The 115,729-nt window shown below is 54.4% G+C and overlaps 2 protein-coding genes, 2 non-coding genes and 1 pseudogene across 4 annotated transcripts; all 5 read left to right on the top strand.

Moving 5' to 3' along the window:
- Positions 1-29,842: 29,842 nt before the first annotated feature.
- On the top strand, positions 29,843-79,565 carry LOC140898101 (C-type lectin domain family 2 member D-like). The gene is made up of 6 exons (XM_073311554.1): positions 29,843-29,860; positions 34,119-34,230; positions 42,832-42,930; positions 46,999-47,186; positions 47,939-48,042; positions 79,415-79,565. Exons 1-6 carry the CDS (start codon positions 29,843-29,845, stop codon positions 79,563-79,565), a joined length of 672 nt encoding a protein of 223 aa, XP_073167655.1.
- On the top strand, positions 50,491-50,564 carry TRNAN-GUU (transfer RNA asparagine (anticodon GUU)). Its single transcript has one exon. It is a non-coding gene; the product is annotated as a tRNA-Asn (tRNA).
- On the top strand, positions 56,898-63,487 carry LOC140897980 (maestro heat-like repeat-containing protein family member 7). The gene is made up of 10 exons (XM_073311340.1): positions 56,898-56,946; positions 57,372-57,469; positions 57,830-57,952; positions 58,298-58,363; positions 59,445-59,540; positions 60,297-60,401; positions 60,792-60,927; positions 61,154-61,248; positions 62,698-62,850; positions 63,392-63,487. Exons 2-10 carry the CDS (start codon positions 57,410-57,412, stop codon positions 63,485-63,487), a joined length of 930 nt encoding a protein of 309 aa, XP_073167441.1. The 5' UTR covers positions 56,898-56,946; positions 57,372-57,409.
- Positions 79,566-82,953: 3,388 nt separating the features above from the next.
- On the top strand, positions 82,954-109,715 carry LOC140898100 (C-type lectin domain family 2 member E-like; annotated as a pseudogene).
- Positions 109,716-114,694: 4,979 nt separating this feature from the next.
- Positions 114,695-114,768, top strand: TRNAN-GUU (transfer RNA asparagine (anticodon GUU)). Its single transcript has one exon. It is a non-coding gene; the product is annotated as a tRNA-Asn (tRNA).
- The last annotated feature ends 961 nt before the right edge of the window (positions 114,769-115,729 follow it).

Genomic DNA, 115,729 nt, shown 5'->3' with positions numbered 1-115,729 from the left:
CGGACATGTCCGGGAAAATCCGGACGCATGGTAACCCGACCACAGGGACTCCAGGATCTGCAGCTGCTGCCACCTCTATGGTGAATCCTCCGACTCATCACCAACCAGCTCTTCCCCATTCTGCCACCCGGCCCCACGGTCTGACCGTGCAGGAGAACAGAAACCCTTTGGGACAGCAGGAGAGTCTCCTCAATGCTGCACTCTTTGCATGGCTTCCCACGGTCACCGGGAAACACGACTACCCTGCCCCAGGAGTCTCTCAAGGAGCTGCCGGCGCAGTCACTGGGCACCCACTCGTAATGGTCTCGGGCAGTGGCATTGCAGAGGGAGCTGAGCAGACCGTCCCTTCTGTGACTTTCTGAATTGCTGCCAGGACTGATTCTCCTCTGCGCTAGGGAGAGTCCCCGAGGAAAAGCAGCTGTGGTAGGGGAGGGGGCAAGAAAAGCACTCCCCCTGAGCCCTTGAATAGCAGGCAAGCAGGACTCTGGGAGCCAAGGGATCGGTGTGTGTTGCTGGGAGAGCAGAGCTGGAGAGCAGAAAAGGGCACTGGAGGAATTGTAGAAAAGTCAGTGTCATGGCCGGGTCATGGGCAGCCAGACCTAGTGGTCAGAGGCAGAGTCCACACTCACGAGACAGGAGTCGAGAGTCAGCTGGGTCAGGACACGGGAAGAGCAGAAGCAAAAGACCGAATTGTGTTCAGCACCTCAAGTCAGATGAGTCACCCCGAGTCCGGATGCCAGGAAATCAAGCCTGGAGAGTGGGAGCAGGAACAGCCAACACACGGTCCAGAGGGGGCGGGGAGGAGCTCGGGTGTTCAGACAGCTTCTTGTTCCTGCTGCTGGTTTAAGGAGGTCCTGGGGGCCAATTAGCTGCTCTGGGACTCTGCCAATAGGAGCCTCAAACTGGGTCTGGACTTCGTCAGTCCTAGGTAAGCAGTTTTTCGTAGGCTTCCAGGTGGCGTGCTGGAGGGTGGCTGCTCCCAGGAACCCTGCACACCCGGGTTAATGAGCCATGGGTCATGACAGTGAGTGATCTCTCCCCGCTCAAATCTCCTGCACGAAACAGTCTCCAGGGTCCCGGACGCATCCTCTGAGAATAAAAAACATAGTCATGAGGACAAATAGGCTATGGAACAGGAGCCCCCTCTTTGTTGCAACAGCCCCAAGTGCCCAGAAGAGTGGACGGTTCTTATCTCCAGGAGATGCCTGGGATCTTCCATCTAAGCCTCACTTGGACCCCTGTTTCTTGGTCTGACAGGATGAGATCATCTGTCCCCACTGCTCCCTGCGCTGGGCTGGCTGCAGCACACATCTGTGTGTAAGCAATGTCAGGATGAGCTCCACCCTGACATCTGGTGGTGAGGTGTGGCAAGTTGTGGAAAAGAACTTCAGGGGCCGATCTCATTTGCATAGGCACACCCACCACGCCTAGAATGAGACCATAGCTGCCCAAATGGTCACTTTGGCTGCTGTGGGATCCCCAGTGTCTCTGTTATTGGGGCAGGAAGAATAAATTGTTATTACCCTGATTATGGGAACTGTGCTTGGAACTGTACGTGGCCTTTTGTTACGATGGAGGGATTCACCATCATCTAAGTAGCACTCGCTAGGCAAGGGTCATGGGTTCCAAAACTGTGTGAATGGAGAGAGGCTGGGGACAAGTATTAATACTTGGTGGCATGGGCTCCTTGGTGAGGGCCTTACATGCTAATTGCACTTTCTCCTCTCTCCACTGTGGAATATCAGAGCTAATTTTGATTTCATTAGAAGTCTAGTTATAGGCTGCTGAGCTCACTTTGGGCTGACAGTGCACCAGCACTGGGGCTCCCCTATTATAAGCTGAATTCACCTAAGCGCTGAAATCACTGAGTGTTGTGTTAAGTAGTGGGGGAGCCTGAAGATATATTGTGGAGCAGTTTGCGGGACGGCTGGCGAAGCAGTTCGACACGGAGCAGTGTGTGGATGGCAGGAGTTGCTGGTGGGCCGTGGAGCTGAGCGAAGGAGTTCGTGGGGCGGCTGGCGGAGCGGAGCGCAGCTGAGCGAAGGAGTTCGTGGGGCGGCTGGCGGAGCGCAGCTGCGCGAAGGAGTTTTGTGGGGCGGCTGGCGGAGCGGAGCGGAGCGCCGCTATGGAGCTATGGGGCGGTCAGCTTCAGATCACGTAAGGTGCCTCTTACCCCCGTCCCATTTCCACCCAGGTTGGGAGGTAAAGCTCCGCCGATAAACTTTCGAACTCTGGGGCTGCCCTGACCAGGGACAGAGACTTTTGGGGCATTGGACTTTTGGGGTTGCTGGACTCAAGAACCAAAGGGAAAAGGGCATGCCCCAATTTGCCTGGGGTGGGGTTGTTTTTGCTCATGGGTTGTGTTATGAATCCGGTTGGTGGGGTTTCCCCAACGTAATGCCACATTGTTTCTCTCTCTTATTAAAAGACTTTTGCTACACTCAGACTATGTGCTTGCGAGAGGGGAAGTATTGCCTCTTGGAGGCGCCCAGCGGGGGTGGTATATATTTGTCCCAGGTCACTGGGTGGGGGCTCGAGCCGGTTTGCATTGTGTTATTGGAATGGAACCCCTAGATATTGAACCCGGCCCTTGTTGCTGCCAACTCTGACGGGCAGAAGGGTTACATGTGTAAGAGGCTGGGCCAGAGAGATGTTACAGTCAGGGTCCAGGCAGCCCGGAAGGAGAACAGAGAGTCTGAAACCAGAAGACGAAGCAATCAAATCAGTGGATTCGACAGAGAGGTTTTGTACCCTACTGGGACATCAAAGAAGGTCTGTTAGGAAAGCTGAGATGTTAGTCTGGAAACTGCTAAGGCAAAGATTGTGACTTGTTAAGGTTCAGTTTAAGTCACTACAAAGTACATTTTGTTTTCTTTGTCTGTTTGAAATTTGTCTCTTTCTCTTGCTTAGTTTCACTTAAATCTCTTCTTTGTGACTGTGCTTCCCAAAGCACCTCAGCGTTGGGTGTTTGAGTGAAGTGTGAGTCTCCAGCCTACCCAACAGGCTGAGCTGTGCCCTGTCTCTCTGAAGGTAGCGAAAAATTTCTGAGCGGTGCTGGGCCCAGAGTCCAAGGGCAGTTCACCAGACATCTCCTGTGAAGCCCAAAGAGACCAAAGGAGCAGGAGAGATTCAGGCCCCACGGATCCATGGGAACTTCCCACAGAAGAGGCTACACAGGACTCCAGACACAGCCAGCAGGATCCCTCCCACAAGCTGGGCCATGTCCTTCCCCTGCCAGCCCCACAGCTTCCTCCCCACCCCAGCCTCAGGAACCCCTCCCACCCCCCTGCTCTCCCCACCCATTCTCCAATACCAGGCTGTTTCCACAATGGAAGCAGGTGCGTACCAGAGTTCACTCACCGCTAGATGCTGGCCAGGCCTCGTGTCACGGCTTTCTAGCTGGGCTAGCAACCCCGCTGATACTCACTCTTGCAGTTTGTTGGCAGAGAACTCAGCCCTCCAACCAGATGACTGGCCTTTACTCCACTCCTTCCTGGGTTGTGCTCCTTCCAAACAAAGTCCAAAAATGTCTTGAACACAAACAAGGCCTTCCATCCTCGTGGGGAGTTCTGCCTCGGCCTGATTTCGGCTCGGCCTGCCCTTCTTGGGTTTCCATGATCTTCTGTGTCCCCTTCCTTAGGGACGGTGAGAGAACCCAGTCCTACCCTGGACTCCAAATCCGGTCCAGCCCGGCTGACAGGTTTGCTGAGGGGATGGTGAAACCCCATTGCTGATCAGAAGGAGGTCAGAGTCTGTTCTCTAGGAGCTGAAGGTCCGTTTGTCCTGCTGAGGGAAGTGGAGCTGGAGAGCGGAGATGTTAGGTGAAAGAGACTGCATGATTGAGTTGGAGACTGAAGGATGGGAGCCTCCTCCCAGAAACGCTTACAGAGAACAGGTTTGAGGAGTTCTCTGGGGAGCCTCCTGCTAGGAAAAAAACAAGGGTGGCACATTGATGGAGATGTCTCTGTCCCAGGGATGGGGGAAGCTCCCAGCCAGGCTATGCAGCAGGGATCCCATTTCTCCCCCAAGAAACCCAGATGCCCAAAGAAGTCAATGGCTCTTACCTCCATGAGGGAACGGGGTCTTCCCTCTCAGCTTCTTTGAGAACTACCACTGCTTGGTTTCCTCGGACAAGGGACCTGCCCCCACTGCTCCCTGAGGTGGTTCAGCTTCTGACTGCACCCATCTAGGAGGCTGTCACACACCCCAGGGCCTAGAAGACACGGGGGGAGGAGGCTCCTCTTCATGTCAGACTCTGAGAGCCCAAAGAAGAATAAAGGGCAGGAGATGAAGTTAGCCCTGAGCCTCTGTCCCATCCTCACCTCCGCAAATGTGGAGCTTCCTGAGCTTCAGTTGGGCAGACAGTCTGTAGTCCTGACCCAAAGGTCCTTCTGTGCCATATGGGGCAGGAAGATCTCTGCCTGGGAGCACGGGGAATGTGATGGGGGTGAGATCAAGGAAAGAGGGGAGGGGTATGGGTGGGAGGGAAAGAGCTCCTGCCCCAGATGAAGGAATTTGGGGGGCCGAGGGAAGGACCAGCTCCACAGAGAGGGGAGAGAATTTCTGTGAGTGCCAGGGGCCTCCATATCTGCTTCCACTAGCCCCGCATTTACAGTGAGACAGAGCAGTACCTGCAGCAGGGAGCGGGACTTGCTGAACAGGGAGGGGAGCCTTTAAGAGCATCAGACGAGCCACAGCCCCTGCAGCGCCTCGGGCATCTGGTGCAAGTGCCTGATGATGTGAAGCTGGCCCATGACCTTGGCTGTGACATCCTCGTGCTGCAGGGGAACGAGAACATGTCAGAGACAGAGACACTTCCCAGGAATCAGGGAGGATTAAGGGCACCTGGAACCAGCACCATCATTTCCACCCAGCAACTGCTCATGTCTGAGTGGTGGATTCACCCTCCTGACGCCCAGGATGAAGGCTTGCTGTCCTCTCTAGTGACCTCCAGTGCCAACCCCCCTCCTTGTCGGGTGAGCTCCTGCCACCTCCCCATCCGTGCCCCTGACAGCTGTTCCACCTCCAACCCACCTGAGGACACCGCTCAAGTTCGTAGAACCCTCTCCTCCACCCCTACTTCCATCCCCACCCAGGTAGGGCAGGGAGGGGGCTCTAGCAGGGTGGCGGGGGGCAGGAGGGATTCTGGCAGAAGTGAAGTGGAATGGGGAGAGGTTGAGACCTTTCCCCAAGTCACCCCAGTGACAAAAGCTAAAGCCACAGGATGGCAGCCCTGGTGAACGGGGCAGGTCAGCAGCCCCTGCTGACTGAATGCTCCTAATCTCTCTAGAGCGGGACCAGCCCGACCAGCAGCAAGACCAGCTTCCCATGCCCATGTGCCTCAGCCTTTCCTGCTCAGTCGCCAGCACCAGTCAGTCCTTGGCCTCCCAGACTGCCGGGGAAGGGAACAACTCTCGATGGTGGCTCAGGTGACATAGACACTAGGCTATGGGGAAATGGGTGCAGTTCTGTGGGGCAGGAAAGGTTCCCAGAGGGCTCTTAGGGTACTCTCCTGTCCTTTCCAGGAGTGATAGCAGAGCACCACATCCTAAGAAGAGAAGTCCAGAAGTCCCCACTAGGCTCCTTGCCACCAGGCCAGCAAAAAGCAATAGGATGGGAATGAGGCCCTGGCCCCCACCCCAAGCTCCTGAGTCGATTGCAGCTGCTTACCGTGACCCCCATCAGTTGCTGGGCTTCCCCCAGGAGGGAGTAGACGAGCACCAGCCCAGCCTGGCTGACACGCAGCACGGGGTCGTGGATAGCCAGCACTGCTGTCTGAAGGAAGGATCTTTTCTGACCGATGGAGAAGAATTTTCCAAAGACCTAAAACCAAGAGGACACGGGACTCGAGCAGATTGGCCAGAGCCAGCCTCCAAGTCCTGGCGGTACAATGGCGTCTAGTGCCCCAAAGGGCGGGGAAGAGAGCTGCTGTGGCCAAGGCAGTTCATTCCCTAGGAGGCTTTCAGGGTCCCAGGGCTCAGGGAAGCCCCTTTATTAAAAGGTCACAGATGCTGAGGGACCAAAGCCTCCAGTGGCTCTTCCGGGAGGGCAATTTCTGGCAGGGGCCAGGATGGGCTGGAAATGGATCTCTAATGTGTGTGAGCAGGCCCACTCTGCTGTGCAGGGCACAGAGATGACAGGGGACCCTATGTTACTTCCAGCAGAGAGATCTCCTGCACCTCAGCGGCTAGAGGAGTGTGTGTGTGTTGTGGGGGGCGAGGGGGTTGGAGCTGACAGACCAAAGGTCTCTTCACCCCAGCTTAGTGATTTGTCTCGTTGCTGGGAATGGCCTCTGCATCTCCTTGGTTTCTTCACAGGGAATCCAACCTGCAGCCTGACAAGGACAAGGAGACCCATGGCCCAGTCCCAATCCCAGACGCTCCTCGGAGACTTTTCTTCCGCGACAGCAATTCAGCTTGTGTGAGGCGGGACAAGCTCACACAGTCTCTCTCACGGGGCGTCTGTGAAGCAGCGTTCTGTCGATGCCCTTGTCGATCCAGGAGCCACTCCAAGGCCTCCTCTGTGATGTTGTGGCAATCACCCATTTCACCTTTGACTCCAGGCTGGGGGCACTGTGTTACGGTGTGTTCGAAGGTTTGGATATTCTCACCACAGTTGTGAGACGGGGCGGGGGGGTGTCTTTGATTTTCTACTTGTGCAGCAAGTAGCCGCAACTTGGGTCAGTCACAATGTGCTTCTTTGGAACAGTGGCTGAGGTCCAGATACTCTGCCATTCCCTGGCCAGGGCTGGAGACGTGAGGGGGGTGCATGTGGTCCTTATTGGCTCTGGAGCTCACTATGTCCCCTACCCCGTTCCCAGGTTGTGGCATTCTGCTTCCTGACCGGCAATGGAATTGGGCAAAGCCCACCTCCTTTCTCTGCTTCTACAGGGTGCAGGGAATTAAACAAGGGTCTGATCAAGCAATCGTGACTGACTGACTCAGGGCTCTCCTCTCAGACACTTGGGGATCAGCCAGGGGGACAAGGAGCAGAGAGACACCCAGAGCCATAATCCTATATTAACTCACCCACCCGGGGATCTTCCTTATGCCACAGAGCAATGCAGCCATGTAAGACACTCAAATCACGGCAACTAGCGAGGTTCCAATGTGGGACCTTTAGCACCAGCCTGTCCCACTGGTTGCTGGATGAGGAACTCTGAGCTGGAAATAAGGAGTGGGCTCTTTTCCTGTCTCCAGGAGGCATCCACTGCAGGGAACCCAGCCAGCCACACCCCCTGAGCTATGTCATGCCCTGGCACAGTGCCCTTACCTCCCCCACTCTGGCTGTATTCTTGTAGCCTAAGAGCCTTCTGTCCTGGTGCCAGTCATAGCACCAGAGATCTTCTGCGTCATGTATGGTCAGGCCTGGAAGAGAGAGAGAGAGAGAGACTTTTCTCCTCATTCTGGTTGCAGTTTCTGTGTCCTTCCAATCCCATTGGTGGCTCCACAGTGGAGTGGAGAAGAACAGAGGCAGAGAGAGACTTGTCCTCCAGCTGGGGTCAGTCTGAGAGAAATGGTCTGGGGTCCCATTATCCACCTGTGGTCACTCTCAGTCCCCTATTGGGTTCTGTGTCCCAGCTGGGTTCCTTACCCCTCTGTGGGAGCAGCAGCTGGTAGAGCCGGTAAGTCCCCTCCCTGGCCTGCCGGCTGATGTCCTTGTCTGGATCGCTGACAAATAGAGCCAGCTGGGCCACATGGTGACCCATCCTGGGGAACTCGGCTGAGATCTGATGGAAGGGAGAGGAGAGGGGACTCCATCAGCATTTTCCTGTCAGCTCCCCTGGGCCAGAGGGCTCCTTCCCCTTGGCTCCTCTGCAGGAGATGCTGGGGGAGAGGAGCTTGAGATCGACCCTTCATTTGCTCTGCTGCCAAGGGAGCCCGGAGCTGCTTTGGGATGCCAAGCAGGGGTGGAGCATGGGCTCCTTAAAGGCCCAGGGACAACACTGAATCAGGACAAGAAGAACTTGACTCAAGCCTAGCTCAGTCCCTGTTCTGACTCTGCCTCCCCATGAAGAACCCTCCTAAGCCACAGCCCCGGCAGCAGCAGATCCTGCAGCTTGCTGGAGCCAGCCCGCCTCCAGCTGGAGCCAGCAAGCTGGGGTCGGAGGTCACTTACGTCAAACTCAGGGAGGGAGACTGTGTATCTCAGCAGGGCTGTGCTGCTCCTGATGGCCCTGGCTCGCTCTTGCGACACCCTGGACACGACCCACAAGTTGATATCCTGTGGGGAAAGGAGGCAGGTCAGACTCAGTGGCCAGGTGCACCTGCTTTGCAAATGAGCCCCCCACGCTCCCAGCCCCAGGGGCCTGAGCCATTCTGCACAGGGGGGAATATCTGAGGCCTTGATGGCAGAGCTTTAGAAGGGGATTCTTTCCTCCAGGACGCAGCTTGTACCCTGTAGGTCACAACTTGTCAGCGTCTCTCTCGATTGGGACAATGTTCGGGGTCAGGGCTGGTCCCATCCTCCCAGAACTCCTGATTCCTGAACAGTTCACCAGAAAGGAGACTGAACCCTCGGCCCTTCCCTGCTACGAAAATCCTTGGGGGGATGTAGGGAGTGACTGAGAACAAAATCCCCCCAGAAATTTCAGAGCAGATCAGAGGGAAGGGCTGATTCCCTGGGATCCTCCTGTTTCTCTAGGAAGGAGCATGTGCCTCTTCTCTGAGAACCATCTCCCAAATCTCACGGAGTGTGTGTGTTGGAGGGGTGGGGGAAGGGTGGGTTTTCAGACTCTCACTCCCCAAGACAGCCAGGAGCCCTGTGCTTAGTGCTCAGCAGAACCAGGCAGAGCTCTGGCTTGAAATCCCAGCTCTTTCCTCTGTCTCTCAAGAAGGAAGGACCTGACACTGCATTGCACTGACCTCCCCAACCAAGGACGGCCCACTGGGGACCCAGCTAGGAGGACACAGTAGAAAATGGATCTTCCAGTCTCTCCTTACCAGTCCTCCAAAGAGTTCAGGTGAAATGGGGCTCACCTCCAAGATGAAGTGGAGCCTGTCTGTGTTTGGGGACTCTGCCAGCAGGTTCCCCAGCATGGCATCCAGGACCTCTGGGATGACTTTGTGCAGAGTCTGCAAAGCATGGGTCAGAGTTAGGGAACCTGGGCCTACACCTGCCACAGGATGGGAAGAGGGGTCTCTGGGAAGCACTGGGGAGACTCCAAACACATCTCCTGGCCTCTCTCCTTCACATCCCATGGCAGGCAATTCGCAAGAATTGATGACCCCTGGACCTTTGATCCATGAGCTTAGCAGGTCTCTGCAGAGGGCCTTGTAGGCAGAAGAGTATGAAACAGCCAAGTTGCTATGGATGGAAGCTGGGCTTCTGGATAAAACATGGCTTATGAAAGAAAGAAAGAAAGAAAGAAATCCCCCAGGGAGGGGCAATCTCTTCCCTGCTGGAGGGAAGAATCCAACCCTACAGCTTGTTCCAAGTCTGTTACCCCACCCCTAAATCTGGAGCTCCAGTGAATGAAGGGAGCAGGGCCAAGGACCACTCTGGAAAAGTAAGAGGATGGAGGAGGAGGAGGTACCTGGATGTCGGTGGTGTCCTTCTCCGTGCCCAGGGTGAAGACGGAGTGAAGGGCAGCTCGCAAGAGGTGGGTCTCTAGGGCTGGCTCCAGGGCAGGTTTCATGGTGCTGGCAAGAGAGAGGAGCTGGTATTAGACTGTGCAGTACGGGGGTGGGACTGTCGCCAACACGGACACCAACCCACAGGGATAGAGGCACAGGCTGGTGAGAATGGAAACTGAGGCACTTAGCTAGGGAATGACAAGGCCAAGGCGTCCCAGACAGACAGTGGCAGGACAGGAGTAGCTCCTGTTCCCTGGAGCCTGCTGCCCCTCCTGTATCTGAGCCCGGGAGTGAGCCCCTCCTCAAGGCCCCTGTCATTTTATGGAAGTGAAAAGAAGAGCCCCGCCAGGAGGGAGTGACCCTTCCCACCCCACCATCTCTGCCAGAGGCGCCACTCTTGGGAGGTGACCTGGGAGGGACAGTGACGGTGACTCCCAGCCTTTGGCCTGAGCAGCACTGGGGTAAGGGGAGCCAGCGGGGTGTGGGGGTGGGGCTGTCTCGGTACCAGAGGTTGCCCACTGCAGCCAGGGAGTGGGCGAGGATGGCGCTGGGTGACGAGTCATCGGGAAGCTCCTCAATGAGCTCCTGTGAGACGCGAAGGAGACAAAGGAGCGTGTAAGATTCAGGCCCGACTGACATCTTCCAGTGAGGAGATGACACAGCCAGTGCCCCACATGGCCAGCAGGATCCCCCACCACCTCCCGCTCCCCCGATTCCTTCCTGTCCATCCGACTTGTCCCCCTTCCTGGATTCCTGCCCAGCTCACTCCCAATCCCCTTCTCTCCTCCTCCCTGTCAAAACTTCCCCCATTTAGCCCCATCCCGATGACCGAGCTGGGACCATGTGATTCCTTGTCCCCCACTCTCAGCTGCCCTCCAGCCCCACAATCCCCCCCTGCCCACTACCCTCCAATCTCAGAATTTCTCCCTTCTCTTCTCCCAAGTCTTCAGCGACAGCAATCCCTGCCCTCTGCTGCCCCCTCCAACAGTACCCAGCTCCCACCCATTAGCCTGGCCATACCCTTGCCAATCCCATGTCTCTCTCCTCTCGCCAGCTGCCGTATGGCGTGTCTCACTCACCACGATCCTCTTCACCACAGCCGCCTTGCAGCAGCGTGGCTCCAGCGTGTCCTCCCCTCTCTCCCGTGCAGCCAGACATGCGGGGTAGATGGCCTGAAGGAACAGGAGCTGCTGCCCCTCGTCCTGGACCCACCAGAAGTGGGGTATAGCGAGAGAGAACCTGTTAGCGAGGGACCTTCCTGCCCCACCCAAACCAGCTCCAGGGCTCAGGCCTCAATGGGAGATTGTGGGGACCTGCCTATTGTCCAAATCCCCCACCACTCCTATGCAAGCAGGATCAGGAACTGGGACAGTGCCTGTGGGGGGAGACAACCTCGGCTGTTGTGGGACAAAGACCCCCATCTGAGGGTCCCACATCATGGATGTAAAAGGGCCCCATTAGGGGTGGTGGATCAGGAGGGACAAGACCCTCGGCAGGGGGTGGGGATGCTGGGAAGGGACAGGGCAATCTTGGTTCCAGCCCAGGTGGGGAACATTTGTACCTTATCTCTGCACTGGAGCTGCTCTCGGATGAGCTTGAGAGCAGCTTCATCTTTGGCCATGTCCACCCCTTCCTCCTGCTCCGAATCCAGGGGGGTCCCTGCACCAGGGAGGGAAGGACAGGGGCGTGGTGGGCAGAGCAGGATTCAAGACCCCCCTTCCCACCTCAGGCCCCCAGGGCAGATGGGGCCCCAAACCTCCCTCTCAGGGATGCCTTCAGCCCCCAACAGCTGCCGAAGCCCAGAGCAGAGCCCCCCTCCCCTGCCCAGGACTCCAGGGGAGGTGCCTGTTCCCCCCGCCCGGAGCAGCAAGGACCAACTGGCAGCAGCTCTTCACGCCCCCACCCCCTGGTCCCCGTGCGGAAGGGGCAGCTGTGTGACGGCTGCTGCTCTCAGTGGGGTTCGCGCAGCTCAGGCCAGACACCTGGGCTGGGGACCCCCCCCCCCCCCCGTATCCCTGGGAGAGCGTCTGGGCCCAGGGTGTTCACATCCCATCCTCAGCCCCCCCGGAGCCCAGCCTGGATCCTCACCTGGAACAAAGCAGTGGCGCCCGTCGGCCTGGCTGCTGCCAGAGGCCCAGGTGCTGCCGCTGTCCCAGGCTGAGCTGCCGGTGCTGGGACAGGGACCTTCCCCCTCCTGGCCGGCGGGGGCTGGAAGGGCCTCAGAGACCGGGCAGGGCGAGGCCTCCTGATGGGAAGGAGGGCTGGGCTCCTGGGGCCGCTGCTGCCCACACAACAAGCCCCAGAGCCACCCTGCCCGGCGCCCCTCCTGGGCTGGGTCCTGTCTGCCAAACCGCAGCCTGGGCCAGCTCCACTGGGGCCTGGTCGGGGCTGCTCCCAGCTCGGCGCCTGCGCCGGGAGCCGGGGTCCTTTTCCAGAAGGCCGGGCACTTCCGCCGTCTGGCCTGGACGGGAGCTGCTTCCCCGCCAGCGGGGATGCAGGGGTTGCTCTGCCCCTTGGGAAGACGGCAGCTGCTTCCCTCAGGCTCTGGGGCCACCTGCAGAGCCTTCCTCCGCAACATCCGCAGGAGCCTGGCCATCCTGGAACCGGGCGGGGAGCAGGGGTGAGTCTGGGCTCAAGGCAGCCTTTCACTCCTGGGCCTTTTCCGTCCCTCCTCCTCCCTGCTCCAACCACAGCTGCCCCCTCTGTCCCGACAGGAGTGCAGGGAGTGCCATCTACACACACGGGCAGGAGTTCATTGCATGATCTGCTCCCAACGTTCCCCCTCGTAATCCCTGCTGCTGCAATAGCCAGGAAGTCTCATCCTTTTCCAGCAATGGGGTCAGTCCCAAAGACCATCGGTTACTCTGGACAAGCAGCCCCCTCCTGTCGTCCCAGGGCACTCTCCCGCCCAGGCTAGAGAAGGAACAGAAGCCAGGAGTCCGGACTTCTCCTGGGAAACCATTCCCCATGTCAAAGTCACAAAAACCCTAGGCACAGGAAGACCAGGGCCCTCCTCGTTCCCCATTGATTTCCAGGCTCAGCAGCTCACAGGGTCTGGCCCAGCTCAGAGGCTCCCAGCCCTTCCCTTGTGGGACACTGGTCCCCAGGCTGAGAGTCTTAGGAAGCCTCTGCCTGGCCTAAGAGTGAGGGGCTCTTGGGGGTTGTTTGCAAATGAAATCCCCCTTTGGAGATAGTCTCTCCCCCTGTTTCTGCCTCTCCCCACACACAGGGGAAGCCACCGAGGAACCCGAATGCCATTCACTTGCTCTCAGTGATGGGATGATGGATGGCGGATGTTCAGGGTCAGCAGACGTCCCTCGCCCTCCTCCTCACTCTCCAAGCCCAAGGCAGGCTGGAGAGGGTTGTGACCTCAGGAGTTACCCTGCCCAGCCAGCAGGCAGGGTGATGACACGAGGGCGGTCGACTGGCTGTGAAAACAAGAGTCTGTCTGATTGCCAAGGGACGGAGAAACTCAGCCAGCAGCAGGAGGGTGCAGAGCACTGCCCTCGTGCTGAGATGACAGCGCCTCCAGGATCCTGACATCCCAGCACTTTACACACCTTCCTGGAGTGTCCCAACCCCGCTGGGCTGTCGTGATGGGACCCCAACCCTACTCTAGGCAAACGGGCCTCAGCTACTGGCTCAAGGTCACACCGAGTGTCAGAGCCATGGATGGACCCCTTCGCTAACCACTGCCGCACACTCCCTCTCACAGCTGGCAATTGCAACCAGGCCCTAATGTCTGGTCCCCCTGCCTTTGAGAGGGAGGGTCACTCCTGCTTCCATTGCTGCCTCTTGATCTGTGGGACTTTGGGCAAGTTGCTCCCCCTCTCTATGGCTCTCTGGGACTCACATCCCTGAATGGGCTTTAAAAAAGACAATGGTTAAAATTTGGCCCCAACTAGTTCTTGTTTCTCGAGACGAGCCATTTTAGCAAAGTTTAGAGTTCTTGACATTCAACACCTGGAAACATCCCTTTCTCCTTCGCAGATGGCCTTAACATCTCTTATCTCACCCAGGCTCCCTGCTGCTTGGAGTTAGAGAATTGACCCTGTTCCTATTGGACCTTGTCAAGGTTCCTCCCTCACTCTGAACTCTAGGGTACAGATGTGGGGACCTGCATGAAAAACCTCCGAAGCTTATCTTTACCAGCTTAGGTCAAAACTTCCCCAAGGTACAAAATATTCCACCCGTTGTCCTTGGACTGGCCGCTACCACCACCAAACTAATACTGGTTACTGGGGAAGAGCTGTTTGGACGCGTCCTTCCCCCCAAAATACTTCCCAAAACCTTGCACCCCATTTCCTGGACAAGGTTTGGTAAAAAGCCTCACCAATTTGCCTAGGTGACTACAGACCCAGACCCTTGGATCTTAAGAACAATGAACAATCCTCCCAACACTTGCACGCCCCCCTTTCCTGGGAAATGTTGGATAAAAAGCCTCACCAATTTGCATTGGTGTCCACAGACCCAAACCCTTGGATCTGAGAACAATGAAAAAGCATTCAGTTTTTTACAAGAAGACTTTTAATAAAAAATAGAAGTAAATAGAAATAAAGAAATCCCCCCTGTAAAATCAGGCTGGTAGATATCTTACAGGGTAATTAGATTAAAAAACATAGAGAACCCCTCTAGGCAAAACCTTAAGTTACAAAAAAGATACACAGACAGAAATAGTTATTCTATTCAGCACAATTCTTTTCTCAGCCATTTAAAGAAATCATAATCTAACACATACCTAGCTAGATTACTTACTAAAAGTTCTAAGACTCCATTCCTGGTCTATCCCCGGTAAAGACCAGCATACAGACAGACACAGACCCTTTGTTTCTCTCCCTCCTCTCAGCTTTTGAAAGTATCTTGTCTCCTCATTGGTCATTTTGGTCAGGTGCCAGCGAGGTTACCTTTAGCTTCTTAACCCTTTACAGGTGAGAGGAGCTTTCCCCTGGCCAGGAGGCATTTCAAAGGGGTTTACCCTTCCCTTTATATTTATGACAGACCTACCCAAGGTGTCACACAGCAAAGCAGTTGACGGAGCCAGAAAGAGAAGACAACAGTCCTGACTCCTGTTCTAACTAACAGACAACAACCCCCGGAGGCAGGGATAAAGCCCAGGAAATAAGGTGTGAACATTTTCATGGAAACCGTTTTCTGTCAGAAAATCCATTCAGACGAAACCACTTTGTTTCTTGAAATCGTAACAAGTAGGATGAAAATTCTTTGCAAAAATATTTGTTTGCAAAAAAAGAGCATCTCCTCTCCGTCACAGTGCATTAAACTGTCTCGTTGTACACAAAGGGAAGACACTGTGCTCTAGAAAATTAGATGAGATGCTTCAGTCTGAGCTAAGTAGTTGCTGTTCTTCACAATTTCAAAACAATAAAATACAAATAAAATAAAATATTAGGTCATAATCTGCTATGGCTCAGTGTGATCGGACACCCCCTAGTCTGCACTGCTCCGAGTGATACTCTTCAGTGGATCCCCAGCATCCACCCATGGTGAGGTAGGTGGGAGAAGATTGTTATTCGTTCTTGACAGAAGGAGAAAAGAAGGCTGAGAAAGGAGCAGTGACTTGTCTTAGCTGATGCAGCCAGTCAGTAGCAGAGTTGCTCTCAAATGAGCTACAGACCAACAATTGTTCCTAGTAATTATTCAGCAATTATTTCAGAAGAATTGGAATGTTCGAGAGGATCATGAACTGCTCTGAGACAATGAATGGAGAGCAGCGTCCACATTGGTCAAACATCTAACTGGTTGTGACTTATTTGCTTCGTCATAAAAGAGAACAACAAAGACCAGAGTTTCCTCCCTGTCAATAGCCCCCTCCTCAGCCAATCAAGGTTGAGACTTTGAGGAGTGGGAGGCTAAGGTCTCTCATCAAATAGCCCAAAGAATGGCCCTGGTCACCACCGAGGGGATCACTCTCGGAGCACTAGTTCAGTCTCACCTCTCTGTGAGGGCCTCCCACAACCCCCCTGGCCCCCGCTCCACCCACAGAGCTCCTGGTGGTGGGAGGAGAGCAGGGGAATAGGACAAAGGAAGCAAGAAGAGAAAGGTAGGAGGGACAGAGGAAAAGGGAAAACAAAAAGGAGAAACCCCAATGTCCCCAGTAATTCTAAGGGACAAAGTCCTAGGTCGGAAATAAAATGCTGCCCCCACAATCTAATGTTTTCTTTTCCTAAAAATCAGCTGGCACCTGATGGATCAGATTGAGCAGGTTCCAAACTTCTCCGAGGCTCTTACCTTCTATACAGGGAGGTCTGTTTTCGAGCAAAACCACTAAAAGAATAAGAGAAAACTCCGAAGAGGGTCCTCCTTGCGCTCACGTACGTGCAAGTGAATGCTCTCTCAGTCCTCCAGGAGAGACCTCGAGAAGGAGACGTGCTGAAGCAAAGCCACAGGGATCTCTGAGGTTGACCCTGTCCTGCACCCCTGTCCTGCCTGGCTGATGTCAAGATCTCTCTGTGAGGTCATCACCTCCCCTTTGTCCAATAGGCTGAGGTCCTGCCAAAGGCCCTTGTGATGTCACTGCCACACCCACCCCTCCCCTGCAGTGCTGATGTCCTGCCCCTGTCCAACTACATTGGATGTTTGACCTGCTTCCCCGGATCACTCCTCTCAATGAGCATTCATTGTGGGCTCAAGCCGAACACAGTAAAACATCAGAGGCTTCTCCCAATGCTATGCTCAGTTTTTCATAAATTAGCAGACTTTATGGACAGAAGAGACAATTAGAGCATGTCATCTGACCCCCTGCACATCACATGCTTTCTGTAGAGCATAGGAGCTAGTTTTTGACTACACACGTTCCAGAAAAGCATCTAGTCTTCATTAGAAGACATCAAGAGGTGTGGAATTCCCACCACTTCCCTTTCTAGTTTGTTCCTTTGGTGATTCATCCTCACGGTTGAATATGTGTGCCCTCTTTCGAATACGAATTGGTCTCTTTTGAGTTTCCAGCCACTGGGTCTTGTTATGCTTTTCTCTGCTAGATTAATGAGCCCTTTAATACCCGATATTTTCTCTCCATGAAGTCACTTCAGCACTTCAATGACGTCACCTCCCGATCTTTTTTATCATCTAAACAGGCTGAGCTCTTTCAATAGCTCATTCGCAGGCATTTTTCTCCAGCCCTCAAAATGTTTCATTGCTTTTTGCTGCCCCATCTCCAATATTTCAAAATCTTTTTTCAAAGGTGGAAGCCAAAACTGGATGCAGGATTCCATGATCAGTCTTCCTCATGATGTGTCACCTCCCTCTGCGCCTCACTGCTCTTTTCATACATCTAATGATAGCTTTAGCCCCCTTCACCACAGCATCACCCTGGGTGCTCATGTTGAATGGCTTGCCCAGCATGGCCCCGAAATCCTCTTCACAGTCAGTGCTTTCCTGGATACACTTCCCCACTCTGTAGGTGTGGCCTGCATGCTTTGTCGCTAGCTATAGGACCCTTCCTTTGGTTATTTTCAAACTTGTTTTCTTTGAATGGGTCCAGCTTCTCAAGGGATCCGATTGCTCTGTGTCACTGCCCTGTCCTCATCATTAATTACCACTCTACTACTATTTTATCACCACCAATGTTAACAGCAGTGATTTATTATTTGGGTTGCAGTTAATTGATATTTATTTTCAAGAATTAGTCCTTGAGAGCCTCTTCATATCCCTCGTGCCCAGAACCTGCTCCACACAGCACAGCGAGAAAAGGCCGCCCAGCCCAGCTGTGCCATAGGGGCTAAGCACAGAACAACCTTAGGAACTTGTGTCATCCATAGCTTCTGAACAACATGTGGGGGTCATCAGCTTACAAATACACTCTAGACTGGTAGCGTAGACAGGCCCCAAATGTATCTAAGTGTCCTGCCTTGAGAAACAGGAGAGAAAAAAACAGAACCTTGATTAGCTTTATTTTATAGTTATGGAAACTGAGGCACAGAGAAGCAAAGAGATTCGCTCATGGTCAAAAAGCCAGGTATAGAAAATTTCCATCCCACCATCAACCTCAGCCTGGACCAGTCCACACAAGAGATCCACTTCCTGGACACTACGTTGCTAATTAGCGATGGTCACTTAAACACTTAAACACCAAATTTGTTCGTCTCTAAGGTGCCACAAGCCCTCCTTTTCTTTTTGCAGATACAGACTAACGCGGCTTCTACTCTGAAACCTGTCATTAATTTCATTTAGTGACCCTTAGTTCTTGTGTTATGAGATGGAATAAATAACACTTCCTTATTTACTTTCTCCGCCCGTGTCATGATTTTATACACCTCTATCTTATCCCCCATTAGTTGTCTCTTTTCCAAGCTGAAAAGTCCCAGTCTTATTAATCTCTCCTCACAAGGAAGCTGTTCCAGACCCCTAATAATTTTTGTTGCCCTTTTCTGAACCTTTTCCAATTCCAATATCTCTTTTTTGAGTTGGAGCACGCAGTATTCAAGATGTGGGCGTACCATGGATTTCTATAGAGGCTGTGGTCTCAACACCCCAGTAACCTAACCAGTGTCAAGTTGATTTCAGATTTCCCGACACAGGAGAGGTTTTGAGGGGTGATTTGAAAGAGGGCAATGCGAAGGCTTTGCAAATGTTGATGAGGAGCTCCTCCTAGGTGTGATAGCGAATGAGAGAGGCCAAGTAGGGTGTGGATTGTGAAGACAAGGCTATACATCGATCTATGGCACTTATGTCCCCCGCACCCCATCACTATAGTACAGGAGCATCTCACAGTCTTTGGATGGATTTATCTTCCCAACGTCCCTGTGTATCTAACCTGAATTCTCCCCTTAGGAAAAACTCCACCTGATCCGGCTGGAGAACAGCCAGATGTTCTGCCTCCAAACTGCACCAGAGAACATCTGTACCCTCTCATGTTCATCCCACCCATGTCCTCGCCCTCACGTCCAGCTTCAACAGCGGGTGGCAGGACCTGCTGCCCCCTGAGCGCGTGAGGAACCCTAGGGGGCCAGTACCGCTGTCCAGCTGCACGGCCAGCCGAGGATACTAGTTGGTGGCTCCTCCCTGGAGCCAAAGCAGGGGTGTGTACCTGGCACAGCTCCCCAGCTCCCCCGGTGCCTCTCCCTTTTGTGGAGACAGAGACCCAGGCACACGGCATTTTTGTTGCAGCCCCTCTTCCGGCTCCTCCAGAACCTCTCTGCATTTCTCCCTGCACCTCCTGAGCTGCACACATGCCCCGGCCGCCCCACAAAGCCATAAGATCCCCTCCTCAACCACCTCCTGGCGCTGGCCCGACAGCCATCTGTCACTCCAGGAGCAGAAAACTGGATGGGGTTTGCCCTGCGACTGTGGGGCCTATTTCCGGTCCCTTGTCCGCTCCTGTCTCCGGGCAGAGTTCCTCTGGGCAGTGCCCACTGACTCCTGGACGCCTTGGAGGAGCGGTGGGGGCTGTTGGGGGTTCTCTGCTCAGCGTCCCCCTCCGGATCCCTGATTTTCCACCTGAGACCAGGCTCCCATTCCTGTTTTCTCCTTTGTTGTCCCCCACCATCAACTGGAGCCTGGACTTAGTGGTTCCTCCCCCTTTGTCAAGGGACAGGGCCTTTAGTTTTGGGCAGGCCCAGCCCGGCCTGTCCTAATACTTCCCATAGCACAAGAACCCACAGGGAGTGACTCACCCTGGCATCGGCTCCCTTTACCCTGCTCAGGAGAGCAAGGGGCAGCTCTTCTGTGCTGCCTTTTCTCGGCCCCCCTAAAAGGGGACGGACCCCATAGGGAAGGAGTTGAATTCCCCAGAGGTTTCATACTTTGATTCCCCCGGGGTGGCCATAGTTTTGTACCACCAGGCAGAAGCAAACTCCCCCGCATCATTTGCTCCTCTCCCCCCTCCCTCATGGACTTGGAGTTGCCCCCTCCCCAAAATCTGAAATGGTGCCCCTGGATCCTCCCCACCACACCGAGCCTCTCCCTCACGGCCTTGAACATGCCCCTCCCCATTAGCCTCTCCCTCCTCCCCCCTCCATTCGGCCTTTCTGTTCATCATGCAGACCACCAGTTTCCCACCTTTTCAGGCTGGCGATCCCCCCTGCACAATAAAAAATGCCCCAACGCCCTGAGGTTTCCTGTCCAAGTCAGAGTAAACCTTGTGTCAGTGCTACCGACGCCAGGAGCCTGCAACCCGGCTACAGCGACGACATCGGATCTCGCCAACGCCCCAGGGTTTGGCCACCCGTTTCACCCTGGAAGTTGTCTTTTCTTTGCCGAAGATTGTAATAAAATTTGCAACACCTCACGCCCACACCCCCTCCCTCCCCTCTAGACTCCACCCATGGCGGGGGGGTGGGGGTGTCAGGTGTCCTGTCAAAAAACTGCTCCCTGACAGAATTTGCTGCTTAGATTGTCCTGAGCATGCTCGGTAACATCTGCTGAAGCCGCAGTCCTCAGCCTGCCCTTACTTGGAATCAGATTCTGCTGCCTGCTCTTTACAAGGGCTACAAGGGGGCAAAGGGCAGCGGGGCTCGATCCGGTTTTATAGTGGGGGGTGCTGAAAGCCAGCTCATGCAACTGTGTGTTCAAAAGCAACGTGGAAAGGTGCAATTCCTGTTCCCACCGCATGGGTGAGCACAGCTCCGGGATTTGAAATCATGCCAGCTTCCTTCTCACAGCCCGAGCAAACTTTTCACAGAGAAAGCTGGGGGCAGGGATTTCCCTACACCCCCACCCCCGAATTTTCCCAACACCCACCCCCCACACACACACAGTTTTGTGAACTAGTTACCTGCAGCATTGCCGCTTTCGTGATTGTTTGGAAATTTGAATTGAAATTGAAACATTAATACCCACTTTAAAAGCATATAGAGTGTATGATAAAATATGTGTATCTGAAAAAAATACAATAGATTTGAAAAGTATGAACATGACTAGCTTCCTTATACAGCTGTTGTTTTTGGTGGCGATGTCAGCGCATTCATTTCAGTGAGGTCGGCCAACCTAGTAATTTCAAATGATGATTTGTAAGCAAAGTCTAAATGAGCTCTCCCTGAGAGCTAGTGATGAGCTGGAGACTGGGGGGAAAGGCTTCAGGACCAGACTGTATTTACATTCAAACCTAATCTACCTCGGTATCCAGCAAACAGAGCTCTGTTGCCCAAGTGATAGATTTTGGCTGGGGCTGGGTTACAAATCCCTTGAATGGGGGGGGGGGGCGGGCGGGGGGGGGGGGGGGGATGAAAGGTTATTGTTCTTATTGCATGAGTAAAGGGCAGCAGAACTGTACTTAGCCTGCGCTGATTGAGGGCATCAAGAGAGAGGGTGGGGACCTGTCCCTCTCCACTGTTTAAAGACAGAGCTGATTAGGCTCCATAGAGAGTCTTTTGTTCTGTTCAGTGACCACTGCAGCTGAAATCTCTGATAATCCGGTCTAAGTGCTCAGACCTGCTGTGGGACAGTGTTTCTGTGGAAGACACGGCCCAGCCTGCACTAGCAGGGAGGTTCCCCCACTGAGAGCTGGGTGGAACCGCGAGAGACCAACTCACAGAGGTCACAGTGGCAGGTGGCAGCAGACGGTGACAGCGCAGGGCCGTTGGGGCAGAGCAATAGGGTGAACGGTGGCCTGACAAACAACAGCAGCCAGAGCACTGGGCTATGTTTTAGTGACCTTTCTCCAGAAGCTAGATTTGTGACTGGGAAACTTACATCAATATATCTTCCCTAGTAGGCCAAAATTTTTAAAATGCGTTATTTGCCAACGTCATTATCTCACATCATCGCTATCTCAAGAGGTCATTATCTTGGGGAGTTTCTGTACTAAACTTTTTTTTTATTATAATTATTTTTTATGTAAGAATGGTGATATTGGGTCAGATCAATGGTCCATCTATCCCAGTGTCCTGCCTTCCGACAATGACTATTCCAGGTGCTTCAGAGGGAATTAACAGAGTAGGGAATCTTTGATTGATCCGTCCCCCTCTCGTCCACTCCCAGCTTCTGGCGCACAAAGGCTAGAGACACTCAGATCATGATGTTGCATCCCTGCCCATCCTGGCTAATAGCCATTGATGGACCTAGCCTCCATGAACTGATCGAATTCTTTTTTGAACCCTGTTATAATTTTGGCCTTCACAAGATCCCTGGCAAAAAAGTGACTGTGCGTTCTGTGATGAAATACTTCCTTTTGTTTGTTTTAAACGTACTGCCCATTCATGTCATTGGGTGACCCCTGGGTCTTGCATTAAATGAAGGGGTAATAACACTTCTTTATTCATTTTCTCCACATCAATCAAGATTTTATAAGACTCTATCCTATCCACGCTTTTCCAAGCTGAAAAGGCCCAGTCTTCTCTCCTCATATGGAATCTGTTCCATATCCCTAATCATTTTTGTTCCCCTTCTCTGTACCTTCTCCAATTCCAATATATCTCTTTTTAGATGGGGTGACCAGAACTACATGCAGTATTTAAGATGTGGGCATGTCATGGATTTATATAGTAGAAGTGGAGGACCTTGGTTTGCCAGACTGATCAGCTAAGCCAATGCTGACAACCGAAATGAAAAGGCTGCCTCTGGACTGCGTTGACATGCAGAAAGCCTTCTAAGCCAGTCCCTGTCAAAGCCAATTTTAGAAGAACTTAAGGAGGCTGTTAAGAATGCTGGAGACACAACGCAGTTTATGTGAACCAACATGGCTGTGGCATCATACTTTCTATTTAAGCACGAGATACCACACATTGCAAACTAGAGGCCTATGTGAAGCGCACTGTCACTTGTTAATCCTGAAGTTGGACACTGGTTCTGAACAAGACTGGCAAATGCTCACTATCTTTCTGCAAGAAGCTCAGCTGACTCTCTAGAAGCATGCGGTGCAACAGGGAAAGACTCAGGAGCTGAAAAAATGAAGAACTCTCTCACTATATTCAAAATATGTGCATACATGGCTGGCGAATGCACCAATGCAAATAGGCATCAATTATTAAGTCATTGCATATGTTATCTTGATGTCTCTGGTAGGCCAGTAGGTGCATTCTAGATGTTCAGGTTATAGGAGACACATCAGCTGCATCTGTGACATTTTAGAAGAGTTAAATGCTTGTCAATTGAACTCCAAAGAGATGGCTGCTTGTGCATTTGATGGAGCTACAAACTTCTCTGGAAGACTTAGTGGAGTACAAGCTTTGCTCAGAGAAAAGTAAAGGAGTACTTGTGGCACCTTAGAGACTAACCAATTTATTTGAGCATGAGCTTTCAGCTCACGAAAGCTCATGCTCAAATAAATTGGTTAGTCTCTAAGGTGCCACAAGTACTCCTTTTCTTTTTGCGAATACAGACTAACACGGCTGTTCCTCTGAAACCTGTCAGAGAAAAGTGTCACCCTAATCTCTCCTACACACACTGTAGAGGCCATCTACGCCAACTAGCGCTAGTGCAAGCTGCAGAATCTCCAAGACATTAAAAAGCCACAAATTTCACGGCTTTTTTATGACTCTTTTTTCAGCAAGAGTCCAAAAGGATTGAACATTTTGGAAACAAATAGAAGATACACTGGGACTGAAGTTCAAATGAGTCCAACCTGGGAAAACCTGCTGGCTTTCTTATGAGTGATTCTTGGCAGTTGTCTTAAAATTACTGCAACCGTTATGACTGGCTTTGGAAAGTATCCACCAAGAGAGGACAGATCTAAGTAGTGAGGCTGGGGGACTACTTTTGTTACTGAGGATATGCCTACACTACGAAATTAGGTCGCTTTTATAGAAGTCGATTTTTCAGAACCAACTTTATTTCGTCGATTGTGTCCCCCCCAACTAAGCGCATTACATCGGGGAGTGCGTCCACAGTACAGTGGGGAGCATCAATTCTTGGAGCGGTGCACTGTGGGTAGCTATCCCACAGTCCCCGGAGTCTCCATTGTCCACTGGAATTCTGGGTTAAGCTCCCAATGCCTGATGGGACCAAACATTGTTGCGGGTGGTTTTGGGTACATGTCGTCAGTGTCCCCTCCCTTCCTCCCTGCCTCCGTGAAAGCAACGGCAGACAGTCGTTTCGTGCCTTTTTTCTGGGATTACCCGTGCAGACGCCACAGTACTGCAAGCGTGGAGCCCGTTCAGCTTACCGCTGCAATTGTGAGCATTGTAAACACCTCACGCATTATCCTGCAGTACGTGCAGAACCTGCAAAAGCAGGCGAGGAGGCGACGGCAGCGCGGTGACGAGAGTGATGAGGACATGGACACGCACTTCTCTCAAAGCACGGACCCTGGCAATTTGGACATCATGGTGGCAATGGGGCAGGTTCATGCCGTGGAACGCCGATTCTGGGCCTGGGAAACAAGCACAGACTGGTGGGACCGCATAGTGTTGCAGGTGTGGGATGATTCCCAGTGGCTGCAAAACTTTCTCATGCGTAAGGGCACTTTCATGGAACTTTGTGACTTGCTTTCCCCTGCTCTGAAGCACAAGAATACCAAGATGGGAGGAGCCCTCACAGTTGAGAAACGAGAGGCGATAGCCCTCTGGAAGCTTGCAATGCCTGACTGCTACCAGTCAGTTGGGAATTAATTTGGAGTGGGCAAATCAACTTTGGGGGCTGCTGGATCCAAGTAGCCAACGCAATCACTGAGCTGCTGCTATCAAGGGTAGTGACTCTGGGAAATGTGCAGGTCATAGTGGATGGCTTTGCTGCAATGGGGTTCCCCAACTGTGGTGGGGCGGGAGGACTGCATGAGCTCGGAAAACATGTCATCACGAGTGCGGATTTTTTGCCTTCTAATCCGGGATAGCCTCTGGGATGGAGATGATAGGGGGAGCGTAGAAACATTTGCACCTGTGGGAGGAAAAAAAGGGAGAGCAGAATTAAAAAAGATACATTTTAGAGAACAAAGGGGAGACTCTTTCAGAGTGAATCAAGCGATTCAAACCACACAGCACATGTTCTTTCGATACAAGGTCACGTTTTGCCTGTTATATTGAGTGCCTGCTGGTTCGGTGTGAGACATCACAAGTGGCTGGGCACCAGAATTTGGCTTGCAGGTAGCCCTAGTAATCCCAAGGGGCCCGCGGAGTTTGGCTTCTTCCGCCTTCATAACATGTGGGAATGCTTTCGAACTGCGGTGCCCTCCTTTCCCATACCAAGCAATGCCTGGTGGGTTGGCCATTTAAAAGGAGAGGCTGTAGTTTTCAGGTGGATGTGCAACACAACACACACCCCCTCAACCCAATTCTCTGGGATGATCGCTTCACCCCTCGCCCGACCGCGTGGCTATCATCAGCCACACCCAAACAGCTCAGCAAGAACGGGCACCTCTGAATGTCCCCTTGAACAAATTCCCCTATTTCAACCAGGTGACCCTGAATGATATCGCTCTCCTGAGGCTAACACAGAGAGATAAATGACAAATGTTGCTTGAATGCGCCCAAAACCCAGGAGCATTCGCTGCCATGCTCTGTGCTGCAGTGATTCCAGACGACTTGCTACTGGCTTGGTGGGGTAAAGTGTCCTACCATGGAGGACGGAATAAGGCTGCCCCACCCAGAAACCTTCTGCAAAGGCTTTCAGAGTAGCTCCAGCAGAGCTTCACTGAGATGTCCCTGGAGGATTCCCGCTCCGTCCCCAGACACATGAACAGACTTTTCCAGTAGCTGTACTGGCCGCGAATGCATCCCAAGTCTTCAGGGCAAATGAATCACTAAACACACTTGCTTTTAAACCCTAATTGTATTTACAAAGGTTCGCTCACCAGAAGTGCCTTCTCTGGCTTCATGGGTCAGGAGCCCGCCTTGGGAGGTTGTGGAGGGTGTTGGTAGGGCCAGGAATCCCCACGTCTGAATCTCCTCCTCCTTCTGTCCCCGCATCTCCTCCACCTCCTTCTCCTCCTCCTCCTCCCCTCCCCCCATCTCCTCCACCTCCTTCACGTCGCTGCTGTCAGGGTCCTCCTGGAGCTGGGGCTTCGCTGGGGCACTGGCCCCATGACCGGCTGCTGCCCCACATTGACCCCCAGCAGCACCTCCCCTTAACACCGCAGCAGGTGCAATCCAAAGGCAGAGCACGGCCAGGGGAGAAGGCAGAGCGCACAGAGACTTGTGCTGCTCGCACGGGCAGGAGCAGGGAGGCGAAAACCTCCCCCCAGTGACACTGGGCCTGGCTCTGCTGCCATGAGGAAGCCCCGCGGGCTGCGTTGCCTGGGCAGGGGGAGAAGCCGATAGCTCCATCTGCCGCCGGAGTGCCAAAGCAGCCCGAGCATAGACCAACAGAACCCGGCTCGCATAGGATCGGGGCCCTCGAAGCGGGCTAAAAGCGAGTCCCGCAAGAAGTCCGGCGTCAGCTGAAGCCCGCTGGGCTGCTCGCACAGCTGGCTCTGTCGGGTCAACGATCCCAGGGCGATCGGCAGGGTCCGTAACGTCGCCTCCAGCTCCCTAGGAGCCGCTCCCAGGATCAAATCAGCCCCACTCGCTAAGAGCAATTTAAAATCAGCTTTTCCATTAATACTTCAGTCTCTTTCTAGGGGAAAGTGTGCACTCCCTGGCTGACAGAACCATTCAAACATCCTCATGTCCTACTAAAGCATTTACAACAAGCTGGGCCCGGCTCCCTAGCAGCGCCGAGCACCGCCCGCAGTCGCGGCCCTAGCCTCGTGGGCCGCTCCACCACTGTGACGACGGGCTCAGTGCCAGCCTGGCCGCGGCCCCTTCTGCTAGGGAGGGACTAACTCCACCAGGAGCCAGGCCAGGCTAGAAGGTGAATGATGCCAGGCAGCTCTGCATCCCTGGGGGAGCGACAGGGTCCCATAATATCAGTAGAGGTCAGGAGCCCAAATACCTTGTTGATCTGGGCCTGGGAGAGAGGAGACCAGGAGGAGCCTAGAGAGTGGAGTGTGTGAGGCTGATGAGAGATGGGACAGGTGTGACACTTGTACCGGGACCCGGAGCTCAAAACATCTGTAACTGGGGTGGAATGGAAGGGGTGGGGTTCCAGCAAACATGATGTACCCCAGATTTCTATAGACAGGCATGTAGAGTGCATGTGTGTCAGCAGAAGGCAAGGACGTGGGAGGGATAGGTCAGTGGTTTGAGCATTGGCCTGCTAAACCCAGAGTTGTGAGTTCAATCCTTGAGGGGGCCATTTATAGATCTGGGGCAAAAATTGGGGATTGGTCCTTCTTTGAGCAGGGGGTTGGACTAGATGAGGTCCCTTCCAACCTTGATATTCTACGTGACCTGATTTCATATTCTTGCAACTGCATCCATGTTTTCTTTAACTGTGGCCTCATAGCAGGTAGGAATTTCCTCCCTCCTGGGAGCAAGTGTAAGTTGGATCTTGCTGGGTAAAGCCAGTTTTTGGCCCCACCCTCCCACACTCCTGCTGCCTAAAGAGAGAACCAGTCTTGCTGCTCCCAGAGCATGAACAAATTCTGAAAAGTCCTCCCAAGGCAAGTTCCTTCCTGACCCTTGTTAGGTTGGATCGTGCCCTGAAGCATGAGGGTTTATAGCCCTTCCCAATTTTTTTAGTGATTACAAAACAACCTTTAGTATCTAACTCTGGATACTCACCTCATCCAAATAAAATTATTCTGGGAATCTTGCCAAGTTCTTGGCCTCAACAACATCCTGGGGCAATGAGTTCCGCAGGCTAATTATGCATTATGTAGCAGAGCATTTCCTTTTATAGCATCATCTGCTTTTCATCTAATCCTTTATTCTACACTGATTTTTAAAACCCTGATCCATGGTTTGTTCCTTTCCTGCACAGCTGTGTTCATGGCACACGCTTATGGACCCAGCTACCTTCCTCCTCCAGTCTCACCCACCTCAAAGGGAATGATTCCTACCATCAATCCCGCATGGGGCTAACAGTGCCACTCTCGCACAAGGGGCAGGGACTGGCTTTGTGTTCTGGGTTTGTACAGCACCTAGCACAACCCTGGTCCATGCATGGGGCTCCTAAGAGCTGAAGTAATACAAAATCATCATCATAATAAATAGGGGGGCAGAAAAGTCTGATCAGATTCTCTCCTAAGCAGCTGGGAAATATCAGGCTTATTAATGTGCTAAAGAGACTGTGATGGCTTCATTAAACAAATTTAAAAAAAAAACTTTCAGAATGAACCTGTGGGTATTCAAAGGGAGGTGAATGGCTTGGAAAAGTGCTGTGATTTTCACTCAGTGGCAGGCAGTGGGCATGTGGGGCGGTGCCAGAAGAACTGCATGCCCCAGACTGTTAGACACTAACTCCAGACACTGCTAGAACGTGATTCACTGTTTATTTAAAGGGGGGGGGGGGGCTTGTTTCTCGGGGGAGGAGACGGGTTAAACAAGAGAGAGACTCAAAATCAGTGTGTGAGATTTAACCCTTTCCGGGCCTTGAAGGAGACGCAGTTGGGTCACTTATAAATGACTGTGAGTGTTATGGCAGCACCTAGTGCTCAGCTCTTGAGGTCGGGGCTGCCTTGTACTGAGCGCTGCCCAGAGACACAGTGAGAGACAGTCCCATCCCCCGCTCGAGATCAGGGGCCCCTTATGCCAGGCTGGGGAGCGGGTCCCCTTGTCTCCAAACCCCTCTGCAAATGAATTGGCAGCGTGTGGAGCTGATTGATCCTCTTTGTTTCTTTTAGAGTAGCAGCCCTGTTAGTCTGTATTCGCAAAAAGAAAAGGAGGACTTGTGGCACCTTAGAGACTAACACATTTATTTGAGCATAAGCTTTCGTGAGCTACACTCCGATGAAGTGAGCTGCAGCTCACAAAAGCTTATGCTCAAATAAATTGGTTAGTCTCTAAGGTGCCACAAGTCCTCCTGTTTTTTTGTTTGTTTCTTGTTTCAATTCAGTTCCTCCTGTGGGCGGGGGAGGGAAATGGACAATTCATGAAGTGGAGTCAGACTGATCTTTGAAAACAGTGTGAGAAAACTCAAACCCTGTAACCGCCATTTCTGGGTGGGATCTGGGGTCCCTCCCAGCTCAGGGCCAGGGGGCACAGGAGGAGGAGGAGGAGGGGAGGGTGGCGTGGCGTTGATAGCCATGTAAACAGAGTATTAGGGAAGGTTTCTGGCTGTAACAACTGTAGCACAAAATGTCCACTGGAAACCAAAGGACAGCGCATTGCTTACCACAGAGAGCAGGGTTCCCCTTGAAAGCCTCCTATCCCTACACCCAGAGAATGGGCTGCATGCAGAGCAGACTCAAGAAAGGGTTTGGGGAGAACACTGGGGCGGGGGGGGGGGGAGGAGAGAGATTGAAATTGAGGTGAGGAAAGGAAGGAGGGAGGATTGAGAAAAGGGGGAACAGGAGAAACACAGGAAGGGGACGGAGGAGAGAAAGAACTGGGGTAGAAGCAGGAACTGGAGAAGGAAAGAGAGAGAAGAGAGGAGGGAGAAGAAGAAAAACCGAAAGAATCAGGGAGGGAAGGTGGGAGCAGCCCCCAGCGACTGCGATAAAGAAACCCCAGAGCTGGGAATGAACTCCGCAGTCACGGGCCCTGGAATCAATGTGGACCTCTGAGAGGTGAAACACTGATGGGGGGCTGGAGGGTCAGATTGCACCCTTCAGCCTAGCCCCCCTCCATGCACCATGTAACCTAAACCAGTGCCCCACATCTGCCTGGAATCAGGGCCTCAGCCTGCAAGCCCCAGCAGCCTCTCTCGCTCCCCCATTCCCCGCACACTGCCCCCTAGGTCAAGTGGCTGCAACGCGGCTGTAAGCCCATCCTGGGTCTTTGTCCCAGCCCTGCAGCCAGCCAGCCATGGGCCCTGCATAATCCAGCAGGTTTTGGTCATTGCCTGACTGCTGTGTATGATCTGCATGCTCTGGTCCTCTTTGGCTTCTGGCAACCAGCAAGCAAGAAGTGGCCATGAGCCAGGAGGCTGCTATCATGGCTCTAAATCACGTGCTTGACCCCCTGGGTCCTTTACTGCCGTGGCAGGTTGTTAGACACTGCAATGGCCCATGCTGTCTGTTCCCTGCTGCACACGTCGGAGGGGTAAACTAAAGAGCTCGGTCCCCTTTAAGGGATTTGGTGCGCTTTGTGCTAATCTGATCAGTGTCATTACAAATGCCCCGCCACGACGGTAAAGTTTCATTCATTTCAACAGAGGATGTAGTTACGGCTCTTGGTGCCTTGTCCAATCCAGGATCAGTATGCTAATATAGTATATGGCCACGCCCCTGTGTATATTGCAGTCCCCTTGCGGCTGGCTTTTTTTGCGGGTTTTTCCTTGCACTAGCAATGGGGGAAGACATGATGTGTGTGAAGAGGGGAGTTCGGGCTCCCCCCTCTGCTAATGCACAGAGAGGGGGACATGGAGCAGGGACCTGACCTGCAAGGAGTGCTGCAGCCATGGAGTCCCTGCACGAGGTAAGCTGTGATCTTCCTACGTAGCAGTGGCTTGTGAAACTGACTCCCAACCCCCTGCTCTGCAAAGGGGGACACGGGCTTGGGTGGAGATCAGAGGTTCTTTGGGAGACCCTGATATTGCAACAGCCCTATTGTTGTTTTTACAGCCCCCAAAGGTGGGCTAAAGGGCCTCCCAGGACACATGAATGATGTACTATTATTTGCAGATTTAATAATTTTATTAAGATGATGTTGAAGTAAAAAGAAAACGGTACAGAGTTTAAGCATAGAAATTTCTGGTTATCAGGGAATAAGGTACAGATTATCAAGGGGTGCGAAATTCGGTTTAGGAACAGTTGGCGTAAGGAATACATAATCTGCAATGTCCCCGATTGGGGGTAAAAGCTTAACGGGTCAAAGTACAGACATTGAGATATGGGGGTATATTATTCATATAATGGCTATGTTCAGGTGTGGAGTATAATGAGCGGATACGATGATGAGGATGGATTTACCCTCATTTGGTGGGATTTAATGTTCAGTGATTTATGGTCCCCAGCAGAACAGAGTCCCATTGTGCTCGGTGTTGTATCTGTATGTAGTAAGAGACTGTCTCTGCCCTGAAGAGCTGTGCTAGGTGCTGTAGAGACACTTAGTTAGAACTGCACGGTCTCTACCCTGAAGCTGGTATGATCCAGTTTCACATGTGTCACCAGGAAAGGGATGAACAAAATACCTGAAAGGAGGATAGGTGTGTTACTGCCTCAGTTTCCATAGATACAGGTTTTTTAGGTCTACTTCTTGAGTCCTCAGCTTGCCTAATCCCTATGGTATATCACAGCCCCAGTGCATGAAATGCAGCCACCTCTGGGTTGGGGCAGCTGGCAATAGCCATGCAGCAACGTTGCCCAGGGATTGCTTGCCAAGTACTGAAATATAACTGCCTCTGGGGTTGGGTGCAGCAGCTGGTTGACAGCCATATAGTAACAATGCGCAGCGATCGCTCGTCCAGTGCTGAAATGCAGCCATCTCTGGGGTGGGACTCATCAAATGTTTAAATGTATATCAACGTTTTTGCAAACATTTTTAGTTGCATTTTTTCACTTAGAACAAACTCAGGTTTTGGGTTAAACGGGGTGGAGGCAAGGAAGAGAGTATGTAGTGAACAAAAGATTGATTTTAAAAGTGTCAGAACAATATTGTGAAACCAGGAAATTCCTATAGTCTTGACAATCTTTCACGAAAAACCCTTGCATTCCAACAATAGTCCCTTTTCTACAGACAATCCTTCCTTTGGAAAAGATTTCCAACCGTGTCTAGAAATCGCTCCCAGGTCAGTGTCTCTCTGAGTGTGGGGTGCACTCATTTGCCCTCCCCTTCCCCTGGGGATGTGTATGAAGCACTCGTTAGGGGGGTACAGAAGACGTATAAATAAAGAGGATTAGGTCTTTAGGAATACACATGTGGAGGGTGTGGGGGGACAGAGATATGACTGATTGTATTGTCCTGAAGCAGTGCACAGCTTCCAAAGATTTGGTGAATGCTTCTCTGGGGGAAGCAGTGAAACTGACGACACTGCAGAGTGCGGTCAGTTGCACAAGGATAAAATGGAGAAATGTTGTGTGTGTTTAACCTCTTTCAATCAGTGGGCTCTTAAAGGTTACAAATAATGTCTAGCTCAACCAGAAGTTAGGGGCTTGAGGTCGGAGTCTCCCAGGCATTGTCGTCACTCTAAAAGTGTGTTTACACGGAGATAGCTAACTTGATGTACAATCCTAGTGGAGACAAGGCACCGGTGGCTTTAACCTCTGTGTCACTTGTCCAGGTAAATTCCAGGCTGAGCGTATAGCATTCCTGGACTAGCTACATCAAGGGAAAAGACACCTCTCCCTCACCTCTACTAGTAGTTTACATCGAGTTCGCCAGCTGAGTGTAAACACATACTTTTTGAGCTGGGAGGTTGATTTTTTTTTTTTGTTTTGCTGCTTTTTGGTGGTGGTGGTGCGGGGGGGAGGGCACTGAAGCCATAATAGTGACATTCTCTAGCCTGTGTTATTTGTATTACTGTAGCACATAGGAGCCCCAGTCATGGATCAGGACCCGATTGTGCTAGGTGCTGTACAAAATAGTACAAAAGACAGTCCCTGCCCCAAAGAGTTGACAATCTAAGGATAAGACAAGAGACAGATGGAGACAGACAGACAGACAGGGGAGTGGAAGGAAATAATGAGACTGTATTGGTTGGTATGATAGGCAGTGGTCTCAGCACCCCAGGAGACAGGCTGTTGAATTTTTGGTAGACCTCAGGGCAAAGAAGAGCATTGATTTGGGAATTGGAGATGGATAATGAGGTAGGTTTGCAAATGTTTAAGGGGCTCTCCTCCCGAGCATGAAGGGCATGTGGCAGAAAGCACGAATGGGGTTGTCTGAAAATTTAACAAGTGGGTGTTGCTGGCAGCATGGACCGATTGGAGGTGGGAGTCAACACCTTGGTAGAGTGAACGAGAGATGTCAGGCTGGGAGAGGACAGTACGTGAAGGGCCTTGAAAGCGAAGACAAGCAGCTTCTGTTTGATGCAATAGAGAAGGGGGAGCCAGTGGAGGGATGCAAAGAGGGGTGACATGGTGAAAGCAATGGACTAGGAGAATGATCTTTGCAGCTTGCAGCAATATTCTGAATGGATCTGAGCTGGGCAAGAGGGAGAAGAGAAGCATGTGGCGGTAACTGAGATGTGATGTGATCAGAGCCTCGATGGGAATTTTAGCTGTGAGGATGGAGAGGAAAGGCTGTATCTTAGAGATGTTATGCAGGAAAACTCCACAAGACTTAAGCACAGCCCTGGATGTGAGGACCTAGAGCAGAGGTGGGCAAAGAACGGCCCGTGGGCCACATCCAGCCTGCGGATCTGTCCTGCCTGGCCCCTGAGCTCCCGGCAGGGGAGGCTAGCCCTCGGTCCCTCCCCTGCTGTCCCCCCGCCCCTGCAGCCTCACCTCACTGCGCCGCCAGCACTCTGGCCCGCTGCTGCTACCGGGCGGTGGGGCTGCGAGCTCCTGCTGCTCTGAGCAGCGTGGTAAGGGAGTGGGGGGGTTGGATAAGGGGCAGTCAGGGGACAGGGGGCAGTTGGATGGGGTGGAGTTTCGGAGTGGGCGGTCAGGGGATGGGGAACGGGGGGTTGGATAGGTGTGGGATTCCCGGGGGGGGCTGTCAGGGAGCAGGGGTGTGGAGAGGGGTCGGGGCACTCAGGGGACAGGGGTTGGTTAGGGGTTGGGGTCCCAGAGGGGGCGGTTAGGGATGGGGGTCAGTCAGGGGGTGGGAAGTGGGAGGGGGCGGATAGGGGGTGGGGGCCAGGCTACTTGGGGAGTCACAGCCTTCCCTACCCAGCCCCCCATGCCATTTTGCAACCCCGATGTGGCCCTTGGACCAAAAAGTTTGCCCACCCCTGACCTAGAGAGAGGTGTGAATGGAAGATGACAGGCTATGGGCCTGAGTGACAGGCAGGATGCTGGCGTTGTCCACAGCAATGGAGAAAGGAGGCAAGAGAGAGGGCTTGGACAGGAGGGGAGAGATAGAGAGCTCTGCTTTAGCCATGTTGGGCTTGAGCTGACAGCTAGGTAGGCACAAGGAGATGTCCCAGAGACAGGCTGAGGTGTTCATTTGGCCAGCAGGAGATGGGGCTGGTGCAGAGAGGCAAATGAGTGAGTTGTCAGCATCCAGAGGGGAGTTGAATTTGTGTTTACAGAGGAGACAACCCAGAGAGGAGGGGCAGAGGGAGAAGAGAACAGAAGAGGGAGGCTGGCCATAAACCATGTCACATTTACTGGTGGTTTTTTTTTTTCAAGACCTTCCCCCTCCTTGTAACACATTGTTACACCGAAACAAACCATTAAGGACCCTCCCCACCCCATGTGTTTATATACTATTTGGTCAGCCCCAGGGGACCAAGGACAGAGCCTGTGGAAGGGCCCCGGAGAGCTGGAAGGAGGGGGAAGCAGCGATCAGAGGGGTCGGGGGAGCAGGGGAGGGCAGAGGGAGGACAAGGTTTCAGGAGGAGGGCAGGCAGGGTGGGCAGGCCAGGGAGGGCGAGGACTGAGCCCCGATCAGAGCTTTGCCTGGGGCCCGGCGGGACGCTGCTCGGGCACCAGGCCAGCCCGGGAGAGAGGGGGAAGGTTTGTCGGGAGCGGAGTGGCCGGGAGTCCAGTGGTTAAATGGAGACGGGGCTGAGGGCGGGGATCGGCCGCTGTTGCGGTGACACCCGGGCACGGACGTTTCCGCTGTTCAGACCCACGTGGGAACGAAGCTGGCGCGGGGGTCACAGGGAAGCCGGTCGCTCTTCGGCCGCTCTGTGGCTGTGAACTCACCCGGCGCGATCCGGCTGCGAGCCCGCCTGGCTGGTGGGACCTCAGCTCCTTCCCCCGGCTGCGGCGCCGGGTGCTGTTCCCGTGGGTGAGATGCTCTGGGTCCCAGGGGTCCCTGCCCCGGCCGCGGGTGGGTGGGTGCTGCTGGCTGCTCGGCGGTGGCTCGCTCTCTGCGTGGTGGGATTTGCGGGCTGGTTCCAGCCACAGCCAGGCTGGGGCGAGGGGGGACCGCGGGCCCGAATGCGGGGGGGAAGTGGGGGGGCCTCGGGTGGGAGCCCGGAGGGGGAGGGGCTGGGGACAGAATGGACAGGGGGAGGGCTCAGGACCGGAGGGCTGGGGCTTGGGGCTGGGGCCCGAATTCGGGGCGGGGCTCGGGCGGGGGGGAGGGCAGCGCGGTGGCGGGGCCCGGTTTGTGGCCGAAGGGTGGGGATTCTGGGCAAAAGGGGGGTGATTCGGGGGGCGGGCCCCGGGCCGAAGGGTGCGGGGGGGAGGTTCACATGTGTCACCAGTCAAGGGATGAACAAAATACCTGAAAGGAGGATAGGTGCCTCAGTTTCCATAGATACAGTTTTGGAGGTGGGAGTCAACACCTTGGGACGGTGAATGAGAGATGTCCGGTTGGGAGAGGACAGTACGGGAAGGGCCTTGAAAGCAAAGACAAGCAGTTTGTGTCGGATGCAATAGAGAAGGGGGAGCCGGGTTAAATGGAGGCGGGACTGAGGGCGGGGACTGGCCCTTGTTGTGATGAAACTTGGGAACCGAAGTCTCAGCTGTTCTCTTAGGTCGGCTCTGATTGGCTGCAAACTTAGCGGGTAACGGGGTCGAGCCTGGCTGGTGGGACCTCAGCTCCTTCCTCCTGCTTCGGCGCTGGGCGCTCTTCCCGCGGAGTGAGACGCTCCCGGTCCCCGGGCCGGTGGGTGCTGCTGGCTGCTCGGCGGTGGCTTGCTCGCTGCGCGGCGGGGTTTGCGGGCTGGTTCCAGCCACAGTCGGGCTGGGGCGAGGGGGGACTGCGGGCCCGAATGGGGAGGGGGCGGGCCGGGGACCCGGAGGGGGAAGGGCTGGGGACCGAATGGGGAGAGGCCAGAGGTCCAGAGGGGGAAGGGACCGAATGGGGAGGGCTCAGGGCCAGAGCCTGAATGGGGAGCGGGGCTCAGGGCTGGGGACCGGAGGGGGAGGGGCCGGGGACTGGAGGGGGAGGGGCTGGGGCCCGAATGGGTGGCAGGGCTCGGGCTCGGGGCTGGGGACCGCATGGGGGGCGGGGCTCCGAATGGGGGCCGAGCTCGGGCGGGGGCTGGGGACCAAATCGAGACGGGGCTCCGAATGGGGGGCGGGGCTCGGGTGGTGCCTGGGGACCGCATGGGGAGGGCAGCGCGGCGGCTGGTCCTTGGCCGAAGGGTGCGGATTCTGTGCCAAAGGGGGGCGATTTGGGGGGCGGGCCCCGGGCCGAAGGGCAGGGGGGGTCAGGAGAGCCCCCCCCGGAAGGGAAAGGAGGGGCTGGGCAGAGGAGCGCAGGACACTGGTTCAAGTCCCGCCCTTCAAGGAGGGGGCTGGGCCAGGGACAGGGCTGTTTCGAGCCCCAGCCCCTCCCCTTCTGATATCCGACTCACACTTACTTCCAGGAGGATTGTGTGTGTGAGGAGGGTCTTCTCCCCCACCCCCCAGCTGGGTGCCTGTCACGGGTGGGAGGGGCCCGTAGGACATCAGGTCTCTGAGGCCCTGGGGGGCGGAGGGGCCGATGGGAGTGAAGGGGTTTTAATCATCATGGCACCGCCTCTGGCAGGGGGTTGGGCTGCTGGGCAGGGAACGAGAAACCACAAATCGCCTCCCCCACCCCTGACCTGTCCTGCTTGGTCCGTCTCGGTTTCAGATCGGCTGGAGAGCCTAGAGCAGGGACAGGGAGCCAGGGCCAGGACCTGTGCCTCGGCTTTGCTGCTGCCAAATCGGACTCACTCAGACCGAGCGGAGCCGACCCCAGCCCAGCGCCTGCTGCAGCGTCTGTGGCCAGAGTGTCGCTGAGAGAGACGATGGGGCCAGCAGCTGCGGCTGCTGAGAGCGAAGAGCCGCTGTAGGAGTTGTGTGTTAATGGCAATGGACACTGGGAGACTGGAGAGAACCCAGGTAATGGGGCATCTCTGCCTGGGGGCAGGCTGGAGAGAGACACTGAGACTGCCCGGGGTGCTGGAAGGGGGCATGGCCCTCCCACTTTTTGTCACTGGCCCTGCCCCTCCCCCTTCTCTTCCCCCTGAGGTCCCCCCCTGTGACGATGTGACTCAGCAGGGAGGGGGGAGTGTTGACCTGGGAATGTGCCCTGGGGATGGGAGACCTGAGAACCTGTCACCTGAGCCAGGAGGGGGAGGGGGAGGTGACACCTCTGCCCAGGAATGTGAACAGGGGCTGCAGCAGGGAACCTGCTGGGTGAGTTTAGTTTCAGTTTGGGGCTGGGGAGAGGAACACAGGGAACCCCAGGGCTGGGGTCTAAGCTCCCTGCTCCCCCAGAAGGACGTGATTGAGGGGTCCTGGTTGTACCCACAAGCTCTGTTTTTGGACTGTGTTCCTGTTGTCCAATAAACCTTCTGTTTTACTGGCTGGCTGAGAGTCTCAGTGGATCCCAGGAAGAGGGGTGCAGGGCCTGGACTCCCCCACACTCCGTGACAACTGGTGGCAGCGGTGGGATCTACTGCACCCCGTGAACGGCGCTTCCTGCAGTAAGTGACTGGGGAGCAGTAAAACGAAGGGGAATTGACGGGGACCAGGCGTGCTGAAGATTCAGAGAGAGACGGTTTCGGGGGGCAGTTAACCCCTGGGAATGTGTGACCAGAGAGAAAGACTTTTGCAGTAACAGGGTCCCCCGGGGGATTGCAGCGAGCGGTCCCAGGGGCGGAGGAATCTGCAGCTCGACCCTGGCAAAGAGGTGGTGACCTCGAGAAGGACTGGCACACGAGGGGCTTTTCCTGGAAACCGTGGGAAGCTGCCCGGCCTGCGAGGGGCCAGCAGGGATGTACGCTAAACGCCTGAAGAGCGACCTGGTGGAGCTGTGCAGGCAGAGGGGGCTGCGCATCGGGAGGTCCACCAAGGAACAGCTGATTGCCCAGCTGGAGGAGAGGGATCGCTTGGATGACCCGATCCCTGTCCCTGAGGGAAGCCGCCCGGCAGACGCAGCGTGGGCCCTGGGGCCTGACCGGGCTGGGAGGGGTCAGACTGCTGCTGAGGACATCCCGAGACCCTTCCTACCTATGTCCGGGGGAGGGGTTGGGGGAAGCCCGGCGAATACCGAGGGCACCCTGACCCCGGCACCCAGCAGGGGATCCTCCCGGCGGAGCTCCCCATCCCTGGAGCGGAGGCGGCTGGAATGGGAGAGGGAGATGAAAATGAGGGAGCTGGAGGATCATGAAAAACAACGTCAACATGAGCAGGAGGAGAAGGAGAAACAACGTCAACATGAGCGTCAGGAGAAGGAGAGGGAGCGTCAGGAGAAGGAGAAACAAAGACAGCATGAACTGGAGCTGGCCAGGCTGAGGAGCAGTGGGGCCCCGGCTGTGGCTGCGGTGAGTGCGGGGGGACCCAAGACTGCAAGGAACTTTGATAAGTGCTTCCTGGCCCAGCGGAAGGAGGGGGAGGACATAGATAGCTTCCTGACGGCCTTTGAGAATGCCTGTGAGCTGCACAGGGTTGACCCTGCAGACAGGCTCCAGTTTCTCACCCCCTTACTGGACCCCAAAGCCGTGGAGGTGTACAGCCGAATGACAGGGGCGGAGGCAGGGGACTATGAACTGTTCAAGCAGGCCCTGCTCCGTGAGTTTGGGCTGACCCCCGAGATGTACCGGAGAAGGTTCCGGAGTCAGCGTAAAACGCCTGAGGTCACCTACCTACAACTGGCCAACTGGATGCAGGGGTATGCCCGCAAGTGGACAGCTGGGGCCCGAGCTAAAGAGGACCTGCTGGACCTAATCGTACTGGAGCAACTGTATGAACAGTGCCCGTCCGACCTGAGGCTGTGGCTGGTGGACAAAAAGCTCGAGAACCCCCAGCACGCAGGGCAGCTGGCCGACGAGTTTGTGAACAGTCGGTCAGGGGGTAGCCGGGAGGAGTCCCAAAAGAACAGGCCCCCCCCGATGCAGAGAGAGAGTCACCACGGGACCTCCCAGCGGGGAAATAGGGAGAACCCCCTCCCACGGGGAACGCCTGGCGTCGGGCCCCTCCGACCCGCTCGAGGGGACCAACGTGACCTGAGCTGCTATCACTGTGGCCAGAGAGGCCACGTACGGTCCCAGTGCCCCGGGCTCAGGGACAAACTGAGCAGACCCAACCTACCCAGGGTTAACTGGGTAGGGACCCAGCTGGACGAGGGGCAGACGACCCAGGAAAGGGGGCCTACCAGTTTACCACCTGCCCCGGAGGGAAGAGTACCCCAGGCCAGCTCCACCAGAGGGCTGGAGGCTCTGGACTCAGGGTGCTCAGTTTACAGGGTGGGCGCGGGGCTGTCCCTCCGGAGAGAGTGCCTTGTTCCCCTGGAGGTGGATGGGAGGAAGGTCAATGGATACTGGGATACGGGCGCGGAGGTGACGCTGGCCCGGCCCGAGGTGGTGGCCCCAGATCGGGTGGTGCCCAACACCTATCTGACCCTGACAGGGGTGGGCGGGACCCCATTTAAGGTGCCCGTGGCAAGGGTACACCTGAAATGGGGGGCCAAGGAGGGCCCCAAGGATGTGGGGGTACACCACCATTTGCCCACTGAAGTTTTGATGGGGGGAGACCTAGAGGACTGGCCAAGCAAGCCCCAGGCCGCCCTGGTTGTGACGCGTAGCCAGAGCCGGCGAGGGGCACTGCGCCCTGACCTCGGGGAGGGTATCACACCGGAGGCGCAGGACCCTACCCTGGTGGGGAGGGAGGGCCGAGGGGCACGGCTCAGAGAGGCGGAGGCCTCGGACCTGGCCAGCGAGAGGGAACCGGGCCCCATCCCTTCCCCAGCCGCTGAGTTCCAGGCCGAGTTGAGGAAAGATCCCTCCTTGCGGAAGCTCAGGGACCTGGCCGACCTCAGTGTGGTACGGACCATGAGGAGAGGCTGCCAGGAGAGGTTCCTGTGGGAGAAGGGGTTCCTGTACCGAGAATGGGCTCCCACAAGGGAAGTAGAGTCCTGTGGGATCAGGAGGCAGCTGGTGGTCCCCCAGAAGTATCGCCGCAGGCTCCTGTACCTGGCCCATGACATCCCCCTCGCAGGGCACCAGGGAATCCGGCGCACCCGGCAGAGGTTGCTACAGAACTTTTACTGGCCCGGGGTCTTTACCACGGTCCGGCAGTATTGCCGATCCTGTGACCCTTGTCAGAGGGTGGGGAAGGCCCGGGACAAGGGGAAAGCGGCTTTGAGACCTTTGCCCATCATAGAGGAGCCTTTCCAGAAGGTGGCCATGGACATCGTGGGGCCTCTCAGCAAGACGACCCGGTCGGGGAAGAAATACATTCTGGTGGTGGTAGATTTTGCCACCCGCTACCCCGAGGCAGTGCCCTTAGCTTCCATTGAAGCAGACACCGTGGCCGATGCGCTCCTGACCATTTTCAGCCGAGTGGGGTTCCCCAAGGAAGTCTTGACAGACCAAGGCTCCAACTTCATGTCGGCCCTGCTCCGGTGCTTGTGGGAGAAATGTGGGGTCCGGCACGACTGGGCCTCAGCTTATCACCCCCAGTCCAATGGGCTGGTGGAGAGGTTTAACGGGACGCTAAAGATGATGCTGAAAACCTTTATGAACCAGCACCCACAGGATTGGGACAAGTACTTACCTCACCTGCTGTTCGCATACAGGGAGGTGCCCCAGGAGTCTACCGGATTTTCGCCTTTCGAACTGTTATATGGCAGGAGGGTGAGGGGCCCCCTGGACCTGATGAGAGACGAGTGGGAGGGGAAGGCCACTCCCGATGGAGAGACAGTGGTGGAGTATGTCCTGATCTTCCGAGAGAGACTGGCTGAACTCATGGGCCTGGCCAGGGAGAATCTAGCCAGAGCCCAGAGGAAGCAGAAGGTCTGGTATGACCGCACGGCACGGGCCCGTGCCTACGCCACCGGGGATCAGGTGATGGTTCTCATCCCAGTGAGAAAGAACAAACTACAGGCCGCCTGGGAGGGCCCTTTCAAGGTCGTCAAGCAGCTCAATGAGGTAAACTATGTGGTGGAGCTGTCAAACCGGGCGCACCACCGCCGGGTGTACCATGTGAATATGATGAAGCCATATTATGCCAGGGGGAATGTGGTGTTGGCCGTGTGTGGACAGTGGGAAAAGCAGGGAGATGACCCTTTAGTAGATCTATTTCCTGGGACCAGAGCTGGTTTCCCCCTGGAAACAATTCCCCTCTCGGATCAGCTAACCCCTGCCCAGCAAGCTGAGGTCAGGGAGGTGCTGCATCCGTACCGACAGCTGTTTTCCAACCAGCCTGGACGCACTAATCTGACTGTCCACCGGGTGCAGACAGGGTCGCACCCGCCGATAAGATGCTCCCCCTTCCGAGTCACAGGGAAAACTGCTCAGGACCTGGAAAGAGAGGTCCGGGACATGCTGGCTTTGGGGGTGATCCAGCCATCTGCCAGCCCTTGGGCCTCGCCGGTGGTGCTGGTCCCCAAAAAGGACGGGTCGGTCCGGTTCTGTGTGGACTATCGGAAGCTCAATGCCATCACTGTATCTGATGCCTACCCCATGCCCAGGCCGGACGAGCTCCTAGACAAGCTGGGAGGAGCTCGGTACCTTACCACCATGGACCTTACAAAGGGCTACTGGCAAGTGCCGCTGGATGCAGATGCCCGACTGAAATCGGCCTTTATCACCCCTCTGGGGCTCTATGAGTTCCTGACCCTGCCTTTCGGCCTCAAGGGAGCACCGGCCACCTTCCAGCGCCTGGTGGACCAGCTCCTGAGGGGGATGGAGAGTTTTGCCGTGGCGTATATTGATGACATCTGTGTCTTTAGCCAGACCTGGGAGGACCACGTGTCCCAGGTTAGACAAGTGCTGGACCGACTCCAGGGGGCTGGGCTGACTGTAAAAGCGGAGAAGTGCAAGGTGGGGATGGCGGAAGTATCTTACCTGGGCCATCGGGTGGGGAGCGGCCGCCTAAAGCCGGAACCAGCCAAGGTGGAGGTGATCAGAGACTGGCCCGCTCCCCACACCAAAAAGCAGGTCCAAGCCTTTATTGGGATGGCAGGATACTACCGAAGATTTGTGCCCCACTTTAGCGCCATCGCCACCCCCATCACGGAGCTATGCAAGAAGGGGAAGCCAGACAAGGTGGTCTGGACCGAGCAGTGCCAGGTGGCTTTCCGGGCGCTGAAGAAGGCTCTGGTCAGTGGCCCAGTTCTGGCAAACCCAGACTTTGACAAGCCCTTTGTGGTGTTCACCGACGCCTCAGACACGGGACTGGGGGCGGTGTTAATGCAGGAGGATGAAAAGGGGGAGAGACACCCCATCGTGTACCTGAGCAAGAAGTTGCTACCCCGGGAGCAACACTACGCGGCCATCGAGAAGGAGTGCCTGGCCATGGTGTGGGCCCTCAAGAAACTAGAACCCTATCTCTTCGGGCGGCACTTCACCGTCTACACCGACCACTCTCCCCTGACCTGGCTGCACCAGATGAAAGGAGCCAACGCCAAACTCCTGAGATGGAGCCTGCTCCTGCAGGATTACGACATGGACGTGGTCCACGTGAAGGGAAGTGCCAACCTGATAGAGGATGCGCTGTCCCGGAGAGGGGGCCCCGAACTTCCCCAGGTCACTGGTCAGCGTGACCCCGCTCAGTTCAGTCTCAAAGGGGGGAGAGATGTGACGATGTGACTCAGCAGGGAGGGGGGAGTGTTGACCTGGGAATGTGCCCTGGGGATGGGAGACCTGAGAACCTGTCACCTGAGCCAGGAGGGGGAGGGGGAGGTGACACCTCTGCCCAGGAATGTGAACAGGGGCTGCAGCAGGGAACCTGCTGGGTGAGTTTAGTTTCAGTTTGGGGCTGGGGAGAGGAACACAGGGAACCCCAGGGCTGGGGTCTAAGCTCCCTGCTCCCCCAGAAGGACGTGATTGAGGGGTCCTGGTTGTACCCACAAGCTCTGTTTTTGGACTGTGTTCCTGTTGTCCAATAAACCTTCTGTTTTACTGGCTGGCTGAGAGTCTCAGTGGATGCCAGGAAGAGGGGTGCAGGGCCTGGACTCCCCCACACTCCGTGACACCCCCACCCCACCTCTGGCTGGCAGCTGGAGTCCAGGCAGTTGCAGGGAGCCGTGGATGACCCTCCACTTGCCTGGGGTGGGGGGCTGAGAGCAGCCCCTGGTCCATATCCCTCCCCCAGTCTCCCTGCCCAGAGCAGGTGGAGGGTCTGTAGTTCCCCACAGCTGCGGCTCTTATCATGGCCCGGCTGCTGCTCTGAGGCCCTGCTACCAGCCAGAGCCGGATCTTGGTAACAGCCCCAGGGCAGCTCTGGGGAGCCATGGACCCTCCGTCTGCCATTGGGGGTGGGGTGGGGTCTGCCTGACCCTCCGGGCTCCTCTCCCAGAGCGTCTGAGGGAAGGAGCAATCGACAGAACGGTGCATGTTCCAGGGCAGCTCCAGCCCCGGTGCTGTCAGTGAGACGTGTCCTCCCAGCCCTGCCTGACGGGTCTTTCTGTTTCAGACCCTCCTTGTAACTGCCAGAAAAGTCCAACCTGTGGAGTTGTGGTTGCACTGATAGTTGTATCGTCTGCTTTGATCGCTGCCATCATTGCTCTGGCAGGTGAGTTCCCGGCTTCCGCCCCGCTCCCTTCCCCTCCATCTACGATCTCCGTGCATCCCATTCCCCCTGACCTACCACGCTCGATCTCTCCTCCCGGCCTGTCTGGCTTCTGCCCCTGGGACAGAGGATTCCTGGGGGATGTTCCTCCATGACCCTCCTCCTGCTCCCTCCCAGACCCCTGCACCTGGGCACTCTCTGTGTCGGGACGATCTGACTGATATTAGCCCCCCCAGCCCATCTCTGAGCACTTTGGGTCCAAGTCACCTTTGCCACACGCCGTGAAGCAGTCCCTGACCAGGGTGTCCAGTGGGACAGGGTGCAGTGCAATGCTGAGCCCTTTGCCTTCCCTGCTGAAGGAATTGGCGGCTGTGATTGCAGAGCCATTGGCCAGTATCTTTGAAAACTCGTGGCGAACAGGGGAAGTCCCGGATGACTGGAAAAAGGCTAATGTAGTGCCAATCTTTAAAAAGGGGAAGAAGGAGGATCCTGGGAACTACAGGCCAGTCAGCCTCACTTCAGTCCCTGGAAAAATCATGGAGCAGGTCCTCAAAGAATCAATCCTGAAGCACTTGCATGAGAGGAAAGTGATCAGGAACAGCCAGCATGGATTCACCAAGGGAAGGTCATGCCTGACTAATCTAATCGCCTTTTATGATGAGATTACTGGTTCTGTGGATGAAGGGAAAGCAGTGGATGTATTGTTTCTTGACTTTAGCAAAGCTTTTGACACGGTCTCCCACAGTATTCTTGTCAGCAAGTTAAGGAAGTATGGGCTGGATGAATGCACTACAAGGTGGGTAGAAAGCTGGCTAGATTGTCGGGCTCAACGGGTAGTGATCAATGGCTCCATATCTAGTTGGCAGCCGGTGTCAAGTGGAGTACCCCAAGGGTCGGTCCTGGGGCCAGTTTTGTTCAATATCTTCATAAATGATCTGGAGGATGGTGTGGATTGCACTCTCAGCAAATTTGCGGATGCTACTAAACTGGGAGGAGTGGTAGATACGCTGGAGGGGAGGGATAGGATACAGAAGGACCTAGACAAATTGGAGGATTGGGCCAAAAGAAATCTGATGAGGTTCAATAAGGATAAGTGCAGGGTGCTGCACTTAGGACGGAAGAACCCAATGCACAGCTACAGACTAGGGACCGAATGGCTAGGCAGCAGTTCTGCGGAAAAGGACCTAGGGGTGACAGTGGACGAGAAGCTGGATATGAGTCAGCAGTGTGCCCTTGTTGCCAAGAAGGCCAATGGCATTTTGGGATGTATAAGTAGGGGCATAGGGAGCAGATCGAGGGACGTGATCATTCCCCTCTATTCGACATTGGTGAGGCCTCATCTGGAGTACTGTGTCCAGTTTTGGGCCCCACACTACAAGAAGGATGTGGATAAATTGGAGAGAGTCCAGCGAAGGGCCACAAAAATGATTAGGGGACTGGAACACATGAGTTATGAGGAGAGGCTGAGGGAGCTGGGATTGTTTAGCCTGCAGAAGAGAGGAATGAGGGGGGATTTGATAGCTGCTTTCAACTACCTGAAAGGGGGTTCCAAAGAGGATGGCTCTAGACTGTTCTCAATGGTAGCAGATGACAGAACGAGGAGTAATGGTCTCAAGTTGCAGTGGGGGAGGTTTAGATTGGATATTAGGAAAAACTTTTTCACTAAGAGGGTGGTGAAACACTGGAATGCGTTATCTAGGGAGGTGGTAGAATCTCCTTCCTTAGAGGTTTTTAAGGTCAGGCTTGACAAAGCCCTGGCTGGGATGATTTAACTGGGAATTGGTCCTGCTTCGAGCAGAGGGTTGGACTAGATGACCTTCTGGGGTCCCTTCCAACCCTGATATTCTATGATTCTATGATTCTATGTTGCTCTGAGGTTACCAGCCTGGCCTTCCTGGATCTTCAGGTCACGCCTGTGGCCGGGCGGCAGGTGCTGCCCTGTTATTGAAATGAGCCGGAGAACTCAGTCTAGACCCCTCCACCAGCGCAGTGTGGAAACCCCCAATCGCTGAGCGTGGCCATGAAGGCTCCCGTAGTACCATTCACACCCCCGGGCTGCCCAGACAGCGTGTGCTCGTGCAGAGGGCTTCTGTTTGCCGTGAACATGAACCCTGCTGTATCCCCCCGTCGTCTGAGGCAGGGGGTGTTGGAGACTGTCGGGGGTGGGATTTCTCTATTGCCCTGGGATCTGATCCCTGGGCCCCAGGAGGGTTTAGCAGCTGGCAGAGGGGATTTAATCCAGGTCTGTCTGCATTAGTAATCCTCTGTGCCGATGTCATGACATCCGTGCAGTTGAATTGGGGCAAACCGCTAAAGGAGACGCACCGCACTGGTGCACAAAGCAGCTTGCCTGTGTGCAGTTCGCTGCAGGAAGTTACCAGAGCGAGCCGCACTGCTCCAGCGCATCTCCAGGAGGTGTTTGCCCTGATGTCACTGCGTCACTGTGATTATACCGGTGCAGCTTGTTTGGATACAGATGGGCCCTGAATCCCAGCTCCCTGCTGTAATGGCAGGCTGTTGCAATGGGCAGCATTGGCTCTCACTGTGTAAGGTGGGAATCTGTGAGCTTAGGGTTGGTTACACACCTGCAGGTGCAGGGAGCTCTGCAGAACATGTGGCATCTGACCTGGAGATGGATGGTGGAGACAGCCTGTGCCATCAACTGTTAGTCACTGACTTCTCTGCTGAGTTCAGTAGGGGAGGGGTGTGGGCTACCGTGCACTGGACAGTTAAATCTACAGGGTCAGACATGCCTTGTGCGTGAGGTGAACACATGCTCGTTTTCTGATCACCGCTGCCACGTTTCCTAACTCTTCCCGACTCAGAGTGTCTGTTCCACGCTGAGCGCCAACCACATGGGAAGGCTTGAAAACCAGCTACCGAGTTACTGTGGTGCAAACAAAAGTGATGTGCTCAAAAATGTCTGGAGGGGTTTGAGTCCGACTCCTCTCAACTAGACAGGCCTTTCAAATCCTCTTTGGTGTCACTTATGGGTGACCCCCCTGCTGCTCTTTCATGGCTCTGAAAGGGTTACACTGCTCTGAGGGCTTCCAGAAAGTGCCTTTCTTGCTGCTGTGTTTGGGGAAAGAAAAGTCTGCAGGTAGGAGGTGAATAAAGTTCCATCATTCCTGGCCCACAGTGCAACAGGTCACTTCCCGTGGCTGTGGTTTCTGGCACCCCCTTGTGGCTTTCATGTCCCTGAGTGAAAGTTCCCACGTTCTTCTCAGTTGTTCACCTGCTGTTTGTTGCGAGGTTGAACGTCCAGCTGTTGATCTTGTGCCTGTGGTGAAATGCTCTGAGCTGTGTCAGTCCCTCCCAGGCTGGGAGTGTCCCTGGAATCCTTCTTGCCAGGCAAATTTATTGTGACAAACACCTCTGTCCCCCTGTGTCTGATTGCCCTGGACCAGCCCCAGCTGGGGATCCCAGTAGGCTTGGCAAGCCGGTCAATTGACTGCCTGTTTGGCCGCAATCAAATGCTCCAGCGAGAGCCCTGGGGGTAGGAGTAAGCCTGCCTTTCGGATTGCGCCTTGGAGCCTCACTGGTGTTTTTCAGAACTTGGTTTCAGTGTTTTGCCTTTTTTTTTTCTGAGTTAAAATAACTCAATGAAGTACAGGAGTACTTGTGGCACCTTAGAGACTAACCAATTTATTTGAGCATGAGCGTTCGTGAGCTACAGCTCACTTCATTGGATGCATACCATGGAATATGCATCCAATGAAGTGAGCTGTAGCTCACGAAAGCTCATGCTCAAATAAATTGGTTAGTCTCTAAGGTGCCACAAGTCCTCCTTTTCTCCTTGTGAATACAGACTAACACGGCTGTTACTCTGAAACCTGTCAGTGAAGTACATTTTTTAAAAAAAATTAGGTAGATCCGTATCTATCTAAAGCTAAACCTACTGGAGAGAATGACGTCTTGCTCTTTTTAGTTACGGTTCTGATAAATTTAGTATTTTAAAATATCTGACCACTATCTGACACATTTGACTGGTCAATTGACCAATTTTTGTACCAGTCAAATGCCCAATTCTAGGTGCAACTCTTACCCTCCGTGTGACTGTCTCATTCTCAGTGCTGGCATCTAAGCTTTCATCAGCTGATCTGTGCCCCCCTGCTGGACCCTCGTGCCCAGACAGCTGGGTCGGATACCGAGGGAAACGCTACTATTTCTCCGAGAGGGAAGGGAGCTGGACCGACAGCCAGAGCCGCTGCTCTGCACCGGGTGCCTCCCTGGCTGGGATCGACAGTGAGCAGGAAATGGTGAGAGACTCTCGAATTGCCAGACACTGGCCTTGGCTCAGCGGCGGCTGCTGCAGTAGGACCTGGTCTCTGCCCCGTGGGGTGAGCAGCAGCTCTGAGCCCTCCCGTGCTGGGAGGCCGGAGTGAATGAACTTCCAGGATCTGAATCCCAGCCCTGGCTGGGCCCAGGGCCCTACTGTCAGTGTGTGATCACAGGGATTGCCCATTCTCCGCTCCCCCCTCCCCAAATAGGGAGACAGCTTCTGCCTAGGGCAGGGCTGGCTCAAGCATCTGCTGGCCTGCTGGCTGCTGGAGTGGGACCGAGAACCCAGCCAGTGCTCCTGTTGTGGGGATGGGAAAGGAGCAGCCAGCTGAGGAGGCGGGGGAGGAGGGGATCCTCTCACATTGACCCCTCCCACTTCAGCTTGACTCGCTCCCTCCTCCTGCCTTGTTGTGGTGAGCGGTGGCTGATCTGTGAGAAGAGACGTCTCTGCAGAGAGTTCAGACCCAGCAACTGCCCCCAGCCCAGGGGGACTTGGGGTGTGGGTGATTGGGAGCACTGGGGCGGGGCTGCTGTGTGCAGTGGGAGGGTTAAGACTGCCCGGGTGGTCTTGTGCTTTGCAAGAGGGAGGGGAAAATCCCCCCCCCCCGAAAATAAACTGAGCGCCCTTCAATATGCGACTGGGATTCTCTGCAGCACAGAGCCCTGGAGGGGCGGTGGGGGGAGCACGGGAGCTGGGGCTGATACCTGCTGTCCCTCGGCTTTCTTTAAGGCATTCCTGCTGCACCATAAGGGTGTCTATGACCACTGGATCGGCCTCCGGAGGGAGCAGGGTCAGCCCTGGACATGGGCCAACGGCACCAAATTCAGGGACCTGTGAGTCTCTCTCGCCCCTCTGGACTAATTCCCTGGGCTTGGGGGTTCTGGTGTCTGAGCGGTTTGAGCTCAGGTCGATCCACCATTCAGTGCTAGTGAAACCACCAGACACGGCCCTGGTCCGTTCGCGTCCTGCGTGTATCGGAGACCGATGGGAGCCGGCGTGTCCCTGAACTCTCGGCTCCTCCCCGCAGCACGGTGCTGGGCCGGAGACAGAGCCCGCCATAGCCAGAGGTGCCCTCGCAGCGCGCTGGGATTTCAGCTGGGACACTCGCTGTTCTCCCCCAGCCCTCTTCAGCAAGGTCCCTGGGGTGTCTGACCCCCCCCGGGGAAAGGAGGCAGCAGGGAGCTCAGGTTAACAGTGGCTGCTAGAGAGGGCAGCATGCCGAGCAGTGCATGGCAGGTGCAGGTCCCGCTGGGGATTGCAGCCGGCAGGTTTGAGTGACTTGGCTGGTGAGGCCTCTGAATCCGCAGCAAGGCACCGATGTTAAAGGAGCCTGTGGTTCACAGGTGCTGGACGCCTGGGGCTCCCACGGGAACGGGGTACAGTAGTGATGGCTGCCCAGCCACCACCCCGCGATGGGTTTCAGTGGGCTCCAAGTGTGATCACAAAACCTTGAGCCCGGAGAAGGGTTTGAACCCCGGAATTCAGCACTAGAAGCATGAGCCTCTGCCATAGGAGCGAAAGAATCCACTTCTTTAACTGAACCCCCCCCAGATTGATAAAGCTCTTACGCAGGCCAGCCATTAGAGGGGGGTGGAGACCCCCCACTTCCCTGGTCTGGTTTACTTCAGTACTTTGAAAACTCAGGCTGTTATGGCGCTGGGTCAGGGCTCCCCAATGGACAGTCCCCATTCTGCTGTATTGGACCCAACCTTTGGATCGCACCTGCTTCCAGCCTGGGTCTGAATAGCCTCCAGACACTGTCCCGAGTTTGGGCCTCTATGGCCCTCTCCTGGGGTACAGACTCCCTGTCTGGTTCCCTCCTTAGGAGGTGGGACCCTGCAGATCATCTGCTGTAGGACCCAAAACCAGGTCTGAACCCTCCCAAACCTCCCGAGAGGCATGTTGTCCCTAGAGCTCCACCCTCCACTCCAGATGAACTCTGGGAGGGTCACGTGAGGATTACAAACAAGGCTCACATGCTTTCACAAAGGAACTTCTTCAACACTCTCTTTTTCCCTCATCCCCAATGGAAAGCTCGAGAGTTATAGATCAATGGAAAAGGAAACCCCTGAATGCAATTTCCTCTTTCAGTGTCATCTTGGTTCTGCTCCGTGTGTTTCAAGGAAGTGAGATCCCTCCTGCCCCCAGCTTTTCCTGCTTGGTCGTCTGGTTCTGGTCTGCCCCTCTTGTTCGAGGACCGGTCCCTTTTGACAATCAGTCTAAGAAATTCTCTCCATCCTCCTGGGGACTTTCCATTCTCCAGCACCCCTGTGGGCTGCTCAGCATAGAGGGTCACAAATAGTCAGTGGTTCTGCAAAGCCCCCGCTGTCCTGAGCTCTGCTCCTGAGGGGCTGGGAGAGTAGCTGCTCCGCACTCAGGCCTGCACTGTGGAGAACGGCTCCCCTGGCTGGGACTCGTGTGAAATGCCCGGCCTCTGCCTGACTGCAGCTCCCTGGCTTCTGTGTTGCAGGTTTCAGATAAGAGGAGGAGGTGACTGTGCGTATCTTAACAACGAGAAAGGGGTCAGCAGCTCACGGTGCTACATGGAAAGACGGTGGATCTGTAGCAAACAGTGGAGGTGTATGTGATGAGGCCAGCAGCCCAGGCCCAGGTGAGTTCAATTTCAACAGCTGGAGATGGTGGTGCAGGGTACGGGGAGACTGAGGCACATGTGCCGGGCTGGGCTACCTACACTCAGAGCCCTGGGTATAAACAGAGAGACTCAGCCTAAGCAATTGCTTGGGGCCCCCAGCAGTTCAAGGGGGGGCCCTAGTCCCTTTTTTTATTATAAGAACTTGTCTGTTTTAGTATTGGGGGAGGGGCCAAAAGGCAACTTGGGGGGAGGGAGAGGACGGGATGGGGCGGGTCAGAGCCTCTCCGCAAGCTGGAGAGAGAGAGAGAGAGACACACACACCCCCCCAGTGCCTGTCTTCCCACTTCCACATTGTAAGGTGGGGGGGAGGACCGAGGGGACGGGGCCTCAGGGGAAAGGGTGGTGCAGGGGACGGGGCCCCGGTTCGGGCTCCAGTGGTCCCCCCGCCCCCCCAACACACACACTTTTAGGTACTTCCACTGCCCCGGAAAGCCGAGTGTGGGGGGGACTGGGCTGTCGCCCCTCCGCAGCCAGCTGCTGCACACAGGGCCTGCCGGGGAGGGGCTGCGGCTCGCCAGGAAGCTGAGCCCGGGCAGGGATCGGGCTGCTGCTGCCGCCCCTCCCCAGCCAGGCTCTGTCCAGCAGCTGGCTATGGCCACTTGCTCCCTGCCTGGGGCCTGGCTGCCCAGTCTCTGTGGCACAATCAGTTAGCGCATTCGGCTGTTAATCGAAAGGTTGGTGGTTCGAGCCCACCCAGGGACGCAGATCTGCTTTGGGGGGGTAGGGATAGCTCAGTGGTTTGAGCATTAGCCTGCTAAACCCAAGGTTGTGAGTTCAATCCTTGAGGGGGCCATTTGGGATCTGGGGCAAAAAGTGGGGATTGGTCTTGCTTTGAGCAGGGGGTTGGACAAGATGACCGGCTGAAGTCCCTTCCAACCCTGATAGTCTATGAACAGGGGGAGGGGCGGAGCAGCAGGAGGACACAGCCCCGCCTCTGCCACCCACATGTCTGGATGATGCGCCTAATATGGTATCATACGTCACTGGCCGACAGTCTATAGCGGGGGTGGTCAAACTACAGCCCGCGGGCCAGGGGACCCTCCTGTCCGACCCCTGAGCTGCTGGCCCGGGAGACTCGCCCACTTCCCCGCAGCCATAATCCGGCATAATCCCTGCACAATACTGCACATGTGAAATGTACCAACCACTTCCCACTCACTCACTGGATACCATCTAACCGTAGACTTTCCCTTACCCACCATTCAATCCACAGCCTGCTCTGGCATCCCACCTCACTGCTGCCAATCCCCATGGCAAGACCCCCCCAGTGCCTTGCTTCTGAGACAACATAACAAGTTTGCAACAAAATGAGGCAGACTGGATCCTTAAGGTACAAGGCTTCCTGCGCTTTGATGGGGTGGGGGCAACCCCTGGTTTCCTCGTAGCCCAGTCACAGCTCGGACACTCCTCAAACTAACGCCTATCACATCTCTCGACCTGCCTCACCCTTCAGTACAGCTACAGGTCCCACAGAGAGTGCAGCCGCTGTACATGCCGATAATCCCAGTGCCTATTGCCTGCTCCAGGGAGCAGAGTTGAGGTTGCCTGGGCATGGACCTTAACTCTGTAATTCCCAGGTTTCTGATGCTTGAGTTTTGCTGATGCCCACGTCCTGGAAGGGAAGGAGCTGTCCCTGCCTGGCAAGCCGGACCTCTGCCTGCATGAAGTCTCTGCTGTTTAACTGATTTCAGATTCCTGCCCCTGGTTGGAGCTGAATTCACCCTTCTGCGGGGTGGCGGGGTGGGGGGCAGTCTCTCGGAGCGAAAGAAAAGAATTAAGGTCAGAAAGGACCATTCTGTCCATCTTCTGTGCAACACAGGCCCTAGAACGTCACCGAGTGCTTCCTCCAGAAAACCTACGACATGGGACTGAGCCAGAGCACGTCTTCTGGAAAGACATCTCCATGCATTCGAGCCAGCTGGTCAGAAACAATCTTTCTTCTGCAGTGACGTGAAGTTAAAGGACATGGAGACGAAGAAAACCTCGACTCGGGTTGTTGCTGGAGCTGAAGCAGAGAGGCCAGGACAAACACGGCTAGGGCCCAGGACTGACTATCAGCAGATCTGCCGTTTTCTATTTCTGGCTTTTTGACCATGAGCGAATCACTTTGCTTCTCTGTGCCTCAGTTTCCATCACTATAAAATAAAGCTAATCAAGGTTATGTTTTTTTCTCTCCTCTTTTTCAAGGCGGGACACTTAGAAACATTTGGGGCCTGTCAACGCTACCGGACCAGAGTGTATATGTAAGCTGATGACCCCCACATGTTGTTCAGAAGCTATGGATGACACAAACTCCTAAGGTTGTTATGTGCTTAGCCCCTATGGCACAGCTGGGCCGGGCGGCCTTTTCTCACTGTGCTGTGTGGAGCAGGTTCTGGGCACTGGGGATATGAAGAGGCTCTCGGGGACTAATTCTTTAAAATAAATATCAATGAACTGCAACCCAAATAATAAATCACTGCTGCTAACATTGGTGGGTGATAAAATAGTAGTGGAGTGGTAATTAATGATGAGGACAGGGCAGTGACACAGAGCAATCGGATCCCTTGAGAAGCTGGACCCATTCAAAGAAAACAAGTTTGAAAATAACCAAAGGAAGGGTCCTATAGCTAGCAACAAAGCATGCAGGCCACACCTACAGAGTGGGGAAGTGTATTCAGGAAAGCACTGACTGTGAAGAGGATTTCGGGGCCATGCTGGGCAAGCCATTCAACATGAGCACCCAGGGTGATGCTGTGGTGAACAGGGCTAAAGCCATCATTAGATGTATGAAAAGAGCAGTGAGGCGCAGAGGGAGGTGACACATCATGAGGAAGACTGATCATGGAATCCTGCATCCAGTTTTGGCTTCCACCTTTGAAAAAAGATTTTGAAATATTGGAGATGGGGCAGCAAAAAGCAATGAAACGTTTTGAGGGTTGGAGAAAAATGCCTGCGAGTGAGCTATTGAAAGATCTCATCCTGTTTAGATGATAAAAAAGATCGGGAGGTGACGTCATTGAAGTGTTGAAGTGACTTCATGGAGAGAAAATATCGGGTATTAAAGGGCTCATGAATCTAGCAGAGAAAAGCATAACAAGACCCAGTGGCTGGAAACTCAAAAGAGACCAATTCGTATTCGAAAGAGGGCACACATATTCAACCATGAGGATGAATCACCAAAGGAACAAACTAGAAAGGGAAGTGATGGGAATTCCCCAGCTCTTGATGTCTTCTAATGAAGACTAGATGCCTTTCTGGAACGTGTGTAGTCAAAAACTAGCTCCTATGCTCTACAGAAAGCATGTGATATGCAGGGGGTCAGATGACATGCTCTAATTGTCTCTTCTGTCCATAAAGTCTGTTAATTTATGAAAAACTGAGCATAGCATGGGGAGAAGCCTCTGATGTTTTACTGTGTGGTTGGTGTCATCCCCACAAGGAAGAGTCATTGCGTGGGGTAATCCAGGGGAAGCAGCTGAAACATCCAGTGTGGCTGGACAGGGGCAGGACATCAGCACTGCAGGGGAGGGGTGGGTGTGGCAGTGACATCACAAGGGCCTTTGGCAGGACCTCAGCCTATTGGACAAAGGTGGTGGGGAGGTGATGACCTCACAGAGAGATCTTGACATCAGCCAGGCAGGACAGGGGTGCAGGACAGGGGCAACCTTGGAGATCCCTGTGGCTTTGCTTCAGCACGTCTCCTTCTCGAGGTCTCTCCTGGAGGACTGAGAGAGCATTCACTTGCACGTACGTGAGCGCAAGGAGGACCCTCTTCGGAGTTTTCTCCTTTTCTTTTAGTGGTTTTGCTAGAAAACAGACCTCCCTGTATAGAAGGTAAGAGCCTCGGAGAAGTTTGGAACCTGCTCAGTCTGATCCATCAGGTGCCAGCTGATTTTTAGGAAAAGAAAACATTAGATTGTGGGGGCAGCATTTTATTTCCGACCTAGGACTTTGTCCCTTAGAATTACTGGGGACATTGGGGTTTCTCCTTTTTGTTTTCCCTTTTCCTCTGTCCCGCCTACCTTTCTCTTCTTGCTTCCTTTGTCCTTTTCCTCTGTTCTCCTCCCACCACCAGGAGCTCTGTGGGTGGGGCGGGGACCGGGGGGGGGGCGGTTGTGGGAGGCCCTCACGGAGAGGTGAGATTGGACTAGTGCTCCGAGAGTGATCCCCTCGGTGGTGACCAGGGCTATTCTTTGGGCTATTTGATGAGAACCCTTAGCCTCCCACCCCTCAAAGTCCCAACCTTGATTGGCTGAGGAGGGGGGTATTAACAGGGAGGAAACTCTGGTCTTTGTTGTTCTCTTTTATGACCAAGCAAATAAGTCACAACCAGTTAGATGTTTGACCAATGTGGACGCTGCTCTCCATTCATTGTCTCAGAGCAGTTCATGATCCTCTCGAACATTCCAATTCTTCTGAAATAATTGCTGAATAATTACTAGGAACAATTGTTGGTCTGTAGCTTTTTTGAGAGCAACTCTGCTACTGACTGGCTGCATCAGCTGAGACAAGTCACTGCTCCTTTCTCAGCCTTCGTTTCTCCTTCTGTCAAGTACGAATAACAATCCTCTCCCACCTACCTCGCCATGGGTGGATGATGGGGATGCACTGAAGAGTGTCACTCGGAGCAGTGCAGACTAGGGGGTGTCCTATCACACTGAGCCATAGCAGATTATGACCTAATATTCGATTTTATTTGTATTTTATTGTTTTGAAATTGTGAAGAGCAGCAACTACTTAGCTCAGACTGAAGCATCTCATCTAATTTTCCAGAGCATAGTGTCTCTCCTTTGTGTACGATGAGACAGTTTAATGCACTATGATAAACAGGAGATGCTCTTCTTTTGCAAACAAATATTTTTGCAAAGAATTTTCCTCCTACTTGTTACGATTTATAGAAACAAAGTGGTTTCGTCTGAATGGATTTTCTGACAGAAAACGGTTTCCATGAAAATGTTCACACCTTATTTCCTGGGCTTTATCCCTGCCTCCGGGGGGTTGTTGTCTGTTAGTTAGAACAGGAGTTAGGACTGTTGTCTTCTCTTTCTGGCTCCGTCCTCATTTTGCTGTGTGACACCTTAGGTAGGTCCAATGGGAACAGGGTCAATTCTCTTACTCCAGGCAGCAGGGAGCCTGGGTGAGATAAGGGATGTTAAGGCCGTCTGCGAAGGAGAAAGGGATGTTTCCAGGTGTTGAATGTCAAGAATTCTAAACTTTGCTAAAATGGCTAGTCTCGAGAAACAAGAACTAGTTGGGGCCAAACTTTAACCATTGTCTTTTTTAAAGCCCATTCAGGGATGTGAGTCCCAGAGAGCCTAGAGAGGGGGAGCAACTTGCCCAAAGTCCCACAGATCAATAGGCAGCAGTGGAAGCAGGAGTGACACCCCCTCTCAAAGGCAGGGGGACCAGACGTTAGGGCCTGGTTGCAATTGCCAGCTGTGGGAGGGAGTGTGCGGCAGTGGTTAGTGAAGGGGTCCATCCATGGCTCTGACACTCAATGTGACCCTGAGCTGGAAGCTGAGGCCCGTTTGCCTAGAGTAGGGTTGGGGTCCCATCACTACAGCCCAGCGGGGTTGGGAGGCTCCAGGAAGATGTGTAAAGTGCTGGGATGTCAGGATCCTGGAGGCGCTGTCACCTCCGCCCTAGGGCCGTGTTCTGCATCCCCCTGCTGCTGGCTGAGTTTCTCCGTCCCTTGGCAATAAGACAAATTCTTGTTTTTACAGCCAGTCGATTGCCCTCGTGTCATCACCCTGCCTGCTGGCTGGGCAGGGTAACTCCTGAGGTCACCACCCTCTCCAGCCTGCCTTGGGCTTGGAGAGTGAGGAGGAGGGCGAGGGACGTCTGCTGACCCTGAACATCCGCCATCCATCATCCCATCACTGAGAGCAAGTGAGTGGCATTCGGATTCCTCGGTGTCTTCCCGTCTGTGTGGGGAGAGGCAGAAAGAGGGGAAGAGAATATCTCCAAAGGGGGATTTCATTTGCAAACAGCCCCGAAGAGCTCCTCTCTCTTAGACCAGGCAGGGGCTTCAACAGAGCCGTCTCCAGTGTGTTTGGAAAGGTTCCAGCAATGGGGCTCCCAGCCCTTCCCTTGTGGGACACTGGTCCCCAGGCTGAGAGTCTCTGAGCTGGGCCAGACCCTGTGAGCTGCTGAGCCTGGAAATCAATGGGGAACGAGGAGGGCCCTGGTCTTCCTGTGCTTAGGGTCTCAGTGACTTTGACATGGGGAATGGTTTCCCAGGAGAAGTCCGGACACCTGGGTTCTGTTCCTTCTCTAGCCTGGGCGGGAGAGTGGCCTGGGACGTCAGGAGGGGGCTGCTTGTCCAGAGTAACCGATGGTCTTTGGGACTTACGCCATTGCTGGAAAAGGATGAGACTTCCTGGCTATTGCAGCAGCAGGGATTATGAGGGGAAAGGTTGGGAGCAGATCATGCAATGAACTCCTGCCCGTGTGTGTAGATGGCACTCCCTGCACTCCTGTGCGGGCAGAGGGGGCGGCTGTGGTTGGAGGAGGGAGGAGGAGGGACGGAAAAGGCCCAGGAGTGAAAGGCTGCCTTGAGCCCAGTCTCACCCCTGCTCCCCGCTCGGTTCCAGGATGGCCAGGCTCCTGCGGATGTTGCGGAGGAAGGCTCTGCAGGTGGCCCCAGAGCCTGAGGGAAGCAGCTGCCACCTTCCCAAGGGGCAGAGCAAGCCCTGCGTCCCCGCTGGCAGGGAAGCAGCTCCCGTCCAGGCCAGACGGCGGAAGTGCCCGGCCTTCTGGAAAAGGACCCTTGCTCCCGGCGCAGGCGCCAAGCTGGGAGAGGCTCCGACCAGGCCCCAGTGGAGCTGGCCCAGGCTGCGGTTTGGCAGACGGGACCCAGCCCAGGAGGGGCGCCGGGCAGGGTGGCTCTGGGGCTTGTTGTGTGGGCAGCAGCGGCCCCAGGAGCCCAGCCCTCCTTCCCATCAGGAGGCCTCGCCCTGCCCGCTCTCTGAGGCCCTTCCAGCCCCCGCCGGCCAGGAGGGGGAAGGTCCCTGTCCCAGCACCGGCAGCTCAGCCTGGGACAGCGGCAGCACCTGGGCCTCTGGCAGCAGCCAGGCCGACGGGCGCCACTGCTTTGTTCCAGGTGAGGAGCCAGGCTGGGCTCCGGGGGGGCTGAGGATGGGATGTGAACAACCTGGGCCCAGAGGCTCTCCCAGGGATACGGGGGGGGGGGTCCCCAGCCCAGGTGTCTGGCCTGAGCCCTGCGAACCCCACGGACAGCAGCAGCCGTCACACAGCTGCCCCTTCCGCACGGGGACCTGGGGGTGGGGGCGTGAAGAGCTGCTGCCACTTGGTCCTTGCTGCTCCGGGCGGGGGGAACAGGCACCTCCCCTGGAGTCCTGGGCAGGGGAGGGGGGCTCTGCTCTGGGCTTCGGCAGCTGTTGGGGGCTGAAGGCATCCCTGAGAGGGAGGTTTGGGGCCCCATCTGCCCTGGGGGCCAGAGGTGGGAAGGGGGGTCTTGAATCCTGCTCTGCCCACCACGCCCCTGTCCTTCCCTCCCTGGTGCAGGGACACCCCTGGATTCGGAGCAGGAGGAAGGGGTGGACATGGCCAAAGATGAAGCTGCTCTCAAGCTCATCCGAGAGCAGCTCCAGTGCAGAGATAAGGTACAAATGTTCCCCACCTGGGCTGGAACCAAGATTGCCCTGTCCCTTCCCAGCATCCCCACCCCCTGCCGAGGTTCTTGTCCCTCCTGATCCACCACCCCTAATGGGACCCTTTTACATCCATTATGTGGGACCCCCAAGATGGGGGTGTTTATCCCACAACAGCCGAGGTCGTCTCCCCCGACAGGCACTGTCCCAGTTCCTGATCCTGCTTGTGTAGGAGTGGTGGGGGATTTGGACAATCGGTGGGTCCCCACAATCCCCCATTGAGGCCTGAGCCCTGGAGCTGGTTTGGGTGGGGCAGGAAGGTCCCTCGCTAACAGGTTCTCTCTCGCTATCCCCCACTCCTGGTGGGTCCAGGATGAGGGGCAGCAGCTCCTGTTCCTTCAGGCCATCTACCCCACATGTCTGGCTGCACGGGAGAGAGGGGAGGACACACTGGAGCCGCGCTGCTGCAAGGCGGCTGTGGTGAAGAGGATCGTGGTGAGTGAGACACGCCATACGGCAGCTGGAGGGAGGGGGGGAATTGTGGGGCTGGGGGGCAGCTGAGAGTGGGGGACAAGGAATCACATGGTCCCAGCTTGGTCGTCGGGATGGGGCTGAATGGGGACAGTTTTAACAGGGAGGAGGAGAGAAGGAGATTGGGAGTGAGCTGGGCAGGAATCCGGGAAGGGGGACAAGTCGGATGGGCAGGAAGGAATCGGGGGAGCGGGAGGTGGTGAGGGATCCTGCTGGCCATGTGGGGCACTGGCTGTGTCATCTCCTCACTGGGAGGTGTCAGTCGGGCCTGAATCTCACACGCTCCTTTGTCTCCTTTGCGTCTCACAGGAGCTCATCGAGGAGCTTCCCGATGACTCGTCACCCAGCGCCGTCCTCGCCCACTCCCTGGCTGCAGTGGGCAACCTCTGGTACTGAGACAGCCCCACCCCCCCACCCCGCCGGCTCCCCTCACCCCAGTGCTGCTCAGGCCAAAGGCTGGGAGTCACCGTCACTGTCCCTCCCAGGTCACCTCCCAAGAGTGGCACCTCTGGCAGAGATGGTGGGGAGGGAAGGGTCACTCCCTCCTGGTGGGGCTCTTCTTTTCACTCCCATAACATGACAGGGGCCTTGGGGAGGGGCTCATTCCCGGGCTCAGATACAGGAGGGGCAGCAGGCTCCAGGGAACAGGAGCCATTCCTGTCCTGCCACTGTCTGTCTGGGACGCCTTGGCCTTGTCATTCCCTAGCTAAGTGCCTCAGTTTCCATTCTCACCAGCCTGTGCCTCTATCCCTGTGGCTTGGTGTCCGTGTTGGCCACAGTCCCACCCCCGTACTGCACAGTCTAATACCAGCTCCTCTCTCTTGCCAGCACCATGAAACCTGCCCTGGAGCCAGCCCTAGAGACCCACCTCTTGCGAGCTGCCCTTCACTCCGTCTTCACCCTGGGCACGGAGAAGGACACCACCGACATCCAGGTACCTCCTCCTCCTCCATCCTCTTACTTTTCCAGAGTGCTCCTTGGTCCCTGCTCCCTTGATTCACTGGAGCTCCAGATTTACGGGTGGGGTAACAGAGTTGGAACAAGCTGCAGGGTTGGATCCTTGCCTCCAGCAGGTTAGAGATTGCCCCTCCCTGGGGGATTTCTTTCTTTCTTTCTTTCTTTCTTTCTTTCTTTCTTTCTTTCTTTCTTTCTTTCTTTCTTTCTTTCTTTCTTTCTTTCTTTCATAAGCCCTGTTTTATCCAGAAGCCCAGCTTCCATCCATAGCAACTTGGCTGTTTCATACTCTTCTGCTAAAAGGCACTCTGCAGAGACCTGCTAAGCTCATGGATCAAAGGTCCAGGGGTCATCAATTCTTGCGAATTGCCTGCCATGGGATGTGAAGGAGAGAGGCCAGGAGATGTGTTTGGGAGTCTCCCCATTGCTTCCCAGAGACCCCTCTTCCCATCCTGTGGCAGGTATAGGCCCAGGTTCCCTAACTCTGACCCATGCTTTGCAGGCTCTGCACAAAGTCATCCCAGAGGTCCTGGATGCCATGCTGGGGAACCTGCTGGCAGAGTCCCCAGACACAGACAGGCTCCACTTCATCTTGGAGGTGAGCCCCATTTCACCTGAACTCTTTGGGGGACTGGTAAGGAGAGACTGGAAGATCCATTTTCTACTGGGTCCTCCTAGCTGGGTCCCCAGTGGGTCATCCTTGGTTGGGGAGGTCAGTGCAATGCAGTGTCAGGTCCTTCCTTCTTGAGGGACAGAGGAAGGATCTGGGATTTCAAGCCAGAGCTTCTGCCTGGTTCTGCTGAGCACTAACCACAGGGCTTCTGGTTGTCTTGGGGAGTGAGAGTCTGAAAACCCACCCTTCCCCCACCCCTCCAACACACACACCCCATGAGATTTGGGAGATGGTTCTCAGAGAAGAGGCACATGCTCCTTCCTAGAGAAACAGGAGGATCCCAGGGAATCAGCCCTTCCCTCTGATCTGCTCTGAAATTCCTGGGGGGATTGTGTTCTAAGTCACTCCCTACATCCCCCCAAGGATTTTCGTAGCAGGGAAGGGCCGAGGGTTCAGTCTCCTTTCTGGTGAACTGTTCAGGAATCAGGAGTTCTGGAAGGAGGGGACCAGCCCCGACCGCGAACATTGTCCCAATCGAGAGAGACGCTGACAAGTTGTGACCTGTAGGGTAAAAGCTGCATCCTGGGTGAAATAATCCCCTTCTAAAGCTCTGCCACCAAGGCCTCAGATATTCCCCCCTGAGCAGAATGTCTCAGGCCCCTGGGGCTGGGGGCGTGGGGAGCTCATTTTCAAAGCAGGTACACCTGGCCACTGAGTCTGACCTGCCTCCTTTCCCCGCAGAATATCAACTTGTGGGTCGTGTCCAGGGTGTCGCAGGAGCGAGCCAGGGCCATCAGGAGCAGCACAGCCCTGCTGAGATACACAGTCACCCTCCCTGAGTTTGACGTAAGTGAGCTCCGACCCCAGCTTGCTGGCTCCAGCTGGTGGCGGGCTGGCTCCAGCGGGCTGCAGAATTTGCTGCTGCCGGGGCTGTGGGTTAGGAGGGTTCTTCATGGGGAGGCAGAGTCAGAGCAGGGACTGAGCTAGGCTTGAGTCAAGTTCTTCTTGTCCTGGTTCAGTGTTGCCCCTGGGCCTTTAAGGGGCCCATGCTCCAGTCCCTGCTTGGCATCCCAAAGCAGCTCCGGGCTCCCTTGGCAGCAGAGCAAATGAAGGGTCGATCTCAAGCTCCTCTCCCCCAGCATCTCCTGCAGAGGAGCTAAGGGGAAGGAGCCCTCTGGCCCAGGGGAGCTGACAGGAAAATGCTGATGGAGTCCCCTCTCCTCTCTCTTCCATTAGATCTCTGCCGAGTTCCCCAGGATGGGTCACCATGTGGCCCAGCTGGCTCTATTTGTCAGCGATCCAGACAAGGACATCAGCCGGCAGGCCAGGGAGGGGACTTACCGGCTCTACCAGCTGCTGCTCCGACAGAGGGGTAAGGAACCCAGCTGGGACACAGAACCCAATAGGGGACTGAGAGTGACCGCAGGTGGATAATGGGACCCCAGACCATTTCTCTCAGACTGACCCAGGCTGAAGGACAAGTCTCTCTCTGCCTTTGTTCTTCTCCACTCCACTGTGGAGCCACCAATGGGATTGGAAGGACACAGAAACTGCAACCAGAATGAGGAGAAAAGTCTCTCTCTCTCTCTCTCTTCCAGGCCTGACCATACATGACGCAGAAGATCTCTGGTGCTATGACTGGCACCAGGACAGAAGGCTCTTAGGCTACAAGAATACAGCCAGAGTGGGGGAGGTAAGGGCACTGTGCCAGGGCATGACACAGCTCAGGGGGTGTGGCTGGCTGGGTTCCCTGCAGTGGATGCCTCCTGGAGACAGGAAAAGAGCCCACTCTTTATTTCCAGCTCAGAGTTCCTCATCCAGCAACCAGTGGGATAGGCTGGTGCTAAAGGTCCCACATTGGAACCTCGCTAGTTGCCGTGATTTGAGTGCCTTACATGGCTGCATTGCTCCGTGGCATAAGGAGGATCCCCGGGTGGGTGAGTTAATATAGGATTATGGTTCTGGGTGTCTCTCTGCTCCTTGTTCCCCTGGCTGATCCCCAAGTGTCTGAGAGGAGAGCCCTGAATCAGTCAGTCACGATTGCTTGATCAGACCCTTGTTTAATTCCCTGCACCCTGTAGAAGCAGAGAAAGGAGGTGGGCTTTGCCCAATTCCATTGCCGGTCAGGAAGCCGAATGCCCCAACCTGGGAACTGGGTAGGGGACATAGTGAGCTCCAGAGCTAATATGGACCACATGCGCGCCCCTCATGTCTCCAGACCCGGCCAGGGAATGGCAGAGTATCTGGACCTCAGCCACTGTTCCAAAGAAGCACATTGTCACTGACCCAAGTTGCGGCTACTTGCTGCACAAGTAGAAAATCAAAGACACCCCCCCGCCCCCGTCTCACAACTGTGGTGAGAATATTCAAACCTTCCAACACACCGTAACACAGTGCCCCCAGCCTGGAGTCAAAGGTGAAATGGGTGATTGCCACAACATCACAGAGGAGGCCCTGGAGTGGCTCCTGGATCGACAAGGGCATCGACAGAACGCTGCTCCACAGATGCCCCGTGAGAGAGACTGTGTGAGCTTGTCCTGCCTCACACAAGCTGAATTGCTGTCGCGGAAGAAAAGTCTCCGAGGAGTGTCTGGGATGGGGACTGGGCCATGAGTCTCCTTGTCCTTGTCAGGCTGCAGGTTGGATTCCCTGTGAAGAAACCAAGGAGATGCAGAGGCCATTCCCAGCAACGAGAGAAATCACTAAGCTGTGGGGAAGAGACCTTTGGTCTGTCAGCTCCAACTCCCTCCCTATCTCCCCCCACATACACTCCTCTAGCCACTGAGATGCAGGAGATCTCTCTGCTGGAAGCAACACAGGGTCCCCTGTCGTCTCTGTGCCCTGCACAGCAGAGTGGGCCTGCTCACACACATTAGAGATCCATTTCCAGCCTATCCTGGCCCCTGACAGAAATTGCCCTTCCGAAAGAGCCACTGGAGGCTTTGGTCCCTCAGCATCTGCCACCTTTTAATAAAGGGGCTTCCCTGAGCCCTGGGACCCTGAAAGCCTCCTGGGGAATGAAGTGCCTTGGCCACAGCAACTCTCTTCCCCGCCCTTTGGGGCACTAGACGCCATTGTACCGCCAGGACTTGGAGGCTGGCTCTGGGCAATCTGCTCGAGTCCCGTGTCCTCTTGGTTTTAGGTCTTTGGAAAATTCTTCTCCATTGGTCAGAAGAGATCCTTCCTGCAGACAGCAGTGCTGGCCATCCACGACCCTCTGTTGCGTGTCAGCCAGGCTGGGCTGGTGCTCGTCTACTCCCTCCTGGGGGAAGCGCAGCAACTGATGGGGGTCACGGTAAGCAACTGCAATCAACTCAGGAGCTTGGGGTGGGGGCCAGGGCCTCATTCCCATCCTATTGCCATTCGCTGGCCCGTTCAGCAGGGCTGCCATCCTGTGGCTTTAGCTTTTGTCCCTGGGGTTACTTGGGGAAAGGTCTCAACCTCTCCCCATTCCACTTCACTTCTGCCAGAATCCCTTCTCCCCCCGCCACCCTGCTAGAGCCCCCGCCCTGCCCTACCTGGGTGGGGATGGAAGTAGGGGTGGAGGAGAGGGTTCTAGGAACTTGAGCGGTCTCCCCAGGTGGGGTGGAGGTGGAACAGCTGTCAGGGGCACCGATGGGGCGGTGGCAGGAGCCCACCCGACAAGGAGGGGGGTTGGTATTGGAGGTCACTAGAGAGGACAGCAAGCCTTCATCCTGGGCGTCCGGAGGGTGAATCCACCACTCAGACATGAGCAGTTGCTGGGTGGAAATGATGGTGCTGCTTCCAGGTGCCCTTAATTTTCCCTGATTCCTGGGGAGTGTCTCCGTCTCTGACATGTTCTCGTTCCCCTGCAGCACGAGGATGTCACAGCCAAGGTCATGGGCCAGCTTCACATCATCAGGCACTTGCACCAGATGCCCGAGGCGCTGCAGGGGCTGTGGCTCGTCTGATGCTCTTAAAGGTTCCCCTCCCTGTTCAGCAAGTCCCGCTCCCTGCTGCAGGTACTGCTCTGTCTCACTGTAAATGCGGGGCTAGTGGAAGCGGAAATGGAGGCCCCTGGCACTCACAGAAATTCTCTGCCCTCTCTGTGGAGCTGGTCCTTCCCTCGGCCCCCCAAATTCCTTCATCTGGGGCAGGAGCTCTTTCCCTCCCACCCATACCCCTCCCCTCTTTCCTTGATCTCACCCCCATCCCATTCCCCGTGCTCCCAGGCAGAGATCTTCCTGCCCCATATGGCGCAGAAGGACCTTTGTGTCAGGGCGACAGACTGTCTGCCCAACTGAAGCTCAGGAAGCTCCACATTTGCGGAGGTGAGGATGGGACAGAGCCTCAGGGCTAGCTTCATCTCCTGCCCTTTATTCTTCCTTTGGCCCCTCTAATGGCTCTCAGAGTCTGACATGAAGAGGAGCCTCCTCCCCCCGTGTCTTCTAGGCCCTGGGGTGTGTGACAGCCTCCCAGATGGCTGCAGTCAGAAGCTGAACCACCTCAGGGAGCAGTGGGGGCAGGTCCCTTGTCCGAGGAAACCAAGCAGTGGTAGTTCTCAAAGAGGCTGAGAGGGAAGACCCCGTTCCCTCATGGAGGTAAGAGCCATTGACTTCTTTGGGCATCTGGGTTTCTTGGGGGAGAAATGGGATCCCTGCTGCATAGCCTGGCTGGGAGCTTCCCCCATCCCTGGGACAGAGACATCTCCATCAATGTGCCACCCTTGTTTTTTTCCTAGCAGGAGGCTCCCCAGAGAACTCCTCAAAGCTGTTCTCTGGGACCGTTTCTGGGAGGAGACTCCCTTCCCTCAGTCTCCAACTCAATCATGCAGTCTCTTTCACCTAACATCTCCACTCTCCAGCTCCACTTCCCGCAGCAGGACAAACGGACCTTCAGCTCCTAGAGAACAGACTCTGACCTCCTTCTGATCAGCAATGGGGTTTCACCATCCCCTCAGCAAACCTGTCAGCCGGGCTGGACCGGATTTGGAGTCCAGGGTAGGACTGGGTTCTCTCACCGTCCCTAAGGAAGGGGACACAGAAGACCATGGAAACCCAAGAAGGGCAGGCCGAGCCGAAATCAGGCTGAGGCAGAACTCCCCACGAGGGTGGAAGACCTTTTTTCTGTTCAAGACATTTTTGGACTTTGTTTGGAAGGAGCACGACCCAGGAAGGAGTGGAGTAAAGGCCAGTCACCTGGTTGGAGAGCTGAGTTCCCAGCCAACAAACTGCAAGAGTGAGTATCAGCGGGGTTACTAGCCCAGCTAGAAAGCCGTGACACGAGGCCTGGCCAGCATCTAGCGGTGAGTGAACTCTGGTACGCACCTGCTTCCATTCTGGAAACAGCCTGGTATTGGAGAGTGGGTGGGGAGAGCAGGGAGGTGGGAGGGGTTCCTGAGGCTGGGGTGAGGAGGAAGCTGTGGGGCTGGCAGGGGAAGGACATGGCTCAGCTTGTGGGAGGGATCCTGCTGGCTGTGTCTGGAGTCCTGTGTAGCCTCTTCTGTGGGAAGTTCCCATGGATCAGTGGGGCCTGAATCCCTCCTGCTCCTTTGGTCTCTTTGGGCTTCACAGGAGATGTCTGGTGAACTGCCCTTGGACTCTGGGCCCAGCACTGCTCAGAAATTATTCGCTACCTTCAGAGAGACAGGGCACAGCTCAGCCTGTTGGGTAGGCTGGAGACTCACACTTCACTCAAACACCCAACGCTGAGGTGCTTTGGGAAGCACAGTAACAAAGAAGAGATTTAAGTGAAACTAAGCAGGAGAAAGAGACAAATTTCAAACAGACAAAGAAAACAAAACATACGTTGTAGTGACTTAAACTGAACCTTAACAAGTCACAATCTTTGCCTTAGCAGTTTCCAGACTAACATCTCAGCTTTCCTATCAGACCTTCTTTGATGTCCCTGTAGGGTACAAAACCACTCTCTCGAATCTGCTGTTTTGATTGCTTCGTCTTCTGGTTTCAGACCCTCTGTTCTCCTTCTGGGCTGCCTGGACCCTGACTGTAACATCTCTCTGGCCCAGCCTCTTACACAGATGTATGCTGCAGCCAGCCCAGTGCAGGGAGCAGTGGGGACAGAAGATCTCATCCTTTCAGACCAAGCAACAGGGGTCCCAGTGAGGCTTAGATGGAAGATCCCAGGCATGTCCTGGAGGTAAGAACTGTCCACTCTTCTGGGCACTTGGGATTGTTGCAGGTAAGAGGGGGCTCCTGTTCCATAGCCTATTTGTCCTCATGACTGTGTTTTTTTATTCTCAGAGGATGCGTCCGGGACCCTGGAGACTGTTTCGTGCAGGAGGTTTGAGCGGGGAGAGATCAGTCACTGTCATGACCCATGGCTCATAAACCCGGGTGTGCAGGGTTCCTGGGAGCAGCCACCCTCCAGGACGCCACCTGGAAGTCTACGAAAAACTGCTTAGCTAGGACTGACGAAGTCCAGACCCAGTTTGAGGCTCCTATTGGCAGAGTCCCAGACCAGCTAATCGGCCCCCAGCACCTCCTTAAACCAGCAGCAGGAACAAGAAGCTGTCTGAACACCCGAGCTCCCACCCGCCCCCTCTGGACCGCAAGTTGGCTGTTCCTGCTCCCACTCCCCAGGCTTGATTTCCTGGCATCCGGTCTCGGGGTGACTCATCTGACTTGAGGTGCTGAACACAATTTGGTCTTTTGCTTCTGCTCTTCCAGTGTCCTGACCCAGCTGACTCTCGACTCCTGTCTCGTGAGTGTGGACTCTGCCTCTGCCCACTAGATCTGGCTGCCCATGACTCTGCCATGACACTGACTTTTCTACAATTCCTCCAGTGCCCTTTTCTGCTCTCCAGCTCTGCTCTCCCAGCAACACACACCGATCCCTTGGCTCCCAGAGTCCTGCTTACCTGCTATTCAAGGGCTCAGGGGGAGAGCTTGTCTTGCCCCCTCCCCCACCACAGCTGTCTTTCCTCTGGGACTCTCCCTAGTGCAGAGGAGAATCAGTCCTGGCAGCAATTCAGGAAGTCACAGAAGGGACGGTCTGCTCAGCTCCCTCTGCAATGCCACTGCCTCGGACCATTACGAGTGGGTGCCCAGTGACTGCACCGTCAGCTCCTTGAAAGACTGCTGGGGGCAGGGTAGTCGTGTTTCCCGGTGACCGCGGGAAGCCATGCAAAGAGTGCGGCATTGAGGAGACTCTCCTGCTGTCCCAAAGGGTTTCTGTTCTCCCGCACGGTCAGACTGCGGGGCCGGCTGGCAGAATGGGGAAGAGCTGGTTGGTGATGAGTCGGAGGATTCACCATAGAGGTGGCAGTAGCTGCAGATCCTGGAGTCCCTGTGGTCGGGTTACCATGCGTCCGGATTTTCCAGGATATGTCCGGCTTTTTGGGTTTTAAATCGCCCTCCGGGAGGAATTTGTAAAACTCTCCAGAGGGCCGGGATTTCCTTCCCAATGCAGCACTCTGGGGGCAAGGGGTGGGGAGCTGTGCGCTCTGCGGGGGAGCGCGGCACTGTGTCTGGCTCCGCACCCCAGACACACTGCTCTGAGCAGCAGGGTAAGGGGGCCGGGGGGCTGGAGAAGGGGCATGGGGTCCCAAGGGGCAGTCAGGGGACAGTGAGCAGGAGGGGTTGGATGGGTCAGGGGTTCTGTGGGGAGCCTGTCAGGGGGTGGGCATATGGAGAGGGGTCAGGGGAGACAAGGGACAGGGAGCAGGGGAGTTAGATGGGTCGGGGGTACTGCGGGGGCAGTCAGGGGACAGGGAGTGGTTGGATAGGTGTGGGAGACCTGGGGGTCTGTCAGGGGGCAGGGGTGCGGATAGGGAGCAGGGCAGTCAGGGGACAGGTGGGGGGGAAGTTCTAGGGCGGCAGTTAGGGTGGGGGGGTGTAAGGACGGTGCAGTTGGAGACAGGGAGAAGGAAGGCTTAGATAGAGGGCGGGGTCCTGGGGGGGGCGATCAGGGGACAAGGAGCTGCGGGGGTTGGAGGGGTTAGCAGTTATGTGGGGGGCAGTCAGGGGGCAGGAAGTGGGAGGGAGTAGATAGGGGGCAGGGCTACAACTCCCCCCTCCCACCCCCCGGAGTGTCCTCTTTTTTGAAAGTTCAAATATGGTAACCCTACCCTATGGGCCAAGCCTCCACTCCTGAGAGTTCAGGCGAACTTCCCCCTGTTCTCAGGGAGTCTTTGGACAGAGGACTCAGTGTTTCCATCAGGCTGCTCAGTTGCAAATGCAGCCACCCAAAGACGTGAAGAATGGAAGCGAAAGAGCAAAGCTGGACCCTCCGCTGAGCTCCTGCAATCAAGTGAACCCAGCCTGGGAGAGACGAGGTGTCTGCAGGGAGCCATGGGAGGAGAAATAAATAGTTCATGATGAATCCTAAGGGCTTTTTCTTGTGTGGTGAAGGGTTTAAAATGGGTCTAGTTACTATCACATTCAACTTGACAATGGCTGTGTCTGATTGAAGGGTAGGTCTGGAAAGGTCAGAGGTCACTCGAGGAGCTTCAAGTCTCAGATTCTGTCCCTATTGCCTGCTTTGAACAGCTGACCTCACCCCAACACATCCCTCAGGTGGTCGCAGTGATGAGCTCTTTCCTCCTTTTTCTGGATTAGCCGCCAGCATGGGGACAGGATACATGTGGCCAAGGAAATGGAGAGGCATGGGGGTCTCTTGCAGAGGCATGCAGAGAACTTGCAGAGTTGCCTGTTTATGCAGCTCCTCTTGGGGGAGCACGGTAGGGTACCGTGCACTCAGGGCACCATTTCAAATTTTGGTGGTGGCGGGGAGGATAATTTCACCATGATTAAAAGGGCTACTTTGGCACCTGAAAACTCTAGTGTTTTGGCAGATAACTTAGCAAAGAGCTGACAGGAACACTTGCCAGACTGCTTTCCGGGGAAGACAGCTGTAAGAATGGATCCAGGGAATGGTTCTGCATCTCTGAGCTGTTTGGACACTTTCAGGGAACATTCCAGATGCAAGAGAGAGATTCCCCAAAGTTATCCTGGGTAACCCTGAGAGACTTACGGAAAACTAGCAGATACCTCATCTCTGCTGTCACTTTGCACTGATAAACTTGGACTGTCCGAACCTGTTCATGTATTTTACCTGCTTTCACCTCTCAATAACTTTCACAAATAAAAGAAAGAAAATTAAATAAATGACGTAGTTACACCGATATAGGGTCGTAGCGTAAACCCGACCTCAGAGTTGTCCCATGGAAATGGAATTATCACAGCAGTCATTAAAGTTAAACATGCACGTAATGGTTTCCAGGGCCGAGATTAAGGCCACAGCTTATGAGAGGGGCAGACGCAAGAAGAGAAGAGCGGTGCAAAAACTGAAATACCACGTGGAACGTGGCCCAAACAATGCATCATGACAAATAAACTCATCTTGTTATACAGTAATAGAGCTGGTTCAAAACGGTTTTACACTCACAATGCAACCTTTGAACTAAAAATGCCACTTTGGATTACTTTGATCATTTGAAAAGAGTTCCCTTTTTAAAAAAAACATTTTGGATTTCTCTGCCCACTTGAGAGAGAACGTGGAGTTTTTCCCACCAAAACTAAACAGAAATTTGATCATTATAAACATTTGCAAATAAGTTTGAAGAATATGGGGCGGGGGGGAATTGGTTTCTTCTTCCATTTTCATGACCCTCTCCACCCCTGCTATTTTTGACCAGTTCTAATTATGAATAAATGTCTGTCTGTCCATGAATGATAAATATGTCTGCTCCTGAAACATTTACAACAATGGCTCTCATGCGGAGCACTGAGGTCACATTACGCAGAAAAACACCCAGGCCTGCAGGGTTCACATTCTCAAAGAGATAAACCGCCCCAGGACGGGAATGTAACACACAACACAGCGTGACTGGCCCGTTTTGTTGTTGCTGGCAAATTGTGCTATTTTGAGGTGGGGGGGAGTTATATTTGAAATGAGTTCTTCATCCTCTCCCACTCTCATCCATGGGTGCTGGAACAGGGGAGACCAGGGCCCACCAGTTTTTTCTGGCCATAAGTGTGAGCGACTGGATGAGGGGGGAGAGAAGGAGCGGGAGGGGGGCAGTGTTTTGGGGGCAAGGGGTAGTGTGAAGTGGGAGCTCAGGGAGAAAGGAGGCATGAGGGGGGGGCCTCGGAAAGGGACGTTTTGAGGGGGCCGGACTTCGAGGAGAAGGGGTGGCACAGGGGCTGGGCCACAGTTTGGGTGCCAGCAGCCCCCCCCACACTTTTAGGAAGCTTTTGCCCATCTTGCCCTCATCTCAAATCAATTTGTTACAATAAGAAAACTTTGAGCAACAAGGAGACTCAGAGTCCCACAATATAACCACTAAAATCCTCACCCGCCCCAAGAGCTGGGCAAACAGAATTTTTTGGTCGCTGACAATTCCAAAAAAAGAGATGGAAAAAAACTGGTTTCAGGTTGAACAAAACTAAAATTTTTCCAAATTTCTGATGAACCAAAAAGCTTAAAAAAAAAACAAAACTACAGGAACATTTCAAGGGTTGTAACTTTTTGAATTTTTAAAATAAAACTGAAGGACATTTTTAAACAAAAGATTGTTTCAAACTGAAAAATCAAAATGGATTGTTTGGAAAGTGTCTAAACTAAATGCTATGACTTTTTAAGAACTCTGGGGTGGGTCTGGACGTGAACAATTCAGCAGACTGGATATGAATTCGCAAACTGCTGAATCTAAAATAGGTTTAGATGAAAAGTTTTGCCTAGTCTAGTCCCCACCATTGAGGGGCATCGTAAGAGGGATCAGCTCTTCTAGCTGGTTCCCCAGCCCAAGTCTGTCTCCATTTAATGGGTCCCTCCCCCCACTCCGGTTTAGGTTGCCAATTTTAATTGGACATATTCCTGAAGATTTTATCACATGACAATTAATCTTTAATTCCTGCAGACTCCCGGTCATCCTGGAGGATTGGCAATGCTACTCCAGTTTCCTGGGCCACACCCGTGTCCCCACCTAATGGATCCCTTCCTCTGGGTTCCTGGATCAAGCATCTGTCCTCCATTAGCAGGTCTCCTTCCCCATTCTCCAGGGCTGGGTCTCAATTCCTGTTTCTGGTTCCCTGGGCCTGGTCCCTGTCCCTGTCACGCACTGCAGGCAGCTCAGATTCCTGTAAATCCTGCGGACTTCCAGGCTGCTGGGAGGGATGAGTCAGCAGCTTCTTGAAGATGAGTCGCGAGTAGGCAAACACTTTCCCTCTACCTTTCCAAAACCCACATTCGTATAGTGAGACTAGCACCCCCACCACTGCCACCACTCCACGCACCAGGAGACGATTCCAGGATGCTGGCTCTGAAACAAAAGAGAGAGAAAGGCCCCATGACTAAGGGACTCCGTTAAATCATCCCACTGCTGCCATGAGGATCCCAGAAGATGAAGACATTCCTGGGATACAGTAAGAGCTGAGTTGGGTCATCTGCACATGGTCACCACTCAGAGCAGCGGGAATGAGATCTCCAGGCTCATTATCCTCAACGGCCAACGTGACGGAGGGAGAAAGGTGAGCCCGGCAAAGCAGCCCCTGTTCCAGAGTCTGGGAACTGTGATTTTTAAGATGCTCCGGGATGGGGTCCCTCAGGTCTTAAGGTTAGAGGGGACGGTTAGGATCATCTACTCCAGCGTCTCCTGAAGCATGGGGAAGGGCTAGCCATGGTGGGAAGGGTGGGGTTTGAAGATGTATACAAGAAAATGGGGGGTGGGGTCGCTAACACAGACATTGCTGATGGGTGAGGGGCACGATTGGTTTCTTTGCCTTGAGGAGGGGGCTCAGCTTTTAAAAGTTTTGGGAAGAATAATTTAGTCTGAGCCCTGGCATAATCCAGGCAAGAGAATGTCGCCTACTGATTCCTGCACCCAGTCCAGTGATTTATGGCACTGACTTGGCATTGAGAGGGATTTTATCATACGCTGAAATCCAGCTGCAGAAGGGAAAGGGCATTAGAAGCTGAAAGACCCCAGAAGTGGCTCTGGTTTTCTACTCAAAATAACCACCCAGGGCTGATTTTACCCGGCCCAGCGCCTTGCAGTCATGCACCCTGCGCCTAGTGACTTCGGTGTGCAGGCAGGCTCCCAAATCCAGACAGCGGCACTTCACAACCCCATTGCTCTGGCGTCAGGGACTGTCCTGAGCGCCCATCCTGCAAACACATACGCACCTGAGCCCTCCCACTGTGATCCAAGGCTACTCCTACAGATGGAATTAAACACGTGGCTAAAGCGTTTGCAGAGGTTCCAAAGAGCTGAGGCTCTGTGCAAAAGGAACATTACTTCAGTTATTCCAATCTTGTGTTGAGGAGATGCTCCTGCCCGCCCCCCCCTCCCTTCACAGCTGAGTCTCCCACCCAGTGGAATTCTCCAAGGAACTTCGCACTCCAAGAGACAGAGGTGCCTGAAGTGGCCATTAGCCTCTTAAGTCCCTTTGGGAATCCAGCCCTAATCAGGACAAGTCCTCAACTACCTGCAGCTCTTCCGTTACCCAGGTCGCACGGTGCAGGTTTCCTCTCACCCATCAGACTTCGTTTTTAAAGGAAAGCTGAGATGCAGGAGATCAAGGTGGTGCTTCCAATGAACAAGTACCAGGTCACCCACCCCATGGGATTCAACCTCGTATGGTCCTTGCTCCAGACCCCCAACTCTGTGGGTCTCAAGCAGGGGTACATGTATCCCTGGGGTACACAGAGCTCTTTCGAGGAGTAGGTCAACTCATCTAGATATTGGCCTAGTTTTACAACGGGCTACATAAAAAGCACTAGCGAAGTCAGTACAAACTAAAATTTCAGACAGACACTGACTTGTTCATACTGTTCTGTACGCCACACACGGACATGTAAGTACAATACTTATTTCCAATGGGTTTATTTTATAATTATTTGGTACAAATGAGTCAGCAATTTTTCTGCAATAGTGGCTGTGGCAACATTTGTATTTTCATGTCGGATTTTCTAAGCAAGTCCTTTTTAAGTCAGGAGAAACTTGGGGTACGCAAGACAAATCAGACTCCTGAAAGGGGTGCAGTGGTCTGGAAAGGTTGAGAGCCACTGCCCTAACTCACCTCACAGCCTGGGACGTCTTCTCGACTGACACTCCACAGGGAAGTTAGAGATGAAAGACAACACAGAGCCCAGCTTCCCATTACGGGGAGGGGGAGGAAAAACTCACCCCTGGGCCTTTCCTTGTTACACGGACCCACAATGACACGGACTCTCTCTCACTCTACAGCTTCTCAGGCTCTGCTGCCGGGAGCAGCTGCGGGTGGATAAAAGGCAGCACGGTTCTGTCTGAGACGCGTGCTGCGGAGCTCAAATGGATCTGCCAGAAAGAAGCGGCCGTGATAGAAACAGTGCAACTGAGGATCCATATTTGTGTATCTGTAATGTGAAGTACCCCTTGTTTAGTCTTCTGGGTAAGACCCTACCAAATTCACCCATCCAGTTTGGTTAATGTCATGGTCATGAGATTTTTAAAAGTCCTTTAAATTTCACAGTTTTAGCTATTTCAATCTGAAATGTCACCCTGTTCTAATTGTGTGGATCCCAAACCAGAAGAGGGTCAAGGGGGAGGGCGGTTCTCAAGGCTATTGGGCGAGGGGTGTCACGGTATTGCGACCCTGACTTTGGCACTGCTCCTGGCAGTGGTGCTACCTTCAGAGCTGGGCTCCCGGCCGGCAGCCACGGTGCTTTCTGCTGCTGGGGGAGGTTCCTGGCGGTGGCTCTGATCTGGCCCTGGGAGCAGCCCATGCAGGGGACGAGGTCCTGTTCCTCCCCAGCCCAGCCCGAACTTGCAGCTAGAGCCTGGCACACGGTAGGAGCCCCTGCCCGGGACACGCCCAGCCCTGCCACTCCCCCATTCCAGAGTCCAGCACTCAGAGGTTAAAAGGGCCTGGAACTGGCGGGTGGTGGGGTTCCCTCCTGACCACCGTGCTCGGGGCAGTTGCCCACATCACCCACCTGTAAGATTCGCCCTTCCCCTCCCCCTCTCCCACCATGCCACCCTCACTTCTGCACTGTTGCTGGCAGCAGCGCTGCCTTCAGAGCTGGGCACCAGACCAGCAGCTGCTGCTCTCTGGCCGCCCAGCTCTGAAGGCAGCGTAGACGTAAGGGGGGCAGTACTGGGACATATTGCCCCCCTCCCCCGCCGAGCCAGATTTCACAGGCTGTGATGCATTTTTCATGGTCATGAATTTGGTAAAGCCCTACTCACGGGGCGGGACTGGGTCTTTAGGCAGAGCAGAACTCTGGGCGGTGCTGGGACTCAGGTGCCCCACGCAGTCACAGTTCCTCTCCTCAGTCCTCCTCACTGGGTTGGGGCCTTGGGGTGTCATTTTTAACTGCCCCAAACCTGCAGTAAGTTAATACCCTGCAATGCTTCCCAGGGTACCCAGGGCTGGGAGGCACCTCGCCACCACCTGCCCTTTGCCTGAGGGAGCCTTGTCTGTGCCTGCCAGGGGTCAGCTCCCCAACTCCACTGGCCACACGCACTCGCTGCTGGGCCTGCCGTCACTGCAGGGTAGCAATAGGCCCACTCTGCCCTCAAGCCCTGTGAGCATCTCTCTGGAGCGTCCAGTCCCTGGTCCCCTGGGCACTGGCAGGATTCACAGATTCACTATTTCCAAAGGAACAGTAACATCCTCGGCCCCAGCTTACCAGGTCCAGCTCAGATCACTGCTCCACTTAACACACAGCGCTGCCATAGGCTCACAGCGAAATCACCCCTCAGTTCAACAAAGCCAAGAGTCAAGTAGAAGTGTTGGAAACAAATGGTTACATATAACAAAGTCATAACATGTGTTCTAGAGCCTAGACCGAACTAACAAGGTATTCTCCTGTCTAACCAAGTACAGCTCACCCGAAATCCTTGCAGCACTTCACAGCTTGGCAGGTTTGGACCCTTCTTTCATGAGACATGCGTACGGTCAGTTTGTCTCCGAGGGGATGGATCCAGTAGGTCTCTGCACACCGAGAGAGATCAGACCGATCCTTTGTCTTTATGCTTAAACACCACAGATGGACACACACACAGCCCCCTGCTGTAAGTTTCTTCCTGTAGATTTCCCTTTTTTGTGGATTTTCCAATCTAATTTTGCACCTGGCTCAGTGCGCAAAGAGACATCCAACATCAGGCACACAATACACAGATGGCCAGACAGGGAGGTAACTTCAGTTGTCTCCTGTCTGAAAGGAGCATCTGGGGTACATCACCTCCCGTGACCTGCCTTGACTCCGAGACCTTAAGGGCATCATTGTCCGTCTAGAGACACTGCTCCTTACATAGTATCCGTACAGAGGTCTTGCTCCGATTATGGTGACCATTGGGCTACTGGCTCTTGACACAGAGCTGGCAAGCCCGCTTTGTGAACTATTCTGTAGACCACTGTGACTATCAGGCATCTCAACCAGGGGTACATGTACTCCTGGCGATATGCAGAGAGCTTCCAGGTGATACATCAACTCATCCAGATATTTACCTAGTTTTAAAACAGGCTACATAAAAAGCACTAGCGAAGTCAGTACAAACTAAAATTTCAGATTGTGACTTGTTTACACTGCTCCTGAAAGAGGTACAGTCATCTGGAAAGGTTTAAAACGACTGATGTAAAGATCAGACCAGGGGATTCCTGGAAAACCTTCTGTGCTGCCTGCCACTTGGCACCAAGGGGTCCCTGGGTCACATGCATCTTTCCCCCAAACTCCATCTCTGCGCAGGCTCAGCTCCTCTCTCCTGCAAGGAGGGAACGGTAGCCAAGGCTGTGCAATAGCGCTGTCTGCAGTGTCTTGAGAGAGTGCGCGCCAACCTCAGGGCAGACTGCTGGGAACCAGGGCACAAATCCAAACTGGCTGAGAATTCTAGACCTAGATTTCACCAACCAAACATGCAGAGTAACCTCCCCCGGCATCCTAACAGCCTAGCCATGCAGTCCCCTTGGGTTCTCCGATCTGTCTCGCAACCCAGGTGAGCCTGCCTTTGAGAGACAGATGGTCTCTCACACTCAGAATCACAACAGTATTCAGGTTAGTCCCAGTCCCACAGGCCCAGGCATCCCAGGTGAACTGCACCTTAGACGTCACACCAAAGACTGAGCACGTAGCCAGTCTTATTATAGGACAATTTATTAAAAAGGAAATAAGATTTATTTACAAGGCTAAAGCAGGTGAACATACATACCTTTTGAAACTTTGTAGCTTAGTTGTGTAACAGAAGCATCTATAGCAGACATGGGGACTTTGGCATGACCTGGCACCTGGTCTGTCTGTGTGACACCTACCCCCTCCCTGCCCTTTTCAAACCCACTGGGCTTCAGGAAGGGAGAGAACAGACATTTCTCCTCTTACTCCACCGTTCCAGGCCCTAGGTGTCCCACGAGGAGTGTAACAGGGGTCCTACTCCCTTGGCAGGTGCAGCACTCTTAAAACTAAAAATGGAAAATTAAAACTAGTTTAAAATGTTCATTCTTTCATCCAAAGCAATATCTGGCAACAAAAACCAGGAACTGGTGGTGTAAACCTGCAAACTTCAAAATCAGTTGGGTTTTCAAAACACCCCAAAAACTGACCCATAAAAAGTCTTGTTAAAAAGTTGCTGGGCGGGGGGGGCGGGAATGGAGAACATCCCTCCTCAGCTCTATTCCAGACCATAAAATGGGAATGATGAATATTTTTCAAAGATTCCATAGATAATTTTCTGTAGTAAAAGGCTTCTGTGGGGGAATGTCAGGGCAGTGAAAGCTGAGGCTGGTGCCTTGGCTCAGTTAGGCAGAGCTCCTGGTCCAGCTGAGGAGGGGTAGGAAAGGCTGGATTTGAGCCGTTCCACTGGCGGAAAAAGAGATGGCACGGGTGGGGGGACAAGATGTGCAAATAGCATCTCTGGTTTTCACCTGAGTCCACAGTGCTCTGCCCAGTGATGCGCAGAGCATTCCCCGATATTCCGGAATTGCTCAGATGTGATGGTCACAAGAAATCACAGTCAGGCTTTTCCAGGGCTAGATTCTAGAATACTTTTGTTACCAGCCCCCTTCCACGGCAGCCTCCTGTGCCTGTGTAAATGCATCGGGTTTGGTGCAGATCCAGGGTCTCTCACTGCTGCATTGCAAGCTGCTGACCGCACTCAGACCGTTCAGATACGCGCAGTCTCCTCCTCCTCCGATCGGAAACCTGCAAGACAGAAGCCAGGGAGCTGGTGTCAGGTAGGAGTTGGACATTTCCCATCAGTCACAGGCAGGGAGAGACGCTCTCGCACAGTGCAGGGAGCTGCTGCACTCACAGCCCCTCACGATTCCCCTTCCTGCACCTGCCACAGGCCCCAGCTAGAAAGGGGGCAGTGGGGCAGCAAGGCCAGGAAAGGTTCGAAGATCAACAGATCTCCATGGAGCATTTATGCCGGGTGGGTATTAACCCAGTTCCTACTCTCCCCCCCCACCCCCCCCCGCACACCCAGCTGGGTGTGGATGGGCCCCTGCAGGCCCAACCCACCCAAACTGCCCCGGGTGCAGGTTCCAGGTGACTCTCAGCGTGGTGAGGAGCAGGAGTAACGCTGCACAGAAGAGCTGGGTCCAGGGCTCCCTGGACAGTTTCCATCAGCTCTCAGGCCAGAGGCCTGTCAGGACAGGCTGTATTGCAGGGGGCGGCTGAGGTGAAATGCCAGCAGCACAAACCCAGCGGCCATGGGGTGACCCCAGCCACTCACACAGAGCTTCCCGTGAGAGCTGGAGGCCAGCGCTTCCCACCTGGGAACAGGGTGGGATCCAGGTCCACAGGCAAATCCTTCCCCATGGTCCCATCCTGGCTACTCACAGTAGACATGTGCTCGGCTAGGAGAAGGCCCAGCACTATTCTTTGGGCAGGCCGGGATCTCCCTGCCCTCAGGCCACCAGCCTCTGGCTCGGGGTGAGATCTGTCCCAGAGAAGGGAGAACCCAGCTCACAGCCACCTGAGCAGATGGCTGTGGGTGGCTCCCCCACCAGCATCACCCCAGACGAGCTCTGATGTGATCTCCCTCACATGCTCTGTGTATATATCAATTTACTCACTGTTATTTTCCACTGAATGCATCCGATGAAGTGAGCTGTAGCTCACGAAAGCTTCTGCTCAACTAAATTGGTTAGTCTCTAAGGTGCCACAAGTCCTCCTTTTCTCTTTGTGAATACAGACTAACAGGGCTGCTACTCTGAAACCTGTCACAATTAAATGAATAGGCAGCAGGTCTGACACAAACAAAAGGAAGTATTTCTTCACACAACATACAGTCAACCTGTGGAGCTTGTTACCAGGGGATCTTGTGAAGGCCAATAGTATAACTCTGTTCAAACAAGAAGTAGATCAGTTCACAGAGGATAGCTCGACCAGTTTCTATCAGCCAGGATGGTCAGGGATGCAACCCCATGCTCTGAGTGTCCATAAACATCTGACTGCCAGAAGCTGGGTGTGAATGGGATGGATCACTCGATACTGACCCTGTTCTGTTCATTCCCTCGGAAGCACCTACCGCTGGCCAGTATCGGAGGACAGGACACTGGGCTAGATGGACCATTGGTCTGACCCATGTGACCAGTCTTAGGTACTTACAGCTGAATGGCATTTTTAAAAAAGCCCTTTGCGATTGATGGGAAGCTGGAAAATGTGCCCAGAGGAGGCTTAGAAAACAAGTCAGTTGATGACCTGTTGTTTGATCCCAGTCAGATATTTTCATATATTCGAGCAAGGATGCCCTGATGTCGGCAGCAGTCTGTCTTTGTGATTGCCTCATGAGCCCATCTGTTAGCCGGCCTGTTTGGGGTCTGTCCACACCGCAGCTGGCACCATGCCATTGCAGAGAAACTAAATGAATTCTTTGCAGCAGTCTTCACGGCTGAGCATGTGAGGGAGATTCCCAAAGCTGAGCTGTCCTTTTTAGGTGACAAATCTGAGGAACTGTCCCAGATGGAGGTGTCATTAGAGGAGGTTTTGGAACAAATTGAGAAACTAAACAGTAACAAGTCACCAGGACCAGGAACTCAAATGTGAAATGGCAGGACTGTGAACTGTAGTCTGTAACCTATCATTTAAATCCGCTTCTGTACCCGATGACTGGAGGACAGCTAATGTGACGCCAATTTACCAAACTGCATAAACAGGCATCTCAGTGGGGTGTTAACCCTGAAATCTGCCACCCTGTGGGCGCCCACCCCAGCAGAAGGCTCTGGGTGCATCATTGCCATCCCCTCAGAGCTCTTCCAGGATGATGCTGGTGGGGGAGCCACCCACAGCCATCTGCTCAGGTGGCTGTGAGCTGGGTTCTCCCTTCTCTGGGACAGATCTCACCCCGAGCCAGAGGCTGGTGGCCTGAGGGCAGGGAGATCCCGGCCTGCCCAAAGAGTAGTGCTGGGCCTCCTCCCAGCCCAGCACATGACTACTGTGAGTAGCCAGGATGGGACCATGGGGGAGGATTTGCCTGTGGGCCTTGATCCCACCCTGTTCCCAGGTGGGAAGCGCTGGCCTCCAGCTCTCACGGGAAGCTCTGTGTGAGTGGCTGGGGTAACCCCATGGCCGCTGGGTTTGTGCTGCTGGCATTTCACCTGCTGCTGAGAGTCACCTGGAACCTGCGCCCGGGGCAGTTTGGGTGGGTTGGGCCTGCAGGGGCCCATCCAGACCCAGCTGGGTGTGCGGGGCTGGGAGGGGACGGAGTAGGAACTGGGTTAATACCCACCCGGCATAAATGCTCCATGGAGATCTGTTGATCTTCGAACCTTTCCTGGCCTTGCTGCCCCACTGCCCGCTTTCTAGCTGGGGCCTGTGGCAGGTGCAGGAAGGGGAATCGTGAGGGGCTGTGAGTGCAGCAGCTCCCTGCACTGTGCGAGAGCGTCTCTCCCTGCCTGTGACTGATGGGAAATGTCCAACTCCTACCTGACACCAGCTCCCTGGCTTCTGTCTTGCAGGTTTCCGATCGGAGGAGGAGGAGACTGTGCGTATCTGAATGATGTGCATGGGGACAGCAGCTTGCGATGCAGCAGTGAGAGACCCTGGATCTGCACCAAACCCAATGCATTTACAGAGGCACAGGAGGCTGCCGTGGTAGGGGGCTCGTAAGGAGAGTACTGTGGAATTAGTCCCAGAAAAGCTGGACTGATCTCTTTACAAGATCACATCTGGGCACTTCCAGAATATCGGGGAATGCTCTGCGCATCACTGGGCAGAGCACTGTGGACTCAGGTGAAAACCAGAGATGCTATTTGCACATCTTGTCCCCCCACCCGTGCCGTCTCTTTTTCCACCAGTGGAATGGCTCAAATCCAGCCTTTCCAACTTCCCTCAGCTAGACCAGGAGCTCTGCCTAACTGAGCCAAGGCACCAGCCTCAGCTTTCACTGCCCTGACATTCCCCCACAGAAGCTTTTCACTGCAGAAAATTATCTATGGAATCTTTGAAAAATATTCATCATTCCCATTTGGTGGTCTGGAATAGAGCTGAGGGGGGATGTTCTACATTCCCGCGTGCCTCCCACCCCACCTAGGAACTTTTTAATAAAGTTTTTTTATGGGTCAGTTTTTGGGGTCTTTTGGAAACCCAATTGATTTTGAAGTTTACAGGTTTACACCACCAGTTCCTTTTTTTTGCTGTTGCCAGATATTGCTTTGGATAAAAGCATGAATGTTTTAAACTGGTTTTAATTTTCCATTTTTAGTTTTAAGAGCGCTGCACCTGCCAAGGGAGTAGACCCCCGTTACACTCCTCGTGTGACACCTAGGGCCTGGAACATACGCGTAAGAGGAGAAATGTCTGTTCTCTCTCTTCCTGGAGCCCAGTGGGTTTGAAAAGGGCAGGGAGGTGATCAGTGTGACACAGACAGACCAGGTGCCAGGTCATGCTAAAGTCCCCATGTCTCAAGGGGACCCTGAGAAATACACAGCTGGGATCAGGCTGGCTCATCTGTGTGTTAAGATAGGTATTAGCGTTATAAGAATGTGTGTTGAGCCTTTATTGAACGCTTGTGAGCTGCTGCAGCATTAATCTCATTTCTTCTGACCTCTGTATCCCACATTGTGAGGTAATATTGGAGCGTTTGTTTTGGGAGCCTCTGTGACTGTGTAAATCACCAGACAGGAGAGTGAATTAAGGCATTCAGGAGTGTGAAGTGCTGATCTGCAGCAGCTCAGAGCACAGGGGAGGAGGTGGGATACAAGAAGGAACTGCATCTAGCTTGTTGATGCTGGGGGCAGGGTTTTCTAGGCATAAGCAAGAAATCCCCAGCTGCTTAGCCTGGGTTAGCCCTAAAGGACAGAGTTTATAATGGACCAGTGATACACAGACTGCGGCTCATGAGCTGCAAGTGATTCTTTAATGAGTCTCCTGCCGCTCTTTGTAGCACATGATATTAAAGCACTGTGATTTAATTGTTAACCAGTCAGGATGCTTTTACTATGTTATTAGCCACTAAGTTATTTGCTGCGATCATTTATATAAAAACCTAAATATTTCCCCTGCCCTTCTGTTTAAATATGAGTAATACTATAGTAAATGAAACAATGAATTCCTGCTACTGTGGCTCTTTTGGGTAAGGCTGATCACTAATTTCGCTCCTGAACCACCGAGCTCAGAGCATCACTGCTATAGATGCTTCTGTTACCTTTTGAAACTTTGTAGCTTCATTGTGTATGTATGTTCACCCGCTTTAGCCTTGTAAAGAAATCTTATTTCCTTTTTAATAAATTGTCCTATAATAAGACTGGCTATGTGCGTGGTCTTTGGTGTGATGTCTAAGGTTCAGTTCACCTGCGGTGCCTGGGCCTGTGGGACTGGGAGTAACCTGAATACTGTTGTGATTCTGAGTGTAAGAGACCATCTGTCTCTCAAAGGCAGGCTCACCTGGGTTGCGAGACAGATCGGAGAACCCAAGGGGACTGCATGGCTAGGCTGTTAGGATGCCGGGGGAGGTTACCCTGCATGTTTGGTTGGTGAAATCTAGGTCTAGAATTCTCAGCCAGTTTGGATTTGTGCCCTGGTTCCCAGCAGTCTGCCCTGAGGTTGGCGCGCACTCTCTCAGGACACTGCAGACAGCGCTATTGCACAGCCTTGGCTCCAGTTCCCTCCTTGCAGGAGAGAGGAGCTGAGCCTGCGCAGAGATGGAGTTTGGGGGACCGATGTATGTGACCCAGGGACCCCTTGGTGCCAAGTGGCAGGCAGCACAGAAGGTTTTACAGGAATCCCCTGGGCGTGATCTTTACATCAGTCGTTTTAAACCTTTCCAGATGACTGTACCTCTTTCAGGAGCAGTGTAAATAAGTCACGATCTGAAATTTTAGTTTGTACTGACTTCGCTCGTGCTTTTTGTGTAGCCTGTTTTAAACCTAGGTAAATATCTGGATGAGTTGATGTCTCCCCGGGAAGACCTCTGCATATCGCCAGGAGTACATATTCCCCTGGTGGAGAACCAGTGGTCTACAGAATAGTTCACCAAAGGGGGCATGTGAGGTCTGTATCAAGGGCCAGTAGCCCAATGGTCACCATAATCGGAGCAAGACCTCTGTACTTATACTATGTAAGGAGCTGTGTCTCCAGACGGACAATGGTGCCCTTAATGTCTTGGAGTCAAGGCAGGTCACGGGAGGTGATGTACCCCAGATGCTCCTTTCAGACAGGAGACAACTGAAGTTACCTCCCTGTCTGGCCCTCTGTGTATTGTGTGCCTGATGTTGGATGTCTCTTTGCGCACTGAGCCAGGTACAAAATTAGATTGGAAAATCCACAAAAAAGGGAAATCTACAGGAAGAAACTAACAGCAGGGGGCTGTGTGTGTGTCCGTCTGTGGTGTTTAAGCATAAAGACAAAGGATCGGCCTGATCTCTCTTGGTGTGCAGAGACCTAATGGATCCGTCCCCTCGGAGACAAACTGACAGTACGCATGTCTCATGAAAGAAGGGTCCGAGGCTGCCTGGCTATGAAGTGCTGCAAGGATTTCGGATGAGCTGTACTTGGTTAGACAGGAGAATACTTTGTTAGTTTGCTATAGGCTCTAGAACGCATGTTATGACTTTGTTATATGTAACCATTTGTTTCCAACACTTCCACATGACTCTTGGATTTGTTGAACTGAGGTGTGATTTCGCTGTGAGCCTATGGCAGCGCTGTGTGTTAAGTGGAGCAGTGATCTGAGCTGGACCTGGTAAGCTGGGGCCGAGGATGTTACTGTTCCTTTGGAAATAGTGAATCTGTGAATCCTGCCAGGGGACCAGGGACTGGACGCTCCAGAGAGATGCTCAGAGGGCTTGAGGGCAGAGTGGGCCTATTGCTACCCTGCAGTGACGGCAGGCCCAGCAGCGAGTGCGTGTGGCCAGTGGAGTTGGGGAGCTGACCCCTGGCAGGCACAGACAAGGCTCCCTCAGGCAAAGGGCAGGTGGTGGCAAGGTGCCTCCCAGCCCTGGGTACCCTGGGAAGCATTGCAGGGTATTAACTTACTGCAGGTTTGGGGCAGTTAAAAATGACACCCCAAGGCCCCAGCCCAGTGAGGAGGACCGAGGAGAGGAACTGTGACTGCGTGGGGCACCTGAGTCCCAGCACTGCCCAGAGTTCTGCTCTGCCTAAAGCCACAGTCCCGCCCGGTGAGTAGGGCTTTACCAAATTCATGACCATGAAAAATGCATCACAGACTGTGAAATCTGGTCTCCCCTGTGAAATCTGGCTGGGGGAGGGAGGGAGAGATATGTCCCAGTACTGCCCCCCTTACGTCTACGCTGCCTTCAGAGCTGGGCGGCCAGAGAGCAGCAGCTGCTGGTCTGGTGCCCAGCTCTGAAGGCAGCGCTGCTGCCAGCAACAGTGCAGAAGTGAGGGTGGCATGGTGGGGGAGGGAGAGGGGAAAGGCGAATCTTACGGGTTGGTGACGTGGGCAACTGCCCCGAGCGCGGTGGTCAGGAGGGAACCCCGCCACCCGCCAGCTCCAGGCCCTTTTAACCTCTGAGTGCTGGACCCTGGAATGGGGGAGGGGCAGGGCTGGGAGCGTCCTCGGCAGGGGCTCCTACCCTGTGCCAGGCTCTAGCTGCAAGTTCGGGCTGGGCTGGGGAGGAATCGGACCTCGTCCCCTGCATGGGCTGCTCCCAGGGCCAGATCAGAGCCACCTCCAGGAACCTCCCCCAGCAGCAGAAAGCACCGTGGCTGCCGGCCGGGAGCCCACCTCTGAAGGTAGCATCACTGCCAGGAGCAGTGCCGAAGTCAGGGTCACAATACCGTGACACCCCTCCCCCAATAGCCTTGAGACCCCCCCCCTTGACCCTTTTTTGGGATGGGATCCACACAGTTACAACAGGGTGATATTTCAGATTGAAATAGCTAAAACTGTGAAATTTAAAGGACTTTTAAAAATCTCATGACCATGACATTTACCAAACTGGATGGGTAAATTTGGTAGGGTCCTACCCAGAAGACTAAACAGGGGGTACTTCACATTACAGCTACACAAATGTGGATCCTCAGTTGCACTGTTGATATCAGGGCCGCTTCTTTCTGGCAGATCCATTTGAGCTCCGCTGCACACATCTCAGACAGAACCTGGCTGCCTTTTATCCACCCGCAGCTGTTCCCATCAGCAGAGCCTGAGAAGCTGCAGAGTGAGAGAGAGTCTGTGTCACTGTGGGTCCCTGTAACAAGGAAAGGCCCAGGGGTGAGTCTTTCCTCCCCCTCCCCGTAATGGGAAGCTGGGCTCTGGTGTTGTCCTTCATCTCTAACTTCCCTGCGGAGCGTGAGTTGAGAAGACGTCCCAGGCTGTGAGGTGAGTTAGGGCAGTGGCTCTCAACCTTTCCAGACCACTGCACCCCTTTCAGGAGTCTGATTTGTCTTGCGTACCCCAAGTTTCTCCTGACTTAAAAAGGACTTGCTTAGAAAATCCGACATGAAAATACAAATGTTGCCACAGCCACTATTGCTGAAAAATTGCTGACTCATATGTACCAAATAATTATAAAATAAACCCATTGGAAATAAGTATTGTACTTACATGTCCGTGTGTGGCGTACAGAACAGTATGAACAAGTCAGTGTCTGTCTGAAATTTTAGTTTGCACTGACTTCGCTAGTGCTTTTTATGTAGCCCGTTGTAAAACTAGGCCAATATCTAGATGAGTTGACCTACTCCTCGGAAGAGCTCTGTGTACCCCAGGGATACATGTACCCCTGCTTGAGACCCACAGAGTTGGGGGTCTGGAGCAAGGACCATACGAGGTTGAATCCCATGGGGTGGGTGACCTGGTACTTGTTCATTGGAAGCACCACCTTGATCTCCTGCATCTCAGCTTTCCTTTAAAAACGAAGTCTGATGGGTGAGAGGAAACCTGCACCATGCGGCCTGGGTAACGGAACAGCTGCAGGGAGCTGAGGACTTGTTCTGATTAGAGCTGGATTCCCAAAGGGACTTAAGAGGCTAATGGCCACTTCAGGCATCTCTGTCTCTTGGAGTGCGAAGTTCCTTGGAGAATTCCACTGGGTGGGAGACTCAGCTGTGAAGGGAGGGGGCGGGCAGGAGCATCTCCTTAACCCAAGATTGGAATAACTGAAGTAATATTCCTTTTGCACAGAGCCTCAGCTCTTTGGAACCTCTGCAAACGCTTTAGCCACGTGTTTAATTCCATCCGCAGGAGTAGCCTTGGATCGCAGTGGGAGGGCTCAGGTGTGTATGTGTTTGCAGGATGGGCGCTCAGGGCAGTCCCTGATGCCAGGGGAAAGGGGATATGAAGTGCCACTGTCTGGATTTGGGAGCCTGCCTGCACACCGAAGTCACTAGGCGCAGGGTGCATGACTGCAAGGTGCTGGGCTGGGGAAAATCAGCCCTGTGTGGTTATTTTGAGTAGAAAACCAGAGCCACTTCTGGGGTCTTTCAGCTTCTAATGCCCTTTCCCTTCTGCAGCTGGATTTCAGCATATGATAAAATCCCTCTCAATGCCAAGTCAGTGCCATAAATCACTGGACTGGGTGCAGGAATCAGTAGGCGATGTTCTCTTGCCTGGGTTATGCCAGGTCTCAGACTAAATTATTCTTCCCAAAACTTTTAAAAGCTGAGCCCCCTCCTCAAGGCAAAGAAACCAATCGTGCCCCTCACCCATCAGCAATGTCTGTGTTAGCGACCCCACCCCCCATTTTCTTGTATACATCTTCAAACCCCACCCTTCCCACCATGGCAAGCCCTTCCCCACGCTTCAGGAGACGCTGGAGTAAATGATCCTAACCGTCCCCTCTAACCTTAAGACCTGAGTGACCCCATCACGAAGCATCTTAAAAATCACAGTTCCCAGACTCTGGAACAGGGGCTGCTTTGCCGGGCTCACCTTTCTCCCTCCGTCACGTTGGCCGTTGAGGATAATGAGCCTGGAGATCTCATTCCCGCTGCTCTGAGTGGTGACCATGTGCACACGACCCAACTCAGCTCTTACTGTGTCCCAGGAACGTCTTCATCTTCTGGGAGAAACATGGCAGCAGTGGGATGATTTAACGGAGTCCCTTAGTCATGGCGCCTTTCGCTCTCTCTTTAGTTTCAGAGCCAGCATACTGGAATCGTCTCACGGTGCGTGGAGTGGTGGCAGTGGTGGGGGTGCTGGTCTCACTATACGAATGTGGGCTTTGGAAAGGTAGAGGGAAAGTGTTTGCCTACTCGAGACTCGTCTTCAGGAAGCTGCTAACTCATCAGTCCCAGCAGCCTAGAAGTCCGCAGGATTCACAGGAATCTGAGCTCCACGCAGTTCGTGACAGGGACGGGGACCAGGCATAGGGAACCAGAAACAGGAATCGAGACCCAGCCCTGGAGAATGGGGAGGGAGACCTGCTAATGGAGGACAGACGCTTGACCCAGGAACCCAGAGGAAAGGATCCATTAGGTGGGGACACTGGTGTGGCCCAGGAAACTGGAGTAGCATTGCCAATCCTCCAGGATAACCGGGAGACTGCAGTAATTAAAGATTAATTGTCATGTGATAAAATCTTCAGGAATATGTCCAATTAAAATTGGCAACCTAAACCGGAGTGGGGGGAGGGACCCATTAAATGGACACAGACTTGGGCTGGGGAACCAGCTAGAAGAGCTGATCCCTCTTACGATGCCCCTCAACAGTGGGGACTAGACTAGGCAAAACTTTTAATCTAAACCTATTTTAGATTCAGTAGTTTGCGAATTCATATCCGGTCTGCTGAATTGTTCACGTCCAGACCCTCCCCCGAGTTCTTAAAAAGTCGAAGCATTTAGTTTAGACACTTTCCAAACAATCCATTTTGATTTTTCAGTTTGAAACAATTTTTTGTTAAAAAATGTCCTTCAGTTTTATTTCAAAAATTCAAAAAGTTACAACCCTTGAAATGTTCCTGTGTTTTTTTTTTGTTTTTTTTTAAAGCTTTTTGGTTCATCAAAAATTTGGAAAAAAATTAGTTTTGTTCAACCTGAAACCAGTTTTTTTCCATCTCTTTTTTTGGAATTGTCAGCGACCAAAATATTCTGTTTGCCCAGCTCTTGGGGCGGGTGAGGATTTTAGTGGTTATATTGTGGGTCTCTGAGTCTCCTTGTGGCTCAAAGTTTTCTTACTGTAACAAATTTATTTGAGATGAGGGCAAGATGGACAAAAGCTTCCTAAAAGTGTGGGAGGGCTGCTGGCACCCAAACTGTGGCCCAGCCCCTGTGCCACCCCTTCTCCTCGAAGTCCGGCCCCCTCAAAACGTCCCTTTCCGAGGCCCTCCTTCATGCGGCCTTTCTCCCTGAGCTCCCACTTCACACTGCCCCTTGCCCCCTCCCGCTTCTTCTCTCCCCCCTCATCCAGTTGCTCACACTTATGGCCAGTAAAAACTGGTGGGCCCTGGTCTCCCCTGTTCCAGCACCTCTGGATGAGAGTGGGAGAGGATGAAGAACTCATTTCAAATATAACTCCCCCCACCTCAAAAAAGCACAATTTGCCAGCAACAACAAAACGGGCCAGTCACGCTGTGTTGTGTGTGACATTCCCGTCCTGGGGCGGTTTATCTCTTTGAGAATGTGAACCCTGCAGGCCTGGGTGTTTTTCTGTGTAATGTGACCTCAATGCTCCTCACCAGAGCCCTTGTTTGTAAATGTTTCAGTAGCAGACATATTTATCATTCATGGACAGACAGACATTTATTCATAATTAGAAATGGTCAAAAATAGCAGGGGTGGGGAGGGTCATGAAAATTGAAGAAGAAACCAGTTCCCCCCCGCCCCATATTCTTCAAACTTATTTGCAAATGTTTTTAATGATCAAATTTCTGTTTAGTTTTGGTGGGAAAACCTCCACGTTCTCTCTCAAGTGGGCAGGGAAATCCAAAATGTTTTTTTTAAAAAGGGAACTCTTTTCAAATGATCAATGTAATCCAAAGTGGCATTTTTAATTCAAAGGTTGCATTGTGAGTGTAAAACCGTTTTGAACCAGCTCTATTACTATATAACAAGATGAGTTTATTTTTCATGATGCATTGTTTGGGCCACGTTCCACGTGGTATTTCAGTTTTTGCACCGCTCTTCTCTTCTTGCGTCTGCCCCTCTCATAAGCTGTGGCCTTAATCTCAGCCCTGGAAACACTTTAACCTGCATGTTTAACTTTAATTACTGCTGTGAATAATTCCATTTCAATGGGACAACTCGGAGGTCGGGTTTGCGCTACGGCTCTATATCAGTGTAACTACGTCATTTATTTAATTTTCTTTCTTTTACATGTGAAAGTTATTGAGAGGTGAAAGCAGGTAAAATACATGAACAGGTTCGGACAGTCCAAGTTTATCAGTGCAAAGTGACAGCAGAGATGAGGTATCTGCTAGTTTTCCATAAGTCTCTCAGGGTTACTCAGGATAACTGTGGGGATCTCTGTCTTGCATCTGGAATGTTCCCTGAAAGTATCCAAACAGCTCAGAGATGCAGAACCATTTCCTGGATCCATTCTTATAGCTGTCTTCCCCGGAAAGCAGTCTGGCAAGAGTTCCTGTCAGCTCTTTGCGAAGTTATCTGCCAAAACACTAGAGTTTTCAGGTGCCGAAGTAGCCCTTGGAATCACGGTGAAATTATCCTCCCAGCCACCACCAAAATTTGAAATGGTGCCCTGAGTGCACGGTACCCTACCGTGCTCCCCCAAGAGTTGCTGCACAAACAGGCAACTCTGCAAGTTCTCTGCATGCCTCTCTGCAAGAGACCCCCACGCCCCTCCATTTCCTTGGCCACATGTATCCTGTCCCCATGTTGGTGGCTAATCCAGAAAAAGGGGGAAAGAGCTCATCACTGCAACCACCTGAGGGATGTGTTGGGCTGAGCTCAGCTGGTCAAAGCAGGCAATAGGGACAGAATCTGAGACTTGAAGCTCCTCGAGTGACCTCTGACCTTTCCAGACCTGCCCTTCAATCAGACACAGCCATTGTAAAGTTTAATGTGATAGTAACTAGACCCATTTTAAACCCTTCACCACACAAGACAAAGCCTGTAGGATTCATCATGAGCTATTTATTTCTCCTCCCCTGGATTCCTGCAGCCCCCAGCCACCTTGGAGCTTTCCCTCCTCTCTCCCAGGCTGGGCTCACTTGATTGCAAGAGCTCAGCGGAGGGTCCAGCTTTGCTCTTTCGCTTCCATTCTTCACGCCTTTGGATGGCTGCATTTGCAACTGAGCAGCCTGATGGAAACACTGAGTCCTCTGTCCAAAGACTCCCTGAGAACAGGGGGAGGTTCACCTGAACTCTCAGGAGTGGAGGCTTGGCCCATCGGGTAGGGTTACCATATTTGAACTTTAAAAAAAGAGGACACTCGGGGTGGGGGGGGGAGTTGTAGCCCTGCCCCATATCTACTCCCTCCCACTTCCTGCCCCCTGACTGCCCCCCACAGAACTGCCAACCCATCCAACCCCCGCAGCTCCTTGTCCCCTGATCGCCCCCCCCAGGACCCCGCTCTCCATCTAAGCCTTCCTTCTCCCTGTCTCCAACTGCACCCTCTTTAGACCCCCCACCCTAAATGCCGCCCTAGAACTTCCCCCCGAACTGGCCCCTGACTGCTCCAACCCCTATCCGCACCCCCGCCCCCTGACAGACCCCTGGGTCTCCCACACCTATCCAACCACTCCCTGTCCCCTGACTGCCCCCGCAGAACCCCCGACCCATCTAACCCCTCTGCTCTCTGTCCCTTATCTCCCGGACCCCTCTCCATATGCCCACCCCCTGACAGGCTCCCCCCAGAACCCCTGACCCATCCAACCCCTCCTGCTCCCTGTCCCCTGACTGCCCCTTGGGACCCCATGCCCCTTCTCCAGCCACCCGGCACCCGTACCCTGCTGCTCAGAGCAGTGTGTTTGGGGTGCGGAGCCAGAAACAGTGCCGCGCTCCCCCGCAGAGCACACAGCTCCTCACCCCCACCCCCAGAGTGCTGCATTGGGAGGAAAATCCCGGCCCTTTGGAGAGTTTTACAAATTCCTCCCGGAGGGCGATTTAAAACCCAAAAAGCCGGACATGTCCGGTAAAATCCGGACGCATGGTAACCCGACCACAGGGACTACAGGATTTGCAGCTGCTGCCAACTCTATGGTGAATCCTCCGACTCATCACCAACCAGCTCTTCCCCATTCTGCCAGCCGGCCCCACGGTCTGACCGTGCAGGAGAACAGAAACCCTTTGGGACAGCAGGAGAGTCTCCTCAATGCCGCACTCTTTGCATGGCTTCCCGAGGTCACCGGGAAACACGACTACCCTGCCCCAGGAGTCTCTCAAGGAGCTGCCGGCGCAGTCACTGGGCACCCACTCGTAATGGTCTCGGGCAGTGGCATTGCAGAGAGAGCTGAGCAGACCGTCCCTTCTGTGACTTCCTGAATTGCTGCCAGGACTGATTCTCCTTTGCGCTAGAGAGAGTCCCCGAGGAAAAGCAGCTGTGGTGGGGGAGGGGGCAAGACAAGCTCTCCCCGTGAGCCCTTGACTAGCAGGTAAGCAGGACTCTGGGAGCCAAGGAATCAGTGTGTCTTGCTGGGAGAGCAGAGCTGGAGAGCAGAAAAGGGCACTGGAGGAATTGTAGAAAAGTCAGTGTCATGGCCGAGTCATGGGCAGCCAGATCTAGTGGGCAGAGGCAGAGTCCACACTCACGAGACAGGAGTCGAGAGTCAGCTGGGTCAGGACACTGGAAGAGCAGAAGCAAAAGACCAAATTGTGTTCAGCACCTCAAGTCAGATGAGTCACCCCGAGTCCGGATGCCAGGAAATCAAGCCTGGGGAGTGGGAGCAGGAACAGCCAACACACGGTCCAGAGGGGGCGGGTGGGAGCTCGGGTGTTCAGACAGCTTCTTGTTCCTGCTGCTGGTTTAAGGAGGTGCTGGGGGCCGATTAGCTGCTCTGGGACTCTGCCAATAGGAGCCTCAAACTGGGTCTGGACTTCGTCAGTCCTAGCTAAGCAGTTTTTCGTAGGCTTCCAGGTGGCGTGCTGGAGGGTGGCTGCTCCCAGGACCCCTGCACACCCGAGTTAATGAGCCATGGGTCATGACAGTGAGTGATCTCTCCCCGCTCAAACCTCCTGCATGAAACAGTCTCCAGGGTCCTGGACGCATCCTCTGAGAATAAAAAAACACAGTCATGAGGACAAATAGGCTATGGAACAGGAGCCCCCTCTTACCTGCAACAACCCCAAGTGCCCAAAAGAGTGGACGGTTCTTACCTCCAGGAGATGCCTGGGATCTTCCATCTAAGCTTCAGTGGGACCCCTGTTTCTTGGTCTGAGAGGATGAGATCATCTGTCCCCACTGCTCCCTGCGCTGGGCTGGCTGCAGCACACATCTGTGTAAGAGGCTGGGCCAGAGAGATGTTACAGTCAGGGTCCAGGCAGCCCAGAAGGAGAACAGAGGATCTGAAACCAGAAGACGAAGCAATCAAAACAGCGGATTCGAGAGAGTGGTTTTGTACCCTACAGGGACATCAAAGAAGGTCTGATAGGAAAGCTGAGATGTTAGTCTGGAAACTGCTAAGGCAAAGATTGTGACTTGTTAAGGTTCAGTTTAAGTCACTACAAAGTATGTTTTGTTTTCTTTGTCTGTTTGAAATTTGTCTCTTTCTCCTGCTTAGTTTCACTTAAATCTCTTCTTTGTTACTGTGCTTCCCAAAGCACCTCAGCGTTGGGTGTTTGAGTGAAGTGTGAGTCTCCAGCCTACCCAACAGGCTGAGCTGTGCCCTGTCTCTCTGAAGGTAGCGAATAATTTCTGAGCGGTGCTGGGCCCAGAGTCCAAGGGCAGTTCACCAGACATCTCCTGTGAAGCCCAAAGAGACCAAAGGAGCAGGAGGGATTCAGGCCCCACTGATCCATGGGAACTTCCCACAGAAGAGGCTACACAGGACTCCAGACACAGCCAGCAGGATCCCTCCCACAAGCTGAGCCATGTCCTTCCCCTGCCAGCCCCACAGCTTCCTCCTCACCCCAGCCTCAGGAACCCCTCCCACCTCCCTGCTCTCCCCACCCACTCTCCAATACCAGGCTGTTTCCAGAATGGAAGCAGGTGCGTACCAGAGTTCACTCACCGCTAGATGCTGGCCAGGCCTCGTGTCATGGCTTTCTAGCTGGGCTAGCAACCCCGCTGATACTCACTCTTGCAGTTTGTTGGCTGGGAACTCAGCTCTCCAACCAGGTGACTGGCCTTTACTCCACTCCTTCCTGGGTCGTGCTCCTTCCAAACAAAGTCCAAAAATGTCTTGAACAGAAAAAAGGTCTTCCACCCTCGTGGGGAGTTCTGCCTCAGCCTGATTTCGGCTCGGCCTGCCCTTCTTGGGTTTCCATGGTCTTCTGTGTCCCCTTCCTTAGGGACGGTGAGAGAACCCAGTCCTACCCTGGACTCCAAATCCGGTCCAGCCCGGCTGACAGGTTTGCTGAGGGGATGGTGAAACCCCATTGCTGATCAGAAGGAGATCAGAGTCTGTTCTCTAGGAGCTGAAGGTCCGTTTGTCCTGCTGCGGGAAGTGGAGCTGGAGAGTGGAGATGTTAGGTGAAAGAGACTGCATGATTGAGTTGGAGACTGAGGGAAGGGAGCCTCCTCCCAGAAACAGTCCCAGAGAACAGCTTTGAGGAGTTCTCTGGGGAGCCTCCTGCTAGGAAAAAAACAAGGGTGGCACATTGATGGAGATGTCTCTGTCCCAGGGATGGGGGAAGCTCCCAGCCAGGCTATGCAGCAGGGATCCCATTTCTCCCCCAAGAAACCCAGATGCCCAAAGAAGTCAATGGCTCTTACCTCCATGAGGGAACGGGGTCTTCCCTCTCAGCCTCTTTGAGAACTACCACTGCTTGGTTTCCTCGGACAAGGGACCTGCCCCCACTGCTCCCTGAGGTGGTTCAGCTTCTGACTGCAGCCATCTGGGAGGCTGTCACACACCCCAGGGCCTAGAAGACACGGGGGGAGGAGGCTCCTCTTCATGTCAGACTCTGAGAGCCATTAGAGGGGCCAAAGGAAGAATAAAGGGCAGGAGATGAAGCTAGCCCTGAGGCTCTGTCCCATCCTCACCTCCGCAAATGTGGAGCTTCCTGAGCTTCAGTTGGGCAGACAGTCTGTCGCCCTGACACAAAGGTCCTTCTGCGCCATATGGGGCAGGAAGATCTCTGCCTGGGAGCACGGGGAATGGGATGGGGGTGAGATCAAGGAAAGAGGGGAGGGGTATGGGTGGGAGGGAAAGAGCTCCTGCCCCAGATGAAGGAATTTGGGGGGCCGAGGGAAGGACCAGCTCCACAGAGAGGGCAGAGAATTTCTGTGAGTGCCAGGGGCCTCCATTTCCGCTTCCACTAGCCCCGCATTTACAGTGAGACAGAGCAGTACCTGCAGCAGGGAGCGGGACTTGCTGAACAGGGAGGGGAACCTTTAAGAGCATCAGACGAGCCACAGCCCCTGCAGCGCCTCGGGCATCTGGTGCAAGTGCCTGATGATGTGAAGCTGGCCCATGACCTTGGCTGTGACATCCTCGTGCTGCAGGGGAACGAGAACATGTCAGAGACGGAGACACTCCCCAGGAATCAGGGAAAATTAAGGGCACCTGGAAGCAGCACCATCATTTCCACCCAGCAACTGCTCATGTCTGAGTGGTGGATTCACCCTCCGGACGCCCAGGATGAAGGCTTGCTGTCCTCTCTAGTGACCTCCAATACCAACCCCCCTCCTTGTCGGGTGGGCTCCTGCCACCGCCCCATCGGTGCCCCTGACAGCTGTTCCACCTCCACCCCACCTGGGGAGACCGCTCAAGTTCCTAGAACCCTCTCCTCCACCCCTACTTCCATCCCCACCCAGGTAGGGCAGGGCGGGGGCTCTAGCAGGGTGGCTGGGGGAGAAGGGATTCTGGCAGCAGTGAAGTGGGATGGGGAGAGGTTGAGACCTTTCCCCAAGTAACCCCAGGGACAAAAGCTAAAGCCACAGGATGGCAGCCCTGCTGAACGGGCCAGCGAATGGCAATAGGATGGGAATGAGGCCCTGGCCCCCACCCCAAGCTCCTGAGTCGATTCAAGTTGCTTACCGTGACCCCCATCAGTCGCTGCGCTTCCCCAGGAGGGAGTAGATGAGCACCAGCCCAGCCTGGCTGACACGCAACAGGGGGTCGTGGATGGCCAGCACTGCTGTCTGCAGGAAGGATCTCTTCTGACCAATGGAGAAGAATTTTCCAAAGACCTAAAACCAAGAGGACACGGGACTCAAGCAGATTGCCCAGAGCCAGCCTCCAAGTCCTGGCGGTACAATGGCGTCTAGTGCCCCAAAGGGCGGGGAAGAGAGTTGCTGTGGCCAAGGCACTTCATTCCCCAGGAGGCTTTCAGGGTCCCAGGGCTCAGGGAAGCCCCTTTATTAAAAGGTGGCAGATGCTGAGGGACCAAAGCCTCCAGTGGCTCTTTCGGAAGGGCAATTTCTGGCAGGGGCCAGGATAGGCTGGAAATGGATCTCTAATGTGTGTGAGCAGGCCCACTCTGCTGTGCAGGGCACACAGACGACAGGGGACCCTGTGTTGCTTCCAGCAGAGAGATCTCCTGCATCTCAGTGGCTAGAGGAGTGTATGTGGGGGGAGATAGGGAGGGAGTTGGAGTTGACAGACCAAAGGTCTCTTCCCCACAGCTTAGTGATTTCTCTCGTTGCTGGGAATGGCCTCTGCATCTCCTTGGTTTCTTCACAGGGAATCCAACCTGCAGCCTGACAAGGACAAGGAGACTCATGGCCCAGTCCCCATCCCAGACACTCCTCGGAGACTTTTCTTCCACGACAGCAATTCAGCTTGTGTGAGGCGGGACAAGCTCACACAGTCTCTCTCACGGGGCATCTGTGGAGCAGCGTTCTGTCGATGCCCTTGTCGATCCAGGAGCCACTCCAGGGCCTCCTCTGTGATGTTGTGGCAATCACCCATTTCACCTTTGACTCCAGGCTGGGGGCACTGTGTTACGGTGTTTTGGAAGGTTTGGATATTCTCACCACAGTTGTGAGACGGGGGCGGGGGGTGTCTTTGATTTTCTAATTGTGCAGCAAGTAGCCGCAACTTGGGTCAGTGACAATGTGCTTCTTTGGAACAGTGGCTGAGGTCCAGATACTCTGCCATTCCCTGGCCGGGTCTGGAGACATGAGGGGTGCGCATGTGGTCCATATTAGCTCTGGAGCTCACTATGTCCTCTACCCAGTTCCCAGGTTGGGGCATTCGGCTTCCTGACCGGCAATGGAATTGGGCAAAGCCCACCTCCTTTCTCTGCTTCTACAGGGTGCAGGGAATTAAACAAGGGTCTGATCAAGCAATCGTGACTGACTGACTCAGGGCTCTCCTCTCAGACACTTGGGGATCAGCCAGGGGGACAAGGAGCAGAGAGACACCCAAAGCCATAATCCTATATTAACTCACCCACCCGGGGATCCTCCTTATGCCACGGAGCAATTCAGCCATGTAAGGCACTCAAATCACGGCAACTAGCGAGGTTCCAATGTGGGACCTTTAGCACCAGCCTGTCCCACTGGTTGCTGGATGAGGAACTCTGAGCTGGAAATAAGGAGTGGGCTCTTTTCCTGTCTCCAGGAGGCATCCACTGCAGGGAACCCAGCCAGCTACACCCCCTGAGCTGTGTCATGCCCTGGCACAGTGCCCTTACCTCCCCCACTCTGGCTGTATTCTTGTAGCCTAAGAGCCTTCTGTCCTGGTGCCAGTCATAGCACCAGAGATCTTCTGCGTCATGTATGGTCTGGCCTGGAAGAGAGAGAGAGAGAGAGACTTTTCTCCTCATTCTGGTTGCAGTTTCTGTGTCCTTCCAATCCCATTGGTGGCTCCACAGTGGAGTGGAGAAGAACAGAGGCAGAGAGAGACTTGTCCTTCAGCCTGGGTCAGTCTGAGAGAAATGGTCTGGGGTCCCATTATCCACCTGCGGTCACTCTCAGTCCCCTATTGGGTTCCGTGTCCCAGCTGGGTTCCTTACCCCTCTGTCGGAGCAGCAGCTGGTAGAGCCGGTAAGTCCCCTCCCTGGCCTGCCGGCTGATGTCCTTGTCTGGATCGCTGACAAACAGAGCCAGCTGGGCCACATGGTGCCCCATCCTGGGGAACTCGGCAGAGATCTAATGGAAGAGAGAGGAGAGGGGACTCCATCAGCATTTTCCTGTCAGCTCCCCTGGGCCAGAGGGCTCCTTCCCCTTAGCTCCTCTGCAGGAGATGCTGGGGGAGAGGAGCTTGAGATCAACCCTTCATTTGCTCTGCTGCCAAGGGAGCCCGGAGCTGCTTTGGGATGCCAAGCAGGGACTGGAGCATGGGCCCCTTAAAGGCCCAGGGGCAACACTGAACCAGGACAAGAAGAACTTGACTCAAGCCTAGCTCAGTCCCTGCTCTGACTCTGCCTCCCTATGAAGAACCCTCCTAACCCACAGCCCCGGCAGCAGCAGATCCTGCAGCCCTCTGGAGCCAGCCCGCCACCAGCTGGAGCCAGCAAGCTGGGGTCGGAGTTCACTTACGTCAAACTCAGGGAGGGTGACTGTGTATCTCAGCAGGGCTGTGCTGCTCCTGATGGCCCTGGCTCGCTCCTGCGACACCCTGGACACGACCCACAAGTTGATATTCTGCGGGGAAAGGAGGCAGGTCAGACTCAGTGGCCAGGTGTACCTGCTTTGAAAATGAGCTCCCCACGCCCCCAGCCCCAGGGGCCTGAGACATTCTGCGCAGGGGGGAATATCTGAGGCCTTGGTGGCAGAGCTTTAGAAGGGGATTATTTCACCGAGGATGCAGCTTGTACCCTGCAGGTCACAACTTGACAGCGTCTCTCTAGATTGGGACAATGTTCGCGGTCGGGGCTGGTCCCCTCCTTCCAGAACTCCTGATTCCTGAACAGTTCACCAGAAAGGAGACTGAACCCTCGGCCCTTCCCTGCTACGAAAATCCTTGGGGGGATGTAGGGAGTGACTGAGAACACAATCCCCCCAGGAATTTCAGAGCAGATCAGAGGGAAGGGCTGATTCCCTGGGATCCTCCTGTTTCTCTAGGAAGGAGCGTGTGCCTCTTCTCTGAGAACCATCTCCCAAATCTCATGGAGTGTGTGTGTTGCAGGGGTGAGGGAAATGTGGGTTTTCAGACTCTCACTCCCCAAGACAGCCAGGAGCCGTGTGGTTAGTGCTCAGCAGAACCAGGCAGTGCTCTGGCTTTAAGTCCCAGCTCCTTCCTCTGTCCCTCAAGAAGGAAGGACCTGATACTGCTTGCACTGACCTCCCCAACCAAGGACGGCCCACTGGGGACCCAGCTCGGAGGACACAGTAGAAAATGGATCTTCCAGTCTCTCCTTACCAGTCCTCCAAAGAGTTCAGGTGAAATGGGGCTCACCTCCAAGATGAAGTGGAGCCTGTCTGTGCCTGGGGACTCTGCCAGCAGGTTCCCCAGCATGGCATCCAGGACCTCTGGGATGACTTTGTGCAGAGCCTGCAAAGCATGGGTCAGAGTTAGGGAACCTGGGCCTACACGTGCCACAGGATGGGAAGAGGGGTCTCTGGGAAGCAATGGGGAGACTCCCAAACACATCTCCTGGCCTCTCTCCTTCACATCCCACTGCAGGCAATTCGCAAGAATTGATGACCCCTGGACCTTTGATCCATGAGCTTAGCAGGTCTCTGCAGAGTGCCTTGTAGGCAGAAGAGTATGAAACAGCCAAGTTGCTATGGATGGAAGCTGGGCTTCTGGATAAAACAGGGCTTATGAAAGAAAGAAAGAAAGAAAGAAAGAAAGAAAGAAAGAAAGAAAGAAAGAAAGAAAGAAAGAAAGAAAGAAAGAAATCCCCCAGGGAGGGGCAATCTCTAACCTGCTGGAGGCAAGGATCCAACCCTGCAGCTTGTTCCATCTCCGCTACCCCACCCCTAAATCTGGAGCTCCAGCGAATCAAGGGAGCAGGGACCAAGGACTGCTCTGGAAGAGGAGGAGGATGGAGGAGGAGGAGGTACCTGGATGTCGGTGGTGTCCTTCTCCGTGCCCAGGGTGAAGACGGAGTGAAGGGCAGCTCGCAAGAGGTGGGTCTCTAGGGCTTGCTCCAGGGCAGGTTTCATGGTGCTGGCAAGAGAGAGGAGCTGCTATTAGACTGTGCAGTACGGGGGTGGGACTGTCGCCAACACGGACACCAACCCACAGGGATAGAGGCACAGGCTGGCGAGAATGGAAACTGAGACACTGAGCTTGGGAATGACAAGGCCAAGGCGTCCCAGACAGACAGTGGCAGGACAGGAATAGCTCCTGTTCCCTGGAGCCTGCTGCCCCTCCTGTATCTGAGCCCGGGAATGAGCCCCTCCCCAAAGCCCCTGTCATGTTATGGGAGTGAAAAGAAGAGCCCCACCAGGAGAGAGTGACCCTTCCCACCCCACCATCTCTGCCAGAGGCGCCACTCTTGGGAGGTGACCTGGGAGGGACAGTGACGGTGACTCCCAGCCTTGGGCCTGAGCAGCACTGGGGTGAGGGGAGCTGGCGGGGTGGCGGGGTGGGGCTGTTTCGGTACCAGAGGTTGCCCACTGCAGCCAGGGAGTGGGCGAGGACGGCGCTGGGTGACGAGTCATCGAGAAGCTCCTCGATGAGCTCCTGTGAGACGCAAAGGAGACAAAGGAGCATGTGAGATTCAGGCCCGACTGACACCTCCCAGAGAGGAGATGACACAGCCAGTGCCCCACATGGCCAGCAGGATCCCTCACCACCTCCCGCTCCTCCGATTCCTTCCTGCCCATCCGACTTGTCCCCCTTCCTGGATTCCTGCCCAGCTCACTCCCAATCCCCTTCTCTTCTCCTCCCTGTCAAAACTGTCCCCATTCAGCCCCATCCCGACGACCAAGCTGGGACCATTTCATTCCTTGTCCCCCACTCTCAGCTGCCCCCCAGCCCCACAATTCCCCCCCTCCCTCCAGCTGCCGTATGGCGTGTCTCACTCACCACGATCCTCTTCACCACAGCCGCCTTGCAGCAGCGCGGCTCCAGCGTGTCCTCCCCTCTCTCCCGTGCAGCCAGACATGCGGGGTAGATGGCCTGAAGGAACAGGAGCTGCTGCCCCTCGTCCTGGACCCACCAGAAGTGGGGTATAGCGAGAGAGAACCTGTTAGCTAGGGACCTTCCTACCCCACCCAAACCAGCTCCAGGGCTCAGGCCTCAATGGGGGATTGTGGGGACCCACCTATTCTCCAAATCCCCCCCCACTCCTACACAAGCAGGATCAGGAACTGGGACAATGCCTGTCGGGGGAGATGACCTCGGCTCTTGTGGGACAAACACACCCATCTGGGGGTCCCACACTATGGATGTAAAAGGGCCCCATTAGTGGTGGTGGATCAGGAGGGACAAGACCCTCGGCAGGGGGTGGGGATGCTGGGAAGGGACAGGGCCATCTTGGTTCCAGCCCAGGTGGGGAACATTTGTACCTTATCTCTGCACTGGAGCTGCTCTCGGATGACCTTGAGAGCAGCTTCATCTTTGGCCACGTCCACCCCTTCCTCCTGCTCCGAATCCAGGGGGGTCCCTGCACCAGGGAGGGAAGGACAGGGGCGTGGTGGGCAGAGCAGGATTCAAGACCCCCCTTCCCACCTCAGGCCCCCAGGGCAGATCGGGCCCCAAACCTCCCTCTCAGGGATGCCTTCAGCCCCCAACAGCTGCCGAAGCCCAGAGCAGAGCCCCCCTCCCCTGCCCAGGACTCCAGGGGAGGTGCCTGTTCCCCCCGCCCGGAGCAGCAAGGACCAACTGGCAGCAGCTCTTCACGCCCCCACCCCCTGGTCCCCGTGCGGAAGGGGCAGCTGTGTGACGGCTGCTGCTGTCCGTGGGGTTCGTGGGGCTCAGGCCAGACACCTGGGTTGGGGACCCCCCCCATATCCCTGCGAGAGAGTCTGGGCCCAGGGTGTTCACATCCCGTCCTCAGCCCCCCCGGAGCCCAGCCTGGCTCCTCACCTGGAACAAAGCAGTGGCGCCCGTCGGCCTGGCTGCTGCCAGAGGCCCAGGTGCTGCCGCTGTCCCAGGCTGAGCTGCCGGTGCTGGGACAGGGACCTTCCCCCTCCTGGCCGGCGGGGGCTGGAAGGGCCTCAGAGAGCGGGCAGGGCGAGGCCTCCTGATGGGAAGGAGGGCTGGGCTCCTGGGGCCGCTGCTGCCCACACAACAAGCCCCAGAGCCACCCTGCCCGGCGCCCCTCCTGGGCTGGGTCCTGTCTGCCAAACCGCAGCCTGGGCCAGCTCCACTGGGGCCTGGTCGGGGCCTCTCCCAGCTCGGCGCCTGCGCCGGGAGCCAGGGTCCTTTTCCAGAAGGCCGGGCACTTCCGCCGTCTGGCCTGGACGGGAGCTGCTTCCCCGCCAGCGGGGACGCAGGGCTTGCTCTGCCCCTTGGGAAGGTGGCAGCTGCTTCCCTCAGGCTCTGGGGCCACCTGCAGTGCCTTCCTCCGCAACATCCGCAGGAGCCTGGCCATCCTGGAACCGAGCGGGGAGCAGGGGTGAGTCTGGGCTCAAGGCAGCCTTTCACTCCTGGGCCTTTTCTGTCCCTCCTCCTCCCACTTCCAACCACAGCCGCCCCCTCTGCCCCCACAGCAGTGTTAGGGAGTGCCATCTACACACACGGGCAGGAGTTCATTGCATGATCTGCTCCCAACGTTCCCCCTCGTAATCCCTGCTGCTGCAATAGCCAGGAAGTCTCATCCTTTTCCAGCAATGGGCTCAGTCCCAAAGACCATCGGTTACTCTGGACAAGCAGCCCCCTTCTGTCGTCCCAGGCCACTCTCCCGCCCAGGCTAGAGAAGGAACAGAACCCAGGAGCCCGGACTTCTCCTGCGAAACCATTCTCCACATCAAAGTCACAAAGACCATAAGCACAGGAAGACCAGAGCCCTCCTCGTTCCCATTTGATTTCCAGGCTCGGCAGCTCACAGGTTCTGGCCCAGCTCAGAGACTCTCAGCCTGGGGAACAGTGTCCCACAAGGGAAGGGCTGGGAGCCCCTTTGCTGGAACCTTTCCAAACACACTGGAGACGGCTCTGGAGAAGCCCCTGCCTGGCCTAAGAGTGAGGGGCTCTTGGGGGCTGTTTGCAGATGAAATCCCCCTTTGGAGATACTCTCTCCCCCTGTTTCTGCCTCTCCCCAGACAGACAGGGGAAGACACCGAGGAACCCGAATGCCACTCACTTGCTCTCAGTGATGGGATGATGGATGGCGGATGTTCAGGGTCAGCAGACGTCCCTCGCCCTCCTCCTCACTCTCCAAGCCCAAGGCAGGCTGGAGAGGGTGGTGACCTCAGGAGTTACCCTGCCCAGCCAGCAGGCAGGGTGATGACACGAGGGCGATCGACTGGCTGTAAAAACAAGAGTCTGTCTGATTGCCAAGGGATGGAGAAACTCATCCAGCAGCAGGGGGGTGCCGAACACTGCCCTAGGGCGGAGGTGACAGCGCCTCCAGGATCCTGACATCCCAGCACTTTACCCACCTTCCTGGAGCCTCCCAACCCCGCTGGGCTGTAGCGATGGGACCTCAACCCGACTGATAGCAAACGGGCCTCACCTACCAGCTCAGGGTCACACTGAGTGTCAGAGCCATGGATGGACCCCTTCACTAACCACTGCCGCACACTCCCTCCCACAGCTGGCAATTGCAACCAGGCCCTAATGGCTGGTCCCCCTGCCTTTGAGAGGGAGGGTCACTCCTGCTTCCATTGCTGCCTCTTGATCTGTGGGACTTTGGGCAAGTTGCTCCCCCTCTCTATGGCTCTCTGGGACTCACATCCCTGAATGGGCTTTAAAAAAGACAATGGTTAAAGTTTGGCCCCAACTAGTTCTTGTTTCTCGAGACAAGCCATTTTAGCAAAGTTTAGAGTTCTTGACATTCAGCACCTGGAAACATTCCTTTCTCCTTCGCAGACGGCGTTAACATCCCGTATCTCACCCAGGCTCCCTGCTGCCTGGAGTTAGAGAATTGACCCTGTTCCCATTGGACCTACCCAAGGTGTCACACAGCAAAGCGGTCACGGAGCCAGAAAGAGAACACAACAGTCTTGACTCCTGTTCTAACAGACAACAACCCCCCCGGAGGCAGTGATAAAGTCCAGGAAATAAGGTGTGAACATTTGCATGGAAACTGTTTTCTTTCAGAAAATCCATTCAGACGAAACCACTTTGTTTCTTGAAAGCATAACAAGTAGGATGAAAATTCTCTGCAAAAATATTTGTTTGCAAAACAAGAGCATCTCCTCTCCGTCACAGTGCATTAAACTGTCTCGTCGTACACAAAGGGGAGACACTATGCTCTAGAAAATTAGATGAGATGCTTCAGTCTGAGCTAAGTAGTTGCTGCTCTTCACAATTTCAAAACAATAAAATAGAAATGAGATTGAATATTAGGTCATAATCTGCTATGGCTCAGTGTGATAGGACACCCCCTAGTCTGCACTGCTCCAAGTGACACTCTTCAGTGCATCCCCAGCATCCACCCATGGTGAGGTAGGTGGGAGAGGATTGTTATTTGTACTTGACAGAAGGAGAAACGAAGGCTGAGAAAGGAGCGGGGACTGTCTTAGCTGATGCAGCCAGTCAGTAGCAGAGTTGCTCTCAAATGAGCTACAGACCAACAATTGTTCCTAATAATTATTCAGCAATTATTTTAGAAGAATTGGAATGTTTGAGAGGATCATGAACTGCTCCGAGACAATGAATGGAGAGCAGCGTCCACATTAGTCAAACATCTAACTGGTTGTGACTTATTTGCTTGGTCATAAAAGAGAACAACAAAGACCAGAGTTTCCTCCCTGTCAATAGCCCCCTCCTCAGCCAATCAAGGTTGAGACTTTGAGGAGTGGGAGGCTAAGGGTTCTCATCAAATAGCCCAAAGAATGGCCCTGGTCACCACCAAGGGGATCACTCTCGGAGCATTAGTCCAGTCTCACCTCTCTGTGAGGGCCTCCCACAACCCCCGCCCCGCCCCCCCCAGCCTCCTCTCCACAGACAGAGCTCCTAGTGGTGGGAGGAGAACAGAGGAAAAGGACAAAGGAAGCAAGAAGAGAAAGGTAGGAGAGACAGAGGAAAAGGGAAAACAAAAAGGAGAAACCCCAATGTCCCCAGTAATTCTAAGGGACAAAGTCCTAGGTCGGAAATAAAATACTGCCCCCACAAGCTAATGTTTTCCTTTCCTAAAAATCAGCCGGCACCTGATGGATCAGACTGAACAGGTTCCAAACCTCTCCGAGGCTCTTACCTTCTCTACAGGGAGGTCTGTTTTCGAGCAAAACCACAAAAAGAAAAGGAGAAAACTCCGAAGAGGGTCCTCCTTGCGCTCACGTACGTGCAAGTGAATGCTCTCTCAGTCCTCTAGGAGAGACCTCGAGAAGGAGACGTGCTGAAGCAAAGCCACAGGTATCTCCGAGGTTGCCCCTGTCCTGCAGCCCTGTCCTGCCTGGCTGATGTCAAGATCTCTCTGTGAGGTCATCGCCTCCCCACCACCTTTGTCCAATAGGCTGAGGTCCTGCCAAAGGCCCTTGTGATGTCACTGCCACACCCACCCCTCTGCTGCAGTGCTGATGTCCTGCCCCTGTCCAGCCACATTGGATGTTTGAGCTGCTTCCCCTGGATCACCCCTCTCAATGAGCGTTCATTGTGGGCTCAAGCCAAACACAGTAAAACATCAGAGGCTTCTCCCTGTGCTACACTCAGTTTTTCATCAATTAGCAGACTTTATGGACAGAAGAGACAATTAGAGCATGTCTTCTGACCCCCTGCATATCACATGCCTTCTGTAGAGCACAGGAGCTAGTTTTTGACTACACAAGTTCAAGAAAGGCATCTAGTCTTCATTAGAAGACATCAAGAGCTGGGGAATTCCCACCACTTCCCTTTCTAGTTTGTTCCTTTGGTGATTCATCCTCACGGTTGAATATGTGTGCCCTCTTTCTCATATGAATTGGTCTCTTTTGAGTTTCCAGCCACTGGGTCTTGTTATGCTTTTCTCTGCTAGATTAATGAGCCCTTTAATACCCGATATTTTCTCTCCATGAAGTCACTTCAACACTTCAATGATGTCACCTCCCGATCTTTTTTATAATCTAAACAGGCTGAGCTCTTTCAATAGCTCACTAGCATCTGCCAGGAAGGGAGTCCCCACAGAGGGACACCGTAATCTCCGAGGGCGGGAAAAGGCTCTCACTGCCATTTCTTAACCTCATGGGGTATTCTCCTGTTCTGCCAGCCCCACCCCTATTTAAGCATCTCCAGGTGCCTGAGGGAGGAGGAACCAAAGGCCATCCTGCAGCTGGGACAGAGATGGAGGTTGATGACCTACCTGCCCATGGTGACCATGGTGCAGGACAGCCCTCAGGACATGCGAATGCAGCTCCAGATCTGGGAGCAGCTTCCCTTTGGTGGCACGAGACCTTGCAAGTTGAGGGGGTGAGACAGGCACTAACTTTTGGAAACCCTCAGTGGGATCAGAGGGTAATGGTTTGTAGAAAGTGGTGTTGGAGAGCTTTACAAAAACTAGACAAGAACGGTGCATGTTCCAGGGCAGCTCCAGCCCTGGTGCTGTCAGTGAGACGTGTCCTCCCAGCCCTGCCTGACGGGTCTTTCTGTTACAGAACCTCATTGTAACTGCAAGAAAAGCCCAACCTGTGGAGTTGTGGTTGCACTGAGAGTTGTATCGTCTGCTTTCATCGCTGCCATCATTGCTCTGGCAGGTGAGTTCCCAGCTTCCGCCCTGCTCCCTTCCCCTCCATCTACAATCTCTGTGCATCCCATTCCCCCTGACCTACCACGCTCGATCTCTCCTCCCGGCCTGTCTGGCTTCTGCCCCTGGGACGGAGGATTCCTGGGGGATGTTCCTCCACGACCCTCCTCCTGCTCCCTCCCAGACCCCTGCACCTGGGCACTCTCTGTGTCGGGAAGATCTGACTGACATTAGCCCCCCCCCAGCCCATTTCTGAGCACTTTGGGTCCAAGTCACCTTTGCCACGCACCGTGAAGCAGTCCCTGACCAGGGTGTCCAGTGGGACAGGGTGCAGTGCAACCCTGAGCCCTTTGCCTTCCCTGTGTTGCTCTGAGGTTACCAGCCTGGCCTTCCTGGATCTTCAGGTCACGCCTGTGGCCGGGCGGCAGGTGCTGCCGTGTTATTGAAAGGAGCCGTAGAGCTCAGTCTAGACCCCTCCACCAGCGCAGTGTGAAAACCCACCAATCGCTGAGTTTGGCCATGAAGGGTCCCTTAGCACCATTCACTCCCCCGGGCTGCCCAGACAGCGTGTGCTTGTGCAGAGGGCATCTGTTTGCCGTGAACATGAACCCTGCTGTATCCCCCCGTCGTCTGGGGCAGGGCGTGCTGGAGACTGTCGGGGGTGGGATTTCTCTACTGCCCTGGGATCCGATCACTGGGCCCCAGGAGGGTTGAGCAGCTGGCAGAGGGGATTGAATCCAGGTCTGTCTGCATTAGGAATCCTCTGTGCCGATGTCATGACATCCGTGCAGTTGAATTGGGGCAAACCGCTAAAGGAGACGCACCGCACTGGTGCACAAAGCAGCTTGCCTGTGTGCAGTTCGCTGCAGGAAGTTACCAGAGCGAGCCGCACTGCTCCAGCGCATCTCCAGGAGGTGTTTGCCCTGATGTCACTGCGTCACTGTGATTATACCGGTGCAGATTGATCGGATACAGATGGTCCCTGAATCCCAGCTCCCTGCTGTAATGGCAGGCTGTTGCAATAGGCAGCATTGGCTCTCACTGTGTAAGGTGGGAATCTGTGAGCTTAGGGTTGGTTACACACCTGCAGGTGCAGGGAGCTCTGCAGAACATGTGGCATCTGACCTGGAGATGGATGGTGGAGACAGCCTGTGCCATCAACTGTTAGTCACTGACTTCTCTGCTGAGTTCAGTAGGGGAGGGGTGTGGGCTACCGTGCACTGGACAGTTAAATCTACAGGGTCAGACATGCCTTGTGCGTGAGGTGAACACATGCTCGTTTTCTGATCACCGCTGCCACGTTTCCTAACTCTTCCCGACTCAGAGTGTCTGTTCCACGCTGAGCGCCAACCACATGGAAAGGCTTGGAAACCAGCTACCGAGTTACTGTGGTGCAAACAAAAGTGATGTGCTCAAAAGTGTCTGGAGGGGTTTGAGTCCGACTCCTCTCAACTAGACAGGCCTTTCAAATCCTCTTTGGTGTCACTTGTGGGTGACCCACTGCTGCTCTTTCATGGCTCTGAAAGGGTTACGCTGCTCTGAGGGCTTCCAGAAAGTGCCTTACTTGCTGCTGTGTTTGGGGAAAGAAAAGTCTGCAGGTAGGAGGTGAATAAAGTTCCATCATTCCTGGCCCACAGTGCAACAGGTCACTTCCCGTGGCTGTGGTTTCTGGCGCCCCCTTGTGGCTTTCATGTCCCTGAGTGAAAGTTCCCACGTTCTTCTCAGTTGTTCACCTGCTGTTTGTTGCGAGGTTGAACGTCCAGCTGCTGATCTTGTGCCTGGGGTGAAATGCTCTGAGCTGTGTCAGTCCCTCCCAGGCTGGGAGTGTCCCTGGAATCCTTCTTGCCAGGCAAATTTACTGTGACAAACGCCTCCCTCCCCCTGCGTCTGATTGCGTGAACCAGCCCCAGCTGGGGATCCCAGTAGGCTTGGCAAGCCGGTTAATTGACTGCCTGTTTGGCCGCAGTCAAATACTCCAGCGAGAGCCCTGGGGGCAGGAGGCAGCCTGCCTTTCGGATTGTGTCTTGGAGCTTGGCTGGTGTTTTTCAGAACTTGGTTTCAGTGTTTCGCCTTTGCTTTCTGAGTTAAAATAGCTCAATGAAGTACATTAAAAAAAAAAATCGGTAGATCCATATCAAGCTAAAGCTACTGGAGACAATGACGTCTTGCTCTTTTTTGTTACTGTTCTGATAAATTGGTATTTTAAAATATCTGACCACTATCTGGCACATTTGACTGGTCAGTTAACCAATTTTTGTATCAGTCAAATGCCCAATTCTAGGTGCAACTCTTACCCTCCATGTGACTGTCTCATTCTCAGTGCTGGCGTCTAAGCTTTCATCAGCTGATCTGTGCCCCCCTGCTGGCCCTGCTTGCCCAGACGGCTGGATGGGATACCGAGGGAAATGCTACTATTTCTCCGAGAGGGAAGGGAGCTGGACCGACAGCCAGAGCCCTGCTCTGCACTGGGTGCCTACCTGGCTGGGATCGACAGTGAGCAGGAAATGGTGAGAGACTCTCGAATTGCCAGACACTGGCCTTGGCTCAGCGGCGGCTGCTACAGTAGGACCTGGGCTCTGCCCCCTCCCGTGCTGGGAGGCCGGAGTGAATGAACTTCCAGCGGCTGAACGCCAGCCCTGGCTGGGCCCAGGGCCCTACTGTCTGGGTGTGATCACGAGGATTGGCCATTCTCAGCTTCCCCCTCCCCAAATAGGGAGACAGCCCCTCTCTAGGGCAGGGCTGGCTCAGGCATCTACTGGCTGTGGGAGTGGGACTAAGAACCCAGCCTGTGCTCCTGTTTGGGGGAAGGGAAAGGAGCAGCCAGGTGAGGATGTGGGGGGTGGGGTGGGGTGGGGGTGGGAACCTGTCACATTGACCCCTCCCACTTCAGCTTGACTCGCTCCCTCCTCCTACCCTGCTGTGGTGAGTGGGGGCTGCTCTGTGAGAAGAGACGTCTCTGCAGAGAGTTCAGACCCAGCAGCTGCCCCCAGCCCAGGGGGACTTGGTGTGTGCGTGACTGGGAGCACTGGGGCGGGGCTGCTGTGTGCGGTGGGAGCATTAAGACTGCCCGGGTGGTCTTGTGCTTTGCAAGAGGGAGGGGAAAATCCCCCCCCCGAAAATAAACTGAGCGCCCTTCAATATGTGACTGGGATTCTCTGCAGCACAGAGCCCTGGAGGGGCGGTGGGGGGAGCACGGGAGCTGGGGCTGATACCTGCTGTCCCTCAGCTTTCTTTAAGGCATTCCTGCTGCACCATAAGGGTGTCTATGACCACTGGATCGGCCTCCGGAGGGAGCAGGGTCAGCCCTGGACATGGGCCAACGGCACCAAATTCAGGGACCTGTGAGTCTCTCTCGCCCCTCTGGACTAATGCCCTGGGCTTGGGGGTTCTGGTGTCTGAGCGGTTTGAGCTCAGGTCGATCCACCATTCAGTGCTAGTGAAACCACCAGACACGACCCTGGTCCGTTCGCGTCCTGCGTGTATCGGAGACCGATGGGAGCCGGCGTGTCCCTGAACTCTCGGCTCCTCCCCGCAGCATGGTGCTGGGCCGGAGACAGAGCCCGCCATAGCCAGAGGTGCCCTTGCAGCGCGCTGGGATTTCAGCTGGGACACTCGCTGTTCTCCCCCAGCCCTCTTCAGCAAGGTCCCTGGGGTGTCTGACCCCCCCCGGGGAAAGGAGGCAGCAGGGAGCTCAGGTTAACAGTGGCTGCTAGAGAGGGCAGCATGCCGAGCAGTGCATGGCAGGTGCAGGTCCCGCTGGGGATTGCAGCCGGCAGGTTTGAGTGACTTGGCTGGTGAGGCCTCTGAATCCGCAGCAAGGCACCGATGTTAAAGGAGCCTGCGGTTCACAGGTGCTGGACGCCTGGGGCTCCCACGGGAACGGGGTACAGTAGTGATGGCTGCCCAGCCAACACCCCGCGATGGGTTTCAGTGGGCTCCAAGTGTGATCACAAAACCTTGAGCCCGGAGAAGGGTTTGAACCCCGGAATTCAGCACTAGAAGCATGAGCCTCTGCCATAGGAGCGAAAGAATCCACTTCTTTAACTGAACCCCCCCCAGATTGATAAAGCTCTTACGCAGGCCAGCCATTAGAGGAGGGTGGAGACCCCCCACTTCCCTGGTCTGGTTTACTTCAGTACTTTGAAAACTCAGGCTGTTATGGCGCTGGGTCAGGGCTCCCCAATGGACAGTCCCCATTCTGCTGTATTGGACCCAACCTTTGGATCCCACCTGCTTCCAGCCTCTCTGGGTCTGAATAGCCACCAGACACTGTCCTGAGTTCGGGCCTCTGTGGCCCTCTCCTGGGGTACAGACTCCCTGTCTGGTTCCCTCCTTAGGAGGTGGGACCCTGCAGATCAGCTGCTGTAGGACCCAAAACCAGGTCTGAACCCTCCCAAACCTCCCAAGAGGCATGTTGTCCCTAGAGCTCCACCCTCCACTCCAGAGGAACTCTGGGAGGGTCACGTGAGGATTACAAACAAGGCACACATGCTTTCACAAAGGAACTTCTTCAACACTCTCTTTTTCCCCCATCCCCAATGGAAAGCTCAGGAGTTATAGATCAATGGAAAAGGAAATCCCTGAATGCAATTTCCTCTTTCAGTGTCATCTTGGTTCTGCTCCGTGTGTTTCAAGGAGGGGAGATTCCTCCTGCCCCCCACTTTTCCTGCTCGGTTGTCTGATTCTGGTGATGGTCTACCCCTCTTGTTAGAGGACCGGTCCCTTTTGACAATCAGTCTAAGAAATTCTCTCCATCCTCCTGGGGACTTTCCATTCTCCAGTACCCCTGTGGGCTGCTCAGCATAGAGGGTCACAAACAGTCAGTGGTTCTGCAAAGCCCCCACTGTCCTGAGCTCTGCTCCTGAGGGGCTGGGAGAGTAGCTGCTCCGCACTCAGGCCTGCACTGTGGAAAACGGCTCCCCTGGCTGGGACTGGTGTGAAATGCCCGGCCTCTGCCTGACTGCAGCTCCCTGGCTTCTGTGTTGCAGGTTTCAGATAAGAGGAGGAGGTGACTGCGCGTATCTGAACGAGAAGAAAGGGGTCAGCATCTCACGGTGCCACATGGAAAGACGGTGGATCTGTAGCAAACCTGATGTGTATGTGATGGGAAAAGAGACTGCACTGGAAGGGGGCTCGAAATGAGACTCCTAGAAGTGACACTGATCCAACTCACACCTACTTGAACGAGCCAAGTCCCCATTCGTCAGCCTGGCCAGGATCTCAAAATCAGGCAGCGGGGCCCTCAAGCATTAAGTGTGTCTCGTTTAAACTGTGGATTCTTCGTATGTGCCTTCTGCTTTTGAACCTTTAAACTCAGGGTCACATTGTCAAGCTTTTCTCTGCAGCTGAGAGGGAGTGATCTCATGAGAAGGAGTCTCAGCCACACGCTGGGGAAATGAGAGAAGGGAAGGCCTTGTTCGTTTAGACTCCAGAACAGCATTTCTCAAATGCAGCCACCAGCTGATTGTTTTGCAGCCACAAGAGCCTCCAAAGTGCCCCAACAATCGCTGAGATGTTAGGTATTAAAGGTGCCTTCTAAATGCCATAAATCCTAATGCACGCTCCCTTTTACATTGTACCATGCCGGCAGAGCTGAGCTACATCGGTGTGGTTTTCTTTGAAGTCGCAAAGTGTATTCTTTGGCTAAGAACATAAGAAGGGCCAGACTGGGTCAGAACAAAGGTCCATCCAGCCCAGTATCCTGTCTGCCAACAGCGGCCAACGCCAGGTGCCCCAGAGGGAGTGAACCTAACAGCAATGATCAAGTGATCTCTCTCCTGCCATCCATCTCCACCCTCTGACGAACAGAGGCTAGGGACACCATTCCTTACCCATCCTGGCTAATAGCCATTAATGGACTTAACTTCCATGAGTTTATCCAGTTCTCTTTTAAACCCTGTTATAGTCCTAGCCTTCACAACCTCCTCAGGCAAGGAGTTCCACAGGTTGGCTGTGCGCTGTGTAAAGAAGAACTTCCTTTTATTTGTTTTAAACCTGTTGCCCATTTATTTCATTTGGTGGCCCCTAGTTCTTGTGTTATGGGAACAAGTAAATAGCTTTTCCTTAGTCACTTTCTCCGCACCACTCATGATTTTATAGACCTCTAACCACTGTGTTTACATCTCATGTTACTGTAGCTCTGTAAGTGGCTATGGGCCATCTCACTGCGTGCTGTTTGGGTAGGTTGCAATTGTTCATGGGGGGGGGGGGGTGAAAGAGTTAAAAATGTGACTGGGTATCAGAAAGTATTTCAAATAATCTAGTGCCAGAACATGACCTTGAATGTGACAGCAGGTGGCTCCTCTGGGACCTTCTGCGAAGAAAAACAAAACATAGAAAGAAAAAGGAACACTTCAGCACCAGGGGGAAAGGCAGTTTCCTGTGTTTCTGAAGCCACCCGATTCTGTTTCTGAGCAAGTTGCAGTGTGCGAGAGAAATTCATCAAATTGAAACGTATGTCGTGCAACGTCCCTACAGCACTCGTGCAAGGGAAGTTGAACCAAATTACCACGGTGAGTTTCAGAGGTGCAAGCTGTTAAATGATGCAAAAACCAAGCTGAAAAGACAACAGCAACGGCTCAGATTTTGTTGTTACTATTATCATTATTATTATTACTGGGCTAGGTGGATTGGTTTTTTTGTCTGTGAAAGAAATTTTGGACATATTGGCAGATACATTCTCTCATTATTATTTGGACTTCTCTTATGTAAAGGATTTTTAAATTTAGTTCAGAATTGTTGTACAGCCATCCACCTTTGACCAAAAAAGCAAAAGAACAACAAAAAAGACAAGACTGCGCAAAGCACTGGTTTGTTCTGTGTTTAGGTCCAGTAAAGATAGGACACAACTGTACCTTATATTTATTATTGAGTCTGCAAAAAATCCCTATGTAAATATGCACATGTAATTTATTTGTTTGTTTTTCCTACAGTTAGTTAAGTATTGTCAGAGCCGCACGCTGAGGCTGCCAAAAATTTGTGAGAACCCCGGCTCTAGAAAGTGTGAGGATTTGGTTTTCTATGTAACCATTACTTTCCAGTATTTATTCACTCTCACTTGCATCTCTGTTCTTTGATGATAAACTCATTCCTGTTTTCTGTATATCTAAGTGCTGGGTTCTCAATCGAGTGGTTGACCTGAATTGAATCTTACAAGCTGCTGTGGACCGCGCCTGAGGGATTAGAGTCACAGTTCTGCGTGTGCTCAGCGGAACAGGCTGAGCACTCCCGAGGGACGCTCAGATGCTTTGGGGGTGTCGATCGCTAACCTGTACACAGAGAGCGAGGCCTGCAGGGGGCTGGAAGGTCAGGCTTGCGCTGCCAGGGGTGGTGGTTTGAGAGAGCTGACCCATGGCAGGCCTGGACAAGGCTCCCCCAAAGGTGCCTCGTTTGCCTGCTATGAATCGCTCAAACGGGCACACGTCCCCAGCTCATTCCACCCCTGCACCCCCCAGGTACAACCCGCACAAGGCATTCTGCCAGAGGCGAGGAGAACTCGTGAGCTTCTGCCCTTCTGTCCCATTCCTGCTGCTTGCCCGGAGCTAGGCTGCCTGCGATGGGTTTTCAGTGTTTGCTACTTTCAGTGGGTTTAGTGTGTGAGTGGCTGCGGGAGGGGAAAAGAGAGTCGGAAAGTTGTATCCCGAGGGTTTACGGAAGCATCAACCTCCACCGTCCCATGAAAGCCGTGGCAAATCAAGTATGTGAGGCGGTGCAGGGCGGTAGTTCACACTCCACCGTGTATGTCAGCCTGCAATGCAAGGAGGGGGGTGCACCAGACGTCTCTCTTTTCCTTGCTCGCCTGGACCCAACCCCAGTGATGATAGGGGGGATTTCTGGTTGGCTGTACCGGGCCTGCTACCCAGCAGTGTCTTGAGCCCACTCCCGGTGAAAATTCTCACCCTTAGTCTCACAAATAGGGTGCAGGCCGTATCAGGCCATACTGGGGTTGGCATTAGCTCCGCTCACCACAGGGCCTTAGGCAGCAGACGGTTCAGATACTCAGTTGGTTTTAAGAGCCATGGCAGGAGAGGGGAGGTAGGAGCCCCTTAAAACTATATTGGACACAGACAGGCTCTTGGGAAGTTTGATTTGTCCCATGGCCCCATCCCCACTCTGCCCCTTCCCCCAAGGCCTCACCCTCGCGCCCCCTCTTCCTGCGCTCAGGGAGTCAGCGCCCACAGCAGGTGTGTAAGACTAAGTGACGCGCGTGTGTGTGACAGAGAGAGAGAGAGAGGGGTTAGATAATTTCTGTATTGATAAACGCAAGAGTTCAAAATGAGTCGGGCCTCAAAACTGTGAGACCCACTTAAAAATCATGAGACTTAAAATACTAAATGCAGAGTTTTTTATTTCCTGGTTTGCGAGCCTTTGGCGGTCATGGTTTCTAGCATGCTCTGCAAGGGTTAAAGACTTTGTTTTGTCTGCCCTCCCTAAGAAAACCATGAGAACTGAGATTCTGGCCTGCTGACAGGACTCTAGGAGCTGGGGTTTTAAGAAAAACACCAGATATCATGAGCCATAAAAGGGGAGAATGGGCAGTAAGTTACAGCTGGTTTAGAGAAAGTGCAACTCCCTAGAAGTCAGAAGGAAGCAGACGAGGAACTGTGTGTTGGAGGTGTATCTGAGTCCCGCGGCCTCCTGGTGTAATGTGGATTATACTCTGCTTCTGCCTCCCTGCTCTGGGTCACCTAACCTGGAGGGGAGGGAAGCCCAACCCCAATGGAACAGGGTCGAGCAAGAGAAGTTTTGTGATGGTTGGGTGGGTGCAAGACAGGAAATCCCTTTGCAAAGGATTCCTTTGCTCCTCTCCTCTCCGTGCACGTCTCCTGTGCTCCTTTCCTTTGTGGTTAACTCTCCCCTTCAGGCAGAGGTGAGAACTTTTAATAGAAGTCAGGGTATTTTTGTTCTACTACACAGACTCCATGCTGATGAGGGGGAAAGTGTTGCCTCGTAGATGTGCCCCCGGAGGTGTTTAGTTTTCTCAGATTACTGGCTGGGGGCTTGAGCTGGTTCTGTTTTGAGTTGTTAAGGGGAACCCCTGGAAACTAAACCGCGCCCTTGTTGCTGCCGACACCACCTGGAAGAGGGGTTACGTAACTAAAGCCCAAATCCTTCGCCCAGAGCAAAATTTTCCCTCAAAAAAAGTTGGACACATGTTAACCTCTTGTTAAATGTACCAGGGAACCCCCCTCCCCACATTTCTCCCCAAGTCCAGCTGCAGCCTCAGCCCACCCCCGTTGCACACACTGCTGTGCCCCCTGCCTGGCTCCTTTGTGCCCCCGGAGACCCATCGGGGGATCCGCACAGTGCCGGGCAAGCTGCACCGGCCAGGGCTCAGCTCAGCGGGGTCAGCGCCCAGAGATCCTCACTGGTCACAGTCTTTCCTGATCTTGAGGTGGGGGTACTCTTGTGGGGGCAGCTCCATGGCCCAGCCAGTGTGGAACCAGGAAGAGTAGTGTCGTCCCCAGGGGGAGCCAGCAGGGCCGGGGCAGAGAAGGGTGTACAGTTCCGGGGCAGGGCGGCAGGGGGGCCCAGGCCCAGGTGAGTTCAGTTTTGACAGCTGGAGGTGGTGGTGCAGGGTACGGGGAGACTGAGGCACATGTGCCGGGCTGGGCTACCTACACTCAGAGCCCTGGGTATACACAGAGAGACTCAGCCTAAGCAATTACTTGGGGCCCCCAGCAGCTCAAGGGGGGGGCCCTAGTCCCTTTTTTTATTATAAGAACTTGTCTGTTTTAGTATTGGGGGAGGGGGCAAAAGGCAACTTGGGGGGAGGGAGAGGAAGGGATGGGGTGGGTCAGAGCCCCTCCGCAAGCTGGGGAGAGAAGGAGACAGACAGACAGACACACACCCCTCCCAGCGCCTGTCTTCCCATTTCCACATTGTAAGGTGGGAGGGAGGAGCGAGGGGGTGGGGCCTCAGGGGAAAGGGTGGTGCAGGGGGCGGGGCCCAAGGTTCGGGCACCAGTGGTTCCCCCCCCCCCCAACACACACACTTTTAAGTACTTCCACTGCCCCGGAAAACCGAGTGTGGGGGGGACTGGGCTGCCGCCCCTCCCCAGCCGGGCTCTCCCCAGCAGCTGGCTATGGCCGCTTGCTCCCTGCCTGGGGCCTGGCTGCCCAGTCTCTGTGGCACAATCGGTTAGTGCATTCGGCTGTTAACCGAAAGGTTGGTGGTTCGAGCCCACCCAGGGACGCGGACCTGCTTTGGTGGGGTAGGGATAGCCATAAGCCCGGGAGGCAGCGACACAAGAGCGGGGAGCGCTGCGGGATCCTGACCGGCTGGAGCCTCTGCTCTTCGCCCGCTCCCTGGGGACAGACAGCTGGGTGCGTTTCCCTTCGGTGTTGCTGACCTGCCCAGCAGAGCGGGGCTGCAGCCGTGGGACCCTCTCCCCGAGCCTGGCGGCTCCCAGCGGGGCAGCCCGTCCCCTCGCTGCTCCCTCTGCCTGCCCGCCGGGGTCGCTCTGAGCCCGCTCCCCAGGGGGGCTCTGGCTCCAGGGGACATGAGCCTGGGCGAGCTGCGAGCCGGGCTCCGACTGCCCGCGGAGCGATCAGGGGCTGGGGGTCTCTGCCAGCAGGTGAGGAGGGGCTGGTGTTGTGCATGGAACGGGGAGGGGGTGAGCAGGGAGGTGCCGGGTTGGGGGGGAGGAGAAGAGCTGGGTGGGTGCATCGATCACACTGGGGAACCCGGGGTCTATTGGGGAGGGGGCTGTGCGCTGACCAGATGGCGGAGGGAGGGGGCGGGCGGGGTCTATTGGGGAGGGGGCTGTGCGCTGACCAGATGGAAGGAGGGTTAAGGGGGGCAAAATAGGCGGGTAACCTGCAGGAGCTGAAGTTGCCTCCCGAGACAAGAACTCCGCTGCTGGGCAGCAAATCACGAGCGCGGATTGTTTTGGGGTTGAAGGGAAAGTGGTTTTTCCTTGTCGTGAGGGAAGACGTCTCTGTTGGTCCCCAGGACAGACTTTGTTTCTTTGTCTTTTAACTGATGGGCCAAAGTGTCCTAACACACCCTCTGAACTGCCGTCCCGGCAGCGTCGTGTGTCTCAGCCCGCCATGTGGGGGGTCTGGGTCTGACCCTCACTTGGAGTCCCAAGCGAGCCCTGGGGACGAGGCGCTGAAGGACGGGATCTAAGTGGAGGGCAGCTAAAGAGATTTTAT

The sequence above is a fragment of the Lepidochelys kempii genome, chromosome 14, assembly GCF_965140265.1.
Source record: "Lepidochelys kempii isolate rLepKem1 chromosome 14, rLepKem1.hap2, whole genome shotgun sequence".
NCBI lineage: Eukaryota > Metazoa > Chordata > Testudines > Cheloniidae > Lepidochelys > Lepidochelys kempii.
The sequence above is the reverse complement of the archived record's forward strand: the minus strand, read 5'-3'. Positions and strand labels throughout refer to the sequence as shown.

What these genes read in the sequence shown, in the direction of transcription:
- LOC140898101 (XM_073311554.1), top strand. An exon ending in TGCCATCATTGCTCTGGCAG is followed by an intron (nt 42,931 to 46,998) that starts GTGAGTTCCCGG and finishes TCTCATTCTCAG; the next exon opens with TGCTGGCATCTAAGCTTTCA. An exon ending in TCGACAGTGAGCAGGAAATG is followed by an intron (nt 47,187 to 47,938) that starts GTGAGAGACTCT and finishes GCTTTCTTTAAG; the next exon opens with GCATTCCTGCTGCACCATAA.
- LOC140897980 (XM_073311340.1), top strand. Translation starts at nt 57,410, where the DNA reads ATGGCCAAAGATGAAGCTGCTCTCAAGCTCATCCGAGAGCAGCTCCAG. An exon ending in AGCTCCAGTGCAGAGATAAG is followed by an intron (nt 57,470 to 57,829) that starts GTACAAATGTTC and finishes TGGTGGGTCCAG; the next exon opens with GATGAGGGGCAGCAGCTCCT. An exon ending in TCACCCTCCCTGAGTTTGAC is followed by an intron (nt 60,402 to 60,791) that starts GTAAGTGAGCTC and finishes CTCTTCCATTAG; the next exon opens with ATCTCTGCCGAGTTCCCCAG.